At 38.3% G+C, this 144,179-nt stretch overlaps 3 protein-coding genes across 12 annotated transcripts; 1 reads left to right on the plus strand and 2 right to left on the minus strand.

The window, feature by feature from the left end:
- Positions 1 to 903: 903 nt before the first annotated feature.
- CYP19A1 (cytochrome P450 family 19 subfamily A member 1) lies at positions 904 to 15,124 on the minus strand. The gene is made up of 9 exons (XM_074917258.1): positions 14,780 to 15,124; positions 12,958 to 13,108; positions 10,264 to 10,418; positions 9,367 to 9,543; positions 8,540 to 8,654; positions 6,543 to 6,657; positions 5,711 to 5,873; positions 4,044 to 4,285; positions 904 to 1,155 (listed from the first exon to the last, which is right to left on the minus strand). Exons 1-9 carry the CDS (start codon positions 14,922 to 14,924, stop codon positions 904 to 906), a joined length of 1,515 nt encoding a protein of 504 aa, XP_074773359.1. The 5' UTR covers positions 14,925 to 15,124.
- A 26,974-nt stretch (positions 15,125 to 42,098) lies between these two features.
- Positions 42,099 to 62,093, plus strand: GLDN (gliomedin). The gene is made up of 10 exons (XM_074917064.1): positions 42,099 to 42,474; positions 46,639 to 46,690; positions 48,963 to 48,980; positions 50,108 to 50,215; positions 51,137 to 51,283; positions 51,981 to 52,100; positions 55,542 to 55,622; positions 55,708 to 55,833; positions 56,530 to 56,680; positions 60,051 to 62,093. Exons 1-10 carry the CDS (start codon positions 42,133 to 42,135, stop codon positions 60,508 to 60,510), a joined length of 1,605 nt encoding a protein of 534 aa, XP_074773165.1. The 5' UTR covers positions 42,099 to 42,132; the 3' UTR covers positions 60,511 to 62,093.
- A 355-nt stretch (positions 62,094 to 62,448) lies between these two features.
- DMXL2 (Dmx like 2) lies at positions 62,449 to 117,314 on the minus strand. 10 transcript variants are annotated; one of them, XM_074917057.1, is made up of 45 exons: positions 117,189 to 117,314; positions 108,083 to 108,208; positions 106,299 to 106,370; positions 105,514 to 105,592; positions 104,737 to 104,893; positions 103,818 to 103,884; positions 101,777 to 101,955; positions 100,908 to 101,091; positions 99,734 to 99,908; positions 98,692 to 98,925; positions 97,593 to 97,870; positions 96,712 to 97,408; positions 94,802 to 94,923; positions 93,669 to 93,758; positions 92,201 to 92,318; positions 91,314 to 91,433; positions 90,682 to 90,909; positions 88,268 to 89,947; positions 87,853 to 87,963; positions 86,921 to 87,090; positions 85,496 to 85,593; positions 85,178 to 85,343; positions 83,945 to 84,209; positions 82,847 to 83,227; positions 82,125 to 82,810; positions 80,858 to 81,049; positions 79,216 to 79,292; positions 78,415 to 78,542; positions 77,486 to 77,734; positions 75,738 to 75,919; positions 75,248 to 75,378; positions 74,266 to 74,351; positions 73,836 to 74,037; positions 72,681 to 72,798; positions 71,804 to 71,866; positions 71,322 to 71,408; positions 71,120 to 71,241; positions 70,255 to 70,393; positions 69,597 to 69,657; positions 69,383 to 69,510; positions 67,783 to 67,860; positions 67,085 to 67,176; positions 66,451 to 66,503; positions 65,131 to 65,348; positions 62,450 to 64,068 (listed from the first exon to the last, which is right to left on the minus strand). In XM_074917057.1, exons 1-45 carry the CDS (start codon positions 117,273 to 117,275, stop codon positions 63,859 to 63,861), a joined length of 9,186 nt encoding a protein of 3,061 aa, XP_074773158.1. In that variant the 5' UTR covers positions 117,276 to 117,314; the 3' UTR covers positions 62,450 to 63,858. The 10 variants fall into 10 exon arrangements, with proteins under 10 accessions (XP_074773162.1, XP_074773158.1, XP_074773156.1 ...); XM_074917055.1 differs by having other exon boundaries at positions 78,415 to 78,545; XM_074917053.1 differs by adding an exon at positions 76,551 to 76,589 and having other exon boundaries at positions 78,415 to 78,545; positions 82,125 to 83,227.
- Between the last annotated feature and the right edge of the window lie 26,865 nt (positions 117,315 to 144,179).

Below are 144,179 nucleotides of genomic sequence, written 5' to 3' on the forward strand. Positions count from 1 at the left end.
GTTTAGACTGTTTAGAGAGAATTTGAGCTTCACCAAACTGTGGTGAGGTGGGAAATTTCTACAGTTAACCAGATGAGGTGGAGCTGAGTGCTGTTGTCCCCTCTCCACATACTACTAGTGGTAATGTTTCATATTTGTTACCTTAATCTCAGCTGATCTTTACTGAGATGTTTACAGATCCTCTGTAGCATACTCCATAGCAGGACACTGGGTTTTAAAAACACAGAGCAGTTACCTCAACTGTCATATTAGCTAGTACTCTGAAGATTACTACCATCAGTAAAATCTGTCTGACACTCTAAGTCTTTGGTATCTGTTTAATATGACTGCAAAACTGTAAAGAAAAATGTTTGAATGACTTCTTGTACAAACATTTTTTTATAACTTGCGTATGTCCTAAATATTTTTAATTGTTTGATCATCTTAAAATCAACTTTAATATTATCCATTCAGCTGTTTTCAAAAATAAGACAATCAAAGCTTTTGCAGTAGTTAAATATGGCTAGGCTTAACTTTGGGGAGGTGGAGGGAAGTAGGCCTGGAATTAAACATGTCAGGCATGTTCTTTTTTTGACCCCCAAACATCTGAACTTGCGCTGTTTGAAAAGCAAGGCATAACTTCAGCTGAACTTGATGGTTTTAGAAAGTAGCCAGGAATCCTGCAGATAGTGTGCCATCACCTAGCAACAGGGCTATTTTGTAATTTTAGTCTTTCTTTATTACATTGAAGTTGTGACTAGAACGTGGTTCTGCTGTGCAGGCAGAACAAGTTGTCATCTGAAGCCATAGTCATTTAGGGGCAACAAAATGTTTTACTCTCTGTCTTTACCTAGGAACGATGAGTATTTCTTAGTGGCCGTGGCTGAAAGAGCTCTGCAACTTCAATGCTGATGCTGATCCATTTTAGTCACCCTGATTCTTGATTGTGTTTCTTCTTGGTGTGAAAACCATCTCCAGCAGAGGCTGCCTTTCTATCGGGTGCATGGATAAGTCATTATTTTTCTGGATGTTGTTAAGGCCTCTTCCTTTCATTGTCTGTACTCTGCACCGTCGTAGAAGAGTCACCAGAATTGCTTTCATCATTACCATGGCAATAAACTTTCCTACACAGCCCCGAGGGCCAAATCCAAATGGTTGGAAATAGCGTGAAGGAACCTGTACAGAATAACATGAGCAATAAAGTTAAAGACAAACTTTTCTTCGTAAAAGTAGCCAAAATTATGATGGAAATTGGTAGTAAATATGTTCTGAAAAACTTGTGGAAAGAATCTCTTAGGAGCAATTACTTCTTCCCTTTACACTGAACTGCCCTTTCACCCAAGTCAGGCCGAAATACAGAGACACCTACAGAAGGTAGGAGATTTTAAATGCTAAGATAGCAGGAATGCAAAGTTAAGCAGTTGAATTCTGCCCATGTATTTAGAGCCTGTTCACCCTGTGAGCTACAAGTACCTGTGAAATGAAGCTTTTGCTCTTCGATATGCATTAAAGTTCACTAAAAACTTTTTCAGAAGATGTTCATCACGAAGCTCATAAATGTCTGAGATACAGGCCGATCCCTTGTCTAAAGATAATCATAAAGCCATACACCTACTAGAATTGTCATTAAAAAGTTAACGCTCCTGAGAATTGTTTTGTCATAAGAAGTAATATTGAAAATTATATTTGATAGCTAATAGAGACATAACACTTATAAAATGATCATCTTCTGTCCTGTCAACTAAAATATGAAATGCAGGATTCCCAGAACTGCTAAGAATGTGCAGCCAGTTTCTGCTACTTTTATTGACATTGAATAGATCAGTATTCCAAAACAGTCCCGACAGCATGAATAGTACTGCTAATGAGGTACAAAGGTACTTATTATGAGTAAGAAAAAGCAAGTCTGGCTAGAAATAAATTATTTTTCTTCATCTGTGTAGCTTTCTTTTTTTTTTAAAGTGATTAGCTGTGTTCTGACCTACTATTTAACTAAAGAATGGAGTAGAAAAGGTCGCTTTATATTAATTTTTTTTCATTTTCAGACTGCGAAAAGTGCTTTCTGTTTAATTTTTTTCAAATAAACTGAGCTGTAATTTTTGAAAAATGATAGGTAAATACAAGAGTTTATAATACAGAGCAAGTACAGCAGCTGGCAGTACAGCACAATAGCAAATGCACAGCCTGGGAAAATGGAGAAATGTTTAGATTCTAACAATGCCATCTTATCATAAATAATGGTGTGAATTGCTATTCACTTAGACAACTGTGTGAAAATTGTGCCTGCTAGAATAATTATGTGGCAAACAGAATGCATCAGGTCAGATAGAAAATGTGTGGTTAAATATTTGGTCAAGGGGAGATATTTTTAGTAGCAAAGTGTACTTTTAATATAAGCAAGAAATCCATTTTGATAGAAATACTTAGCATGAAAATAATGGGTGGCAAAACGGAAGCTATTCGAAGTGAATAGTTATTGAAATAAACTTAAGCACTTACTCTCGAATTTTCTACAATGACTTTTTTTCTTTTTTTCTTGATCTGTTGTTTTTAATACTGTGTGCAGAGTTTGCTGTGGGTAATCAAAGAGCAGTTTAGAAATGTTAACCAGGGTGTTTAGTGCTCATTTGTGTGTGGCATACATGGTACTCCTAGATTTTTGATAGGAAAAATTTAAAACTTAGGGGCATGTTTCTAGCCTGAGCATTCATATATTTTCTTTTTTTCTTTTCTTAATTATTTCTTCCAGTGTTCTTACTAGTAAGCCCATTTCTGGTGTATCAAAGGGGATCATTATTCATTTCTTTAAAACTGAAATTACTGTCTGTGGACACTTATATGTGTAGCTGCTGGCATCTCAAAAGAAAAAAAAAATGCCAGGTGATAAAATTATTTTAGTTGGACAAAATGAGAGCTGGAGACAGCTGTAGAAAATATTAACCCTTTAACTTCAGCCCCATCCAACCTTAATATTTGACAAGCCACTAGAAAATGTAAAAGATTCCATACCAGGAAAATGTGTGCATCTATGATAGCAAGGCTAACGCTCTGCAGTTAAGATTCCCTTTGTAGAACTAAGTTGAATATTCCCTCCACTCTTGCATGGCTCTTTATTCCGGATACTTTTTTAATTCCCTCACAGGAGTGCTAAGCAAACCTTAGTATTTGACATTTTGTGCTGCCACATGGGTAGCAGTATCTTCTGCTTCCATCTGCACCAGTTAAGTCAAAAAGAAGGATTCAAATATGCCATAGAATCAGTCTATTTTCTTTCTTTCAGTTTTAATCTATCCAGATGATTATTGCTGAACAAATACAGTTTTACGAAACAATTTGTTTAATCAGTGATCAGAAGAGCAGAGGTCTAAATGAAAGTAAATAGTTGATTTATGATAGATGGAGGATTACAAGTAGGAAAAAAGTTCACATTTCTTTTGGTACAGGACTCAGTAATGTAGACTAAAGAAAATTCTAGGTTTATTGAGAGTTAGAATATAATTTAAATTGACATGCTGTGCTGAACTGGGACTGAATTACTCAGCATCTGCAGTATTGAGTTTTGGTCCATAAAACATGTTTGTTTTTATTCAGCAATTTTACAAAAGAGAGAATAAAATGGATGCTAGATTCTCAGTCTCTCAGGAGTTACTATACTGCTTCATCTCTCCTGAGAATCCTTAGGTGGCCTCGGCTCTGTGTTATACTGCTTGCAAGGCTTTGGCTCCCTAAAGCCTCTTTATTTTGTCCAGTGTCAGGGGATATAATGGGAACTATAGGTGTCTGACAAGTTTAATCAGGAAATTTTAATCAAAATTAAGATGTCTGGGAAAACTTTGGTTTTGATATCATAAGTATTTTTTAATTAAAAGGCACTTTGGTAGGAAAATATTGGCCTGGCTTTAATCTTAATAACAACAGTAATAAGCAGGATGTATAGCTAACTAGGCACTTACACAAAGGGATAACAGTCTTATGGTCACAAAGTTCTTGATCAAAATAAGAGGAAGAGACATTCTTGATAGATAATACCCAATTTTCTGTAAAAAATAAAATAGAAAACTCACATTTTTCTCAAAATTTTCAAGAGAAAACTCATTAGGCTTTGGAAAGAATTCAAGCTTATGCATACGTCCAATATTGAGAATAATGTTTGTCCCCTTTTTCACAGGATAGCCATCAATTACATCATCTTGTAAAGCTTTTCGCATGATCAGGTCCACAACTGGCTGGTATCTCATGCTCTCATAAATAAAATTCTCCACAATTTTTAAGTTTGGCATGTCATCACTCTGTATGTCTCTGTCACCTTGTGGAATAGAACAGATGGTAAAGAAGTTGGTTACGAATTTAATAGTTTCATTGTACAAATACCAAAATATTTTTTGAAGATTCTCAGTTTCTGAAATTGTAGGAAGGATCCAACATCTTCTAAGGAATTTTATGTAGCCCTACATATTCAGGAAACCTTGTATATTGTTCATCAGCATAAACCCTGGTTAATTAATTTATGATCTTCTCACCTTCTTAATACATTATGAGTCTTTGCTCTGCTTTCTTGTCAATGACAGAACTCCCAAAGTCCTTCCCTGAATTCTGTGTGACTGAGAGCAACAAGACACAACAAAGAAATCTTCTGACAGCAAATGGAATCTGGGAATAGTCTGCAGATGGGACATAACTTTGTAGGGAACTTAAATTTTCACCGTGTGATTGGGTTTGGGTGGATGCACAGCTAGGTCCTGCTGTGGCCTGACTCTCTCAGTTACCGTGAGTAGCTTCCTCCCAGTCTGACTCCATCAGCAGCAGTATCAGTGCCGTGATGTGCTGCCAGTGGGAGCCTTACTTGAACTTTCAAGCCACAAGCAGCTCAAGAACTACAGTCTGAACGCTGCAGTGGTAGGTTTACAAGATAAAAGGCAGCTTTGCTACTTGAGCTGATCATTTGCTTAAGGAACAGGCAACAACATTCTACTGCCTTAGAAGTCGAGGCTATTAGAAATAAATAGGGAAGATAAATACGTGAGTACTCAACTCTAATGAATAAAACCAGGTTTAATAAAAGCACCTTAGAAAAAGAATAAAGGACTTGTTATACGCTTTCCAGTGTTTAACTGACCAGAAGTAAATCTTGAATAAGAGTGGTTGAAATTATTTCCTATATTAGGTCAGTGTCAGGCTTTGAATGAAGTCTAGAGAAAGAGAAGAATACAAATTTGGAATATCTAGGTTGTGTTTTGAATAGTTAGTATTTAGAGGAGACCAGTTTGATATCAAAGTGGATGACAGCAGAATATCATTTTAATTTTCTCTCCACTTTCCCTTCTGCAGTCATAGTGGAACCTAGACAGGTTCTCTATATACACGGTACTGGTGATTAGAAGTATTTGAAATGAGTGTCCTCTTCTGCTATTCATGGTAAATGGAAAATCATTTCAATAGAATTTGTGAGGTGAGTGCTGATTTGCACTGCTGTTGCTGAGGAGTGATTATAGCGTGTTCTTTCTAATACATTGTCAATTCTGATGATTCCTTTTTGAATTTGTCTTGCAAATTGCTCATCTTCTTTCATTTGATCTTGAATAAAATCTTTTATATATTAGTAGTCATATATTTTACAGCAAATGCTTCTGTTGGAAGAAAACAGAATTTTTAGCCTTTGAATAATCAAAATTAGATCACTGCTGAAGCAAAATTACGTTCCCACATCACTGACTTTGAAGCTCCTGCTTACCCATAACAGTTTCAATTTCTCTCATCATGTCCTCTTCCACTGTGGGGTGCTCTGCAATCAGTATTAGCATAAAGAAGAGAGTCACAGACAGAGTATCAGGAGCAGCAATCATCATCTCCAACACACACTGGTTCACATTCTCAGCAGTCAGGTCCCCTCTGTTCTGAAAAAAATTTGAAATTTTGGGGAAAATGTTGATTGTGGACCTCTGATGCCAACGAAGGTCCTATAGTGGTAGAATGGGAAGGACCTAGACTATCTGCTTTAAACAAAAGTAAAAATCTTGTCAGTCTTTCTATCATATTTCATCTGCTAAATAGCTTTTTTTTTTTTGTCCTTTGGAGAAAACCAGAAAAGTCATGTTTTGATGAGTGTATATTATCTTACAGAAAAGCAAGAGTTAGCTTAGCTCAGATTCTTACTGATTTATTGCTTTTCATCACAGAATTTGTGAGTTATCAGAGATTATACAAGGGAGGATTTACATTGCGTTTGGAGCTGTTGCAAACAAGAGGCAATACATCAAGATAAAATACAGGGGTTAGGGAAAGACTGGAGGCTGTTTAGGGGTAGATGCAAGACTTGTAAGGATGCTGTTTAAGCCATGAAAAAAAAAAAAAAAAATCAGAAAAGCACCTGTTCCCAAAACTGCAACTCTTCAGTGTCTGAGTCACTGCAAGTGACTCCACAGAACCAACTGATTTGTATGTCTTTATGATGACACGGCTTTCAGATAGGCTTTGCAAGTTAAACTTCATATATCAGTGTTGTTAGTGACAGGAGAATGTCAGAAAAATCCAAGTTAGGCATATTTTGAGTACACTGCCAATACCTGTGCAAAAATCAATTGGGATGCGAAATCCATGTGTTCGTCCAATTTTTCAACAGTGGAAAGCTTTTGTCTTTTCTGTTCTATTAGGATTTCCATTGCTCCTTTCAGGTCTTTGCTGAAAACAGATGAAATCCAACATATGATAAACATCTGTAAGCTTTGAGTATACACTAGGATATGATTAGAAACATAGAGATTATACCCATAAAAACATCTAAGAGTGGCAGAAATTGAGTATTTCTAAAAGTGGTTATGTGGTTTTCTGCAAAAACAGTAATACTAAGAGAAGGTGTATTTTTCTTATTGTTTCTTACTAATTGCTTGTTTGGAACGAAATCTTATTCTCTTTATATAGGATGGACTGAAAAGGATGAAAATATGTCAATATATGCTATTAATGAGTAGAGTTTTTTAAAGATTTATTAACATTTCCAAAGAATTAATTTCCTTCTATTTCAGATTGTGAATAAAATGAACTTGGAGGACATGGGTGATAATTGTTAGAAAAATGTAGATAAACGTTAGAAAAATTGTACTATCTTGAAGGTAGAGTTGATTAAATTTTTCATATTTAAATAGTCAGTAATACTGCGTCAACAGTTTGTATTTCAGTGGTGGGAAAAAGCAACGTCCAACAATTTTTATAATTTTATTTAGGATTTTCAATTGGTTATATATTTGACGGCGATTATTTTAAAAAATATTTTTAAAGGTTTTTTTTAAAGGAAATTCTCAGGCTTTCCATTTGTTTTTGTTATTGTTGGGATAGAAATTTTGACTAGGTTTGCAGGGGTAAATGCATTTAAAACTTCAAACCTGGTAAAGTTCTCATTATTTATAACATCTTTTATGTGTTAGAAATTACAAATGGTCCTTTTTGCCAACTTTATCAGAAGAATATCAAAAGTCATCATATCATGTGCTGGTTCTTTGCATTGCTTTAAGTCCAACAATCTTTATCAGGTTTTTTTTTCAGTAGAAATTTATGAATAAGTCCATTTTTATGGATTTGCTTTTGAAACATCAATATTTGCCTGCAGGGGCTTTCTGGTAATAAGTCAGCCACCACACTTAGCTATTACTAGAATCACAGGATAAAGAAGTGATCAGTCCCATAATATAACTGGCAAGCAAATGGTAGAGAAGATAGATCTCGTGTCTAGTTCATAAGAGTTGTCAATTACTTTAGGTGAGCTTCCATCTTTCCCCTGAAGTCTTTATGTTATACAGCACTATCAAAACAATTTATTGCACATGCTTCATAAGTAGTAGTTTCTCTCACTAGATGCAATCCAAATCCAAAATGAACAAACTGATTGCCAGTTCTTTTTATAGTCAGTCCTGTTTTGGCAGAAGATAGCAAATGAGAACATAAAAATAGAAGAGGCATTTTGTATTTTTGCAAAGAGGAAGATGACAAAATGTATTTGTTCCTTACTTAGGAAAAAAAAACCCACCCTTGAAATGGATTATCATGCTATGCTGAGCACCAAGTTTTAACACAAAAATGAGTTGTTGACTCAAAAATGCATGGTGAGGGAACCAATAAATCGAATTATGCTCAGGGTTTAACTCTTCTGGGATAGTGCCATGAATGTAGTTGTTTCTTCTTCTTTTGATCAGCTGTAGCTTTGATATTTGACTGTCCTCAACGAGATAGCAAATGTAACTTTACCCCATATGATGGCTTTTCCTTGTCTGTTTGAACCAGTGATTTAAATTTAATTTCACATTTGAGCTGTCATTAATTAATATTTGGGTGAGTAAACCAGAGCTGAGTAGACAGTGGCTATAAATCATCCCCTGAGATCAGCCACTTGTAGAATCAGTGGGGTATCTTGTTTTGTTGCTATCTTGGGCCTGCATATAGGGGACTTCAGCCAGTCACCTTTGCCATTTTTGCAATTTATTTTCTAAAAGACAGAGGTAAACATCAAAAGATCTTTGTAAAAAGAAAGGATCTTATGCAAACGGTTTTTAAGACCATTAATACTTACGCCGCCTCTTCATATTTCTTGCACAGCCAAGAAATCTTAAAAAAGATGTCAGGCTTTAATAAAAGTGCTTGCCAAGCATCAAAGTAATTTTGAATCTTAAGTACAATGGCATGTTCTGAAAAGAAACATTAACAAAAAGCAGTATGAAACATAAACTTCAATAGTCAAAGAACACATTCAGAAAAATTAATAGTAAGGCCCTGTTCCCTACTCTAAGTTAATGGGAATTTGATAAACAACTGGTTTTAATGGTGGTAAATAGCATTAGGAAACATTTGTGGCACGCTGTAGAAGAGGTATAGATCTTTGTAAAACCTCTTGGTAGGTAGCTAAAAGGAGATGGTGGTGTATCAACCAAAGGTGAATAGTCTCCCACAGGGGAGCAGAAGCAGAGCTCTTGCAGCATATTGAAATGGGATAATTTAAACATCAGGATAATGTTATTTCTGTCATATGGTTCTGAGGATGGAGAAATCATAGAAGACATAAATTGTCTTTTCAAGGAAATCATTTACTTTGGCAAGATTTCCAATTCTTACATGCATATAATATTGGGATTGTAGCAACTCAGTGCATAAAAAAAAAAATCTCTTTTAATGGTACTATTTATTAAGGTGAATGTGACAGACTAATATATATTTTTGGTGGCATAAGATTCTTTTATAATTAAAATCACTCATAAATCAATTTCAGATAATTATGTGGTGATAGAAAAGTCTGGTTTTTGTTCTGTTTTCTGAAATAAAACTGCTGAGTGGTGTCAATGACTTTTCCTTGGACATGCACTTTAGATCCATCATAAGGTATAAAAATAAAGGTGTTGGTACCATCTAAAGGGATCCCGAGAAAAAGCTTGTTAGATGTGTCAAGCATGATCCGTCTCATAAGATTCAACACATTGATGTTTCCCACTTCCGTGGTTACTTCCTCTAGTTTGTCCAGGTGATCAATTGTTGATTCAACACAAATCGCTATCATACGCACAAGACCAGGACCAGACAGAGCTGAAATATATGTGCAAAATGATCAAAAGATTGGTTAACTTTCATACCTTGTAAACTTCTGCAGTCTCAACTGTAGAGCCCGCAGAACAAGCGTGGCAGTTTTGTTAGGAAGGCTGTAAGATCATTTGAAATAGCTAATTCTAATGATATACTAATACTGAAAATTTTCAATTTGTGGAAAGAAGGTGAATCAAAAATTACAGACTCATAAATTAGTAACACTGGAGTTTAGGTAATTTGCTGTTTGATTTCAACCTAGTCATACTAATTATGTCAATCTTTTTCTCTGTTACTACATTGACTCTTAGTATATTAAAGGAATTAAGTTATTTTTGAAACTAAAGCACTTTTTTTTTCTTCAGTTAGAACAAGACAGAGAAGTCTTTGAACTCAGTGGAGGCTGGGCTAGGAACAGCCAACTACATTTATGGAAGCGCCAGCTGAGCTAATGTAAATGCTGGATTTGAATAATAAAAACATGGCTTGTGGGCATCATTTAATTTTGGTTTAATTGGATGAGATTAAGAATCTGCAAAGCTACTTCAGGACCATTTCAAATGGCATACCAGGCGGGACAAGTGTGAAAACATGTGCAATAAAATAATTCTTATATAAAGAGAACTGATTTCTGTAATTTAAGTATGCAAAGGACAAACAGCAGTTCAGAAAAGATAGACTCTGTGCTACAGTAATGAAGTATATTAATGCACATTGATTTACCTTTGGTGAAAAAGGGTCGAATTTCTTTCCAGTGTGCTGGGTTGTTATTAAATATGATTCCATTTTCATACATGCCAATGCACTGTAATCCAAGCTTGCTCCCGAATCGAGAAACATAATGCCAGTGTTTCATTACGTGGAACACGCTTGAGGGTCTGGGAAAGAAATGGGGAGAAAAAAGCCCAAACCAAAAATACCGTTTCATAGATTGTAGACAGAATTTTAATTCTGACGTCTTATAGTTGCTCTGAAGTACTGACTTGCATTCTCAATTTAGCAGGAAGTACAATGCTTGACATTAAACGTTGTTCCTCTTACATAATTTAAAAATTTTGATGATAAATGCCTTCAGAACATATATTGGATCTGTTAATGTCTTCTGTTCAGATTTAAAACTATTTTTCAGTTAAAATGCAAATAGTTACCAAAATATTTTAATCTGAATAGTGTGTATACATAGAAACATGTAGATATAGAAGACACAATCAGGCCAATGTCAGATATTTCAGAAGATGAGGTGTAAAATATTTGCTAATTTCATCATGATGTGTATTAAATTACAGCTATACGTTCTATAACTATTTGGCCATTCCCAGACACATGCAGAAAGCATGAATATATATGCATCGTTTAAAAATGCAGCATCATAATATGATGATATGTGTGGGATAAATATTCCTAAAAAGACATGTTAGGGAAATCTGTGATACGTAGAAATCTTTCTACAATTGATAAGGTTTATTTACACGTGTTGGGAAACAGGTTGTGACCAGCATTATTGTTTTAAGAAGTAATTTCCTTTAGAGGGAGCTAGTATTTCAGAAATGTTGACATGATGAAAACCCGATCAAATGAAATCCGACAAAAAGAAAGAAGACCAGAACAGAGATTGAAATGAAACGATACGCTTTCTTTACCACGTGGCATACTCTATGGGCTAAATCTCAGACTTCTTGCATGGATTTAATTTATTTTTTCAGTCAGGCAAAGTGAGACTTCTGCTATTGAGTTCAGCACTGCTGGGTTTTCACCGTAGTTCTGCACGACCAGCGGTAAAGTTAACAGTGAGGTGCTGTATGGTACAAATAGACAAACATGGAATATGGACTGGAGTAATAACAGGGAGGAGTGTGTCTGCAGGTCCAGCCTTCCAAAGAAATCAAGGATTCTCTCTTTCCTGTACTTCCCCACATCTGCTCTCTTCTCTAATTTCCTTAAAGGTTTTTTGCATGTCAAAGAACATCATCTGTGCTTTCATGAACGCAAAAAGATGGTGTTGAATTATGACGGATGTCCTCAAAAATGGAAAGGTATTTTCATTTTGCTTCCTTTTATTCCACACATCTACGCAGGAGACACGTAATAACATTTTAAGGGAGGATGTTGACATATGACCTTGTGTAAACAGATTTTTCTTATGGAACTATTTAATGAAGTCCTCCGAAAGTCAACATCTGTTGTAACCCAGAATGTACATTAGCATCTCAGTATGGTTGGATTTGGTTAAAATTCCAATGATATTGATGGAAATAGTATAGTCTTACAGAATTCAGGTTATGTTGAGTTTTGCAGTGAATTTATGAACCATTGTTAACTTTATATTATTGTATCAAAAAAAGTTAAATACTAGTTCCCTGTGGTACAGTCAGTGCTTTTAAACAAAAGTCTGAAGTGATGTATTGACTGTAAAGTCTGATGCAGCATTGTTTATCAACACTCCTGGTTTTTCTGGGGAATTGGTAGTACAGAAAGTAGAAGAGAGCAGTGGGAATTCATAGTATTTTACATTATCAAAACATTACGGTACATTAGTTGATATTTGCAACACCTGTGTAGGATGAGCATGTAAATAGTTTTCTTGTCGTGATTACCTCTCTTTACAGAGGTAAAAACAGATGGAGCAGCCTTGCTTCACATGGCAAATCCTGTGATAGTCCTCTTTACTATGTTGCTTTTCAAAAGCTTTGACATAATGAAATCTGAATATGAATTGATTGATATTGCTAATAAAAAAGGTTAATTCATCAATTACAGATAAACATTTTACTTTTTTCATGGCATAATTCATAAGCATCCAGAAGATCCAATGGAAGAAGAAAGCAACCCTCCACTGGAACTAATAAAATGATAAATAAAATCATGTGGTTTAGCATTGTGTCTAACATTGTGTGTAATCGAAGTCTATGAGTAATCCCATTAACTGGAGTGGAATTACTCATAATCCTATAATGCTGCATTTGCTTAATTAACATGCTGAATTTGAGCCATAATCTTCAAGCACTACTCCCACTTTAAAGAGAAATTTAAGAAAACAGGAAACTAAAATTTGGCTTAATCCTGCATTGCAGTCTGCCTAGGTTCTTGTGTAGTATGTAATCCTAATATTTAAATGGAATAGTAAAAGAGATGGTGAACATTTTTTTTTTTTTTTTTTTTTTTTTTTTTTAGGATTGAGCCACAGTGCTTAATCTTCCTTTCCACAAAGAAAATTAAAGAATTCACATAGATTTCAGTAGAGTCTTTAAAGAAACAAAAGATTAGAAAGATGTCTGTGAACAGCAGGAAGTAAAAGGTTTATGTTAGGATAATTTTTGAAAATAATTACTTCAGTTCTACTTTAGACAAAAATGTAGCAAAGAGGTAAAAATATGAAAAAGCTCTTTGTATTATTAAGGATAGAAAATAAGGATTTACTTGCTAATTATAAATGTTTCTTCACCGCTGATCCAAACTCGCACAAATTCTCCATATGTCTTATTGTAGTAGTTGCAGGCATTACCTACTCCCATCCAGAGAAATCTCCCGTGTGAGAGGAGGGGACCGATTCCCATGCAGTATCCTGGCCCTAAGAAACAGGATAAGAAAAGTCTGGTCTCAGCAGTGCTCACTGACAAGAATATACCTCAGAGCATCACCCTTTTGAAAGGAGCTTTTTAAGATGACAGTCAAGGTCTGCACTGGGCAGTTCATATATATAATCCTGTGCTGAAGCTCTGTCTTAGAGAAACTTGCATCTGTGTAGTTGAAGCCTCGCTCAGTATCTGTGGGAGCCTGTAGCCCTTACAATGCACATACAACTTGTGGCATTGGTGACTTCTTTGTGCAACTGCAAACTGTTGCTTACATTTGGAGGGACAACGGCTAGATATTAGAAAGAAGAAATGATCTAGAAAAAAAAAAAAGCATATGGCTTACTCATTTGTGAGTATAACATCCTCTGATCTTTGTTGATTTTGTTGAAATGTCATAGTAACACTTACAAAAGTTAATGTCCTTTTGATGTAGTTAAATTTAATGAATTACATCTTTTAAAGTCATTAATACTAGAGTGAGAAAACAGATTTTTAAAGGAAGAAGTCCTTTACTGCTGTGAATTTACGAAAACATGCTTAAGTAGGAGCTAAGAATGGATTAAGAAGCATTTAGTCCACAAAGTTCTCAACTAAACCCTTCCACTGTAAATCAGCACCAAATTTCCCTCATACAACAAGAAGGAGAAAGTGGAGACAGCAGGAGAGAATTTGCCTTTAAATTACTTTTAAAAGGAAGTTTCCTTCTTTAGGGCAAGCTAAATTTGCCCCTTTTGTCTGTAAAACATAAATCTAACTCCATAAAACAAACTAAGTACTTAGAAAACTGTTGGATATTGTTTAAAAATTTAGAAGTTGCTTGTGGCTCCACTGTTACTAACAGGAATTGCAAGACTCCAGATTGTTTAAGTAGCTGTAAACTTAAAGCATATTGATTTAGTTCTGTCGTCTTGTTGATCCAATCAAGCATTCAAATAGAAAGGGTAACCTTGTGTGAATACTTGCCCGTTCTCTAACTTTCAAAGAGTTTTTATATATTGAATGACGTTTGGCAAGTGCCTTTTTCTCAGAATTTCATTCAGGTGCCACTGTGTTAGTTTAGGATTATTCCTGTCAGACCCCTTTGTGAGCTGTCTACGCTGTTCTCATTTTTTCATCTAATGAAAAATAAGCTGAATCGGTAACGTCTACCATAAGCCCCCAAAACATTACGAAGGAGCTCTCTGAGAGGGAAATTGTTTGATGTTGTTCTGTTCTGGAGGGCCTTCAGTGCCAAACATGGAGAGAAAAATTAATAATCTACTAAAATCTGAATAATTTCCTAGATAATGTTTTTCTAGTAAAGACAATTTAGAAAGCTTTAAACTAAAAACACGTCAAAAGTAGTTTATAATGCACATGCAGATATGCACATCTGGATTTTGAAAAAAAGGTATTATATCCTTCTAGCAGATACATAATAAAGCAGAAAACTAAATGTCATATATAGCCATGCCAGGTTTATTATGGAAGTTCTGAGGTTAGAGTGAGCCTGACTTCTTTTATCAGTTATTTTATAAAGCTGTATTATTTAAACTGACTCTCAGTTAATTTTGTTGGCATACAATCATTATTCACTGTTACTTTCTCACTTAAATTTGAGGAACAAACAAACAAACAAGTACTCTGACAGCTTTTAGGTGGTACTACAGTTAAAGTTAATTTACCTGGTATTGATGAGGTTTCTTCATGATTCCACATTAGAAACAGAAAGCACATGAGAATGAGTATAGGCACTGTGGCCGCTGGCACTGTATCCAGTACTAGGCTGGTGATGTTGTAGTGCATTGGATTCAGAGTTTCCAGTATCATCTTTTCCAAGAGATTCTGCTTTGCTTTAGGGAGAGAGAAAGGTGAAAAAAGCAGAGTTTCAGCTTCAGTGGGTACCTCTCAACCCCTTTGTAGGTCTCGTAAATGAGCAAATTAGCTCCTGAGGTAGCTTTATTTTATAACAAGAGTGACTGCCTGGACTGCTTGCCAGGACAAGCTACATCACAAGTCAAAACAGACATGCAGCAGACACTCTTTTTGCTTGGAAATAACAAAGCTTTTCTGATGACCTTGATGTTGAAGCATAGTTTGGGATACTTTGGCTGACAGACCTCTTATCTCTGATACTGACTTGGCTGCCCAATACTGAGGTTTACTCCTTGCAAATTTCTAACCAAAACACAAGAAATTAAACTTTCAGCACGTGTGGAAGCTTTGAATGAGTTCACTCGCAAGCTTTTATGTGTCACTTAACCTTTTTCCTTCCTGCATATCTGCAGTGCCAGAGCCCTTGAATTTCCAGAACAACCATGGTAGTTTTTCCTGATGCACATAGAGTGTACCCCAGGTTTTTGTTTGAAATAATGTATTATGGTGGGTCTATTATTGTCAACCTTTGAGGATAATATAATGTATTGCATTTCTTTGCAGTTCTTCCGCTAAATACTTTGAAAAATATAGCATATGCCATAACAAACAGGATCATGGATTATCTGGTACCATGTTTTTCCTCAGGCAGTAACCAGCACTTGGCAATGAAAAAAAAAACCACCAACAACACAAACAAATGGACAGGTCTGTCATGCATAAGGGGAGTAGAAGGATTGCTCTGAAGTTGTTTTGCATGTTTTTGATTTAAATCATAAAATATGAGAGGTGATTGTACCTGAGAAGGAAGATGATGTTCTGTGAATGAGAACTTATGTAACCACAGAAAGATACTGCTTGCATCTGGACAGTAATTATTAATTAACTACAGAAAGATACTGCTTGCGCAGTAATTATGAATAAGCCACCTTCTTAATTCTGTTCTGACAATAATTAAGAATAGATTTGCTTTGTTTCTTCCTGCAACAATATTTCAAAATTGAAGGATGTGTTTTCTTAATAGGAAGCTTTTTGTTACAGTTTGCTTTCTTGTTTGTCTTGTGCTTTGGTCTCACATTGCGAAAGAAAGTACAGCTTACTTTGTAGTAAGTCAGTGCTGTAATTATATTAAACTAAGCAGAAAAATAGAATAGAAAATAGAGTAGAAAGTAGAAAATATATAGAGTACAGGCAAAACCCTGGAGGAGGGAGCAAACGGTGGCTCAAAACCTTGCAGGTGCGTGCGATGCTCCAGTATTTTGGCCGATTGCTGTGTGAGACTTGTGGTACTGTTGTGATCCAAAGTGACCTTGGTGACCTTTTAGAAGGATGCCAGGTGACCCTTTAGCAGCGTGCATGCTATTCCAGTAGCTAGCGGGATGCTTCTTATGAGAGTGTCCACGTACATATCACGTCTTGTCCACCTTCGACTGTTGTACTGTCTTGCACGTTGTGAAAAATGTTTTTGTGATCACAAGAGTTTTTTTAACCACATAATGGTATTTCTTAGTTATCCTAGCGTACTGTTGCACACTAATGATGTTTGCTTAGTACGAGCAAAAATGCTAGCTTTATATTTCCTTGGTTTTGTTACCACAACAAAAGCATGTCTGCATGTATATGGAAAAACTTTTCTTAGTTTCAGCCCCTTTTACTGTATGAGCTTACAGCATTATAGAAGGAAATAACTACACTTAGGGCATATAGTTTCACTTTTTTTGTTGCTTTCTCTCAGGATCTGGATGAACTTCATCTTTATACTCCATTGCCACAGTTAGGCTCTGGTGTTCGTTGTTTTTTTTTTTTTTCAATCTCCAAGACATTCTGGCGTGTCTGTACAGTAGTTTCTCTGCCTCCTATTCCCTCTGTAGAGAAGTAAGTAGGTGGTTATGCATTTGGGTGGTATGAACTAAACACACCCGTACGTACAAATGTGCACCTATGAATATTATCTCTGTAGGTTAACCCCACTGGAGTTCAAGGTGCTGATGTATTTGCTCAGTGTGCTTTGGAAGCGTGAGTCTCCCCCTTTTATTCTCTAAAAATTGACCCTGAGTTTTGAGTTTGCTCAGTTCTTAGTTATTCACAGTTAAAATTTATCTTTGTTTTGGCAGAGAAATGGAGGCAGGTTTCTATCTTTGCAAAATATACAGATTGTAATGGATTGGGTTTTAGGTTTTAGATTAACCCAACTTCATAATTTTATAATTTTTAATAAAAGAATAATATTTTTGCTATGATCTAATATATCAGTGTGCACCTTGCTGTTAGACTTATAATTTTTATATCCAGGATCATGCTCTCATGTAGATAAAAGGTATTAAAGGCACTGTATTAAATTTGAATCCTTTTATACTCTTGAACTGATCCAAAGCAGGTTTATTTTTAGTCCAAGTGGCTCCTTAAGCTCTTAAAACAAGCAATTGACATTTCTTGTATTGAGAAGTTTCTTTCCTCAGCTCAATGAGTATGATCCAAGCAGATATTCAGGTTTTGCATTTCTAATGCTTTTTTTTTTTTTTTTTTTTTAATTGCAAAGCCAACTAAACCATGAGAAGGTCACCTTAAAAATATTTCAGCTGAACTGCTCATCATCCCTTGTACACATTGTATTTGTTAAGAATTGTCCATGAGGTAAATCACTCTTAATAAACACTCGGCCAAGCCAGTCCCTCAATCCGAGGGATTTGTTGGTTCTGATTTTTACTTATATGGTTGAGGGGTGACAGCGATGGGGCAAAAAAAAAGCTTTAAAATCAAGTAGTGGGAGGATAGAGACTTGTAATAAGGAAGTGCTTTTGTGGCAAAATAAATGGGTGTTCACAGGCTGCCTAACCTGACAATAACTGTGGATTTTAACAGCGGGGAAAGCATCTGCCAGCAGAGGGCCCTTCTGATTACTCATCTTTGTCTTGACTGTAAAGCACCGTGAGAAAAGTCTAGGTTCTGTTAAAAGTTTTCTTGCAAAAAGTTATATGATGAATGATGACAGGGTCCACCGTAAGGAAAAAAAGTCCATAAAAAGAATTCAACTGAAGCAAAGGATCAGATCAGTAAAGCACAGATTCAGATCAAGTGAAAAATGAGTCAGAAAAAAATAAAGGCAAATCACAACAAGAAAAAGTCAACTGTGTTAACCCCTTTTATTCCAGTCAGAGCTTTGTACTTAATGACTTTGTCAGTAAAAAAGCAAATTCTGTATCATATTATAGAATTGGAGCCAAAAATTTCTGGTAATTTTGAGAACGAACTCATAAAACTACCTGAAAACTCTTGAAGAACCTATTTCTGAGTGCTGGAATTCTTTCCTCTGTGGTAGTTCACCTGTCAGGAGAGACATGGGGAAAGTATCTGCTACTTGTTTATAAATCCCCAAATGGTAGTGACCAATATTAGCAGCATTTGAAGCAAGGTTTAACTAAACACTTTGGAAAAATAAAATTTTAAATAGACTGATTTCACACAAAATCTGTTAGCTTATGTAAGTCCAGTAAATCTTTATTTTTCCAGATAAAATGTTGTTGCCTTCCTCTTTTTCTAGAAGCTGATTTTATGTGTTGCCTGTTTTCACTCAAGATGGACAGTTTCATGGAGACTGTGAAGGTTCAGCCTTCTACATTTAAGTATGTAGATAGCGTTTGGTAGTGTTGATAGAGCCTAAAAGGAACACAGTACCTTTTGACAAATCAAGTAGTTGGTTTTAATTAGTTTTAGGCATGTAACTATCTTGCTGTATTGTGATTATAGCACCTACCATAGGATGAGAATTGTCTCTGACTTCAGTGCATGTCAGATCTCTTTAGTAGAGCTCGTGCCCAAGGAGTTCCATACGGCTGTTTTAACATTGCCTTCAAATTGTGGATTTTATTGCAAAGTCAGAAATTCTTTTCCCAGCTGTTGAATAAGAAGTCATATGTGGAACTACCGTGGAACCCCACATGTTGCAGTGCTCCCAGTGCTGAACGACAACAGTGGGGGCTGCTTCTCCCCACGGAGCCCTGGCCTCCTTTGGGTGCAGGCACCTGCTCTGGCGTGGGGTCCCCCACAGGCTGCAGGAGAATCTCTGCTCCACCACAGACGCCCATGGGTGGCAGGGGGGCGGCCCTGCTGTCTCACCGGGGGATACAGGGGGGCTCTGCACCAGCGCATCTCACCCCCCCCTTCCTCCTCCTTCCTTCCACTGACCTCGGTGTTCTCATGGATGTTCTCCTCACAACTCCTACGACTCCCCCCAGGTTCCCCTTCTTAAATAGATTCTGGCAGAGGTGGGTCTGCCTTGGAGCTGGGGCAGCTTCCAGAAACTTCTCACTGGGGGTCACTGCTGTAGCCCTCGCCCCTGCTTTCAAAAACCCCACCATCCATACAAACCCAGCACACCTTGGAAGTCTGTGGGGTGCAAAGTTGAGAACACATCGAAAGACTTTTTAAAACTTGGGAGTGTTTACCATTCCTTGTAAACTGAGCTGTAGGATTATTCTGCAAGCATCAGATTGCGTGTTAATTTATGTTTATGTTCAGTGTCACCCTGGAAATTGCTCGCAGATAATCCCTGGTCTCTTCAGATGCTGTCATTGTCTCAGGGATGTCACTGCGAGATCTCCATCACAATCTATTGGGCGTTGATGTTGTGTTACTCTTGTTGTAACGTTGTCTTTGTTTATAGTATTTTTTTTTCCTTATTCATTATTCACTTGGTCTGAATCTGCGCTTTAGCGATCTGATCCTTTGCTCCACGTGACATCTGTCATCTTATAAAAGGTTTCATTTGCAATTAAAATGTGCAGAGCAGTCTTTTTAGGTGTTTTATATTACTCTGCTTTTGAAAGCACTTGTTTAGTTCTGTTTCTTACTTTTAATTCAGTCCTCTGCCACTCGAAAGATAATTATGGTAAAATGTGAACATTAGGGAATGAATACACTGCATGTATTTACCTTTTCTGGTCGTTTCTTGAGTTCAAGTCAGTGGGCTAGATTTTGTGTCGTTGTGGAGGTTTAATTACTGTACAAGTGTATTCTAGCAGTGTTGAATGATTATTATAGCCGTGTAGAATAATCCTGTAGTACTTGCTTTGAAATCTAATCTAAAGGGTGTTTATAAATGCATCTGTTGTTAGAGGAGGAGGAAGAGGGAAGGAAGAGGTGACAGCTTTCAGAAGAAGCTTGGAAATGGGAATTTAATAATGAGCATCCTGGCAATCTAAAGGGGCTTTTCACAACTTAAAGGAGAAGGTGGGAGCCTAACATTGTGGCAGAGGGCAAGTGTGACAGAAATGCAGAACATACCCATGATTTTGTGGTGTTGAAAGAATATGTCCGTACTGTGAAATGAGAAAGATTGGTACGTTTGATGCCTCTGCTATTATTTGGAATTTTGGTTTTCTTAATTCTAGTGAGCCTTCTTAGGACAGCGTTCCCTTGTTTCACAGCTGAACAGCATCTATCCCTAAAGCATGTTTTTCTGAGGTTTTAAGTTCTGTCAGCTGCCTTTAGTATCATTTCTAAAATTCTACTGCATATTCGTCGTAGGTTAGTGGTGGCCACCAGGGCTTCATACACAACTGTAAACAATACCCGGCTTTTCTTATCTGCCTCAGTGGCCACAGAACTCAGTTTCTTATCACCCCTCCTAGTCAAAGTGTACTGTAAGTTTGCAAGGTGCAGAGAAGGTTGGAGTTGCAGCACTGTTGTAAATACTGATATTTCTGTTGTTTGGAGTCTATCCGCTCAATTAGTTTTCTGAGCACCAGCTAGTACTAGCATATGTCCGGGTGTGACAGACGACTGGTTAATGCAGATTTGAACCCATTGACAGGGAAATAAATATGTTAAAAACATCTTCTGTGAGTGTAGGACTCTGAATATTACTATTTGTTTGGTTAGCTGTAGTAAAGGCAGTGCCCCTTTTCTGCGCCTTTACATGGTGGTTGCAACCTTCATTTTGTGAACTTACCATCTCTGTGTCTGTCATTCCAGGTCATCTACTGAGATACTTTTTAGGTTAAATCAGAAGTTGTCACATATCAAACTGGGAGTCATTTGCACACGCATTTAGGTGTCACGGAGGAGCCATTTGAAGCCACTGTAACGAGCTTTAATTTCTGCAAGATGATTGTTGAATAGGTATCCTACAGACTGCTCATCTTCTTGTGATTTATGTAAATGATTTTTCTGGTACAATGAAGCTGTAAGTGCTGCCTTTAAACATTCCAGAGAAGTTACTGGATCCTTTTAGTGATCCTTAATGTCAAAGACCTGATGTTGCTGATGTATAACCAATTACTGACCAAGGTGATAAATTATTGCTGAAATGGCTAAATGAGCTTTTTATGTTGCTATTGATCATGGAGCTTAGTGAGCTTTCAAAATAAATTACGTATAATATACTGTCAGGTTGATTTGGATGTTGTCTTTGGGGCTAGCCAGTGAAAGTCCTGATATTCTGAAAGTCTTGATTCAGAAGTTTCCTTCTAGAAATTGTTAGTTTAGATGTCTAAACTGATCTTCAGAGGATGAATATCCACACCCTCAAAAATAGCTTTCCACTAGAAGCTTTCAAAATAACTAACCAGTCATGAAACCACAATTGCCTGTACTGAGCAAGACTTGGAGTGATAACCTGCTCTGTGTAACGAAAGATTTGATAGTCTCTCTCCTTTCTGGCCAGTGTCCATACTATTGTTGCTATTTATACAACATGGATGTGTGAGACAAGGTATGCTCTGTGCTTCCCAAGTGACAGTACAATAGGATTTCTGCTTTCTGAACAATCTGTAATTATATGGTGATTTTTTTTCTTTCAGAAGAATAAAGATCTGAAATTAGAATTTGGACTATGTCCTCTTCTGAGGTTTTAATTGCAGTCTGATGTATGATTTGGAAAAATAATTTGCCGGTTTTAGTACCTTCCACAAAAGGTCTCATTGTTGCTTAGGAACCAACATAATGTCCGTGAAATGTACTATTCAGATTAGATGGTAAAAGCGTTTCATCTGAAACATATATCTCCTGAATCAGAATAGATATGTCAGTGCTTGTAAGCCATCAAAAAGAGCTGTGGAGAAATGCAAACTCCTGCACTACTGGTAAGAAGATATTTTACTGTCTGTCTCCCTCAAAGTTTCCTTAGAACACCGTAAGCTCTAATTAACTCAAAACTAACCAGAAAATGAGTTGTGGAGAGACAACCGAAATGTCTCTCTAACACGGATTTTATCAGACTTCCTTGTTATGACTACGGCAGAGCAGACCTATACGAGGAGCTACTATTGGTCTGCTGCTGGGTGGGTGGGTTTGTGTCTAATTTGGCAGATGGAAGGCAGCTCTCTGCCATAATTATGTCTCTGCTGTAGTACTTTTATTGCTAGCAAATACTTTGACCAAGTTAGGTGCAAAAAGTTAGTTGACATAGAAGGGACCACTCTAAGAAGTGTAATTTAATTTTTTTTGCTTTTTTCCCCGGTTATCAATACCAAGTATTCTATCAAAGTATCTAAATTAATGCTGAAGAAAATTTATCTGGATGTTTAAAAAAAAACAAGACTAAGGAAGAATGCATGTCTATTCTCAAACCATTCTTCCTGCAAATTATTAATCAGAAATAATTATGAACTAAGATGCAGTAGCTTATAGAAAGATAGCACTCTTCCACAGCAAGCACCGAGAGAGATCAAGCTATGATAGAATAAACAAATATTCTGGGTCAGTTCCAGACTCGTTCTACCTCATGACCTTTTTTTTAACCTCTCTCATAAGCCATTTTTTCCCTGCTGTGACAACGGTGCTTGGAAATTTTGGTTTGTCCAAATTTCCAACTAATTCCACGTTGTTGTACATCATCAGCAGTTGGCAGCGTCCATTCCGTGCCGTGTATTCTGCCTTAACTTTGTCGTGGTGCACATCTTTGCATGAAACGTAGTGAATGGAACAAAATCCACTTTAGAGTAGACAGAATGAAATCAGAGACCACAGAAACATTGAACAGCTTTGGTTTTTTAATCAGTGGAGCCTGGATCTATAAAGCCTAATAAGTTTTAGTATTTCTTGGTGGCATATAAACAGTTTAAAAGGTTGAATGAAGTGAACGCTTTCTACAGATAACTATTCTGCAAGAACATTGTGCCGTATTTTTTAAAAAGAAACTTTGTAGAATACTTACAACATATGCAACACATTATTGTTATTTTAATACCAAGGATTTAGTTTAAGACCTGCAGATTTTCTACTAAAAAAAGTACCTTTTAGACAGTGACAACATATAATTTACATAAAGTTAATTACAGTAACTCAGATCAAAGCAGCTCCAGAAGGCATACGTCCTACTCAAAAACAAAATAAACATTTCAGTAATGTCCTACTCACACTGTTTGAAGAAAAATGCTAGAATATGAATTAAAATTTTACCTGAGTCCTCTTGTTACTTGATTTTACCGGTGAAGAGTGCAATCTTTTTTACTGATGTGCTCCTTTTAAAGATCTGAATAGGTTTTCTGGTGATTGCTCTCCGTGGCATCTTTTATGCAGGTGCTTCTTGTTGCTAAGAGATCAGTTGCTTAGAGATGGAAGTTTGTTTTTTTTGTAATAGATCAGAGGCCATTGCTATTGAAAAGAAAATTTTGTAATTTTACCTCTACGGCTTGCTGTGTCTGCTGCAAAATAGGTAATGGTAGAGATACACATGCCTAATGCTGATTAGAATTGTAACTGGAGAGTAAAACAGAAAAGTAAACAAAGTTGATAATTATGTTTGATGGCTCTGAGTATCAAGGGAAGAGATTTGTCATTTAACTGGAAGTGCAACTAGCAGAAACCATATTAATTCTTTGCCTAGCACTTCTAAATATATTTTTGATTTCCAACAGAAAGGAAGAAAAGTAAAAAAGTTTTATTCAGAAAATTGGGATGTACAAAGTTGTTAATAACCTTTTGTAAGATACAGTCCTGCACTGACATTGGAAAGGTCTTACTGAATATCCTACATATTTCTGTATATACTGTTTCCTTTACATTCCCAGATGGCTTGATCACTCTTTGGAATTACTATACAAACTAAAGACTGGTTTCTCTGTCTGCTTCGTGATGCTTCTCTTTCTTTCTTTTTTTTTTTTTTTTGTTTTTGCTGTACTCTTAGGCAACTTGAACAAACTTAACTTATGAAAATCCAAATGTTTTCAAGAACTTCATTAAGCAATTACAGGAAACATTAACGACCAAATATCTACAGGAAAAAGTGATGGTATTAAAATGTGATTAAAAAATACCACTTATAAAAAGTGATGTTATTAAAAGATGAGATTAACACAGAAGTATGAAAAAGGTACTCGTGCCTCTTACTGTTATGAAACACCAACAGAAGTCTGAATTTTCTCAATTTCTGCCATGAGAAATCCTTAGCTGACCCCGCTGCCTTTTCTATAAAGTTACCCTTATGCATCCAAATTAGACTGTCTTGTGAAATAGGTCAAAATCATCTTTTTTTGCTTAGGGCTCTCAAGTTTAGAGAATCCAGTCACTCAAGGCTGTTTTCAGCAAGGCTGTGCTATTTCCTCTGGCAGTAAGACACTATGCATCCTTGTCTTTCATTGTCAGGCCACAAATGTAAAAGATTCCCATAAAATGTTTTCATTCTTCTTTTTCTGAATTCACTCAAGGCTTTAGCATTTGCATTTAAAAGGAATAAATAAAACAAATGAGAGCACTTCATAAGAACACCCATCCCATGGGTAAAAGGGTCTTATATCTAAAGGACTATGATCTCACTTGGAACAAAAGGTATTTAAGAGTTACGTACAATAGTTCTAGTGATGGAATATTTTTAACTTGAGGAAGGATGGAAGAGGCCTAAAATTTTATGGAAATCTCTTTTGAGAAGCCTTTCTTAAAGTAAGTAAATAAATAAATAATGCAGAGAATTTGGGGAGAATAAGGCCTGAATTCATGCGGAAATGCTTCCGGCATTGCTGCGACCTCATTGAAGATACGCAGCTTACACAACCAGAACCCAACATAATTTCAGTCTAAGAACTGAACTCGTTCTTTTTCCGTGTACACACGCTCTTCCCTATCTATTTATTATGCAGAGACTTGTTTATAGTACAAGCAGAAATGGGCAGAACTGTAGTGAACAATTCCATTGTGTCCTGGAATGCTGGTCCAATAATGGTTAAAACCTATTGCATAGTATCTGATGCTATGAAAGTGTTAAAAAGCACTTTGTTTATTTCAGAAAGAGATGATAGGCGTTTTTAAGCCTACCTAAAACTTTTGGGGGAATTCACGCGTTAATATTTTTTTAACAAGTATGGTTTTGATGCTTGTAGACTAGGGATGTTTACATACATTTCATGGTGCATTTCTTACAGATTGTTCATGTGGATAAGCTAATAGGAATGATCGGTTCTGAAGCAGATGGGTAATTGTTTCATGGATACCAAATTAAGAAAGCTTTATGTAGCAGTATAAGAAAGTTACCATAGAAAGTTTCTAGCTCTTTCCTGTCATTTGAAACTGGTTTCCTGCGTCTAATGTTGCTTTGGCTTCAGCTGCCGAGAAGAGTAACAACTCGTGCTGAACTTTGCTTGCTAGTTTTCTCATTGTGTTTTGAGCTGCCCGTATTTTGATCAAAAGTCAAACTCGGTATTCTTTACCACTGCAAGTACATCGTTGCTTTTGTTTTTTCTGTCTAGAATATAAAGGCAAGTTATGGTACCTCAAACTCTTGTGTAGTTGCAGCTGTCACTCACTGACTTTGGAGACGGTATCTTGTGTTATAGGTGTTGGGCCAGGCTGTAGCATGAAGGAAACACAGCTATTGGAAAAAGAGCTCTGGGGGGCATTACTTTCATTATTGCTGAATTGTAATAAAAACAAATATTAGCTTAATTTGGAACCACCTCTATCCTTAGATATTCTTTATTATACATGCAAACGGTAAGAATAAACTACTGAACCACTCCTATTATTTTTCAAAGTTTCAGAATGAGGAGTTTTGGTAAAATAAGGAGTGAATGTGAGGAATGGGAAACCAATACAGTTTCTCTCTTTGTCAGCACGTGTTGCTTGAGGTTTAGGGGAGTCCCAAGAATGACCTGGCCACTTTCTCACACAAACACGTTTTGTTTCCCTGCTCTGTGATAATTTATTTAGTCAAAAGGACTGATTTCTAAAAATGAAGAATCTGGTAAAGTTTTGTTGGGACGACTCCTTCTGTCTGCGCTATGTATCTACTTACCGATATAAAGAATCTGTACATGAATTGTAATTCAGGGGCAAGAAGCCAGTTGAATTGGTCATTAAGAAGTTGCAAAAGGGGTTAAATAATGTGAAAATACTTGTTTATACTTAAACTAGGTTTAGTCAAGACAGACTTCTGTGGGCTATATCTTTAAATCAAATATTATTTCCATATAACAGAGAAAATATATTTAAGTTCTTTCATGCGAAAGAATTCCTGGAACTCTGCATAATGCAACCAGAATGACTGGACTTGTTGTTCACTACAAAGATCTATGGTTGAATACTACAAATTCTTCAGAGCCTGAGTAGGCATTCACTGAATTAACAAAGTTCTTTTTTATACCGTTAAAAATAAGGCAGGGTTTTTTCCCTAAATATTTTTCAATAGACTTTTGAGGAAAAAGGATGAGAAATGCACTTCACAGTTGAGCAGAAGGGTATGCAATCCTGCAGGGACCTCGCGGGTCATATGATAAAATAGATTAGGGTTCTGGTTTAGTAATAAGGCTTGAATCTGATCTGGTAACTATGTAGGAAGAAAAAAGTTTAATTAAATCAGTGAAAATGAAATCACTAATACAAGAATCAGTAACGGTGAAACTTATGAGGGTGGGGTCAGGCTCAGATTTGATTTTTTTTTTTTTTTATTTTTTGTTTTTTTTAATGTCCTGATGGCTTCACTGCGGTCATTAGGGTATGAGATAAATGCTTGTCTTACCCCACGGATGGATAGCCACTGGTAAATCTGTCCCTAATATACACCGTGTTGTTTTAGGATAAAAGGAAACAAAGATACCTGTGTGAACATCGACTGTCAGCACAAGGTCACCCTAAAGATCCATCTAGTTTGGTGCTCCATCTCAGATACTGGCCAAAACCAGATGCCAAGTGAAGAGTATAAGCACCGGGCAAATATATATATTTTCCTCTCCCTGCTTTCCATCTACTGTTTAAAGATAAAGGGATTCAAAGTGACAGTCTTAGCCATCCCTATGTTTACAGTAATGGCTACCTGTCTTTTTCTAGGAACTTCAGGAAAGGCACTGTAGTAATTTAACCCGGCATTTACTTCCACTTTTTTTTTCTTAACTTCCCACATGTACTATTTTCCTGTTATCCTAAACAAGTCAGTTGTCAAGTACTAAGAGAGCTGAGACTATGGCAAGTATCTGTATTCAAATACTGCCCGTGCTACTTTAAAGTGTGTAGCAGCCACGGGAATAGCTAAGGTTAAAACTATCAGGTTTTCTTACTGGTGAGCAAAATTGTTCGACAAAACATACACTGGATATGTCAAAGCTTATATAATTCCCTTAAAATTGTATTGGGTGACCTGCTCACAATTTTTGTTTTGATTCTGTTTCAGTCCACAAAGTAATAAGTACTAGTAAAGCGCACAATGCAGCGGAATGTTTGCGGGCAATCTGCTTTTGGCCAGTCTTCCATTTCCAGCCAAGACTTGCAGTACTGCCCGGTAGGTGCCCCAGTGCTACTTCTAAGCAGCTTCTTCATTTGGCTGGCATCCACTGCACTCTCAAACCTCTTTGTCTCTTCCATCGGCATTTCTGTGAGTTATCCTTTCACCCTTTTACAACAATGCGTCTGTTCATTGTCATAAATTCACCCTGTCAAAGAACTGTGTACATATGCAGGTGTATTTTGAGAGAGTTAGGAGCACACAATATTGGAAATCACTCATTTCACACTTTGTGCATGGATTTTTCTTATGCAGAGAAATTCTTGTTCTCTTTCTTACCGTTCTCTTTCTTACCGTTCTCTTTCTTACCGTTCTCTTTCTTACCGTTCTCTTTCTTACCGTTCTCTTTCTTACCGTTCTCTTTCTTACCGTTCTCTTTCTTACCGTTCTCTTTCTTACCGTTCTCTTTCTTACCGTTCTCTTTCTTACCGTTCTCTTTCTTACCGTTCTCTTTCTTACCGTTCTCTTTCTTACCGTTCTCTTTCTTACCGTTCTCTTTCTTACCGTTCTCTTTCTTACCGTTCTCTTATTCTTGGAAGGAGCTGGCCTATTTGGCTGTTCTAACATTATAGTCAGTGCAGAGATGATCTCCTTTTTTTTTTTTTGCCTCTCCAGTGAAGTTAATGCAAATTAGAGTTGGGCTTCTCTAGCTAATGTCAATTTAGAAAGATCACCTAAGGACTCCTGTATCATGGGATTGACTGGAAACCTTTTATACTGCCCACAGTTTTTCTTTCATGCCCAGCTTTAGAAGACAGATATTGCTTGCAGTTCTAAGACCAAGCTGATTTAGCAATTCTGTTTCTCAGATCTTCAATACTTTCTTTCTAGGGCATCTTCTAAAACTCCCAAACTTGAGAATGTGTTGGAAAGTGTATGGGGTATAGTGCTGTTGGCTCTGTAGCTGTAGTTCTCCCTGTATTGCATACAAAAGGCTATATCCTCAGAGGAGCACTAGAAAGACAGGGAAGTTCAATGGGGTTTCCACTCAAAACGATGGGATTTTTGTCCTGACTTCAGTGGGAATATGATAAGATGTCCTTTAAAGTATATGGAGAGATGATAAGGTTCCAGGAATAGGAGTTTAAAGTTTGATTGTTACGGCTTGACTAACTTCTGCCTATTTTTAACTCAAAATCTTCTCTCAGAAATCAAGCATAGCTTAGTGGTGTGTATTAATAACTTATTCTTGTTATTAATTCCTGGTTACCTAGAAAACAATTTTACTTACCTGCCATATTTTCCAAATATACCTTACAAGGTCATTTTTGGTTTTTTAATGATCAAAGGGGTCGTAGGGCTGAATGGATATATTGGGCTTTGAGATCCTTGAAGGGAAAAAAAAAAAAAAAAAAAAGAGTATTGCAGGGTTAAGTTACTATTGCCTTTTGAAATAGGCATTAGATAGCTGTTACTCAGCACTGTTCTTGCCTATTAAAAGGACTTAAACCTTGTAATAAAACTAAGCTGGATTTTCTTGGTGACTCCCCCCAGAATCACTCTTTTTCTGATAGAATAGCATTAAAAAACCCTCTTGCTGCAAGTCAAAATGGAAAGAGTTAACAATATGGGTATTTTTTTCCTATTAGTCTGCCTGAATAAATTCAGATCTTCAGACTATGGTAGACTACACTTGTTAATTCAAGAAGTAGTACTTATTTTGAAGACAGGGACAGCGTGTTCTTGTCACAGGCAGAAGCAGCTGTAATGAAGTATTATAGGAACAGGTCATGGACATGCTATCTAAAACTAATTCTGTATTAAGTATCTGAGCATATACACTTTCAGCTTGTTAGCTGTTCAACTTGTTTACGTTTTTTTTTTCCTGCCTGAATTCATATTGCAGCTGGTGAGAAAAAGGAGGAGGTGTGTGAAGCTTTCTTTGTCCTTGATTTGCAGGTACTAGTGAGGACTACCTCAGATTTTCTCTCTTTGTCCATGGATATAAAACTAATTTGAGAGCAGCTCTTTGGGGTGTGGCAAAAGGTGCTTTGAGAGGCACTCCATCCCCTTGGAAAAATCTGCAGGCTGTTCGGAGTAGTTTAGGATGAGTCTTCAGATTGCTGCAGGTTTCTTTGACAGCTAAATAATCTTTTTTTTTTCCTTTTTTTTTTTTTTGAGTAAACTGCTGCTGCAAGTTCAAAACAAAAATGTTAAACTTTTGCTAAAAGGAAAGTATAGCCAATCCTCTAGTGCATATAATCCCAACCAGTCAAAGCTATCAGTATAAGAGTGCTTGCAGATGAGAACATTCTCAGTGCTGAAGGTATTTCCTCAGTAGAATTAAAACACTCAATACAGCACTCGAGTTTAGCTTGGAAAGAAGGTACGCAATAATTAAATGAAAATGCTACTAACCACTTCTAGTTGTTCTGAATCCTCTAAACTTGTTCTTCAAGTGCTGTTGGTTATTTTGCTAATGGCACCGATTCCTCTGTCAAGACAGCCTCGGCTGCACGAGCTCTGAAGCGCACAGGGTGCAGAGAAGCCTCTCTGTACCTGCTTTCTAACCATTGTACTGCTGGTAGCAGGTTTGCAAAAGCCATTTTCTGTGCACAGGACTTATTGCTTATATAAGAGGGTTTTTCAGTAAGATTTTTACTGTTATATAAATTTTCCTGTACATCAGTTCACGTTATGAAGTATTTTGTGGCTGATCAGCTTCTCGTACAATGCTGGATTTTTTTAATTTTTTTTTTTTTCATTTGTGCTCTTTTGGCAAATAGAAGTAGTAAAACGGCCTATTGAGAAAAAAAAAAACCAAACCAAAACAACAAACAAACAAACATAAACGTTAATGAATCCAGTTAAAAGCTGTGCAGAATTTCAGGTTGAAAATGCTCCTTTAAAATAATACCCTCCGTGCTGAAACATATCGTTTTACGCTTCTGTATTACCTTCACCTTGTGAAGGTCAAAAGTCAGTTTTGTAGAAACACACATTTTGTATGTTTAGGCCCTCTCGTATAAGTGTTTGATGGAATATTCCAACTTCATGCCATGTAACACGGTGCAATAATTGTAATTTTATGCAGAAGAACCTGCTGGCAAAACCAAACTAGTTACATGTGATTGTGTACCAAAACAAACAACATTGCCCTTTTGTTGTGAGCTCAGAATTCACAGAATGAGGGAATAATCTAGCATGAGACCTAGAGTATATCCCAAATGCTGGGATCTGTAAAAACATATTTTCTACTTTGAAGTTATATAAGGATGCTTAATGTGGGTCCCTTCTGATGAGCTCTGCAATGCAAACAAAGCAGAATTTATTGTAGCCTGCACAGGTGAGACTTCTGAATTGTCTGTAATTATGTTTGTCAGCTACTCCTACAATGAAACGTTAACTTGTCCGTTACAGAACTGCTCACAACTACCGCTGTGTGTACACAAGTAAAACGCAACGTGTTTTCTGAAAACCTAGTTATAATAAGCGAACCTCAATTTGAAGAAGCGATGCTGAAATTTATTCCCCTGAAGAGGCATGTTTGCGGAAGATTACGTCTAAAAAAGCTTAAGCATAATGGAAACAGCGCAAAATCCTCCTTGCGTACTCAGTGTTTGGTGGAATCCAGTGAGTTTTAATACCTGAAACAATCAGGATTATTAGCAGTTCTAAATAAAGCTTTTGTACTTGGTCTCACAACATCACTGCACGGTGCAGTACTCCCCAGTAACACTTAAACTGGTCCTGAAGGAAATATCTCGGTGGCTGTTGGCAGAATGACCATGTTAGTTTGGTGCTCTGCCTGTGATACTTCACTCTGCTGCTGAGTAAATGTTCTCAGATGGAGATTTCTCTGCTGCAGTTGGGTGGCTGAAACCACTGGCTTTGCTGTTCAAAATAAAATGGCTGGTGTATGTAACGAAGAGGAAATCTCCTAGTCCGTATTTTTCTTAATGATTTAGATTATATTTTTAGGTTCAGGAGATGCCAGGTCCAGCAACGTTCTATAAAAACTAAAAACTAAGTAAATAATTGATCAAAGGCTTGAATGCTAAAAAGTCAGGTTAGAGTGTTCTAGATTATGAATGTTCTTTTTTAATGAACAACCAAACCTGTTATTGTGGCTTTGCTTCGTATAAAAATTGCGGTGTTCAGTAATCCTCAACTCTGTTTGCCAGCAGACTCCCTACATACCTGTAATAGATGCTGATCTAATTCTGTAAAACATGTGATGATCACTCATGCATAAAAACATTAATTTTAAAATTAGTATCTAAATAGACAAACAGGCAGCTTTTTATAGTCAATGAGCTATGCAAAAACATTCATCAGCCTCCAAATAGTATCAAAAAAACAATATTAAAAAAAATAATAATCCCAGGATTAAGCCCATAATGAGGCTGCATCTGATCTCTGCTGGAAGAGTAATGTATCGTGGTGATTCACTCTAGAACTGTCATTTTTTAATTTTTTTAAAGTAGCTGATTTGGCTGGAGAGATGCTACAGTTCTTCCTCACTGCTAAACTTACTTTGCCTGGTAATTTAAGTACTGATAATCCAGTTTTTCCACTTGAAGGAGCTGTATAATCATGTTTAATTGCGCTGATATCCTAACATTAGTTGTAAAATCTGTATCTACATAGATAAAAAAATACACTAAATTTTGCATTCACTTCCATTATGGGGGAAAGGCTAAAACTTTTTTAAGGAAATGCCGTGATTTTTATTTTTTATTTTTTTTTCCACTTTAATCCGTGACAAGTTGGACATAATCAGAAACTGATCAAAAAATAAAAATAGAAAACGCAATAAACTCTATTACATGAAAATAGAAACCAATACCTGGTAGAAGTTAAACTCCTATTTTATTTTCTTGTCACAGATGAACTCTTAAAGTCTTCTCTTGGTATAGCCAGGGAAGAACTGCAGGGTTCTAAAAAAAAAAACTTCCTGGCTGGATAGGCCGTTCAGATTACTTTCTTTATCAGGTGCAGGATACAAATCCACGGCCCTGGGTTGGTGTCAGTACTGGTTTTCTGTGTTCTTGGTAGTGCTGCTTGGTAAGACAAAAAGTCAGTATCACATCCTGTAGACATAGCCTGTTTAAACAAACACGAAACCAAAAAAAAAGCAGAGGGGGACACGCTCCTACTAAAGAAAATTTTATTGAAATATACGTGTAAAATCGTTTATGCAGGAACAATGCACAATTTTTGAAGTGACCGTGCAAAAGTAACCACGCAATAATTAAACTGGGGGAACAGCAGAAACAAACGGAAGGGATTAATTTCCTGGGCACTTCTTGTTTGTGATGCAATTTATTTTTCTTTCTTCAAGAAAAGACTCTTGATAAAAGCAAGCAATAAAAAAAGAGCTTGGGAAATGAAAAAGTGCGTTTCTGAAAGAAAATGATTTTTCTTTCGGTCTATTTGTCATTGTTGACACGAAGATCCAAATCTTGATTTAGAAGTAAGAACAGAAGTGGAAAGAGTGTGCAACTGTATATACCACAGTGACAAAACCTGTTAAAGAAAAGTCAAGTTACCAATATGTTTCTGAGACTCACAGACTGACTTTGCAGTGATCTCCACTAAAATATTTCCTGAATGACCTACTAATTGGCTGCTCCATTAGAAAATAAAGTAGCACACATGTAGAAAACACCATCAGCTGTGCCAGTTGCCTTTATCCTGTAATTAAATCATTTATAATTTTTTTGTTAAACTTTAAATACATCCATTTTACATCTTGCTTGTTGAGATGCTGCACTAAGACTGGCTGCTACACTTAGCTCCCTGGTTCCTCTTTTATGGAAACACCGAATGGCATAATATAGGTTACAAAGCAAAAAATAGCTTAAGGCTAGAAGACCATATAGTAAGAAAGGCTGTATAGCAGAAAGGGATGAGCTCAGCTGCCCAGATATTCTCTTGCTCTTATGAGTAATATAAAATGTACCCGCCAGTACAACTAATATTACTAGATCTGATTATTACTCCCAAACTCTTCGTTATAAGAGCGCCTCTGCACCAGGAGAAGGTGTAGATGCTCAGCACCGTTGAGATTGCAGTCCTGTAGGATCCAGTCTGTCAGCCACACACATAAATCTGATTTAAAAAACCCTCTTTTCTTAAAAGTCTTTCTGACTTTATCTACTCGTTTAGAAAATTACTGGTTTTTGAGTCATGATCTGTGGCATTTATTATCCTTTTGTGGTGTCTTCAGATCTTTTAATGTGGAGACAAGGATAAATCCAGCCAGTGCAGTCTGAGGGGGTTCTTCCCAGACACGGAATGTGCCAAACTGTTTGCTTGTTGACGTGGGCTGTAGCTACAATGCCTGTAAAGGAACTAAGTATTCTGCCAGAGTGCCCCCTCCATCCTGTATTCCCAGAACAATTTGAATGTTGTGTCATAGCCATGTGCCATTTTGAGATCTGCACAGACTTGCACATTTTCTACTCTGCAAATTAAGACATAGCTCTGAAACAAGGGTGTTTGGGGGAAGGGGAGAGAACGTGCCCCTTCTTCTTCCTGGAAAATCTCAGTGCCTTCCACGCATTCTCCCTAAATAAGGAAAAATATTCGAAATACAATTTTACGTGTGGACGTTCTATTATTGAGTTATATGTGCAGCTTTCCTGAAAATTGTGCATTTAGATAATTTATATAAAAACCCTCTACTTTAAATTTAAAGTCTAATAACAGAAATCTAATATATGAGGTCTCCATCTCTTGCTTCTTTGCTTGGTTTCTATTTCTGTTGTGTTATGACCTGAGATGAGATTATAAAATCTTTGAAATAGAGGCAATCTTTTAGGAAATGTGTCTGAATAAGGTCTATCTTAGCATCCCACTTTCGCTGAGCGGTAATACTGATATGGATACAGTTCATTTTCCTTCATTTTCCTTAGACACGTGTGTCTAAACCTGTCTTCTGGACTTGCTTTGTTAGCAGTAGAGGAAAAGCTGTCATTTCTAGGATGTGATTCATCTTGTTTTCAGGTAAAAGTCTGTGTGGTCGCTTAGTTTCCATGCCTGTCTGTAAGAGGCACTGAGGTGTCATGGATAAATTTATTTAAGGTTCCTTTTCAGTTAATCCAGTGTATGTGATTTTTTTTTTTTTTTTTTAAAAAAATCCTGATTATGAGTAAATAGGTAGTTGGTAATTATTTGGTTACTGATGGAAACTATAAATCTTCTGACTGAAGAAGATCAAGTTCTAGATTATTAGTAGACTTTAAAGACAAAAATGACAGATAAATTTAAATTGCTTCAATATACTTGTTTTTAATGTCATTCTAATGCATTATTTTACTGCTAACTTTAATATAGTCTTTCAGTTAACCCTCAAAATCTTTAAAATTACAATGTGTTTTACTATCAGGACCTCAAAGTATACATTCTGTGATTTGACTTGAGTTGATATATAGTGCCTATAATAATCTACCTAGCGGTTGGCTAGCAGTTCTCTTTTTCTTGGGTTCTGAGATCACATTGCCATCTTCTCCCATTTATAAATTATCCCAGTGCAGTTGGTGCATTTCTTTTGCAGCTGTCTTTGTGGTTATTCTTGTGTTCAGTTTTCTGAAAGTCACAGATACCTGTAGTAAATTCATTACTGGAAATGTCTTCTGTATGGTTTGTTAGATTATATAATGCTATTTCTTTCTCTTGGCTTTCTATATATTATTGTGTGTATAGTGTTGTATCAAGTTAATACATTAAAAGTGCTCAGATAGGTAAAAAAGCTTTTAATTCACTGTGAATCATAATGGTAAATAAAATAATTGACAGAAAGTTAAGGAGAAACAAGTTGGAATACTGTTTGTATTGCACACTTACCAGGAGATACAGATAACCTTAATCAGCTCTGTGTTACTGTACTATGGGCAATACTGCCATGTACACCCGATATAAAGTGGAGATTAGGAGAAATTTCTGAAGTAGAGAGGCAGCCTTAATGCTGATCTACTTTATATCCTACTCTTTTTCTTCTTCCTGATCAGTGCCCTTGGGCCACAGAAGCATTCACACTTTGTCCTCGGATGGATTCCTGGAAAGTGGATGATGTAAGAGAGTTCCCATAGCACGCAAACACCAAACTCTTCCCGTGTTGTTGGAATACCTTTACAAAAAAATGTTTGTTGTTTTTTGTGCTCCTCTCAACATAGAGACAGTTTAGGTTTGATAATTTTTTTGATAATGTAGATTCAGTATTTAATTCCTGGCTGGGTTTTGGGGTGATTGAGGAGTGTCCTCTTCTTCCCCTGCTTACTTACTGAACTGCAGGATCCTTTGCAAAAAGGAAGGGCTGTTTTTCAAGAGTAGCTATCTGTGGATGTCTCCAGTTCTGTTACTTATTTTCAGATTCCAGGGGTGTTACAAAGATGTGCTAGATCTGTCGAGCCACTTACCATTTGTCATGTGTTTTGATCAGTTGCTTTTATTCCCATAGTTTGAATTATGAATGGGTGGTTGTAGCCGTGGTGTTTGACTTTGCTCTTTAAGTCATCTTTCCCTATGATTCAGTTTTGATGTTTTTTTGTTTCTAATGTGTGTTGGAGGAATTCTGAGCAGTTTTCTGGGAAAACAGTCTTTAGCTGTCAGTACCCTAAGGCATCTTCCTCCAAGATTATTCAAGGTTCATTCAAAGACAGTGAAACATTCTGCGATGCCATTGAATAGTACTCTTTGTGCTGCCCTACTTGCAGATATTTATGGGGTTTATTTTGAATTTTAAACACCAGCTTGGCTTACCTAGTAAGAATTTTTTTTCATTGGTTTTCAATTTGTGATTTATCATTGAGACCAGATATCCCAAAGCAACAGCTGGTACATCCTTTGTTCTGCATAAACTTCTTTATTTTTGCAGCTCTGTATTAAGTAGGAATTTCCTGAAATAAGAGGTGGTACTTAAGGCATATGTTGCTGACTCCTTAAGGAGCTTTATATCCTTGTGTCACTAAAATATATAATGGAAGTTTAAAGGGGTTGGGGTATAGCTTTTTCAGATAGTGATTTGATAAGCGTTATCTAGCAATTCCAACTCTTTCCATGCACAATTTTTATTTGTCTGCAAAGTGTTGGTTGAAAGGATGTTACCCTATCTAATTAAATATTCCTATCATTAATTTCACTTATTCTAGTACTGTTCAATCTGCAATTTTTATTTGAATTGGCTGCTGGTTTGGTAATGGTATACATTTGTTTAGGGCTCATCCATTTCCTGGAACTGAATTAATGATTAAGTCTTCCTGACAAGGTGTAGCAATGAAAAATAATTCCACACACCTTTCTTCCTATTAATAGCTTTCACCCCAGGTTGATATACAAAACTAATTGCATAAACCCTTCTGCAGTATTCTATAGGAGCATCCAAGGCTTCTTCCATGAAAAAAACCCTACCTCCTGTGATATAAAATAATCAGAATTATACTATTTTCTGTATGTTTTATTGTCCTATAATTCTTCTAAAGACTCTCCCCCCCCCTTGAAAAGCAAGCTTGTGTCTCCAATATGCTATAATCTGTGTGGAATGTCTGTGCAGAAATGGAGTGGGTTGCATTCTGGTGTCTGTCACTGATAGAAGCCTGAAGTAATTCTGTGGGGTGAGGTTAATCACGGAGTTTAGTGTAGTCTGAATCACTGTAAGTCTGCTATTGTGGCTGGCCTACAGTTATTGCACAGACATTTCAAACCTACGTATTCCATTATTTTTTTTTTCCAAACATGAATAGACTAGGCCCTAATATGAATTTCAAAATCAAGCCTTTCTTTTTTGCATGTGGTCAGAAGCCTTTTAACATTTTAAAGCTAAGCCTTTGCTGTAGAAACAATGTTGGTTTCGGTGCCAATATTGAGTTGCGGCTGTGATTTGGATGGAGGGACTCTGCAGCTGCTCGGCTGCTGGCGTGCCACGTGCTTTGAGCAGTGGTAGGGAGGTGAAGCGAGGGGGAATTTCTAGCTCTTCCCGTGGCTCACCTTCCTGAACGTGTATCCGTGCTGAACACAGAGTTGCAGCAGTTGCCGGTATCAACTGTTGCAAAGAAAACTTGCAGTATATTCATATTGCAAGAAACTTACTTAAAAGCATTAACTGTTGGTCAGTTTGAGAGTCTAAAGAATGATCTTCCCCTTCTACTTTGGAGAGCAGAGCAGATTAGAATCCTAAAACAAATATATTAAACCTCTATCATATTTCCCGAGAAGAAGGGGATTCAGTAAAATCTGTCAGTTATCATGAGAGGTTGTGAAAGCTTTATAAGACCCTTTTTCACTTTAATAGTTCAGGAAACGAGATTATCTTCTTTCTAATAGCATTCATAAAGATTATCATCTGTATACTCTTTTAACGGCATCGTTAGAGGACGTTTGGTTCATCTATTTTATAAGAGCATCGTCCTCAGCAGCTCAATCCATCTCTCAGCATTAGTTATCCAAGTGAAAATAACATGCCAGTCTCCAGTGTGCTTTATCACTGGGACAGCTGCCTAAATAGATGAGACTTCAGTAACAACAATTTTTGCCAAATAAAACATCAGTGGGAGCATTAGTTAAGCGTGACACCATCTGAATACATTCTCAGGCTCGGAATAATAAGTGATATTCTTTATTATACACATAGTGTGTAATTTGGATACAAAAATACCTCTTGTGGTAAAGCTATGTTTTATCTCCTAACAATTTATGTCAACTCTAAGACTAAGCTGGAATTGTGAACAGCATAAACGTGATGTCATATCTGAGGTTTGCATATTTATATTGATGGTTTCTTTCTAATTCTCATATAACTTGGGCCGATTTACATCATCTTTGTATGCCGTGCTTCAGTGCATGTCAGTCATGATGCACATTTGTGTTAGGATGTGCTTTGGAGAAACAGATTCTGAAATGCCAGGAAATAACTGAAGTGCTGCTTGCTGGCATTCTGCCTACCTTGGGGGGGAAAAAAAAAAAGGCTGATGGGTCTACGGGATAACCGTTTTCTCACATTGGTTTAGATGGCTACTGAGCGTATTTTTTTTTGTCCTTTTAGTAAGGAAATGGGTGTAAGGCTTCCAGAACTTACCAGCAGCATTCCCAAGCCTCCATTCTGCTTTGTTACCACCATCTACCATTGGGACCTTTGGTTTTCATCACGGGGAAGGGACAGAGTCATCAAGCGTGAAGCTGCATTGCAGCTGATGACCAGTGCTGGAGGGATGGACCAAAATCTCTGGTGTGTTATATAGGGACGAGACATCTAGAAAGAGACATCAGGCAGTAGCAGAGGATGAGGATATGGAGGCATCTGGATGAAATGCTGCTCGTGTGGTATGGGGAGAGGCTCAGTAGAAAGCTGGGAAAGGCCTGTCCACAGCCCAGTAAGGCAGCTGCTTCTGCTGCTGGAGTAGCTAATAGGATTGTATAAGCAGCCTGATCTTGGGAACCCCTTTGCCCCAAAACTGTGCTGTCAACTGACTGCTGACTTTCAAAAATGAGGTAATTTTTTGGTGGAGGTAAAACTCTTTGTGTCCTAGCCACTAAGGGCAGTACTGCACAGGTGCCCATATAGTCTGTGCTCGAGGTACCAGCTCTGGAGCAGTTACCAGCGTGGGGAAGAATCCTGCAGCTCTGCCAACTAAGCAGGTTCTGTACCACAGCCTTGGGTGTAGGATGTTCACAGTGATCCGATGGCCTGTGTTTCTTTTAATGAGCAATGTTCAATTTCTTTTTGATTGTAATGCAGAGAAAATCCTGCAAGATTAGACAGATGGGGAAACAAGAGTGCTGTATTGCTTCTGTTATTCTCTAAATGGTAGCTCGTGATTATTACACTCTTTACTCAATCATTATGCTCTGAAAGGGACAATAAAGATGAAGAATTGCTGTTTGTTATGCTATATGGTCTCTGGAGTGCAGTTCTATTTATGCTCTCAGAATACAAGATTTAGTTTGCTGTTATGATAGGTACTGACTAGTTTTATTATATTGATGAAATTATAAACTGAGCTTGCTTAAGATATAATGTCTTCTGTGAATTTCTATGCAAGGTTATTATATTTTTTTTTTCCCCCTCACAAGATTAATACTATAAGCAAAACTCAAATGTGCACTTTTATGATAAGCTAGGATATCAACTGCAGAGCGAACAAGTATTCTTATAATCTTCGTTGGCATCAGAGAGACTATTCACTTCTCGGTAGAACTTTGTGATAGCTTCAGAAGAGTCTGCCAAGGCCTCAGAAGTGATTTTTCAGGAGGTTTTTACATATTTGGTTTTGTTACTGTTCCTTAAAATGCTGATATTTTACCGGTGGAACACATTGCAAGACTGTTCATCCTGCAAAAAGATACGCATATCTGTGTGATGTTAGTAGTCTTACATAAAATGGATTATCTGCAACAATATGGTAAAGAGCTGAGGGAATAATTTAAATTTCAGTGATTTTCATTTTTTTTTTTGGTGAATATTTCATTGGAGGCTAATAGTGGGAATATAAATAGAATCAGATAATGAAGTTGCAGTTCTGTCAATTAAATAAAAATATTTTTTTAGAATAGTCAAATTAAATTTTAAATAGTGTACTGGTTTCTGAAAATACCAGTTGAGGCATTAGATTCCTAATCTTGTTTTGTAAAATATAGAAAGCTGAAAAACTTACCATGATATAGCAGAAGTTGAGCTGAACAGATCTGAGATAATGTAACTGGTTCCTAGACCATCGAGTAGAAAGCATTTGCACAATACAGTGAAACTTTTTTTTTTCCCCAAATCTGTCTGCTGTACAGGGTGAAAAAGGCAGTTGGTGTATATTTGCAATAGGTATGAGCTATCAAAGAGATCCCCATGATCCTGTGCTACAGCACACGCAAGAGCAGACTTTTAAGACTGTGCAGTGATGGTACAGGACACCTGTTCAGAATTCTGAGGAGGAGGTTGCATTGCTGGAGCGGGTCCAGAGGAGGGCACGCAGATGCTCAGGGGGCTGGAGCCCCTCCCCTGTGAGGCCAGGCTGAGAGAGTTGGGGGGTTCAGCCTGGAGAAGAGAAGGCTCCGGGGAGAGCTTATAGCGGCCTCCCAGTGCTTAAAGGGGCTGCAGGGAAGATGGGGAGGGACTCGTTATCAGGGGGTGTAGGGATAGGGTGAGGGGTTACAGTTTTAAACTGGAAGAGGGTAGATTTAGATTAGATAAAAGGAAGAAATTCTGTATTGTGAGGGGGGTGAGGCCCTGGCACAGGCTGCCCAGAGAAGCTGTGGCTGCCCCCTCCCTGGCAGGGTTCAAGGCCAGGTTGGACGGGGCTTTGGGCAACCTGGGCTGGTGGAAGGTGGCCCTGCCCATGGCAGGGGGGTGGAACTGGATGATCTTTAAGGTCCCTGCCAACCCAAACCATTCCATGATTCTATGCTTCTGTCCTGGTGAGCCTTACACCTTTGGAGGTATGATGGTCATCTGCCTTTACGGGATGAGATGGAATGGTGTTTGTCCCCTCAACTTTCACCTTGCTCTACCTAAACCCATCATGACTGTTTTCTCTGAGAAGAGTCTCCAGGGCAATGCCTGAGGACAGCAATGCTTTTTGTAGCAATTTTTTATTTCAGAGAGGTGAGAACTTTAACGGAGTTGTTTTCCCGTCTTTGGCTTCTCTACCGTGTTTAACTGACCGCAGCAGAACTGGGTGTATTAAATTCAAGTATGATTTGACCTGATAGTTCACCCTTCAGTGCACCATGAGATTGGCATGAATTGCAGATCCATGGTGTAGTTAGAAAGGAGACAAAATGTTGTACGGGCTCAGTTGCAGAGATCTGCAGAGAACTGTCCCTTTGACACAGCCAGGGCCAAGAACCCTCTCCTGTAGGAAACCCAGCATTTAAAAACTGAATTTCTTGAGATTTGAAGTAGTAACAACGTGAGAAAGGACAACGGCTTTGTCTTTGAAACGTTAGCTTTTTAAATAACTTTTCAAAAAAGTGTTCTGCGTTTAGGAACTTTAATTTTCTTCATGAAGACTTCATATTCGATCAAATCCTGCTGTTCTTTACGACAGTGGGATTCCGGGTAATTCATTTTTTTAATCTTTTGAGTTAATAGGGAGCAAAATTTGTTATGTTTCCTTCTGTGACAGGGAGTATATAACATATATAGCACATATAACATGTTATGTGTGTTATATACCCCTCGTCACAGCAGGGTTGGCAGGAATCCCCTGGGAAAAGTCCGTGCTTGAGCGTCTAAAGCAGCAGGTGGAGTGTGATGAGGGAAGGACGCAGGATGTTTTCCACCCAGCAAGGGCTGGTCTGTGTAAGGAGGGAGCCTGAGCGTGCGGTCGGCGACGAAGTCAACGAGAATCTTGACACCTGGGTCCGTGCGGGCGGGCAGGGCCGGGCAGCGGGCCCCCCCCCGCCGCTTCCCCAGCGCCCCACGGGCCCGGGAGGGGAAGGCGGGGGGGAGCGGGGGCCGCGGGGGGGATAAATCCCTCCCCGTCGGCAGCGGCGGCGGCCCGGGCTGCGCCGTCGGCAGCGATGGAGGCGGCGGGCGGGCGGGCGCTGCCGTGCCTGCTGGCCGCCGTGGGGCTGCTCTCGGCGCTCAGCGCCGCCGGGACGCTCTTCCTGCTGGCGCAGTGGCGGGAGCTGGGCGCGGCGCTGCGGCACCGGGACCCGGACCCGGAGGCGGCGCTGCCGGCCGAGGCCACCGGCTCCCCGCGGGCCGCGGCGCTGCCGGCGGGAGCGGAGCCGGCGGTGGCGGCGGGCGGTGGCGGCGGGCGCGGGCGCAGCAAGCGGAGCCGCCGCCGGGAGCGCGCCCGCGGGCACGCGCGCGCCGGCAGCGAGGAGCTGCTGCTGCTGCTCACCTACTCCCTCGTGCCGGTAGGGGGCGCGCGGCGCGGCGGGGCGGGCGCCTCGGGGCCGGGCCGCGGGCCCTGGCGGAGGCGAGGGCGGCGGAGGTTGTGGGCGGCGCGGCTTTAACGGAACCGGAAAAATTCGCTTGCGGTAAAAAGCCGGGCCTGCGGCTGGCAAGCTTTCAGGTTATTTACATCCCCCCCCACCACTACCGGAGCCCCCCAGGTGTTTCCCGCCACCCAGCGGCTCAGGCGAGGCCCCAGGCACGTGTCGCCGCGGCGTTTGGCTTTACCATCGCGTTTCCGTCAAAGCCGTCGAGGCCTTGCAGCGAGCGCGAAGTTGAAGGTGCTGTTTGATGGGTTGGAAGAAGAGAACCGTACGGCCTTTCTCTGGCAAAGCTGCACTGGTTGTTTTGCGCTGGCGGGAAAGGTGACGCTGGCTTGGCGGGAACTAGGGCGGGTAGCTGAAATACTGCACAGGTCACGTCGTTGAAACGTTGCAAATAGAAATGAAAAGCTTTTTAAGGTCTGAGTCAGAAGAAACGCAAGAAAAATATTACTGCTGAGGGAACCTTAGTGGAAGTTCTGTTCCGGTAAGGATTGCAGGCCTAGGCCCACCAAAAACCAGAAGGTGACTCAAGCTCTTCCTGACACAACTAGTATTACTCGTTTAAAAAATTTACAGAAAACACCTTTTCAGTAATGTTCCGCTAGCATTTTTGTTAATAAACCATTGCAATGATGCCTTTGCAGTGGTAACATTAATACTAGAGCTAATGAGATTGTAGAGCACGGGTGGTTGTAGCATAGAGTTTTGATATTGCGATTATTTCAGGTTTTAGAACGAATAATTCTGGGGTTTCTTTAGCTAAGGCCATTTATGTTCTTGTGCTTTGAGTTTAGTACAAGACTTTGGCAATTCAAAGAATGTCTTTTTCTGGAGAGGCAGAACTGAAAGTGGATATTTGGTTCTAACTTCTAATTCCACTTACCAAAGTAGCAACATTTTTCAATGGACCTCACTGGAGTGTTTAATTTTCCGTAGTCGTAAAACCACACGGTTTTGTACTCAGAGTGGTCTTAATGTGAATAACAGACGTTTCAGCTCTTTGGCAGTTTGAAAAAAAATGAAACATTATTTTAGATCACAGTGGAATATATCTCATTATTTTTTTGAGCTGTAATTCTCAAGTTACTGTTACTGAGCAGGGTTATTTCAAATCTGAAACCTTAAATGACTTTCTAGAAACATATAGCAAAAAAAATTATGGAAAAAAAACAGTATCTTTTCTTGAGAATTTTTTTTTGAGGGATTAACATTAAAAGATTTGCTGCCCCAGTGAAATATTTTAATGTTCTGCACATAAACTGTTCATCAGAACATTTAGTTAAAACTTTTTCCCATTTCTTTTAAGAAATCATCTTTGTGTTTGGCAGCCACAGCTCATTTTGTTCCATCCAAGATGAATCGCTTCTCTGAGTCTAAGGGATCCACAAATAAAATGATCAGAGGAAGGATTCACATCCTGACAGGGGTTGAGCACTCTTAATGCCGTTTACTCTTAGGTGCTCAGACTGAAATCGTTAGCAGCAGTTGGATGTCTGGGTAATACTGACAGTGGCAGTTAAATATGCTACTCTGCTGTCGTTAGGGAGCACGTACGGATTAAATGAATTCTGTTGCCCTCACCAAATAGCACCAAGTGACACAGTGTGTATTTTAACAGCACGTGGCAATTTGCTCGTGCAGCCCCTCTGATAAATCACCACTGAGACTACTGCTGTGTGCAGTGTGCTTCATTTAAATGTATGTATCCTGCAGGGAGTTGCTGGGGGCGTGTGGGGTGTGTGAGGGTGGTGCCTTTTTCTTCTAACAAAATTTCCATCAAATATTTTAAATTCTGGCTTCTCAGAAGAATGTGTAAGTGTGTGCAGACCCAGTTGCTCAAGGGGAAAAAAAGTCCTTAGAAACGTTTTCAAGCACGACCTCCACCCCCTGCATTTTTGTATCTAACTCCCACTAATGTAATATGAAGACTCAAATACATTTTTCACGTGAGACGAAGCTCCTTACAGTCGGTGAGATGATCCCTGCTGCATTGCTGGGCCATAGAACGATGATTCTCCAGCCTGTGTTGCATGTGAGCCCTGAATGGAGGTTTTGCCTGAGCAGAATCTCTCTTGTAGTGGAGGGAGAGATTCCTGCAGGTATCACTGATCAGAGAGATCTGTTGTGGCCACTGTTCAGGAATCTTTGAAATAACTAGGCATCAAAAAACATATTTTAGGTTTAATACCATGAGTTTATTTTTGATTCTGGCCCTTTATTTATGTATTTATAAATATATATATGTTAATCTTGTAAGAGAATAAACCAGGAAATTGGCAAATCTGCTGCTGTAGAAAGGCTGATGAGAGGGGAACAGTCCAATAAGTTTGTGAGCAGTAAGTCTCAAAGTGAGATTTAAGACAGTGCAAGAGGTGGTGGCTTATGGATATCTAATTATCTGCTTCATAGTTTAGGTTGTCTTTTTTACTCTTTTCACCTTTTCTTCATGAGAAAACTGTTTTTAGCATTTAAATATGATACTTTTATCTGTAGCTTTTCTTCATGGCGAAGCTGATGCCGGCTGGTTGCATGACTGGTGTACTCACCTCTCACAGAGAAGCTGGAGGTTCTGTTGTAGCCTGTTTGCTCTAACACGCTCCTTGAGTGCCGTGGTTTTTATTTGTCACCTGAATTGCACTGACTGGTAAAAATAATGCTGCTGAGATAACTGGAGGGCCCCGAAGCAATTTATAATCGCTTCAGAAACCTCAACGAAACCATTTAGATTAAAATGCATTTTGAATTAGAGCACAATGGACAACGTCTGTTTTACAAATTACAGGGTAGGAGCCAAGTGTTTTTGAGGGCGGGGGGGAGGGGAAAGAGAACAAGCGAATTCTGATGTTCAAAACCAGTCAGCTCTTATCAACGAATTTAAAATTAGTCTAAAACTTTGAATTCAAAGAGCTGTACCAGCAGTGTCTGGAATACAGTAAAATCTCCGTAGGTATCTGGCAGAAGTTAAATCCGTAGTCTGATATAGTTTGATTTTAGCATACTTGCCATCAGAATAATTGTCCTTTATTTGAATCTCTTAGATTTGTCACTTGAAGCTAATGATACATTCATTTTAAAAATAAGGATTGACTAGCAAATAACCTTGCTAGGATTAAACATCAGTCTGCGTTTCAGATTGACTTGCACTTGTTTGTTTTTTGGGTCTAGTGCATTCCATTATTTGTAAGTAGAGTAACTGTACAGAGATTAATAAATGTGTATCTCTGGGTAAACAGTTCATAAATTATCTTACATTGCATAGCCCCGAAATAATAATCTTTTTCTGAAGCATTAGACTTCCCCAAAGAGTTGAGGTACTTCCTGGGCTCATGTTCATAATATTCTCATTTCTGCTGGATGTTTTGATGAGTGCAAAACATTTTAGAGTGTTGACTCTCGGCATGCAGGACATGTAAAGTGAATGTTTGCCCTGCCAAAACCCCTGTATTTTGTAAAGATGACTTTTTAATTGATTATTTTTAGTCTGCTCTAGATTAAAAGCATCTGTAAGAATGTCTCTTCCAGCTTGGTTTTTATAAAGTCTGTCATTGTTGGGGTGAAGTATTTTGAATGAACAGAGGTTCGTTCCACATTTGTAGATTTTGGTTATTCCAAGGTAAGAAATCGTTTACTTGGACCGTAGGTTATCTTTCTCACTGGATATGCTATGCCGGAAAAAATATCCGTCATTTGAAACGTATATAAAGTGAAATTGAATGTAATTTTTATTGGCTGATGTTGGCTTTCAATAACTTTGATAGATTCAGTGTATGGACAACCACACGTGTTTTACAGTAATGTGTGAACTTTAGTGTCTAGATGATGTATGGAGTTGTCTGCCCAATATTTTTTTCATATTTTCGGTAAAGTTTAAAATGAGGTATATTGAACAGATTTCTATGAGAGAATCACTGCCTGAAGAGAGAGATGGTGTCACAATGTTAAGGTGGTTCTAAACAGTTTATTCTTGCAAGCACAGAGTGGATGGTTGTATCTTTCTGTTTGGAATTGTTTCTGTAGGCAAAGTAAACTACGTACATTTGTGGCATTGCATTGTTTTCAACTTTACTTTCTTTGCAACATTAGGTCCGAGTGATGGTGGATTTATGTAACAGCACAAAAGGGATATGCTTAACAGGTATGTTCATTGCCTCTATCCTTACCCCTGTGTTTCCTTCAGGAATACAGGATTACAATGTTTTCAAAGAACTTGAGGTCAGTGAGGAACTATGCTATTTATGCTATTAGCATTTGCATCTCAATTAGGTTATTTATTAAAAAAAAAAAAAAAAAGGTGCTACTTTGGGACTTAAGTATACCTACTTACTATAAATTCTGGAATTTAAGGAGCTCAGGTGATGTTACTTGAAGCTGTTTCTTTCCCATGTAGTTTTCATAAACAAATCATACAGACTTGGGTGTTTAGAATGCGAGTTGAGGTTTAGTCTTGGTATTTTTGCGTATGTCCCCGCGCTTCAAGGCTAACATGGGATGAACATACACGGTGTAAAAACTTGTTTCTCTAGTTGTAAGTACTGTGGAGGAGTGAGAGTTAGATGAGGAATGGGTTTGCCTCCCCTGTGTTGGACCATGGGAACAGGGCATTGGGTTTCACATGTCACCAGTGAGGAGTTGGAATGGCTGATGGCTGGGACAAGTTTCTATGAGATTTGGGAAAGAGAACGTCAGGTAGTAACCAGTTTAAGGGCTATGGTCCGGCTTTGAAGTCTATAACAGACTGAGTCGTGTTCTTTTTGGAAATGAGAAGATTAGAAATAAGCCACTTTTTATGAGTTTAAGAAAATGCTTCACTTGCTGTGTGGTTTGTACTGTCAGATGGCCGTACAGTCCATTTGGCTCAACGGGTTTCAGTGTGAATGTGGATTACCATAGTACGTACAGACACTAAATACTACTGAAATTGTGGAGCAGCTCTGATTGCAACTGAGGCTGAACCACAGACAACCTAAAAGTTTGTTTCTTTGTCTCCAGACTTCTGAATTCACACTACTTGGTGCCTTCTGTGGCTTTTTGCTGTCTTGAAACTATTAAATTTTGTCAGTATTATTTGCTTTCTCTGCTATAGGTTTCTGTGACACTTGCTACTTTGCAAGCACCTTTCTTAACTTGGATAATCAAGAGCCTCAGTTTTTGAGCTGAGGAAGTAATGGAACGCACTAATGGATGTAACATTGTAGTGAGGAAAATATGGTCATTTACTGGAAAATTGGCAGGAAGATGTTAGCTGATGTTACAGCCTGTACTGATTAAAACGGATAATTGCTGTAATGGTATTATAAAATGATTTTCACTTTACTTATAAGGCTTTCTAATTAATGCTGAAAATTGTCATCTTTAGGGAAATATAATAATTACCGTTATTTTCTGTTGTAGAGAGTTTTGTTGAAACAAGACGGTACTTTGGCTGGATAAAAACGTTCACAGAACTAATTTGGTTCTTTAATTGCAACTACCACCTTTCTTTGTTTTTTCCTAACCTGCTTTTCCTGTTGTGGATTTTTTTGTTGTTGTTGTAAATTTTTTTTTTTTTAATGTGTTTTGGGGATCACATAAGATAATGTTTCTGTAACAAATTTTTTCTCGTTTACTCTTGCTTTACTCTTGCCCACTCTGCTTTCTTCTCATTAAGGCCCTATACTTGAACTAGGTCAGAGAGAGTGAGACAGATTTTGCTGAATAACTGAAGCAAGTCCAATTTCTAATACACCAATGAGGTTCTGTGGGGAGCTTGGTCCAGTCTGGAGAACAATGACATGTGACAAGCCCAATTGTGATTTAGATGTAGTTAATAGGAATGACAAGACTTTTTAAATTATTTTTTTTTTCTTCTACTTAAATAGTCTGATTCCTGGACTGCAATGAAATATCTCTTAAACACGGAGAAGTGTAGCACGTATTTTCAATGTGTATTTTCAACAGGAGTTTTAACTGTGACATTCATCAGCATTGTAAAGCTGCTGTTCTTCTCCTGTAATGGGATCTTGGAGAACACTCTCTAAAGGAAATGTAATGATTGTTGGATGCCTTGCACCCATGGCATTGTAAAGGCACTTAAGCCCCTGAAGTGTGATTACATTGTAGAGGTGTTTGTTTGTCAAACGTTTATCAACTGAAATTTGCAAAAAGCAAAAACAGTATGTCTATATGTAACTGCTTTTAAGGATGCTCTTTCAGTAAGTCTGACTTTCTGCTAATGCTCTAATAGTTATTTATAATACAAAGCCATTAAATCCATAGGCGTTCATTTTGAAATTTGAGGGGCTTTCCTCCCCTTTTTACTGTTCTGATCTAATGCTAATCAATTCGATTTGAAATTGCTTTTTGTTTTCTTGCTAAGTTAAACTCACAATTCCTTCTTTTTTGTCTTCTTTTGCTTCTCCTTGTTGTAGGCCCACCCGGTCCCCCAGGTAAGATACTTGGACAATTGCGGTAACATTTTTTGGTAATTAAAACAGTTGCTGGTACAAAACATGGAAATGTATCTTTTATAGAATAGTCTTCCTTTGCTAATTAGAATGGGGGAGGGTTGAATGACTGCCAGCCTTTTTAATTTTTGTATTTAGGTCAGCTCGTGCCCTGAGAGGGTGGAAGTTTTAGACATTAGTGGAGAGAGTAGAATAGTTTCAGATTTACTAAAACATATTTGATCAAAAGCAGATGAAATTAGGACTGTTTCAGTAGTATTTAGCTGAAGAGATGAGTGTATATATATAAAATCCCCCCCAAGAAAACTGATATTATAATTTAACACCACAAACCTACCTTTAAAAAACATTGGTTACTGATTCCACCCTCCTACCTCCCCCATAACTTCTCCTGCTTTCTTACTTAACTCTCAGTTCTCACCCGTGGTTGCTAGGCTGTAGGAATGGTAAGTTACTTGCCTGCTTTCTGTGCTTCTTTAGCTGTGGGTCTGCTTAGAACAATTCTCTGTATCGGAAAAGTATGAGGTACTTTTTGTTTGTGGGGCTTCAAGTAGCAACAGAGGGAGTGATGTCTCCTCTACCAACCAGTCATGGTTTGCAGTACTCTGGACAAGTAGGTAAATGCTTTTCTTGTGTTAGATTAGTCTGGGCAATATCATAAGCAACATTAAAACTTACGTGGCCTGTGGAAGATGTTATAGTCACTGCCAAATTCAGAAGGAGGATGGGTTCTGCTGTGTTTGTCCTTGGAGGGAATCCAAAAGGCCGATCCGTGCCGGCCTTAATGCAAAACCTGTGCAGTATTCATTTCAGTCAGTTTTCTTTTCCTAAGGCCAGGGCAAGAAAGCACCTTACCTTTAAGTTTGGTTTCATAGTTTTTTGTTTGTGAGTGGGTGTTCTTTGTATTGTTTGGTTTGGTGAGTGTGTGTGTGTGGGGGTTGTGTTTGTTTGTTTTGTTTTTTCAAGGAGGATTGGCATGGAGAACATAATGGGCTGTTAGAGGATTTTGTAGGTCTCAGGATAAAAACATACAATATGTAAGCATAATAGCTTTAAGCATAAATTGCTTTTAACAGTGAAAATTCAGTTACGCTGTTTGGATTGTTCAGGACCTCCTGGACTTGATGGACTGCCTGGCTACAATGGATCAGATGGAGCCCCAGGTGTACCAGGACAAAAGGGAGAACCAGGAATAAATGGAAAAAGAGGGAAAATAGGTATTTTTGGGGGTTGTTTGTTTGAAAAAGTAATCCGTTCTTACTGTTATATTCAGATGTAGTTACTTTTAGACCTTTGTATAGGGAGAAGGGTTTCAATGTTTACAAAGATGTTGCATGTTACAGAATTCTGTAGCATTCATTGTCTTGCACTAAGCTTTGGTAGCTTACTTCAGACTTACTCCACAGTGAGGAAGATAGCATACGTACACTATAGAATATTGCAGATTAAAGATATTGAATGTCAGCATTCTGAACTTGCTAGTAAATGCTGTTATTGTGAGAATATTTCCATTCCCTCAACCTGCCAACATCTGGTGGTGGAAGTTGTTATATTTTACAAGTTTTGGTTCCAGATTCATAATAACTATGGCTAAGTGCAAAAAAGTATGTGAATTAATCATGCTTCCAACAAGTGCAGAGGGAGATTTCTAGTAGCCATGTGAAAATGTTACTAGATAGCTGTATCTATACTCTGTTGGGACAGTGAAAAATGTTAAAAGTGCAATGTGTGTTGTAATGTTAGAGAGTAATTAAGAAAAACTCCAGAGGAACTGTGACAATGGCCTCCTTTAATGCCTTACAAATGTGAAATGAATATATCGCTTCACATCTTCCCTTAGTATTCCTACTTACCCAGAAATTCTCCAGACGATGGTAACGGGGCTCAGGTCTGTACATTTCATGTTTGAAACTCAGAGATCACCGAATGTCTTAATTGCACCAAATGGATTGTACACAGTTTCCCTATGTATTAGGTTACAGTGTTGTTTTGAAATCAGAACGAATTTACAGCTACCCAGTTAAATACAGGTGAAATAAACAACTAGAGTGAGTATGGTTTTTATTAAAAAAAATATATATATATATTGATTGATGTGTTTAATACTGGAATGGTATTGAAATGCTTTTTATTTCTAGGTGTCCCAGGACCAAAAGGTGATCAAGGACAGAAAGGAGAACCTGGAGAAATGGGTTTCCCTGGCAAGGACGGTATGCCAGGAGGAAAAGGTGCAAGAGGAGCAAAGGGTGAAAAGGGAGATGCAAACAATGATGTGATATTAGAAGGTAGGAAGAAGTGCTCTTAGGAGCTGTCTTCTAACAGTATACTCGACAGAAAAAGATATACTCTTCTTCTGAAGCATGAATGTGATCTGCAAGAGTAGGACCAATGAGCATAACCGTGTTATCCACAGTGAAGTCTGAGTATTGCTCTGCCCAGGAGACTATGTTCTCTTTTTAATGCAAGTCTTCACAAAAAATGTTTCTGCTTGGGCTTTGGGTTGAGGTGTACACGAATTCCACCCTTTGTAGCACACTTCCAGGGAGTTGACCTCCTCCTGCTCTCTCTTGCAGTGCAGTTTTATTTTTCTGTTAGAAAAAGAGGGGTGGATTTCCACTCAGGAATACATGAAGCAGCCACAAATATATATAAACTGGGTAAAATTATACCACTGTAGCATCTGAAGTCGAGGTCTTAGAATACAGTAACTAAAAGACAACAGTGCTTTACGACTCTCTAATGTGCCTGTAATCCAGACAGATAAATTTCATTGATGTCCTACGACTTGTGAAGTTCTGTGTTGGTTCACCTTCTAACAAACCGCATCCCACTGAGTTTATTGCACTGTATTTCTGTACACAGAAACCTCTTGGAGAGATCTCTAAAACAGCCTCTCTCTTCTCAAGTCCATCGTATGGACACGTGCTGTTCTCTGCGGGTTGTCTGCGGGGCCCATGACATTGTTCTCTGGTTTGGTCGTAGGTGCAAAAGGTGAACCTGGACCCCCAGGGCCCCCTGGACCACCTGGACCCCCAGGGCCTCCGGGAAGACGTAAAGGTAAAGCACAGCTTCAGGAGAGCATATACAGCAGCAAATGCACAGGTTAGTTCTTTCCAGTGTTCTTTCTAGATTCTGTTCGACATTAAACCCATTGCTCCAAGTCTCACGGAACAGGAAGCACGTGTTGAATTTTGCTGGCATCAGTAAAACTGCACAAACTTAAAGCTGAGCATGTGCTCAGGTGTTCTGCTGAAATATGATTTGGATAAGGCAGCACACTATCTCCAGTAGAATATTACTCTTCTAATCACGCTGTGATAATGCTTAAGCAAAGTATTTATATGTGGTGTTTTCTGTTACATGGGGTATATTTACAAAGTAAGAGAAATGCAGTTGAAATTTTTAGCTTTTAAAATGCTGGATTTTAATCTTACATGTAAATATAACACCTGTTAGGCTGCGTTTCACTGTATTCTGTGGAATGAAATTGCCTGGTCATTGGCAGAACTGAAGCAAGCTTGAACTAGCTAAGACTTCTAAAAGCTGGAGGAATACAAAAGGATTCTCTGGGACTTTTGTGTCCATTTGAATATATAAGTTTTGCAGCAGGGCGATCTTGAGTTCTTTTCCATTGTTGCTATTTATCATTATTGTGTCCTGAATGACAGGTGAATAGAATAACAAAGGATGTCTCTACTAATCTTTCAGATTTCTGGAAAAGAGAGTTATCTGTGACGATATTTGGTGAAGTGGGGTTTCTTTTGCTAACTGGGAATGTAGTTTCTTCACAGCTGTACTGAAGGGGAATAGCACAAGAACTACATGCAGTTATTAAGTGTAAAACAAGCAGAGCAATTTGTGTGTCTGAGTGAGCAGCTGTGTGGTGTTTTGTTGCTGGCTGGGCCTACACCATAGCAATGCCTCACCGTTGATAGGGTGATATGTTTTTATGTCACCATCATTTTGAAGTTTGCCGAGATGAAAAATCTCTTTTTTTAAGATTATTATTATAAATGCTGTTAACTAGTGAATATTTAATACTGGGTGGAACATGTATCAGTTATTTCCGCCTCTTACTTTTAATATAGCATGTAATTGTCATTGTAGGGGCATGTAAGAACCTCAGTCAGGAGATTCTGGGTATTGAAGTATCAGAACAAAGCCCAAAGAGCCTCCTCACAATGGCAAATAGATAGCTGGAGCAGAAATCTCATCCTGTTTGAAATTCAGAAATGCATGAACTGTTGTACAAGATACAATTGGGCCATTTACTCAGGTAGCCTGTTCTCAAGTGTTGAAACAGACTGAAGTGCTTTGGAGGATAAGCTGTCTGATGGATTTCTGATAGATTTTTAACTCCCAGCATGCAAATGGGAGTTACACTCAAATAGCTCTGCAAAGATGAGATCTTCCTCAGCGAGCATTTACGTTTTATGAGTCAGTAGGCTGTGAGAACTTATTACCAAAATTCAAAGAATAAACCAGCTTTTGTAATTAAATATTCATATCCCTTTGAAGAAAAGAGAATACACATGGTGATTTACAACTGTAATTAACTTATTACATAAGAATGCAAGAATGGTTTCTTTAAATTAGATTTTCAATCAGGTAAAACTTTACTACTTTAAGAGAAGAGAATAATTAGTTGGAAGCTCAGGTGTATTTGATCTCAGTGGTACTGTTAGCTAATTCTAAAAGAAACAAGAGATCCCTGCACCACACTCCCTCACTCCATCCTTCTCACCCTCCCCAGACACACCAAATCAATACTTCTGATGTCTTGCAAACTCCATGAACTCTCAGCCAGAATATTTTATGATAGGAATCAGTAGAATATTTTCTCTTCTTTTTGGTGGAAAGAAAGCAGTGAAAAGTTCACATGAGAGTCTCTGATTGAGAACTATCTCTTTAGTCTTAGTTGCTTTCCGTTTCATGCAGCTGAAAGTCATCAGAGAATATTGCAAACACTCTCAAACACAAATAGTGCCCCCGACTTCACTGCAGACACTGACCTGGTCCTTGCCTGCTCTACAGTCTTAAGATAAACTACTGTATAGAGAACTGCTCATTCAGTTAGCTGTATCTGTCAGACTCAGCCCAGGAAAATTAACTTGTGCACTGCAACTTAAAATTTCTGCTGAATGGGTTCATTTTTGAGGTATTTTGACAATACTTTGAGATCAGAAGCTAGAAGGGGATCTAGAGGGGTTGCTAGATTCTAGCTATAGGGATTCATCTTCCCTTGGTTGGATGGACTGTTTGGGCCTTATTTTAGAGCTGCACTGTGATCACTTACAGACTTTCTGTGTCATATCACCAAATGTCCTACATAAGTGGGTGGGAGAAATATGTGTTGTTCTTGGAGTAGTTTCCTTCTTCACAAACAAGGAGAGGATATAACCTGAAGGAGAAAACAACAATGCACTATAATCTGTCCTTTCTTCCCCGAATGTCATGGTACCCTTTCAGCATTACTTGATAGTTATTTCATATTTTTACTACCTTTCTCATTTAAACTTCATCACAGCCCTTTAAATCCCAGAAATGTATTAGAAAGCAACAACAGAAATGTATGTCCGAAAATGCATGTTGGAAAGAATTTGCATCCTGCATGTCAAGCAGTGTGAAATGTGTAAGGAGCTGAAAGTTAAGAATGCAGTTAGAAAACAAGGCTACAGTGAAATCAGGATACCTTCAGCAAAGAGCTGAGAACTGTTCTCTGGTTGTTTATTCTAAGCAAACTGAAAGGTGTTGCATTGTTTTAAAGGCAGAAGAGGGAGCTGGATTTATAGAAAAGGTCCATAAATAATTCAGGCATTGTTTTAACAGTAAATGCTAAGAGAAAGCCTAACCAGTTACTCTTTCAATTGTTGAGGGGTGGGGAAAAATGTTTCCAGGGGTTTATTGGTTTTTAATATGGACCATTTCTATGTGTGTAAGGAATATGATTTCCCTTAGTGGTTCATACTGCTGCTTTAATGGCATGGGTGACTGACCTGCATTCTTATGTATTTGTTAGGATTTTATTACTGTCTTGGGCATTAACAGCAGGAGCAAAACTTGTGTTGCCTACAGAACAGACCTCCTCTGCTGGTGTTTGTAGATTTGGGCATGAAGCTTCTGAGTTTAGCCATCACTCATTCCTAAGAAAGCTTTTTGATATTACCACTGTATCAGCCAGCTGCCAGCTGTTGCAGTTGTCTGAAGTTATGGAAGGAGAGGGGCAACTCTCTTTCCAAGTAGCTACTCAGAAATTCACAGCTAAGGAATTTAAATCTCTTGAGTAAAATTAGTTCCCCCTCAAAGCTGACTGTCAGGCTGACAGCTTTAAGGAAACAAACCTGCCCAAACACTTTATTTCCTTCACAGAAGTGAGAGCAAGCCTCTTTTTGTCTCATTTTTTGACCAGACTAACCTAAGCTTTTTTCCCCAGATGAAACAATATCCCAGTTGCTGTTCCTTTATTTTAGTGGCGTCACTGATGTGCACATCTGTCATGTCAAATATAGAAAAATGTTTTACCCTTTTCTCTCTCAACTCTAGGCGAGACATGTGCTGTACCAAATGATGACACCCTGGCTGGAAGAGCTGAAGACAGAGCCCCTGGTCCTTCAAAAAAAGCTGGTAACCTGCTACAGAGTGTGACTAACTGCTACTTACTGTTTTAATGTCACAGATAGATAATGGATATGTTCTTTTTCTCTACTAGAATGTGTCATAACATCTGTAGGAAGTCCTGTTCACTTTGGCAGCGTACAGCAAACGTTTGGAACTTGGATGCGGGAACCTGCCAATATAAGTGATGAAAGGATTTGGCTTACCATGCATTTTTCAGGTACACTAGTAGTAGTTACTGATCAAAAATCAGTTGTTATACTAATGCTGCTTTCTTCATTCCTTCAACCTAAACAATTGCTAATCAAGTATGATTTTTTTTACCCACATCTTTTTCAAAATATTTTCCATATTACCTGTATAACAATTGACTACATTTGTAGATATTTTGAGAGTGAACATCAGATTTTGAAAATAGTTTGAGGATTTTAGTTTTTTTTAACCAAGTTGAAATGTCTGTTGTTCATGCCTTTTTATTCTTTTCTTTCAACAGTTTCCTGTGGCTTTACTTCCCTAAATTGTAGTTAGGAGTTTTGCCTTTTTTATTTAGCTAGGCTTGAAAATGAATCAGATGCTGCATGAGCTATGTTTAGTGCAGGAGAATTTCAAGGACCTAACTGGAAAAAAGAAATATTTTCCGTATATTCCCTAATGGTGTTCAGTGTTAGAGCCCATCAGGTCTGTGGGAAGCAGGCCCTTGAACACCACCTCTATTAGATTTTCTTTGGTGTTTGTCTCTGAATTATTTGATCACGTTACAGCAAGTTAAATCACTATTGAAACCATAAATGCAATTGTTGTCTGTCAGGTATTCGATTGAGATTGAGTTCCAGTAGAGACTGAATTTTCAGGTAGAGATTTCAAAATTACATGAACCAAATGACAGTCCTTTTTTCATGTTTTCTGCTTCATTTAGGAAACTCTGTAAAAGAATATGAGAATTACAATGCCTTGCTGAATGACAGCTACAGGGTCATTAACATCACAGGATTCTTTTATGGATGTGGTCATGCAGTACAAAACAATCATCTGTACTATCAAGAGGGAGGAACCAACGTCATTCTGAAGTAAGTCAGACATAGCTGGTGTAAGGCAAGTGGTGTTGTGGAAGGAGGAGCAATGGGTTAGTGACAGAGGTGCACCTCAGAAAAGCAGATCCCTTTCCTTGTACCATTTCATGTTTCTTTTTGGTCCTATCTAGAATATGAAGAATGGTTCAGAGTCCTTTCCAGAACAGAAAAGCTAATTCTTTCCGCTCTGTAACTAGAATGTGGGCCACCAGCTTTCCACCTGTGTGTGCAGATGCGGTGGGAGGAGAGGAACTGGGAGGGTAGTCAGGTCGGTTACTCTGCTGTGATGGTCAGTTCTTTAAGCATTGCTCAGCCTTGAGTCTGAGCAGGTAACCTGAGTAGTTACTACTGACAGGACAGCTGGGCCTCCAGATGAACAAGATGCCATGTGCAGAGGTGCCAACAGATTTTTCTTTTGGCTATCCTGGGCTCTCATGGGTTTCTATGACAGGGTACGTTGCTGTGGGTGTTCTTGCACTTGGATTCTTTGCTATGTTCATAATTATGAGAAATAAATGGGAGCTGACTATGGAATTCGGGGGTCAGAAAAAAGTATTTGATTTAAAAAATACCAAGCCGTGCAACTACCGGCATCAGAGTGAGAATTAGTTGTGCTGCAGCTTGTGGGACACCGGTGAGTGGTTCTATGGTTGTAGCACACTTGTGGAACTTGCCTTTGCAGAGCTGCCTGGGGTCTGACCCACGTGCTTCGCTCTCGGACAGAGCGTTCCGAGCTGGCAGGGGCTGAGTTAATGCTGCTGGCGGGGAGGAATGTGCGAAGGCACCACCTGAGGACGTGGCGACCTGGTGAATTGCACATTCCGTTGTGGAGGGGTGGCTCCACTCTTTGATTTCCTTGTAATGAGAAGTTCCTACAACTCTCCTGATATATCTCCCTGAACTGGAACTGGGAATTACATCTTTATTTCTTCAGTTTCTCCTGAGGACAGAGACAGACAATACAAATCAAAACCGAAGTCTCATCTTGTGGGAAGAGCCAAAGACAGACAGTCCAAGGGCAAGTGAAAGATTGCATCTGCTTTCAAGTTCTCTTACACGACTCTGATGTTTGAGCCAAGAACATTACTGTACTTTGATGTCTGTTCCCAAGCAGGTGTGAGTGCTGCCTTCCTATATTTGTTTGGATGTCAAGGAATGTGAGCAAGCTGCTTGGTTTTTCTAATATTTATTCTGCCAGAGACAAGCCCACTTTCTGGCAATCTCCTTTTAAATATCTTTAGGGCTTTTTGTTTATATGTCTGTAAACGAGCATCTCTGTCTAAAGCAATCCACAGTGATAGGGCAGAGGCTCCTGGCCTTGCTTGGGTACCCTTAATTGGGAAATGCCTTCACGTACGGATGAACACAGGCTATTTGTGGAATTTTCCAAACCTCTCGAAGTTGCTGAGAGATGGCCTTTCTGTTCAGTTATTCACTCTTTCAGATTATTTACCTTCAGCACAGATAGAATGAGGCACTGTGTATTCTGTGACAGCGAAGTCCTTGATTTTTGGGCTGCAGACAAGCTTTTGGGAGTTTTTGTATTGATTTAATGGAAAGAACAGGTGAGGACCTTGTTGGTTCATTTTGCAGATGTTGAAAAAAATACTTAAAAGGAGTTTCCTGTCATGTTTAAAAGCAGGTAAAGCGACCTTTTTCTGACTTTGGCAGGTTTTCTCATGATGATCAGATCCCTGACATTGATTGCTTCATCCTTTCTCCCTTTGTTTCACAACACGCGTTCTCACCTCTGTTGCTTTTGCTTGACTTCATTCACGTTAGTGAGCAGAGAGAGAAGTGTTTGGAGCTCGAATTCCCTGCAGCTGATGGGAATATGACACTGTGTCTTGTCGTTTACCTCGGGGTGCCAGAAGATTCCTGAACCATTTGGAGTTTTAGGCTAGAGTGTCCTTGACTGGGGCAGTGGAAGAGAACCGTAGGAATTAAGCCTCACTTTTCTGCTCCTTTCAGGATTTTCACGTAAGAGGAAAAGACAGGCTGTTCTGTGTTGCAGATCTTGCACATTTCTAATGAATCTCGAGATGCTTTTTATCTTGGCTCTTTATAGAAAAAAAATCCTGAAGAAATCAGCATTTCTGTGACTATTCCTGCTAAGGGCTGTCCTCCTTGCCCTTGCTTGAGGTTATTTACAAACAACAGAGCAACTAGTGAGATTAACTGGGTCGACAACACACATTTCTCAGAAATCTTCTCCAGCCTTGAAGCCTTTTTTTATTGCACATACATGCTGCTGGAATATGGAGTTGCTGCAGACATGAGTTTTATAAAAGTTGAGGGGAATCATCTAATTAGTCATTCGTGACTTTTCTTTGGATGATTTTTCCAGTATATGTTATCAACGCCTCTTCTACAGAAGAAAATAATTCTTCCAGTGTTTTTCCTTCTATTATAAGTTCCTGGATCTGAAATGTTTCTGTCATTAAGGCTGTCTTTTCAGAAAACTTTTGTAACAAGCAGATTCCTGTGTTATGTTTTTTTCTCTACTTGAGGAATGGAGCTCTACAGTTAGATCAAAGTCAGACAATGAAATGTGCCTCATTACTGAAACGGATGGAGCGTACTCTCCCTGCCTTTGCTAAAGCACTGCATTATTCAGCGATTAAATGCTAACTGCAAATGTGTCTTAATAGTAGCTGATTACCCTCTTCAACTAGTAGAGGAACTCAGTTTGGCTGCTCAATGCTGCTGTCCTCAGATTATCATCCTATTAAGGAATTTCAAGGAATAAAAACAATTTTATACATCAGAGATGAGACATTCAGGCTGTCCTGTTGGGAGGCCAGCATGAGGTCAGAATTTTGGCTCTGCAAAAGTAGAATTTTTATTCTTCTGATGTTTACTTGAGCAAATCGCTGCATTATCTGAACTGTTTTCAAAAGAGGAACTCTAAGACTAGGTGAACCTGCCCAGAATTAATGCTGGTTCGGTAAATCACATTTTCTCCCTTTAGTTCCCACCTAGTAGAAAGCAAACTTCTGTACAGATTTAATCTCACAAGTTTGGGCTTTCACCTGGTATCTAATGGTTTTTCATGCCCATTCCTTTTAGTTACTTCTTTCATCCTAGTGATAATAAAGCTCATAGACTAAATAAAGTAAAACCTACCAAAGCGAGTTCATGCTCTTGTGCACCTTTTAAATTGGTTATTGCTTTGGAATTTTCTCCTAGTGTTTTGGAAGGTGCTTTGAGTGGTTATTTAATCTTAACAGACATCAGAATGATCCTTGAAGTATTTTCAACAATGCTCCTATCAGTAATAACGTACTCCGAATTGATTGAACCAACCAGCGTGTTTAAAATGAATTTTTAACTCAACAAACCAAATTCTTACTTTATCCCGTTTCAGATTCGGGCTTGATAAAGCATCGCTGGGCAGACTGCCAATTAAAAATGCCTTATATCATGGCCGTAACTACCTCTTTTCTAACTCGAAGACGTATTTCAACGTAGCAGTGGACGAGAAGGGTCTTTGGATTATATATGCCTCAAGCACTGATGAAAATATCATAGTAGCACATATTGACGAAGAAACATTTTCCGTCATCCGTTACATCAATACTACATATCCTAAGTCCAAGGCTGGTAACGCGTTCATAGCGTGTGGCATTATGTATGTCACTGATACCAAGGATATGACAGTAAGTTTTGCTTTTGACTTATTGAAAGAGCAGCAGATTGATACAAGGTTTAAGTTACGGTCTTCACAGTCTGTTCTTGCTATGCTTTCATACAGCCTAAGAGATAACCGTTTGTATACGTGGGAGAATGGGAGCTTAATGGTATACTCTGTACATTTTGGCAGATGAATGTATTTAAAAGTGTCACGTACTGGAGCCATGTTTGACTGAATAAGATTATTTAAAGCTACGTGATATACACAGGGGGGTCCCTTGGTATAATTTTCTGTTCACTGAGGGTGGTTTGTGAGTGTGCAGGAAAGGGAGATCAGGCGCCTTTGTATGAACACCCTTCAGTTATATAGGCCATCCTCATCTTTTTTAAAAGAGTAGCTGTTCAATATTGCAGCTGCACCACAGCACAGACTTGCTTTTGTTTTTCCCCTGTTATTCAGCTGATAATTACATCTAATGTACATTGATTATTCCATAGTCATGTGCTCAGCAGAGACTATTTATAACTTTCAGTAGCAATCATCTTATCTGCAATCATTTTCTAGTTAGTGATTATGGTCTAGTACAAATGTCTAAATAATGAACTTCTGTCTACAAATACCTTTGTCACTTTCACTTAATACTTTCCACTGATTCCCTGTGAACTTTTTTTTTTTTGAACAAAGATATACAGCTGTTAAAAATAATTGGGATGGAAATAGTTGTTTAAATAGAAAAAAAAGCAGAAAATTTCAAATTCCACAAGTCCAGTGAACTGTTACATAATCAAAAGCAAAATCCAGCCCAAGTACAAGGAAAATGGGAATAATGGCATTATTGAATATACATGAAATTGTGTTGAGTAAATGGAGCGTGGGAAGACACGTAATGAGGTATAAAATTGAAGATGTAAAACTTATGATTAAAACTCCCTTTTTAACAGTGTTTGAGTTGCTTGTGTTGCTGCAGACTCCTCCTTGCCCCTCACTGCCACGTAAACTCTGTGTTTATAACCACACTGTATTATAGTAAGGTACATATCTAAAAAATTTTCCCCATGTTCATCCATGCAAATGAAAACATAAAATGAAAGGTGTATTTTTTTGCTGCTGTTTTTTGAGAAATAAAATATCTGGAGCAGGAATGCGTGTATTCATCATAGTGCTTAGTGACTTGATTTACTGTTAATCTTAACTCAGAGATTTCACATTCAAATGTTTGAGACCTAGAGGTAAGAAATAATAGGAGCTTTTGGGTTTTAATTTTGTTCTGGTGTTTCAGATTTCTAAATTCAGCACTGAAACATAAATCCCTGCTGTTTCTTTGTGTATCTGTACTCAAAATCACACTCGGAAAACCCCTACCTGCATTTCTAAGCTGCCTGTATATATGGGTAAAGTTCACAGAGCTCATCCAAATATTTAGAACCAAGTATCACTTAAAGCTGTTTAATACCTGTATGACATCCAGGCTCCATCAGAGGGGTTAATGAATTTGGGAATGTCCAACTCTGCAGAACCTTCTCTAGCAACTGAGCAGCGAGGGCTGGGCCTGGGCTGCAGCCTCTCCTCTCAGCAGAGCTGCTGGTTTCACTGAGGCCAGGATTCAGGCCCTGCACGCTAAGGAGAGGGATGCAGAGGGAAACCAAAAAGTATAGTTAATACTTTGAACTAATATATACGTCAAAACTCACATACCAAGAATTCTGCCTATACCTATAAAAAGTGCAAAACTTCACAGCCCAGAGCTCCACTTGTGTGTACATGGACTCCTTTTGACTTTGGGGTGGGTGTTTGTTGGTAGGTTGTTTTTTGTTTTTTGTTTTTTTTTTTTCTTGTTGTTTTTTTTTTTAAATGAAATTACGGTACTAATAAAGTCAGCTTTTTTGGCAAAAAAACCCAACTCAGCAGTACTTGGGTAAATACAGTTCAAGGCAGATGTGCCTACCTTGAATCACGTTAAATTTCTGAATGTCATTGTTGAAGCACTTGGATCGACCTCTTGGAGAAGGAGGGCCAGCAAATTCTGCCTCTCTCCTCAGTGACAGAACCAGGCTGTGGTTCTTGCAGCTGCCTTTGTTAGAGATGAACTCAGTTCTCTGAACCTTATGCTTTTCTAGGACAGCTGAAAATAAAATGCAAATAGCTAATCCTTTTTATCTCAGTACAGTCTGAGGTCAAGTTAAAGCCAGCTCAGGCAGCATCCAGTCAATCTACTGGAGATTTAGTTAAATCTACTTAAATATAAGAGTTCTGGAATGGACCGTTCCATGAAATAAAAGTTATTTATTTAACTTACAAAGGGAAAGCTAAACAATGACATTTACTCTTCTTTCTTTTCATACTTCTCATACTTCACAGCCTGCAGTTTAAAATCACCTTTGGAGAAAGGTGCTTTTTATTCCAGTATATTTTACAATACAGCACAGACATCAAAATTTTCATTGGAGGAATAAGACAGTTTGTTAAACATTTAAATACGCCGACATCCGTTCCAGTCTCTTAAGAACATGGTTTTTGTTTACAACAGAAAAATACATCTGACAACAGTAGCTAGTTATATTACAAGCAAACAATATTGAACTCTGCATAGTTTATACAATATACTGTGGTAATAACTTAATTACCAGTTTTACCCACTATTTACTAGCTGGCCACATAAAGCCTGACATTCATCTGAAATGTGGCATTATATGTTCCATTGGTATTTTCTTAACAGCTTCATTTAATGAAGTATTTTCTGGACAAATGAATTTCAAAACTAAAAGCTGACTAGAATCATGGATGTCTTCACTACAAACATTTAGTGCTTACGATACATTCCTAAAGTAAAGGCAGGTGTCCAATAGAAAACATAGCTGTCAGAGAAAGGAAAATAAGTGTGCAAATTAAAAATAATTGCATTTAAAAATGTGCTGATGTGCAAGTTACAGTATCAACTGTGTATTAATAGTAACTGGGAAAAAAATCTCAGCATAAAATGATACATGTCTCACAGTACGTTCTTGATTGCACATGTTCCACGGCATTTGCATCCATTACACTTTCTTGCAAAAAAATCAAATACACTGAGTACCCTTAATTAAAACTAAACTATTTTACAATGGGAGGTTGTACACATGCTTCAATCAGTGGGAAAAACTAGAATAAAAATAATCAGAATCACATCAGAAATGCTTACTGACTTGTAGAGCCACAGTGTTTGTTAAGTGACTGACAACTGTCAGAATCTTTACAACACACTAAATGCAGCTTGTGGGTTACTGAGCAATAACCCCACCTTGGACTGACTGTCCTGGCTGTAATTCTTTACTTTTACAACACAGTACATGCATTTCCACCCCGGTGATCCTTACGGGCATACTCCGAATATACCTGTTGTGAAAGTTGTCTGTTGTTTTTTTAAATCTTTTTCCCCATAATACTTAATGCTGCAGCAACGGCTTTGAAAGGAAACAAAACGTTTCCTTTCCACAGTGCATATCACTGTGTTTTTAGCTACTTAAAAGAACATTCTCTAAACCCAGGATTAGCTCACGTAACGCTACAGAATGTCAAAAATGCCCGAAGGAACGTTGAAAGCGTTGGGAAGAGCCCTCATTTTCAGCGTGCCGTCTGCTCCACAGGAGAAGATCCGATTGCCTTGCACAGTTTCAATCTGGGTGACGCCAGCACCAATATTTCTGAAAATGGACTGCTTAGCATGTTCATTTTTAAATGAGTGAATTAGATTATAGCCAGTCAGTCTCCACACCTGTATCAAAAGAAGAGATTAAAATTAGGATTTGTATTTTCTCCCTGATGTTTCAGATTCCTCCTGGCTGTCCTAAACCCTGTTCAGCAAACACAAAGGGTATTTTTTTGTTGTTTGTTAGCAACAATTACACCAGAGTCACGAGAGGCTCCTGATGAAGCATGAGGCCACCTTAACGTGGACCAGGCGTGCAGCTGCCCCCGTTCCCTGATGAGCAGTGCCCCTCTCAGCTTTCCCTCCCGCCACTGAAAGCTGCAGAGGACAGGTTGCATTTTTATCCAAGGTGATTACTCTGTCAGAATTCCAGCAGCTGGAAATGCTTTTCTGCTAAGGACTGCTGCAGAGAGTAAGCTCTCTGCACAATTAATAAGCATGCAGAATGGTAGCACAGCTGCCTGAGGTCTCTGTCGTGTCCCACGCTGCAGGAGCCCTCATCAAGACCAGGCCATGAAGCGTGTGGAGGCGAGAAAGCACTTGTTGAACAGGATGCAGTCCTGCTGAAAGGGACTCCACCTCCTGTATTTCCCTCCTTTAGCATGCAGGGAATAAGTCCTTTAAAACAGGGACCGTATTTCTGTTTGTGTGTTGTTTTTTTTTTTTTTTCCCTTCTTTCTGTTTGTTACTACTATGACATCTCACAGTAGCTGTCTGGGGCTACAACATCGAGAGAAAAGACAGAACTTGGTGTTACAGAAACTTTACACAGTGTTGAAGTTACTGAGTGCCCCTTGCGTTACAAAGAGAAATATTCGAAGGCGAAACCAGAATATTTTTAAGAGAGAAAAATAAAGCTAAGATTTCAGAATCATGCAGATTGCTTTACCCATTTAAAATTCCACCACACAACTTTCAAAAGACTCTTTAATCTTCTTCAGCAGAGGACAAAACCTCCTTGCTTTAGAAGGATATTAGTATCTTTATGTTCTGAACATAAGGCAAGCACCCTGTGTATGAAATACAAGTTTGGGGTTTTGGGGTGTGTTTTTTTTCCTGTTACCACACTCATCTGGCTGTTCAGAGCATGCTGATCAACATGTGTCAGTACACTCCTCCATCCCTTACCTTCATGTTACCTTCCGCCGAGCCGGTGACAAAATAGTCCTCAGAAGGATCCAGGGCAAGGGCCTTCACAGCTGATTCATGTGCTTGGAAGGTGTAAAGGATCTGCCTCTGTCTGATGTCGAAGATGCAGATATAGCCCTTCCTGCCTCCAGAAATCAGCAGTTGGTGTTTAGGTGCATACTGAAGAACTGTGGCTCCGTGATCATGACAAGTGAAGGCTGAAGATGAAGGATGTCAATTTAATAGATTTGAAACTGTAAGTAGCTTTTTAAAATGCATTTTTTTTTTCTACAAATTGTTACCTGAGTATTTTCTAACTTGACAGATACATTCCTTCATATGGGGAATGTCTTATCAGCTGACAGCTTTTTGCTCTCGTGAGAGCTGTATAGATCTAATGCAACCCCCCATGATATGCAGTCTGATTTATTTTAGAATACAGGCACATACCTGATATAAAAAAGCGGAGAAAATATTAAATTCACCATACTAAGTTCAATTAAATTCTCAAGATAAAAAAAATAGTATAGCTGAACTAGAAAATTAAATATTAATTGCCTTATAGATACACCTTATTCTATTCTAATTTCCTAACCTACTCTTCACAGAAGCCCTGCCTCAGTTTCTTTACAACAAGGCTGAACTTCCATGGAACCTGCTTGTTTTAAAACATGAATCTCAGAATGCACCTATCGCTTAGTCAAGCACTGCAGGTGTTTGCAGATGTTTATGATGGTTGAATTTTCTCTTTCAAAAGCCCAGTATTTGGATGGATGGATGTATTTTTCTTTCATAGCACAACATGATAGAATTTTGCTTTAGTTTGTTACATAATGATGAAGTTACTGAACTCGGTCAGACACAAACATCTTTTTAAGAATCCAGTCCAAGTGCTGAAGACCAGCACAGCAGACGGGAGGAGTTGCTTCTACTATTACCTACAGTTGTTTTTTCCTCAGCAGAAATACTGGATATACCAAGTGCCAGTGTAAGTGAAAGCCTGTGTACACATAAGAGTTCAACAGTGAAGCCTTAATTAGTCAGCTGTTAATTTTTTTCAGGACTGTATTCAGATATTACAGACTTCGTTAATACTGTCACAAAACCAGCTTGTCTATGACCTTCTTTCTTCATGCTTTTTTATGGAGAGCAGATTAACATCATGTTAGAGACTGTAGAGTACCAGTTCTGGTGCATTAGTGTGTCACATTTTTAGAGCAGTTCCCCAGTGCAAATTTTTCCTCTTGCCCAAATGCATACACATGCTGTATTTCCTTAGTCAATAAGCAGCAGAGGTTTAATTTTCACTGCAGTACTTACCATGTATAAGACTGTTACCAGATGAAACCAAAGTGTCCCAGAGGCACACATTTCTGAGTGGGGGGGAAAAAAAAAAGTCATTATGGCTTGTTGCTAAGTGATTCATGGGGTGACATGACTCAGAGAAGTGTTTACGTCTTATGTCAGAGCCCAGAAGGTAGAACTGAACAAGCAGCCCTTGACTCTGCAGTCACTGGAGTTAAGAGCTTTAATTCTTTCTGTGCTCTTTTATGCTCCTTAGTGGAACTATACCTCCGACATTTCAGATGTGTACTAATCCTAGGTTGTACTAAGAAATTAGACAAGTTGTTCTTTTTAAAGAAAAGGAATTTTCTTGCCTTTGCTGAACATATTTCTCCCCCCAGCAACATCATCATGTCAAACTAGTTGTGTTTGGAATACGCCTGGAAAAAACTGGTTAACTGTTGGCCACTCCTCACAAAAACTAAATTTGGGAAACAACCTACTGAAGGAATGATATTCAAAGAAATCACCTGGCAAGTTTAAGGTGTAACAAAGCTTAGAACACTGAGACTTAAAATGTCAGCCACACATTAATGCACAACAGCTAGCAAGTTAACGGAGATGAGTAGGTAGCTTTGGGTGAAATTCCTCGTTGTTTCTTGAAACACACCTGTTATCGTTGGACTGTCCCGATGTAGCAACTAGACTTGAAGAGGTTATAAATGCAAAGTCACTTGTGGTTTTACTGTGGCACTGCCAACTCTATTAAAAACAAAACAAACAAAAAAGATGCAATCTTACCAGTTGTAGTCTGCACCAGGAGTTACTATCAGTCTGATGTCACTGATAGCATAACACAAGCAGTCTTTTAAACTGTTTAAAAACTGATGGGCAATGCAGTTTGAAACCTCAGAGAGTGAAGCAATGGATTAAAAATCCAGTATAAAACAAAAAGATACTGAAATAAGTGAACAGTAACAGATCCATAATATAGCGTATCACAACAGCCTGAATTTCACATTAAGCACAGTCTTCATGTACTGTCAAGAAGCAGTAAAAAGAATTGAAGACTGTATTTTTACTAAGCCTCGGAGTTGTGAAGTCATTACCATCATCTCTGATTAAATTAACAAGGGTAATGCTGAGGTAGTATTTGTAATTACATTGCAGCTTCTGGTCATTGTACAATCAGTTTTTCAAAGATGCATCACTGAAACTCTTGAGTTGTTTTGATCAAGTATGCCAGTTAAAAAGCAGCAAAATCAAAACCATCCCAGTGAAACTCTTATGCTCTTGGCCTGAAGTCTCAAAAGACTCAACTTTCCTTTATAAAAAGAGAAAAAATAGAAATCATTTCTGTTTACTTACCAGATAGGGCTTAGGATTTGAGGTGGTTTGGTTTACTTGCCAAATACTTAGAAATCCTTCACCATCAGCAACACCACACTGCAAGGGATGGAGCAGCTATTAGCCAGTGTACTGGTTACTGGATGCTTACTTAGTGACAGTAAACAGCTGACTCCAGGGGAAAACCACCTAAACCACCAATCCATTACCTGCACAGTAACTACCAGCAACAGTGATTACAGCTACAAAGGAGCAGTTTAGAAGCCAAGGGAGTTCAGTGTTGATTGTTTCATGATTGATGCTCTACTGCATACCTAACTTTTTTCTGGAAAAGGAAGCTTTTTAGGGGTGGAAGCTTATCTTTCAGATCCTAACATTAAATACTAAAGTGTACAGAGGCATCATTACTCCATGACTCTACCTGAGAATGCTCAGTGCAGGTGTATGACAGCATGTCAGGAGAGCGTGAGAACACTCAGGGAAGGACCGTACTCTACGTGAATGGTATCATGACCGAGTTGTATCTGCATAACAATTAATCCTGTATATTCCATACAGCATATTCTACACCTACAAATATGTTACAAAATGTTTTTAGAAATATGTAGAATTATTTCTTATAGTCAGGTTTCACGAGTCCTGCCCGAGTGTCCCCACTGCTTCACATGGAGGTCAACTAGTACATCTTCATTTCTTACTTAAAATTGATTCCCATGTGATGGTATAATTGCAGTATCTCAAAACAGAATCAAAACACTAACTTTTGAAAAAGTTTAAATGAGATTTTATGTTACCTGAAAATAGCTGTGCTGGGAGATATTTTATATTTCCAGCTATTTCTAAATGTTGACCTTTGCTGTTTCATAGCCATCTTAGTCATGCCGAAACGGCTTTAATTCTTTTTTTATGGCTTTCAACTATAATGAAGTTAAATAGCTTGTCAGTAAAATGCGGGCAAGACCTGCTAAAATAACAGAATGGGCAACATGAAAAACTGAAGAGGTGGGTATTCCTCCCCATTTCCTTCTTTGTCCGTTCTGTTTTTTGCATCTCATACATCTTGGAGTAATTTCTGGCCAAAGCATATGGCTCTTTTGTACTCTCTGCTCTCTGCTGGAGTACAGTTACATTTTTCAACTAACAGGCTGTACTATGTATCACCTAGGTAATGCATTCTATCAAAACGTTGTCTGGGCCAGAATGCAAAATGAGAAGCACTTCTTGAAGACTCATGCCTTGATTGATACAAGTTTGCTTCTACAAAATAAGTAAGCTCAATTTTTTTTTTTTTTTTTTTTTTTGAATGTTTAATTTGAAAAGGTTACCACATGGGAACACAGATTTCAGAACACGGAGAACAAATAGTCTGAAAATACAGCAAATGGGATACGGGAAAGCAGCGTGAGGCTGATGGAAGAGAAAGGAGAATAAGGGTCAGTGTTTATTACAAAGTTCCCATATGCAGCCACAAAGGATGGTAAGATACTGCTTATGGCATCATTCTAGGACATCTTAGCAGTTCTGTGTGTCACCAGTTAAACCTGTTTTAGAGATCACGGCACAACCAAAATGTTTCCTTATGAGTTAAAAAAGAAGGAAAAATCCTAAACGTTGTACTTACTTTATTGCCCTGGGAATTGAAATACATTCTGGTAACCCTGGCATTCCCAGCCTGGCGGAAGCATACCAGCTGCTGTGGCCTTGTCCACTCAAACATTCGAACACTACCATCTTGTGCTCCTGTAAGATCTAAGATTGAAAGAGAAATGTTCATTATTACTACAGTATTTTCTAGAAAATGATCAGCTCTGTACTAATAAGTGTGATTCACTTACAGTACTGATGGACTGGATGTGAAGCCATTCTCTTGACGTTATTCAGATTTCTTTTAATAAGCTTCAAACAAATGAAAATTAAAATATTTTAAAAAAAGACAAACACATTCGATTTTGTTTACAATACTGCATGGTGAGTGTCCCCCAGTTAAAAAAAGCCTGTCAAGCTAGCATCTATTTGCATCTAATTAAGTTTAGTTGCAGTATAGTAATTAAAGCCTGTTCAGGACAGCTTTTTTAGACATGGAAGTTCAAATAAGTGTTGTCTTCTATTATACAGAGAACTTGAGCACACGCTGATGTGTATGCTTTTGATATTAGTCCCAATGCAAGAATTTTATGTTTGGGATTGTTCTGCTTTTGGTTGACTTTTTTAGTTTTCTTTTGTCCCCGGAAAACTTCGGGACCTACCTCAAAGTTCCCGTAAGAAAGAGGAAAACCTGCTTGTCCCATTCTTTTCTAGGCTGCAATAATTCTGTGCCTCAATATAAGACAGTGCTTATTTTGGCCTTCTTTTTGGCCAGGACTTGGTCATTGTAGGCCTTTTATGTCAACATTGAGTTAACAGTATGATGGCTAGTGCACACGAGGTGTCTCTATTAAATAACATGCTAAAAAAAATTAAGTCTCCTGAGCTGCACACAACAGCAGTACTCACCACACCAGCTCCAGTGCTGGTTTGTCCGCTGCCCAACCAGGGCATAGATGACGACGGTTGTATCTGACTCACTCCAAAAGATGGTGCAGTTGACTGTGTTAGAGTTGTTGTAGAACCACGGAAGTCAATATCATCAGAACTGTAAAAGAACAGCAGTATTCTGTTTTAAAGAGATGTTTCTTTGCTACCAATGCTGTTTGCTTAGCTCGCTGTGAAGAGGCTAGTGGCAGTGGGCAGAAGTGATTCTAACGAGACTGTAAATTGGTAATTCCTGCACTTACATTGCACAAATGCTTTCCACGTGCTCCAAAGCTATCGGTGTTTAACCTCAACAGATGATCCTAAGTGTGGTAGCTCCATGTTGAGAATATAAGCTCTCCTGACAAGAATATTGTTGGAAGATTCCTGAGCTGTGTGTCTACACGTGTTTCTATTCAGTGGAGTGAGGTACAGGTAAGTGTTTCTGCAGCTGATACATCCACAGTTCTCAGTGCAGTAATGGAGGAGACAGTAATTCAGGCCATTGCATTACACAACTAGCATCAGCTACCACAACTACCCTCGACACTGCCATGATGCAACTGTGTCTCAGGTAGCACTTCCTTCGTTAGCTTACGCACCGTGGGATTTTACTTCACTGTGCAGTGCCCAAAATACTCAAACCCCTCAAAGCCTTACTTTCTCCATGTGTAAAACAGACAGTAATTTGACTTTTGCCTTCCCTCGCTCCTTTGTAAAGCAATCTGAAACCTACTGAAGACGACTAATTAACCTTTTTGGTATGATCCACTTGCACTTAACACAGGTATTCTATATGCAGCCTCACAGTAAACCAATCCTGTAGTATAACCACACCAAAACCTACCTTTTAGACTCTCTGTCATATTCTTCCCCGATCCATATAAATGACTGAGCAGCCAGTAGAGCTGAAATATCAAGTTCTTGAACATCATGTGTTGACGCCAAAACAATTTCGTTGCCGTTTGCCTATGCAGCACAAACAGAAAATTTATACTGACTATAATTAAGATCTTTTTATTAGACTTACTGTAGTATTTGAGGTTTACCTTATTAACTGCAAATGCCATTATCATATCTGATTCTTTGTGAATGATTTTTGCTTTTCCTCCAGGGTAGCCAAGATCTGCTTCAACCTACAAAACATTTATAAGAAATTTCAATCAGCATGAAAATCCATTTTGAAGCGGTACATTCAGACTGCAAAAATCTATACAAAATTCATGCAAGAAAAGTTCAGTGGCCTCAGCATTGTTTAGGAAGCTAAACTTTAGACTCCTCATGCTCTTGGATGTTCTAGAAGCCAAAAGTTATATTTGAGTGTAAGAAACACAAAGTTGTGTGTGTGACACTATTTACAAGGTGTTCACTCATCCCAATTATCAGGGCATCCAAAGTTAATTCACTGATTAGAAGCCTGCCACACAGACTACACAGAACATATAGCTTCTGTTAGTCACATCAGAGAGAGAAAAGCCAGTTCCACAGAACTTTTAAGAATGTGCTAGAGGTTTGGGAGAAGGGATACTACCTTGTTTTTGTGATCTTCTGCTACGCAGTTTTGTTTGACCTGCTCCACACGATCTTCTACAGACTACATAACATCACACAGTCACAAACACAAAACACATGCACAAACAAATATAAAAAAAGAATGAAACATTCCAAACTAGATTTTAAAGGCCACTCTGTCAGTAAATGATGACAAATGTATTTTTAACTTTTTATAAAAAGGCACAGAAACTAAGACAGGAATCTAAACAAACTCACTTAAAATGTAATGCCTCCTAGATGAACACAAAATGTATGATATAGTAAATAAATGGAGGAGTAATACACACACAAACTCCATACTTACAGGAATTCTTTAAGATATTAAATAGCATAATTATTTCCTATGGTACTTATGTGTTGGTTTAAATTTTCAGTTAGAACTCAGTACAGTTGTAACTGGTACAATTCGTAAAGCCCCATATTATATATTACTATATAATATTACTTTTATATGTATATATTACTCATGCATATATACATATACACAAAGTAATAGCTCATTTAAATTTCTTTTTCAGTATGACACACAGAAATATTATATGAATACTCAAATTTATATACTTATTACCATTATTGCAAATGTTCTCTTTCTTTATTAGGACAGTATTCAAATACATAAAGGTAAGGTGAGATATGTCTTGTGTAAAAATATTTGGTTCAGTTGATACTTCAATAAACAACATGACAGTCATGTTGATTTAAAAAAAAAAAAAATCCATACACTGTTAAATGAAAGAAAGGAAATTGAAATGCCAATGAAAAAATGGAAAGAAAAACTAAAAGAAATACTGAAGAGACTGAGGAACAGTTATAATTGAGCTTTTTTTTAAAGAAAAGTTACATCCTTTGTTTACCTCACTTTGCTTTCTTTTCTTTGTGAATATATATCTTATGAAAGTCTCCTGAAGAAGTTCTTGCTTCACAAGAAAATGCCAAAGCCTTTTTGCTGGAAGAGCTGAATAGTCCTTTGATCTGGATCAAACAGAATTAAAAAGAAAGGGGGAAAAAAAAAAAAAAGGGCAAAAGCTTCAATGTAATTAAAAGTGGACAAAAAACCCCACTCTGAATGACTTCAGATGAAATTCCAGCTTGAAGAAATAAAACCCCCAAAGTTTAGGCTCTAATTTGTTCAAGGCAAGTATCAAGAGATACTTTGTTCTTGCATTTTACTAAAATCCACATTATGTTACTGACTTCCAAGTACTACAGTTTAATCTGCTGACTTGCATTTACGTCTGTATTTGCACCCTGCTAAAACTGCATTTATGCTGGCCCTACAGAATTTCCTTACGTATTTCTTTCAGTATTCAAGAGAATTCACAAATATTTGGCCAAATGAATATAGGAGCCAAATAAAACTCATTGCCTCAGAATTGAGGACAACTATTTCTAAAGCAGCAGTGCACGTTTGTAAGGATATTTTAATAAAATGCAGCATCGACCGTGCAAATCCAAAGTCGTACATAGTAAACCTAAAGTTGTATTTTAGTATATTGAGAAAAGCAAGCTGGTTTTGAGTGGAAAACATGGTTTACTATCTGCATTGAAGGATTCCTACAAGCATGATATTGGTCTAAACACAGGAGGATTGGCTTTACAAGGAACATACTACAACTTTCTTTCTCTCCTCCTCCTGCCATCTTATTATGTGACTCTTCTTTTGTTGCTGAGGTAGGGTGGGAGGCAGCTGCTGCTGGAGGAATAGTGAGAGGGGTTGAATAGGGTCTTCCCAGCAGCAGCTGGTGCCCTTGATTTGTGGTCCTTCAAGCCTCAATCTTTCCTCTTATTTTCCTTTCTTGCTGCAGTTGTGAAAGGTGCAGCAGGGTAAGGCTGCTGCAGGAGACAGCTGCAGAAGAAGGAACAAAGGGATAGGGGAAAGTGGTTTCTGTAAAATATTGGCTAGAACTAGATCTAGCCAGTCTTCATTTGGCTCTTTAATTTTAGGTGGAAATACTCTTTAGTATTTCTAGGATCGAAGAATGTGTTTTTGCTAGGAAAAAAATACTTACTTGAATGGTGTGTTTTCAGGTTCAATCATTGCTTTATTGCGGAGAATAGCTGGTCCTGCACCTACACCCACGTCACTAGGGTAAGTGTTGATGTAGTTTGGTGGTGGGCCTTCGAACTGGTCCATTCTATCTTGAAGAATCTGTTCCCAGTGTTCCAAATTTTTTATTACAGCAATGCCCAATGGTGATGTTACAGGCAAATCTAACCAGAAATATATTAATAAAGTAACGCTTAGAGAAAAAAAAAATTAAGTTACAGTGTGTATAAAAAACAGACTAACACAACCATCCAAAAAAAAAATCTTGAAAGGAAATGCACTTGTTGGCAATCCTAAAAAATAATGTATTACATGATTGAAAATTAAAAAGAAAAGTCTGGCAGAAAGCCACTTATACAGAAGGCTAAAATGTAAAACAGGATTTAACATACCAGTGAATTCCAGGCCAGCAATGGGAAAGAAGTTCTTAATATTGTGCAGAACTAATTTTACCATTGTCAGATGCAGAAGAGCCCAACTGTGTAAAAAGAACAGATTTAGTTGTGTTAAAACAACATTAACAGAGTTCTCTGCAGAATATTCTCCTTCTACCAAATACACAGATTAGAAAAACTGTGTAGATGGTTCACTAAGGTTTACCAGACACAGAGAAAGCTCTCAACTTTGCATAGCTTTGAATATATTTCAACGATGCAACGTAAGGGTGCTTGAGGACACCTTGCTGTAACAGGCAGTATCCCCTTCTCTCTCGTACCAATCCCAGATTATTTTAGTCTTCCCCCAGATAAGAGTGTGCATGCCTGAGCCTCTGCAAGGCTGTACAAGCCCCCTGAAACACCTCTTGAAATTCTCCATGAAACTGTGATGAATAGAGAGAAGACATTACACTGGTGCTCACAGCAGAAGCTTTCACACTAAAAGTCTCACAGAAGTTAAAGGTACAGATCCTGCACAGTGCAGCTGTACAGGACTAATGAGAGACATGACCACGTAAGGGAGCCATCACCTTTTCTCCATTGTTCTATTTAATCTGACACTCATTCAAAAACTAAACATCATGCTTGAATAAGCAGTCCAACACATCATTCTACAGCTGGCATTGTGGTACCTTCTCTGCTTCTGAAAAATGAAGATGGGGGGGGGTTTAATTTATTTTTTCCCCCCTCTCCAAAAAATGCAAACCACACAGCTTTGACTTCCTAATCCTGCTTTTTTAGGCAAGTAAATGGGGAACTGTTACTGTGATAAGAATTTGTCACTTCTGTAATCCCATTGCCACAGATAAATCTAACCACATTACTTAAATTATTTGACTTAAACTGCACTCTGCAGAGGACCTGTGTTTTCCTTAATTTGGATCCAAAGGTAAGCACACAACATAATTATTCTAAAATAGTGGCAATTTCTGCTAACCTGTAAGAATTGGCATCTTTGTGTTCCTGGATCTGTACATCAGAGAGGAAAGCATCATCCTCTTCCTCATCACTGTGAATGCTTTCATCAGAATCATATATAACACCGCTGTCTGATAAAGGCAGAAATGGCTGCAATGCAAAATAAAACTGTGCTATAAAAACAATTTTCCAATCTTAATATTCAGCTCTTACTTTGCTTATAACTGTTACAGAGTTTAAATGACAACAACTTAACCTATCAATAAGTTTCCTTAAAACATAAACAAGTAGAAATTGGAAAAGTGTTAATCTCTATTACTGGCAAGAGACACATTTTGAAAGTTAGATAATAGCCTTGTAGGCTCTTCATCTTCTACCATGAGACTAATATTCTGCAGTTTACTATGAAGGACACTCAAAATTTTCAGAATTATTTTTGTCCTTTAAAACTTAACAGAGAAGAAACTTGCTTTTATGAACTGTAACTTATCTTTTCCTTTTTAAATTACCTTTGCCATAAAATAGTCCCACATGCTGAGCTCTGGAGGGATAAACTTTTCCTTGTACGAGGGTCTTTCAGCAGGTACAGGTGGTGGTACAGTGCTATCTTTTACTGGTCTTCCTGGCACTAACATCCTCATATTAAACCGACGGCGATGTTTATCCATTTCTTCTGATGGAAGAGGTGGTGCTAAATTCAGGTAATGTGAAAAGCTAATATTAAAATTGCATCTTTAGAAATGGCTGTGTTTTATCATTAAAGGAACTAATCGCTACTGATTCAGAAATCAAAGCCAGCCTATATAAAGTAAGTGTAATCATGCAAAAAATTCACTTGTAATAAATTCAGTAACTGTGACATTTATACATTGGATATGTCAAGAGAAATACATTTTATGGTCTGGATTAAATTCTCAGGAGATGCAGCTTTTAAGTAAAAAGCTTTTAGCTGAAAAATTTCTCAAGAGAGAAATTAATAAATTTTGTTGAGAAATACAAGTAATATATAAAATCTCACTAAACTGCAAACTGCACAAGTAGCAGTAGTTATTCAAAATATAAGCCATGGAATTCTTAAGATAGTATAGAAGATTTGAATAGAGACAGGCTCTTTGACAACTAAAGTTTAGTTTAAACTGTTATGATTTAAAATGTCTTAATAGTTATCAAAATATTAGTGTGGAATTCGTTTTTCAAAGTGCTATTGGTCAGGCAACGTTGAAGATCACACTTAGTTTATCAGAAAGGAGCTAGATATTTTAAAATTTTTCTTTTAAAAAAGCCACTACTAACATTCATCTACACTGCAAGATTTTACAAACCTTCATTACCATCCTCTGAAACATCAGAAGCTGTAGCAGCTTGTAGGTCAAAGGGAAACAGAATACATCTCAAATGAAGACAGGACTGTATGTAAGTTATTCATATTAACATCTTGTGAAAATAACTGGCCTAAATGAGTTTAAGTTATTCCACGAACGACAAATCTCTGTTGTGCATACTTATAATGGTGCACTGCCTTATTACTGTTTTGTTTTATATTTCAGATATAGAACATCGATTTTTTTGCAATAGTTTCAAGCCTATCGTTATTGTGAAAGTCGTTGTGACATGATTTTTCAGCGTTGTTGCAGTGTGAAGTCTATGACAAATGGTTGTATTTGCCTTTGTCTCCAGAGCCTGAGTTCAGTCTCCACTTTGGCTTTTCCTCAGGCAGCACATTAAGACATGGCTCATCTGTCTTTGCAGAGCTCCTGGTTTTAGTTGGAGCTTACATATGCATGAACTGTTTTTCTGACAGATGAAGTTGGTATTTTTTTCTCTGTGGCCTTGTGCAAGGTGAAATCATATCTTGCAGTAGAAATTGGCTTCAGAAATACTGTTTCCAAATGACTGCAGTCTAACAGTAACACCGATCTCTCACATACAAAAAACCGTAGGTATTGACTCTGATTTATACCATCTGTTTTTTCACTAAAAAAATAATAACTGAAAGTCCTGAAAAGTATTACAAGTAAGCATTTAATCCTAATATTTTCAGCTTTTACAGCAAATTCAAAATGTGCTGGTTGCCATTACAAAAAAAAAAACCTGCAAGACTAATAATTTTCTGCTTTTTAATTAATGTAAGTTTTCTTGTCACTAGATGGTTAAATTCTGCTTGTTTTTGTCTTTAAAAGGAAGGAAATCTCTCCTACTAGGTTACTAAAAGGTATAAAATGTAAATCATTAGTATGACCTTTAGAGAACGAAGTACCTGGAATATTTTCTGACTGTCTTCGAGGTTTTACAAGAAGTTTCACTCCTCCACCAAAAACAGCAGCCCACATTCGACTGTTCAAAGGATGGGCTGCTAGTCGAAATAATTCATTACATGAATTGGTTGCAAGGGCGTGTATAAGGAGACTCAGGTAGACAGCTACAACAGCTTCACAAAGGAGGATGTTTAACTTTGGTTGATCTTCATCCTGAGCTGAACTTAAGAGATTTATAAGTGAACTCACACCTGCAAAGAGAAAAGAGGAAAAGCTTATGTTAAATGAGTAAGAGTACAAATGGAAAAAACCGAAATGTTTCACCTCTACATTTTATGTTAAACACATACTAACAACCACATGACACTTTCATTCAGATGAATCATACTATTAATATGTTTCTTAAAATAAGAAAAATTAAAATTTTAAAAAGCCTTCTTGGGTCTGGGACTTTGGGGTTGTGCCCCTCTGCAAATACTATGGGCAGTTCAGCTTGCCTGTGAAATTCCAGCACTGTTTGCACAGTTGATCTCAAAATACTAACTTTATGCTCACATGTTGGAGCAGTTGTTTTGATGGCTATACCAAGTAAAGCCTAGATGTAAGACAGTACTGCAGAAAGAGCTTACACAAAGAGCTTTGCTGGGGGGTGAGGCAGACTGGAGGGAAACATTTTAGGATTACAGATTATCGGTTTATTGGGTTTTTCCTAAAGATCGTGGTCTCTTCTTCAAGCAAGATGTTTCCCATATAGAAAACTTACTTTTATTTGTTTTGATATGTGAAAAAGTTAAAGGCTGTTAATAATTTGAGAACTAGATCAGAAACACTCATCCGTCCTCGATCATCCATCATATCACTGGACGCTGAAATAATTTTTAAATGTGGAGCTGGTCCAGTGGTGCTAAAAGTAACCTTATTTTTGTCTCACCAGGCCACTGAGCAGGAGATGAGTTTGGAGTTGCATGCTCTTCAATACTTTCTGTCCTCAGTCTGCGTCGATCGCTCAGAAGCAGTCCTTGATAAACCATCCCTGTAAACTGATTTGCTTCTGTTTGACTGCTAAATACAAATTAATTTTTTTCTGATGAGAAAGGATTTTTAGAATATGTTTGTCACAGAGTATAGTATATCTACATGTTTTGCATTTTAATTAGAAAATGCAACATTTAAAATTCTGTACGAGGAAGTCAAGAATTGTATGATTTCATGGTGTACAAAACATTATTTTAATTAAAACTTTAAATGTGTCCATGTGGCATTATCAATTTTAATGTGTGTAGCTCTAGGTATGAAAAAGGCTTTTTGAAAAATTTTAATAATGTATTTGTTCTGACAAATTTTTAAAAATGTTTTTACAACATTCTTTTCCAGTTTGGAATAAAAACTGCCTGAAATCTGACTTCAGTTAGGCTCAAATGTTTCCCCTGCATCCCTGTTCAGCAATGAATGTGCTGTAGAAAACAGCATTCAAATATTTTTTGGAAGCATTGCAAGTGAGAGTGACACCAGATTTTCCTATTATTTATTGAACAAAAAAAAAAAGTCTGAATGATTTTTGTAATTTTATCTGTGTAAAACTGATCAGACATCTCAGTGGCAGCAATGTGTAAACTGTGTAAGTATCTACACCTGTACACAGATATTTATTCCCTTTTTTAGACACATGCATGAAGAATTTCCGATTTGGATACATGAAGTACTCCAAACGTAAGAAAAGGTCTGGTTTTACCTGTAGCTGTGGCTGTCACATAGTGCTTGATAAATAGATGCAGAAAGTGAAGCTGCTAAAGAATGAAGTGTGTACACCTAAAATAAAAAAAGCCAATAAGTTTTATATAAAAGGTGTGTAAACTACAATTCTTTCTAAACAGCACTGGAAATGTCTTCGTTTTAAACCAAGTGCAGGAAATAGTAACAGAACGTGACTTAAAGTTCATAATACAGTACTTTGAAGATCACAACTGTTTGTTCAAGATCAGCTGATGGCAATTAAAACCTCCTAATACTATGTCAAGATAATGAACTTTGTTCTAACAAATGAGTACACTGAAGGAGTGATTGAGTATGTCCTGTTACGATAATGAATTTGATAGAATGGTTCCTGGCAGCTGTATTCTAGAACACTGCAGTTCGGTCTAGTAGTAGTTGCTCAATACGCATAAAAATGGTTGTGTAATGGTTGTATCGTTGGTTTATCTATACTGTCTTTTTTTACCTCAGTTATGTGCTTATAAATTTCCAGGAGTAACAAGAATAATACTCCAATATTGCCTCACAATGCAACAGAAACAGTCCAGTTCTCAAACAGAAGAAATGCAAGAATTTCTTAGAAAGTCCAATGAAATCCACAGTGTGAAGAAAACGGTACTGTCAAACTTAAAGATGTAAACTTTTTAAAACCCACTCTAGTCTTCAGTTCCATCTTTTCCTACCGTCTTTCCATTTAATCAAATGTTAGACCTTAGATTAAAGCTATGAATTATGTAAATAGTTGGTTTGCAGTTAGGAGGTGTCAGCTCTTCTTTCTGAATTCTCTTTTAAAACAAAATGCCTGTGAAGTATGAGTTTTTAGAATAAGAAAGATGCTTGCTGTAGCATAATGCAGGAAGGAAAAGGAGTCAACGGATATAAGAGAGAAAATGAGATGTAAATAAGCTTGGGTACAGTTTTAGAAACTTAACTGCATTGCAGTGGGACAACCCATTTAGTTTCCTAATTTTTCCCTACTTTCATTTAGTCAATAGAAATTCAAATTAATTTAATGAATATGAATACTGATCTAAATGTACAAAATAATGATTTAGTTTCTTACTAATTAACTGTGTCAGACTCAGGCTCTTTGGCTTTTTTCTCCCCTCTATTTACTGAATCTGAACAGAATTTATTCACTCCCAAGTATGGAGTCAGATAAAGTAATTTGCCAAGATTCCTTAAAAACCAGTACACTTGAGGAAATCTGCACTAGAGTAATGTTCATAGTATCTATATTAATAGGTTATAACATAACTTACAGTCTCCCATCTCTACTTTCATTAATCTCCCTACAGGATTTGACCAGACCACAATGACAATGATTAGTGAACGTACATGGCCATGTTGTTTTAAGAACAAAGAATTCAGCATTTTAGTGATTTGGAGTAGTTTCCTGAGAATGACTAGAATTTGGATGAAAGGGAACTAACCAGATTCAAAAAGATGTCTGAAAGCAAGTTGTTAACTAGCATTTTCAGTTCACCAGACTTAAGGGAGATGGTCAGTACTATGAAAGGGTAAGTGCTGAAAAGTTAACTCAGACTTTTAGTCAATTTAAACTTTTTTATTTTTTGCATGCTCACTCCCCGTTTTAGCATTTCCTGAAAGCTGTTCCTTACCTTGACATCTTCAATATTCGGATGTGGTGGTGATTTCATCTGCACAATAGTGTAAAGGATATCATGGATGTGGTTGTTTAAATACAGCACAGGATTAGCTATCACAGTTTTTGTGGATGCTATGCTTGCAGAAAGCAACGGTAGTGTGGTGGGTAATGGAAGTGGAGATTGAAGCTGTTTGACAGTAGTTTCCTGTGGAAAAGAAAAGACTGTATTTAAAATTACTGCTTTGAGAAAAAAAAAAAAAAGTTAAAAAAGAAGATAATTTTACATCTTAAATTTTTTTCCAGGGTCATTTATCCTCTTCCACTGTTGTCTACTCCGTACAGACAAGATTTTAGCATGACTGATGTTAAAAGTAAGTTCTTACTTACTATAACAACACAGATCAGACCTGATAACAAAGTTTGCTGTAACACTTTTTGATTTAGTGCAGGAACAGTATTTTTATGTAATTCATTAGGAAGCGTTGGGATTGTCTGTTAAACACTAACTAAAAATGCACTTGTAGTAGCATAAATTGACATGATATTCACTGGTCTGAGTTTAATAACAGAAGTCAAATTTAAGTGGAAACAAATGGAATTTTTTTTTCAATTCTTAAAAGTATGTGCTAAGTCTAATACCACCAAAACATTTGTCTACTGCTCCTATTTGAAATGTGAGAAACCTGGAACTAGAGCAAGTTAAATGACTTGCCCAGTATCAGATTATCTGCTGTAGCTCAGGTTAGTCATTAACATTTGCTGGAAAAGATCTCTTTTTGTATTAAATAAATGTAGAAAATGCAGTAATATAAGTAAAAGGGAGCACTGCCCTGTCTGACTTGGTATTATTTGTTGAGCCTTGCAGCTAAGATCCCATTGCTTTTAGCTCCTTTGCATGACGTGCAGAGGTGTAGGGGATGAGATTTTGTCATATTTTAGCAACTGTGCATTTATTATACAGGTACCCAGAATATTGTGATCAAAATTATCATTTCATTGGAACAACATATAATGCTGCAGCTATAATCTAAACAGGAACATTTATGTTCCATAACTACAGGTAACCTAATCCTCAATGTCACGTAACCGATTCTTAAGAACCAATTAATGAGTATGTGGACAAGCAGCTCATTTAAATACCAAGTTCTTTCTCCAAGAACATTAAAATGATCTTGACCATTAGACTTGCAGACATAAGAAGCCTCTATCTAGGCACAAACTTAAGCATTTGACAAAATTGTCCAGAACATGTGAACAGAAATTAATTCAATGTTTTTTACCTGCTGTGACTCTTGCAGCAAGAACTTCAGCTCCATTCTTACAGATGCTAAACCACCACCTTGTGCCCCGTGAAGACTACAATAACTTAGAAAAACTCTTAAAAGAGCTTGGTTCTTCTGCAGCCACCACTTTCGTCTCTCAGCATGTTCTCGTTTCGCCTGTAACCGACGTCGTTCTATCTGGTGCCGTTCATACGAACCAATGTCTGGCTTATCCATAATATCATCGTGATCGAGTAGATCCCCATTTACTTTGGTATATGTTTTACAATAGTCTTTGCCCCCTGCGTCATGGTTGCATATTTCATGCATAGCAGCAATCTCTTTTTCAAGCCAGTTGTACAGCTGAAATCTGAGCTTTCCTCCATCTACTTCATAACCAGTAGCCAAAGTCCTCAGTTCAGTCATAAGGATCTTCAGACAGGCTCTGAACTTCAGCTGTTCAGCAATAACATCAACCTCAGTGTCTCCTGCATCAGAAATCTCCCCGTGTGGTGTCTGTGGGATGTTGGTGTCTGAGGTTCTCTCACCGTCATCATCTCCATTCTTAGAATCAGATTCTGATTTTTTCATCATTATACCAACATCCTTGTCCTCTTCATCTGACCCATTTTTGTCTTCACCCCAATCAAGAGTAAGGGGCTCATCACTGAACTTTACTGCTGGTTGACTCCAGTCAAATTGTGCTGAAGAATCAACAGTATTCTCCAAAGCAAAGGAACTTGAAATTGGCTTTGACCAGTCTGTGTCAGCACTTCCAGCACCATCCCCTAGGGCTTTGGAATCTGAAACACCAGCCTGTATTGGAGAACTAGATGAATCTTTCTCTGCAGCTACAGCAGACTTTTTTCTTACTTTCGGAATTTTGGAAAGGACTTCAAGAGCTAGTACAGGGCAGCCCACTTTAAAATGAGCATTTGCAGTAGTGAAGAATAATTTTCTTTCTATAAGATTAATTTTATCAACAAAGCTTTTCTCAGTTTTTAGACCTAAGGTGGCCAAAGTCCCTTCAGGTGAGCTGAAGTATCTCCGGATGAGCAAAGGGTGGGTCCGAAGATAATTGTAAAAACTGAATACCACAGGATTGCACGACTTGACGATAACTAAAGAATTAAACAGATAAGGACATCTATTGAAAACGGCTTTAAAATGGTATTACTTTGGTTTTGCAGTATTTTCTGCATTACAGAGACTTGTCAAAACACAAGTTTTGAGTCCAGTTGATAAAACAAAATGAAAGAATTACTTACTCCCCACAAAAAGATTAAAGGTATAAGATGGATGAATAGAACGATACTAAATTATCTCATTTGCCTCACTGTTATATTCCACTCAGCTAAGCCTAAAAAAAGGTGAGATGACTGGCCAGGTAAAGATTTCCCCAAGGGAGGGAATATGCCACAGAAACCTATGTAGCCACCTGTCACTTAACATTAATCTCAGAAGAGGCAGGATAGGAAATCCTGCTAGAACACTGCTAATTCTTAGAAGCAAGAATGAGAATTTAAGTCCACTGGAATAACGACTAGCCAGCATTCCGTAGTAGAGGGGTATCGTAGGGAAGTACCAAACAAAAATGCCCTCCTGAGCTTATCTAACAACAGAACTAAATTCGGTATTATGGGGTTGGAGACAAGTCCTTGGAAAAGATTTTTTTTTTTTTTAAAGTAGAAATTGAGCAGGCCAGTACATAAGTCAATTAATGATTTCAGCATAATGGCATCTCAGGAGAAAGAACTGCAGACCTGTACAAAAAGTATTTCTCCTTCTCCACTTTGTCTTAGCAAGTTTGTCCCAGACAACTAATATTTTTCCCTTACCTGGGTTTTCATCATCATCTTTAGGTGTTTGTTCCAATAACGTGTCCAGTGCTCTAGTGTAATCTTTCATTATCCAGTACGCAATGCTTCTCAGAAATGGATCAGAATGCAATTTAGTACAACTGAACCCAGCTCCGTCCTTAGAGCAACCCAAAATCTTTTCATAAAGAATGGAGGTGTATGTGACAGAAGTTTCAAACTCTGATTCGTATAAACGAGCAATAACCATAGCCAACTGGATGTCTTCCATTTTCTCAAGGCACACCTATGGTAAGAAGTGGGGAAGAGGTTGCTTTAGGAGGGAAAGGTAGTTTTTTTTAATAACAGTGAATAGCAATGTAGGTTTACAGAACAGATAATTTTTTTCTCATCATACCTGTTTTTTAAAGTATATATTCATCTTAGGGACAAAAATGTGGTAACTGATACGTATCTAAGTAACATTTTCTTCTGTGTTTGGAAAGAGGTGCACTTTCTCCTGTTTCAGGAATCATGCTATGCACAGTAGTACATCAGCAGGTCAAAAATTAATATGGCAGAAGATAAAAATGCTTTGTTTTTAGTCTACCTAGTAGAATAAACATAACTTCAAACTTTAATGTTAATATATATCACTGGTAAGATATTCTTCATATTGTCTCATCTGCAGAATGACATCTCTGAGGAAAATTCTTTATGTTCTCAGGTAAAGGCAAACATACTGCATATAAATAGGCAGGATCCCTAAAGGTTCTCTAATTTCCATTCTCTCCTGAGAGGTACTGCTTCGGTTATGATCCTGCTCACAGCTCTCGCTTCCTTTGTGGCAGGCAACATCACAGCTCCACTAAAAAGGGATCCTATGGCCGCTTCAGAAGAGAACCCTGACCTTTTCTTAATGTGGCAACAATAGGTCATGCAGAATAGCTGGAGGCTGAACAGACTGCTACAACTTAACTGTGCTGATCAGAGAGTTTTGCCAGAAGGGTCATGACTGGTATTCCTAAGAGTGCTTCCACTGAGGACTGATGTATCTGAACAAGGATTCTGGCCTTCAGATCAGCTTCCAAGCTGCTTTTCACAGTAGCGTGGAGGTAAATGGTATGTCTGCAGGGCACAAGGGGGTCATGTGTGGACATACCACACCATCTGTGGTGCCACAAGTTTTGAAAACATCAGCAGAGAAGAGCTTGTAAGGATGCAGTGACATAGGTCAAATTAGAAACCGAAATTTAATTTCTCAAAAGTCAATACCTCTATAGCATCTTTCAGTGAACCTGCGAGCAAGAAAAACGCAGCTGATTGTTCAAAGCGTTGTTTTCCCAACAAAGCAAAGGCGTTTTTCAAAGCAGCTTTGCGCCACCTATCTTCACTGAAGTTGTGGCTGAAAAAGGCAGTCATCTTCTCATCGTGCTGGGACCTGCACAAAGAAATGCATTACTTATTATATAACCTTGGCATACATTCACACGAACAACATGATTTTAAATTAAATTCTAATCTTGAATGAGTTCTGCTTTGCATTCCCAGTTCAATTAAGATTTAATCAAACTCAGAGTTAGCAAAACTCACCTAAACAGACCCCACACCACTGCTTTTTTCTTCATAGCAAGGTAAAAAAGTGCAGCATCTAAGGCATCATTGTTCCTCTGGAATGAAGCTTTTGCAACCTGTAGTAAACAAAACCTACTATTATTACTGAAAATATAATTTAGCTGCTTTTAGCTAAATAACGTACATTCTCTGTCAGGGAGGATGGTCCAAGTGGCTGTATTATTTCTACAAAGCAACAGTAGTTTTTGTCAGAATGTTTTATCCGTAGGTGACAGCTCTCATTACACTGTAAATGTTCTTAAGCAAAACAGCACTACTGCAGATATCAACCCCTCTCAACCACAAAGGGACATTACAAATATGCAATTAAAAATATTTTCTTTGAAAGTGATACGGTAACCCATACTATTATGTGAAATTCCTCTTGCAATCCATTATTTACATATAGTTAAGGTAATAAAAGTATTTATTTAATGAACGCTTTGGTTTCTGTATAGGATTCAGAGATATAATTGCATTGGAATTGGAGTACTAGGATAATTAAGTTTTGCTCCTGGATGTTTTGAGTGTCCTGTAACTTTTTTAAACATGTGTTTAGAAGAGATGACTTGGAAATTTAGTAAACTAATAAGTACTTCTGTTCCACAGACACTTCAGAGATTGCTCTATTTATTGTAATTCAAAGCAAAAGCTGGTAATTATTCAAATCCATCAAACTTCAAGTTACATGAAAGCTGAAATTCTTGTTAAAGCAAGAATTTAAATCTTATTGGTAGCGACAAGAGCCAGTTTTAGAGATTATCTAAAAACATATTGCATTTTATCCATTATTAGACCTCCCCTAAGAAAACTCTGCACGCAAATGAGATTTGGTGTTATTCTGGTTTTACATAATATAGGTGCGTATTTCTATAAAATAGTAATTTTTGTGACTCTACAGAAGAGTAAAACGTGAATTTATTTCTACAGCATTTAGCTTGATTAGATATTGTATTAGATACTGCATTTAGTTCTATAGTACTCCATTATAAAACATACAGAATTTGCAAAAGACCTTTATATAGTTTTTACTAGTATTTTGACATATATTTGTTAAATAAAAGCCACTGAACTCAAAGCATAATTCCCTGTTCAATGTACAGGTATCTACTGTCTCATATATCTGAAAACAAGATGATTCTGAAAAAAATGTAATTAATCTGTAACTGTAAAAATGGCAGGGGGGAGAAATTAGGTGCTTCAGAAATAGATTTTCCCTAGATCAATTGTATTATACCATACTACTGAATAACAAAATTTGTAAGCCAGGACTGCCAACATGAGTTGGCACAGAAAAAACTAGTTACACAGTCCTCTGGCTGGGCCTGAGTACAAAGGAATCTGCTATATACAAGTCACTGTGTGTATCTGTTAGAGCTACAACTTGTAAGCAATCAAAAGTACCTTCTCAATGCACCTTCGGAGTGTGTTGATATTCCTGACCCACCAACCAATACCCATAGCTCTTAATTCAGACCACTGTGGGTCTCCCTTCTGGATAGCAGGAATCATATTGATCAACTCCTCCTCAGCCTCAGAATGAAAAGCCCATGCAAAATGGCAAGTAGATAGGCCTAAACAGTAACATAATAAAATTCAGAAGAGTGAGACTTGTTAATAAGCAAATGGAGTATGTCAAAGTTGCAAAATGGGATGTCCAACCCAAGAGTTAGGTAGATCTGAGAGACTGTTTCCCTCAAAAGGAAGTAGAGCTGCTAAAGGAACAGCTGAAATATCTTTTTGCTTGCTAGGGATGTCCTCTCCTCAGTGCTTCTTGCATCATGTTCCAGTACCCCATTCATATATGTACTGGAGTTACATGGTGAAAGACTGAAGGAAAAATGTTCTGTTATCAGAGACAGACCCATTCTGGGCCAGAAACCTTTCTGTCTGCTGTTTAGGTGGTTAACTAACTTTCTTGCATTTCACAACAGCATTTACTCAGATTAAGCAAGGGGAAAAAACCTGCTGTGAGGACAGAACAAAGTCATCTTTAAGGTAAGAAAAAGCCATGCTCATATAAAGCAGTATCTTAATTCCTCCAGCAAAGCCAATGAAATACATATACAATCTGTATGTTACCTGGTTGGGGAACTTATTCCTGCCTCAAACTGAATGGGGCAGGAGCTACCTTCTGTTCAAGCTATACTTTTTGCTTAGTATAGGTAGGGAAGCCTATACTAAGCCTATACTAAGCCTCCGCAAGATAAAAGCCTTCATGAAATACGTATAATCTAAAATTAATATGCAGATAATCAAAATATTGTAATATTTAAATCAAAATCCTGTCAGCTCAAGTGGATCAAATTAAATCAATACTTCTCTTTAAGAATTACCTTGGTGAAGCAGCTGAACTCGATACAGAGGTGGGAGTGATGTCAGGAGGCAGGTGTGCAAGCGCATAGCCAACAAATATCGTAAGCCACATTCATCTAAGGTATCTCTTCCTGTGAAATATGAAATACTCACTTTTGAACATACAGGTGACCACAGGAGGTATATATACATTTCCTCATACACTGCATATGGTAAGTTATATGTTTCTGAACTTGCTGAGAACCTGAACTTACAAGTTATTTATTATATATGAAATACAACTAGAGACTGATATTTAAGTGTTTCTCTTTCTTACTGTATCTACTCTGAGTAACTGATGGTAGCTTTTAGCTTTGTTATCCCCAAATACCCAAGGACTAAGTTTACCTTTGCTTAGAACAAGAATGTTAATCCAGTAATATGTCAGACACTAACCTGAATAATTCTTATCTCTGTTCTCATCTAGTTCAGTGCTTGTCGTGGCCACGGTGTCTGCCAAAGCTACAAGGAACATCTGCTCCAGTCGAGTGAGGCCTGGCAGACTCGAGTGCATCAGGTGGCTTGAAAGGACACTGGCATGTTCTCGGCCAAAGTAAGTTGGACCGTACTGTGACAAATTAATAACTTTGGATTTACTCTCCCTCTTTTCAGGCTCAAAATCAATAAAGTCTTCAGTTGTAACAGGCTGAATCTGGAATAGATCAGAGTATTGATCCTCTGTTTTTCTCTTAGCATGATCTTCAGAGCCCTGAGGTATTTTAGACGTTTCTTCAGAAACATAAGTGGCATCTTGATCCGCAGCAAGCAGCGCGTACAGCGGCAGTGGTGGAATGGAGTCTATCTCTGTATAGTCTCGAGTACCATCTTTTCCAGCTGTGATGGTATCCTTTGCAGTACTACCACTTACACTAATGGTGCGAGAAAGATGGCGTTTAGGACCAGTTCCTTCTCCAGCTTCTGTATCTTTAACTATTGCAACTTCTCCTGCAATACATTTAACTAAATGCGATAGAATGGCTTTGGCTCGGCGAACTTTCCCCAAATCCATAAGTTCTAATAACTGGGTCGGATGATACTGGGGTAGAGTAGGTGAAAGAACATGAGCAGCTTCGAAAAGGCCCCCATCCTGAATTACAGTTGGAGTGCCAAAAACATCATCTACAATACCTGCCCCATCAATTACACTGGTCTTCTTTGCTATCAAGCTTGTTTTGAGTGGATCTTGTGTTGTTGAGTCTTCGGTAGTAAAAACTTCACTTTCTCCATCACCAAACTTGACAGCGTGTTTCCACTGGGCATAAACATGCATTTCACAGTCCATTCCCACTACCAGTATACCATCTCTCACCCAGGACAGAGAAACAGGCAGTGAAGGAGTGCCATCTACAGATGATACCAAATCAATTGATCTAAGCAACACCCACTTTGACTTGATACCTTGTTTTATGCTACCACCTAGTGGTAAAGTAATGACAGCTACACCCTCTTTGCTGCTCGTTTGATCTGTTACAATTCCCGAAAGTCTTCCGTACATGAAGATGTTGGCACCAACTCCAACTGTCAATATATGTGAACCATCCTCTTTTGATACCCAGTCCAAATGCACCAAATGCTTGATACTGGGCACCAGGTATTTGTCTTTATTCAAAAATGCATCTGATTTACTGTAAACAAATAAATTACTATCTACACTGACCCTTGAGTCAAGTACACTTCCAACCTTAACTAAGTCATCCAGATGAATTGTCTGTTCCAAAACCCATTCTGATCCTCCTGTAGACTCACATTCAAGTATACAAACATGCATGGAAAATTCTTTGGAAATGAAACCATTATGCTGTACGGGTTGTTTGTATGCTACTGCAAGACGTCCCGTGTAAGAACAGCTCACGGCAACTGGCCTTCCCACTATGCTCACGGTACTGCTGTTGTCTTCTCCTTCATCGTTCATTAAAGGCCATTTTCTCCAATGATACGTTTCCCTTTCTTCATTTTTGCTGTTTAGGTTTGTCTCTACGGTACATCTCCAGAACCGCACTCTGTTGTCTGAGCATGATGTCACTATCAGATACGGTGCAAGGCAGACTGGGTATATTGATGAAGAACTCAGGTGACCTGAAGTTAGAACAAACATATTTATTTACAGTAATATAAAGTAGAATGCCTACATGAATAAGGCAGACATACCACTGTCTAACTACTGATAGGGAACTTTACAACCTGGTATTATTTTTCTAATTTGGAGTTGGGTAAGGGGAAATGTGTTAAGACTGATAGCAGTCTTGCAGCTTGAACATTACTCATCATCTGCATTTCTTGTCACTATTCGAAGAAGATAAGCTGGAACTGAACTTATTCAGAGAAGGGTTTATAGAATGATGAGAGGAATACAAAACATTAGTCAGATGAGACTAAGGAAGTTAAAATTGGGTTCCTTAACAAAATGAAACCTAAGAGGGAAGGGAAGGGAAAAAACAAAAAGACAAGACAGACACAGAAAGATAGACAAGAATTAGGAGGTGTAAGTGCACCAGGTAAAAAAAAGCACTATATAGCCAACACATGATTGCTGGCAGATGAACAAGCAGGTATAAACTGCTCATTAATAAATTAAGGCTAGAAGTTAAGTTTCCAACTATTAGAGCAGTAAGTTTCAAGAGCTTTCCTGTGGGGACCCGATACACTTACGAAAGGGTAACATGACACGGACACAATGATTTGAGAGTGCCTTTTTAGTGCCATGTTCCCTGTATCAGTACATCAGAATGGGATAGGCTGAGGAGATACAATCCTATAAACTAGAAGGTAAATTAGTGGACCAACTAAACAGAAAAATATATTAAATTTACCTGCAGAAGGAGTTGCTCTTATTACTTCTACACCAACAGGAAGATCCAGAGGTTGGCTATACACGAGTCTGGAGCTCAGAATGAGTTTACTAGCAGTCTGAAGATTAGCAATTGATGAAGATCGTGGAATGGGACTCATGCCAGGTGATATATCCGGAGAAGAATCCAGAGTCTTCTGCTCAGGTACACTAAGCTTATTCTCTGAAGAAGGAGCTTCAGTTGGTTTTGCTGTACAAAAAACCACACAACAAGGGTTTTTTTAGCAGTGCCTAACTTACACAGAAAATAATTATGCGATGTGTGCAGGCGTTAGTTTTACTGCATGCTGTGACTATTCATTTTAAGATACCCATAACATTCTGAAATACTGATAGTTTAAAATAAAGAATCTGGTGCTTAAGTACATTACCCTATCAACAAATTTTTATATTGCTGTTGGTACAGAACACAACCAATGTTTGTAAGGAATCTTACTGCTTTTATTGCATTGATAATCCAAAGATTCCTGGCTTTGAGGCTTCAGCTTGACAAAGGTGATAGAATGTGTTTTAAAATAAACCACCGAGCTTTAAGTTTTATTTAAAATAATATGAAAGCAATGTCTGCCTCTAAGATTACAGATACTCACTCACCTAAACAGGCTTGCACAGATTTGAGATGAAGATGCCACATCTGAAGAACAGAGCAGCCATCACTATCTTTTTCAATTACTACTAGGTAGAACTTTTCTGAGAAAGGTGGTGGACGATACCCTGTAATTTAAACATATTATCACTATTATGAAATTTATGTTCAACATAATTTTCAATTACAGAAGACTCTCTAAAAATTATAGATGCTAAAAAAAACCCCTTGTTTTCTTCTTTGAAAGAAACTGCTTGCTTATGAAACAAAATATTCAAACAGCACCTTTAATAACATTTTTTAATTAACATTTTGTTTCCTCATGGCTACAGAAGAATTACAAAAATGAAGAGACAGGCTGGCTTACAGACAACCTGAGTATTAGTGGCAAATCTAGTTTATTAGATCTATTTCCCTTCCCGGTCAGTTTGAATTATTTTGCCAAATTGTAAAGGCTCTTTCCCACCCGCCTGCTTTCTTCCTTTTCCTTTTCAAGTTTTAAGTCTAATACCTAATTCCCCAGCTACTTTCTACTGTATTAACATGGAGGTCAGATATATTTACCTTATCACCTGGAACTACTTGTTGATGCAGAAAACACACTTCTGTTCTATTTTGTACACATTTTTATATATAATATATAGCATTTTTAAAAATCAGCTCTGTGATACAAGTTAAAATCTTTCACTCTAAGCAAATTAGAATGCCTTTATTTAATACAGTTACCATACCAATTGTAAACAACAATTTGTATGGGCAACATGAAACAGCCACTTTACAGAATTCTACAGATTCTCATTAAAAAGGAAACTAGCACATGCTATCTAGGTTTTAGTATTTTTTAGAAACATTTTTGGTACCTACTTCATCCATAGTAGTTACTTTTATGCTATACCTTGTGACGGCTGGAAAAATATCTCTGTTTCCTTCCCTTCCACATCTTCCTTATGTGGTTTGTATCCCAAAATGAAGTCTTCTTGAAAGACATGAAGCAGTTGTGTGTTTGAGCCACACTGAAACATTAAGCAATAGTTAGACTTCCAGAACAGTATAGCAAATTTTTGTACTAATGCAATTATTTCTTTTGTGCAATCTAGCCACCAATGAAAATCGCTTTCTTTTATAATGTTGAAAATTATTTAATGCATCAGAAAAACCAAACATTTTCCTCTTACATTAAGAAGAGCATATTCTAGAACCTATTGCTCATACATTCAAATAACCCCCCGAGATCTACCATGTTAGACAAATCCTGTAATAACATTTTTGCTGCAGTTATTGACAGACGAATTATTATCTGATTGGTTTTTATTACTTTAGGTGTTGAATAAATGACAGTGGCAAAAATTCTTAAGACTTTTATCCCTCTTGAGTGGGAAGATATATCTGCAGTGAACTGCTTGGGAAATCTAGAAAAGGGAATCAATTGCAGATTTTCCTTCTCCGGGATATCTAAACATCTGTCCTTCCAGACAGCAACAGATATCTTTGTACCTCCACCTCTCTACAAAGGAGGCTGCTGGCAGTGAAATCCTTTCCTACAGGCAGGGAAAAATATGTCCCCCAAAGACAGCGATGGCAAAGTTTTCATGCTGCAAAACACCCTCGTTTCCCAGAGAAACAAGAGTACTCATCTATAAAAATTCTAGAAAAAATGTTTTGTAAATCCAAACTTAAAATTGAAGATCCTATGTGATTAGTACTTAAAAGACATGAAAATATATTGGCAAATAGAGAACTACTTCTTTATATATGTCAAAAACATCCAGATGTCTAATTAACACTGTTTTCACAGGCTGCTTCCTAACAGAAAACAGCACTGGAACATGTATGATCAAAATGAATGTAAGAACAAAATATAATAATACTACTTCCTCATTGTTTGAAATGTATAGCTGTATTAATTACAGATAAAAATTTGTCTTACAAGACAGACAAAAAAAAATGAAGTCATACATGGCTATGATTCCTACATTTCAGAATGGTTAGGTTTAGTTTTTAGGTTTGGGATTTTTTTAAATGTTGTTCACCTTTTTGTTTGTTTGGGTGTGGAGGGAATTGTTATTTTTTTCTTTAAATTACGATGGGTTTATAAACCAGTCTTTCATTAAGTTTTGTTTTCATCAAGATTTATGCTTATAAAATACTGTTACACTCTAACAATGGTCTTTGAGCTCCTAGCAGCTAAAAGCTGTCTCACTAAATCATTCAAGGTTTCTTAACATTCACAAAAATTCAATGCAATCTTTATCACTATAGATAAATGTCATGTCTTTTACCTCTTTTTAACAGATCAGGTTCATTAACAGACAAAGCTATTAAACATCTTTATGTGATACCCTTAAAGAGTTAACTTTATTTACTTTGTTAGTTATTGCATCGAGTTCAATAATGCATCCTGGTCGAGCAGTAGATTGTTGGCTCACAATGTTAAACACTTCCCCAATAAGTTTCTGAAACAGAGCAAAATGAGAAGAGTTATTATATTTCTCCTTCAGACAGAAGGAAATTGCAGCCATTTACAATAAACTGATGCTTTAATTTTCTTTGTTAGCATAAACTGTAACAGACTTCTTCCTGTTAGCATTTTGGCACTTACAGATAATGTGTTTATCAAGACATTTGCACTGTTGTGAGTGTGCAGCTATTCATGGGGATAGCCCACCAGTTTTTATGGAAACTAAATGTTTATTTAAAGATTTATCCTTTCATAACACAACTTAGTATCTGTGTCATGACAAACTTGATTCTAGTGCTTCAGTTTTGTTTAAAGCTTCAGGTTTTGTCACAACGTGTAAAAAATAAACCAGTAGAGCTGATACATAAACTGAAGGCTCTGTTGATTTTTGCTGGAATATTCACAGTCATTGCTCCTAGAAGAGATTCCTCAGACTGATCCGAATATTGACAGGGTCTGTTTTGCAGGATAGCTTATAACAGAAGAATGGGGGGGGGGGGGGGGGGGGGGAAGGAAAGATGTGCTGCTTTATACAGTAACAGTGCAAGATCAGGCTTTACTTTGCTTAGTCACAGAAATGAAAATGAAGAAGGATGAAAAAATTGCTTATTACAGAAGAAATAAGAGCTACTATTACCCTAATCAATAATCTGATGATTCCTTCCTACCATCTCTGCCCTTCTTTACATATAGATGTAACTTAGGTGGATACACCCAAGTTGCTCTTTTGTCTTCATCTTTCCACTTACTCTTGACTCCCCTCTTTTAAGAAGACTAAGAAATCCTATTTTTCCCTTCCTCACCTACTACAGGTGGGGAAATTTTGTTTCTGTCCAGCCACTTCTAGTAGTAATAGCTGCACTTCTGTATGCTAATGTTTACAGACAGCTGCAGAACACGTACTTATGCAAGGTGTAAGATCCTATACACAGAATAGTTATACAGAATTAATTGAAGACAAACCACTGGAGGAAAAAAAAAAGTTACCTTAATTAGTTTTATTTCAATACTTTCAAACCACTGCTACATAAAACTTACAGATGATTCAGGGTCGGATAATTCATCTAGGAGTTTTCGTGCATCTACAACGGCTTGATAGAGTCTCAGATTTTTGCCATCAGATGCAACAAAGCAAGCACTAGCAGAGTTGCAGTATGTACCTAATAGAAAACACAAAAATTTCATCATTAAAGAAAAAAAAAGGTAGTCAAATGGCCTCAGGTAGTCTATTACAATCCATGATATCTGAATGTGTTTCCAATATTACTTTCATAAACGACTGAAGCAGAAAACCTAAGCAATTGTGTGCATTAAACCACTATTATCTGAATGTCAAAGTAACTCCCTTTCTGCTCATTTATGCCACTGAAACCCCTCACAGAAGTTGAATAATCTAAGCAGAATTCATCAAAGTTTACAAACTTTGTTCACACACACAAAAACCAGTATGTAGGACACCTAAGGGATCGCTGCCATTCCTTAAAATGGTTATGTTTTCTTCACTGTCACCTCTAAGGAGGTGCTTGGAAGGGCTAAGTCTAGCTTCCCTAGGTTGTCAGAGATGATTTAGAGTAGGATTCTAAGGTAAACTCTTCAGCAAAGCTGAAGTAGCTATAGCTTTTTTTCCTTGTTTACTGTCTCTAGTCTCTTTAGATAAAATTAACCTCTAAGAATATTCCCTTCTACCCTCCAGTTAAAAGTGCAGATATAAAAGCAAAGGGAGAAATATATCTGCAGTAGTGAATAATATATGAAAAAAATGTAACTGCCTTTTTTTGCTTCTCTACAGTATATAGAACAGGCTTGACACAAGGTTTTCTATCCTGAAATACGCTTTCCTCTTACATTATGAGTGTGGAAGCTATTTATTTGTGTTTAGAAGACTGGAATTCAGACAGCACAGAAAGTTACTCTGTGAGCGGAGAAAATGGATTTATTTTATTTTAAATCAAAGATATGTTATACATTTATTAAGCTTATTTAGGATTTTTGAGGTTGTACAACATCTTTGACACCCATTTAATCTTTGTGAAGGTCAGGTTGGCCTCAGCATAATAAAATAACCTAGCATTATTAGTGTAAAATTTAATGTTACATCCACAGCACAAATGACATTTTTAGTACTGTATACAAATATGCCATCTAGTACAAGAGCATCTTTATGATAATTCAAAAATAAGTATCTGAGTGGCTGAATAGAGTAACATTTGTAGAGACAATTTTCCTACCTGCAGTAGAAAGCCCGAAAATTAAATACAAAAACTGAAGAATTGTCCTGGGGCATTACACATCAGATGTTGTACTGCCTGAGCTCTGAAAAAATATTGTTTGCAGTTCTGTAAAGTCAATGTAGTCTGTTTTTTCTAAAATATTCTGTCTTCTAATGGGGTGTTTGTAAACCACCGATGGTCTGAAGAATTTCAGTATTGTTTCAAGATCTTCTAAGCAGAGTTCTTAGCCAGCACATTAAAAGATTTTGATACTGTAAATTTTGGCTGAAAAATCTTCCCTAATAATTCAGATGTTCAAGTGGTCTAAATACTACAGTGGTTCAACCCACTGCCTCCTGCAGCTGTATGTGGCCAACAACCCGGCTGCCCAAGTCACCAGAACATCTGCATTATTAACACCATGTCAATGCTGAGAACACTCAGTGAAGCTGCCTAAAGCACTGAGGAAAGGGATTGCCTTGTTCTTTGTGAGTGTGATGATTGTTTACTCGCACAAAGGAGTTCCTGAACATCAGCAGATCCACAGTAACAGACACGCTCAGACCAGATTAAATGCTTAGCCTCAAAAGAAAGAAAAATGCTTAATTTCCGTAATACAAGGAAATTACTGAAAAGTTAATGTGAATATATTCCAAATACAAGAGCAATTTATTTAAAAAAATTAATTCTACGACTCACAATGTCAACTCTATATGGAAGCATGCTAAGTATACTCACCAAGGCAATAGCTGGGAATAAGTGTTGGAAGCCAGGCTACGTTAGAGAAAGCAGAGGTGTGAAGAGAGTTAATTCGAGCCAATTCAGATACTCCTCCCGTGTATGATAAAGGTCCTATAGGGTCTACACGCCACAGAATCAGCTCACTATAGATTGCATTTGGGTCATGGAATGTACGGGTTGCTGCATTTTTAAGTTGCTGCCTAGAAGAACCTTTCACATGTTTAATTGGATCCATTATTCTGTTTATCCTGTCAGAGTCCCAGGAAGTGTCTGATTCAGGAGTTAACAGAGCATTATGATGCGAAGAGGTTAGCAGCAGTGGCAAAACAGAATGGCAAGCTAGATCATTGAGATGAAAACGGTGACCGCAGTACCTAAATTTATGTGATACAGTTAGCACAGTAGTGAAAGCTGATTTATCAGCAAAAGTAACTGCCCACTGATTTAGAGAGCCATCTATATGTTTGGAAATCATCATTACTACGGGAGAAATTATATTCACATTTGCACTGTCCTGAGCAAAGCTTGGTCCTTTATTTGCTAGAGTATTATCTGGAAAGTCCATTGTCTTCTGATGTACAGCATTGCTATCATCTTTTACAAAGATAGGGCAAGCATACATCATAATATTTTTGCTGAGGGAACTAGCATCTCCTGATGGAAATGCAACAGGAATCCTAGAAGAAAATGAAACCTAAAAAAAAAAAAAAAAAAAAAGGAAAATTAGAACATAATAACCCAGCTTAAGTCTGAATAAATGTTAGCTGTTTCACAAAGTACTTAAAATTAAACTCATATTGATGTTCAGATATAAAAGAAAGGACTAATGATTGTTGATTAAGATCATAAATAATAAAACAATTCCAAATATGCAATACCTGAACTTGTCGAAAGATGCCTGGAGTGTATTCATCTAAATATTTCACGTGCCACACCAAAAAGGTACCATCAACGGGATGGATAGTAAAAAGCATATCTGGATTTCTGTTCCATTCCGTTAGGAGCAACTCAATTTTCCGATCTAATAAAACTGTTGGAAGAGGCATGCGTGGGCCTGTTAGTAGAGATGTTTTAGGGCTTCCCTCTCTTTCTCCATCTTCATGTTCTGAAGAGCCTGTACCGGTTCCTGTCTCTGATTCTCTATCTATAGACAAGTCTGCAACAGAAAAGAAACGTGCCATTTTATCCGTAGCAAAGATTTCCCTATCAGTTTCTATTCAAAATGACACAATATTTTTTAATCTGCTAATAGTACTGATAAGAACATTCATGCTCATTGAGGGTAGAAGCATCTTTCTTTGGTCTGTCTGTACAAAAATATGAGGCCCTGGCCTTTGATTATTGCTTCTAACTGTACAAGTAATAATAAATATAACCATAAAAGTTCAGATACTTAAGAGTCAGGCCCTGCTTAAGATTATTCTGGTCAACTATATAAACCCACACATTTTATATGAATGCTGCTTTCAAATTAATGTAGGGTTTTTTTGTATTTACAAGGTAATAATGAAATTTATGGTATGTGATCACTGATAAGCAGTTGAGATCTTTGGGTGATTGAATGTTTTAAGATGTAAATCTGGCCAGTACTGGAAACAGTGCAGTTGCATTAAAATGGATCTATGTCCAACCCTTCTTAAAGCTTGCCATAAACTGGTATGTCATTACTGTCAATCAGATTGTAAGGTAAATAGAGAGCAGGTCTTAGTCATAATTCCATAGCTCAGTGGAATATATCCAAAATGGAAATGAAAGACAAAAACTACCTTTCTTTTTCACTGTATGTATCACTACTGCGTTCCAACACAGTACATAATTTAATTTTTCATGCCTACAATTACAGCAGCCCAAATTTCAGCTGTAAATGTCTATTTATTTTAGATTAGTGATATAATTCTTGTGCTAAATAATTCCATTAATTATTGCATTAATGTGCTTCAAAATAATTCTTGTGCTACATATCTCAATATTACTAACCATGATCTAATTTCATATGTAAACCTCTTTCTTTTTCTTCCATTTCTTCTTCCTCTTCGACCTCAACATCAAAATCTTGTTCTAGTTGCTGTTCAGAAATTTTTCTGAGATGCTGCATAAATACTTCAATAGAGGATGTAAAATTAAATTCTTTATTATTCAACCAGTGAACAACGAAGCCTCCATTTCCTTCATCTACATTAAAAGCTGTTCCAGCCAAGACTGATGGAATATCTGTGGATATTTTTAAACAAATAAAAAAGCTATACATTAAACTGCTCATCTTTATTTTTATATATAAATACACACACATTTATACAGAGATTTCTTAATTAAAAGACAATTAACTTATTTTAGGTAGAACATAATTTGTGCCTGTAAGATTAGGAAAGGTAAGATGCAATCAAGTTTCTACATGCAATTGTAATAAAAAAAGTATAAAGACATTTTAACACCAGTAAATTTACATGAAGATTGGTTCTTATGTGAACGGTAAACAATACTCAACAGTTCCAACTGCTCAGTTTCATATGTTGCAGTACTGTCATTTCACGTAGGGATTTTACGTAAGGCACATGATTGTGCTTTAATCTTTTCCTTGTTTAAAATATTCTGCATTATTCTATAAAAAGCAGCTGGTTTCCTGCCCCAAAAAATCTGGTACAGCTTTTTTTTCCATTCACTATATGTTCTGTAGAATGCAAATACTCTATTCATCATATACCATTGCCTCCCAAAACCCAACAATCAAATGCTAAGCAGACTTGAAATTAAGGTTTCTTTTGCTTTCTGATGTGCAAAGATGAATTTAATTGGCTTTTAAGAGTGCTGAAGGTATTCAGAATAAATTCAGCCTCATTTGTCTTACAAAATTCTACGCCAAGTAACAGACTTGTGAAATAACAGTCCTCCTACAAATTCCCTGTATTCAATAAGGCAAAGCAAAGAATGTGCATCTCAGCCCCTTTTATTTATTTCATTTATACAAATATATTATTTATACAAATATATTATAAACATTTAAGAAATGGTTGTATTTCACCTGTATTAGGGTTGATGCTTGCTGCTATGTGGAAGTGCCCAAGTGCGTTTGCGTGATGTGAAATGTGACGCTGAACTTCATGAGTACCCTGTTGATCTGGCAGTACATCTGTGTGGGTAACAAGAACTGAAGATCTCCTTTGTCCTTTTCTCATGTTTTTCAAATGGTGAATTGTCTGGTGTAGTTATGAAAAAATAAATCAAGAAATACTAAAAAACTGTAAGGTAAAAATTCACACTTACATAAAGCCTAAAGCTTTTTAACCTCCTTCTACCGGAGAAGTAAAGACTAATTTCCAAAGGATTATTTTAAACAGATTTCAACAGAGATTAGTAACACTTATGTACATCAGTTCTGGCCAGAGGCAAAGCTCTTCTAACAGTCTTCTGAAAGTTCCTTTAATATCTGCTCCAGCAACCACATGAAAATACACACTGTTTTGTGTAACATCCATGAACAAGATTACAACAATCTAAAAGCAGTAACCTTTGCAACATAATTTTATAATTATTTTTGTGTAACTGAAAATTGCTGAGAGCACATGGAGAGCACAACCGATTCAACAGCCCAAAGCATACTTGGTTTTAGTCTCTGCGTTTTTCATGGTCATGATATGCAAAAAGTAAAAACTTGGTCTGATTGTAATAGTCTACAAATGAGTAGTGGGGTGGTTGGGTTTTTTGTTTCATTTTCCTGTTTTAATAGTGATAGGCTTTCTGTAAACTTAACAGACTTGATATGACTGCCACTGAAATTGAGCCCCATAATACCCTCTTTTGGAAATGCAGTTATCAAATCAGGTAACTAAAAATTAAAAGTTTATTTACTGCTTCCACTGCTTCTAGAATGACAGCCTTTCAGACCAATCAGAATGACACCATCGCTTACTGTTCCCTATTAAACATTGTCTCTTCACATCACTATCAGTTAGCTACAGAAAAAAAAACAGATTGAGTTTTAAGAACATGGAGCTTGGATGCAGAGTTGCAAAGTCTCTGAATTCTTCCCTGTTTAGTAACAGAGTTCAAAAACTGATATGAAATAATTCAGACTATTCTGTTATGCTTATAAGAACTAGATAATACACATTCTTAAGAGTTATACATCCTGTAAATATTTAAAGTTTCAAGAATTCTGAAATAAAAAAATTGACAAAGTAAGTATTTACTTGTACCTCTAGCGCGTGCTGTATTTTGTCCTTCTGCTTTCCGGACTGGGAGATGGTGCTGCTAATGCTGGAAGTGCTGGTTTCACAGATCTGCTCACCCAGAAGAGTGTCTTCTGGTAACAACGTCTCTGCCCACAGCCGGCAGACGCCATCGAGACACGATGTGAGTAACACATTACAGACCAAGCCCCTAACGACAGACATATCAGGGTTACTACTCGTTGTAATTAGATTAGCTATACGGACACAGCAGAAATTAAGGGAGTATAAAAGTATTTAGTAGTTATTGTTTCATCCAAATTTCTGCCTCTCCCCTAACTAAAGGTTTTGTATCAGTAGTGATTGTTGGCGTGGTGATAAACCCACAGAGTATTGGTAAAAGTGCGTGTGAACATGGAATAGTTAGTATTTGATAAATGCAACAGTTATTGTAATACTGCAGTTATGAAATTGCCTAAACTATCTGACTGGCTGGACTACGTACTGAAGAATACATAAATTGAAGAACTAATTAAACACAGTCTATATAACAATGCACAGAAAATAGTATACTAAATGCCAATCATGTAAACAAATATTTCCAATGTCATAGCACCATCTGGCAAAAACAAAGCCTTACATCCATGTTTTCTGGCATAACCTGAGAAGGCACTGAAGTTTAGACCATATTTCAGAATAAATCTCACCTGTTAACATGACTATCACTATTGTGCTAGGTAATACAGAAGCTTATAGGAAAATGCTGATATGTTTTGTTTCTTGAAAGAATAAGTAGAGAAATCTGATCATGTTCTTGATGGCCAAACTTTAAGCAGTATTAAAAAATACTTGGTCAAAGGCTTGCTTGATTTTTTTGAAAAAGGAATCTTTCAAACCTGGGCATGTACTTGCTAATGTTACGCCATGAAAATCCTGTCACTGCTCGAGGATGTGCCAAGTAAACAAATGAGAAGTGGACAACCCCTGAGCATTTTTTCTTTTCTTCATTCTCTTGGGGCAGAAGAGATGACTTCCAACCAGCCATAGGGTACCAAACCTTTAAGAGGCAGTCATCCTAGGTAAAGCAATACAAAACCATGGTGTTAGCTAGCTATAATTACAAATGTCACAAAAAGAAAATCCCAAGTAATAAGGAAACTGCTGTTCTGCTATCTTTTGTGAAAAACTTGATTGATCTGTGGCCCAGAACTATTTGCAGTTTACAGACAACCCATTTCTGAGACCACTTATTTCATTGATGGTCATCCTGGAATGAGTTAGAGGAGTGAAGAAATATTCTGCTGGCAACACTTCGCTCCCATAAGGAATTTTTTGTTCCAGTCCAGCTGACCCCCTACTTTTCACTTGGTTTCTATGCATAGCCCATATGCGTGCTCAAATCCCATGTCCGTTTCCCTGCAAAGAGAGAGAGGCCAGAACCAGGCTGCCACTCACACTACCATATTAAGCTCATTAACAGTCAGTTTCTCCACTGAGACAATTCATGCTCTAAGTCCCCTTTGTTCCCATGCACAGGAGGCCTGACTTGCCTTGAAAGCACTGTACTTGAGCACAGGCACACAGCAGAGGAGCAGATGCATATCACAACCTTCCCCTCCACCAGCACAGCCTATACTACCTTTGTGGTTTGAATGGCTGGGCACCACTGACATAATTAATTGAAACAAACCTGAAATTCTGACACAGCAATACTACAAATGCTGGTAAGTGAGACTGGAGTATGACTATACTGCTGCGAGCTAAGGACGTCACTAGTATGGCAACAGTACACTGTACACAGCTGGATGCCACATCCCTGGATTTCAGGACTGGCTGCTGGAGTGGAGATACAGAATAAAGTAAATAAATGAGTAAATTACAAACCTCTGAGAGTGTAGATAAAAGATAGTATTTCCTGACAAGCATCGAAAAGTACAGTATCTGACCACAGATTCTGCAAGAAGGAAGTCTGACAGGCAGCCCTGTTAAGAATTATGATCAAAGCTGTGTACCTCATGAAACAACTAATATAGAGCTGTCCTACAGACAGGAAATGACTTCTGGAACTATCTGCCTCACCTATTTTGCCAAATTCTTTGCCATATAAAAGTATATTAATGGGAAACAGAAGTATGGAATGAAGCAAATATTTTGATCATTTTCTAACCACAGTGATTCTAAATGCAGTATTTGTTAAGGTGATAAAAGTACATTTTTAGTCATAAAACAATGCATTCAGTTGTCCTCTTTGGTAAGCACATGAAAACAAAGGTTCCTAAAATTCCCGAAGTTCCTAAAGTTCTATTGTTCAACCAACATTTAGTGCAAGCAATAAATGCTTACCCATCCAGACCTGAAAACCAAAGGGAATCACTCAAATGAGAGGGTGACTTTAATAAAGAGAATTATTAACTGAAAACTTAGCTTGAATAGCAATTTGACAAAAAAAATGCCAAACTGAAATAGACCTTAAGTACTGATAACTGAACCCAGAATTCACTAAATAGAAAATCCTTTCTAATTTATCTGCTGAGGTTTGCATATTATACCAGTTTAAATGTGTATGTGTTCTATCATAAGGATCCAATATTTATCCTCATTATTTCCACCAAAGTAGAAAAAACATGATTATGCGTACCTGAAAGTTCATCTAAGTCTAGTTTATCTAAAATAGGTATAGACAAGTCTGTATCATGGTCATTGGATTTCCAGGTTGACTCTCAAGTATTCAGTAAGAGTACACAGCTAAATCCAATTTCTTGTTGCTGAAAATCATGGAATTACATGAAAAGCACTATACATGAGATGATAATTTAACTTAGCTTGTACTACAACATAGCGTATGGTCCAGAACTATTCTATATTACTTATTTACTTTTGCCAAGCAAATGCAAAATATTGCAAACACTTATTTAACTGGGGTTTTTTTGTCCTTACCTTCCCAGCTGTTGCAAAATATTCACCATCAGGAGACCATGCCATCAAATGCACTGATACTGCAGTCCTAAAGAACATGAAATAAAACTGTAAGTTGTAAGTAAAGTCTATTTATTCTATAGTATTATTTCACATGTATTCAGTTGATTAAGTACTAATGTTTGTTATTTAAATTAAATATAATAGTATTTGCCCACAAAATAAATTGTTTTAAGTCAGCAAGCCTAGGCTAGATCCAGAGAGATCACAGAAGTGAAGTTTGTCCCCCTGCTCCTCTACTCCCAGTGACACCCAGACAAATAGTAGGAAGAAACTAAAGTGAGGATCTTTTAGATAATTTGTGATACTATTTGTCTGTCACTACAGCTTATGGGTCAGCTGTCTGAAAGAGGAAAACAGCCTATACAGTGCTTTGTGGCACAAAAGCTGCCTATGAACCTGTTTTCTCTTGACTTTTTTGAAGCAGCTGCATCCCAAGTCTGCATATATATGGAAATGGCTGATCACAAAGCACTTCTGTAACCTGGATCTCAAATAGAACTGGGTAGAAAGAGTTTCAGGACGCTCTTCCTAAGATTCAGGAAGCAGCTCTCAACTTTATTAGTGTAGCCTAACTGCCAGCTACTGCTCCTCTGTTCAGTCTCATCAATTATCTCAAAACTTTCAAAGATGAGGAAACAGGAACAATTTTTACACATTGCTAGTGTTACAGTTTGGGTAAGCCTTTGACTGGGTTAACTGGTGACAGGTCATTTGGAAAGCGAGGAATTTTTATTTGGAGCAACTTACATTGTGTGAATTTATAGTATTTTAAGCTGATTTAAAAGCACATTTTAAAATATGGTTTTGGAGAGAAGATAGGGTTGATCTATGAGGTGGCATTGCAATCTGTCTTAAAATAAAAATTATCTCAACTCACTTGCACTGCCAGACACATTTCCAGTCATTTAGAACTGGGAGGACTTTATCATCTTTGATCCGATTGTCAGGATCATCATCTTCGTCTTCTTCTAGAATGTCACTAGATGGAGGGGCCCACAATTGCAAAAAGTCAGTTGCTGTCAGCAGCCTGCTACCTGAAAGTGAGTAATACAAAGCTGTGAAACCAAGATGATGCATGTATATGAAAAGATTAAGCCTGTCATCACATTTTGTTGAGAATTATTCAAAACGGGTTGAAAACTCAACTTTATAAAGTTCATTTTTAAGGACAGGATATTCAATCATATTATCCTGCTGTTTTAATAATCTTGAATTTATAATACCTTTTAAGAAAAGACATCAAGGGTTTTTTGGTGACTTCAACGGATAAATTGTATTTAATAATGAATGTTGCAGATGCTGAATAGCCACTCACATCTCAAATAAATACACACTGTTAGACACCTTATATATATCTGTGTCCGGGTACATTGCTGACTTCAACTGTGATAAAATCCTATTTAAATGATTAGTGGTAATTTAAGTCAGTTAGCAACTTAACACTGTGGGTCCCAAACTAAGATGTTGTATAAGAGACTCAAACACTTGGCACAGCACCTTCACAAATGCTAACTGTGGCCTCACATTTTATGCAAAGCTGCCTGAGAACAGATAATATAAAATTTCCATATTCATGCTCTCGTTTTGTTACAACAAAAATAATTTGTGTTTGAGTTGTGCTAACTACAAATGTTGAACAAATACTTCACATTACCTTGAGGATCCCATGCCAGGTTGTAAGTCATAGAACTGAGGAAGAATTGCCCAGTTTTAAGCCACTGACACTTGAGTTGCTGTAGTTTAAAAACAGTAAGGGATTAATTCTCACATCAACAGCAAAATACAAAGGTACTGGTATTCTTTATTTCTCTGTAAAATTGCTATTAAGCCTGTTGCAAAAACATTCAGGACCCAGTGCTAGATTGCTGAATCTAGTTTTAATAATTTCTTTCATTGTTTTATAAAAATTAAATGCATCAGAGTGCCCTACAAACCAGATCTGGACCTGTCACACATACAAATATATCTGTAGATTATTTTAAACTAGTTAGGTCATATATTTATAACAACATAAGAGATGGCAGTATAGATTCAACAAAGATTGTGAAACCTGCTTGAGAACATACTTCATCAGGCTTTAGTGCTCAGCCACGGCTGTGCTGTTAAAACAAGCCTGGATACATATATACAAGTCTAAGCCATATTTTTATACCACAGATCTGACGACCCCTTCAAGGTAAAGAAACACCAACTTGTCACCATGTCATTCCAGTATGAGATTCAAGAACAAGATGTTGTTGTGAACTTAGGAGGAGTGCAGTCCCCAGTTCGATTTACGCAGTTGAAGATGCTACCCATCCATTTTTATTACGGATGGTGGAAAATGTTCATCTATTAGTCTTTTGTGTGCCAATACAGCATAATAACAATCATTGACAGACAAACTTTTGCCTCTTCTAAGAGCCTAAACCGAATTACAAACATGAAATACATACTTACGCAATTTCTTTTATGAGAATTTATACCGAGAGGTTCAAAAATGCAAACAGCATTTCCATACGATGCTGCAATCTGGAAAAAAACAAATAAATTGAAGACTCAAAATGTAAGATTAGGAGATAAGTGTAACCACTCCTTAGTATTCCAAAATAGCTAAAGAATTTCCCATACGTTCTACATGCCATTGCTCAAGAAAAGTGAAATCAATCCAAATGTCATTAACTGTGTTACAGGTATACTTTCTTAAAGAAGTTGAGAAATACTTCTGAACAAGCCCATCTTTAAGACTTTAAGTCTAAGTAGGGAAGACATCTTGTTCAGTGGGATAAACACTGTCAATCAGATCTAATATATTCTTCTAGGGTAACTACTGTTAATGCATAAGGGAAAGCTGATGCCTTCACTTCTTCTGCCCACATTCTGTCTACTTCACAGCTAATAAATTAATTATTAGTGTCTGGGTCTCCATGTGTTCCCAGATTCCATTTTGTACCACTAAATAATAATTACAAGAAACAGGAGGAAATGTAATTGTATTTTGAAGAGTTAAACACATTTTGAAGGGAGGCAAGTGGTAAACAGAAAAACTGAAGTACTTACACCACTAAACCCCTCAATTTCTTTCACCCACTTATTTCACAGAAAGCTCCATACACAAAACGGTCTTTCTTAGAAATTTATCTGGTCATGTTTCTAATACTCATATACTTATGAGTACGTTTGACTACCTTTAAAGTTCCATTTTCTTCCTTAAAAGATTTTAAAAGAAAAACGGTTTAACTTCTTCCCATTGAGGATCTGGTTTCCTCAATACAGAAGTGATATAAAAGTTTTACAACATTTATTACGACATTTTAGTTCCTCTTCAGGAAGAGGGGAGTGGGGGATGGAAGGTTGCAACAGCACACCCCCAAAGAACAGAAGAGACCCTGAGTTTGGAGTCCTGAATGCAGAACCACCCAGGGGCTCATGGTGATCTTGCAGGGGCCACCTGTGCAGCTGGAATCTCTCTTCCAGTCCTACTGGGACGGCACTGCTACCAGCTAAACCTGTCCAGACCCTAACTGGGGCTTTCTCAATACTGCAACCAGGTTTTAACCAGCTAACATTAGTAGGCAGTGACAACTGACAAACAAAATTTGCTCAGTGCACTACCATAGGGGCTTTCTCATAGAAAATATTTTTTTCTCAGCAATCAAAACTGTCTCTTTAGCATTGTTTAGAGATTAAAAGTAAAAGGGCCATGCAGTTACAACAGCTCATACTGTACTACTTCTAAACACTAATCCTAAACATGCCTAAGCTTTCCTGAAAAATAAAGTCTTTCTAATTCATTACTTTGCAGGACACACACACACACACACACGTGTGTATATATGTATACATGAATGATTTATCCTTGTCGTCTTTAGGTAGATGAAAGTATAAAATAATGGAGACAATACCAATAATACCATTCCAATTCTGGTACTGTACTTTAACTAACACATATTTCCACATTTTGTGAGACCTGTTATTGCAGGTCCTGGAAAGGAATAAAAACCTTTGTTACAAGGTGACCCCTGCTTCCCCTATCCCCCCCTCCCCTGAAGAAAACCCCTACTACATTGAAACAGTTCTCTGAGTAACACAAAAGCTGTTATTCTAATTTACAGCTCAGTAAAAACTGATCTTTGTCATGAAATTAACTCATTAATGCCACTAACGTATTCTGTTGTTTAATTATTTCATTTAAAGTATTCAAATGTTTTCAAGATTCTATATAAATTTATTAAAATCCTTACCCTGCCTTGTCGTTGGGAGCACTCCACACAACTGACCTGGATATTTCCATGTTTAGCACCAGGAATAATTTGCACACACTCAAAGTCATTTGCCAGAATAACAATATCACAACCAGAGCCATATGCCTGAAATATTTTTAATAAGAAATACAATTAAAAACGTATTAAAAAACCCTAACTGAATACTTGTAAGGTGACACGTTTTTGAGAGACCCGTGAAAATCCCCACCGAAACACCATGTTCCTATGTAGCAGGTTTATTTCTTGCCAATTCAGTAGCACCCACAGAATATAAGCAACAAGTGAAAACAAAGTAGCAAAGGACACATTATGGCAAACAGCAACAGGGAAACAAACCAAAACAGCTAAACTTACTCTAGTTTGTTTTTTTTTTTTTTTTTTTTCATCCCTCCAATTCTTGTTGCCTCTTATAGCAAGACAGCCAAGAGTTTACTATTCAGGTGCACTTATAAAATTTGCCTATGAATTTCTTAAAAATGTGTGTTGTGCCTTTTTTTTTTTTTTAAAGAAAAAAAAAGATTATTAAGTGATTCTTTTCTACAAGAATCTAATATCTGGGCTTTTCTGTGTTTTAAGAAGTGCGCTTTACTATAAGTGTAAAATAACAAAAGATTTGTTTGGATATGCCTTCTCTTATGTAATGCACGCTACAGTCTAAATAATTTAAATTACAGAACAATGATAGCTTGCAGCACTTTTTACTGCCAGGATAAATATATATCTGTCTGCCAACCTTTCACTTGTCCGAGTGTGTCAGAATATTCTAAAAAAGTTTAATCGCTCCAGATGATCTGTTCCACTGCACTCCCACGTTCAGGCACAGAAATCCCTCCCTAGCAACAATCTATCAGTAAGCCTTTTAAAGTAAACTGTTAAAGCTGTAACTCTCTTTCCTTAAAGTGACTTTTCCACCGATTCCAATACAATAGGCAGAAATTTTACAGCAGCTGAATTAAGCAGAGTGCAAATCCTCAACAGCCAGTTTCAGCTGGTACAAAATCACTTTGTCATTTTAACTTGTCTCCTGCTTCTTTCACAATAATTTCCAAATTACTGAGTCGTAGCTCTCTCCTTTGAAGTCGATCAGTTTAAAGGCTACCTGTCTTATTTTTGAGAAGTGTATGAGAAATTGTATTTCTATAGATTTACAGGATCAAAGCCCTTTAGTGGGCACACTATGATAATGGTACAAGATAACCGCTGGAACTAGAATGGAAAATTTAGGTCTCATGACCTTCTATGTCTACTTGTGATCCTCCTGGAAAGGTGCAGCAAGAGTAGAAGTCTGAAGAAAAAGGCTTAACTTTGTGAATATAGTCACTGCTAAAAACAAGGAACAGCAATAGAAGCAGCAAGGCAGTAAGAGAGGCCTCAGGAATTACATCATACAATTGCATACACAGAAAAGAAAACTATGTACAAAACACAGAATGTCTAAAAGATTTCCAAGGTTATTTCACAAAAATAAAGTGACTCAGTGTTGTCTGAGTCCTCAAGCCCACAACCGTTGTTCTGGGAAGCTCTGAGGAACTGATACTGGAGTTATTCACAGTGTAAGCAGGGGAGGAAAAAAAAAAAAAACAACAAAACAACGAACCTCTAAAAGGTTGTTAGAGGGAGATTATCTATGTAACAGAATATCCTAGCTCCTTGACAAGTAGGCTATGCAATTATTGACCCAGTCTGGAAAGGAGTAAGTTATTATTAAACTGGAATAGGATTATTTCTAGAAAGACAAAGGAAGATGAGATTCTGAGATAAGTTCTAGCATTGAATGGAATGTCTTTTCGTTTTATTGTTTTCCTCCTTTTTATATTGGAATTTGTTGCAAAACAAACTCCACCAGCAGCATGGAATGCTGGACAGGCCAGCAAATGTTCGCAAGTAGGAAGGAAGAAGATGGAGACCAGGATGTGAATGCCCGAAGTAGACAGGAAAATAAAAGCAGGTCCTCTTGGTCTAATAATTTATACAGAATTCACAAGCAATTGATGTCCTACTGTTTACTTCAAAGGGTGAGCAACTAAAACAGAAAAGAAAGACTTCTTTTCAACAGTCTGCCTCATAACTACTAATACAAACCTACTAAAAGACATGATTTAAATTGTTATCTAGCACAGTAAAAACATGTACCAAGCCACTTCAAACAGAGGACTTAAACCTTTCAGATACCCTATTTTTTCACTGGCAATACTGATAACTTGACTTGCAGATTTGAAACTAAATTAAACATAATTTATTACTACTTGCAATCCTATTAGCTGGAGATACGGATGTGTGCCTCAGAAATGATACAGGAAAAGGAAAAGCCTTCTCAACTTGAACGTCCTTATGCTTACTGTTCTTAAACACGCACGTTTGTATGGGTGTGTATCACTGATAATGCACAGACCAGAAAATATTTTACACTTGGGTATGTCTGTTGACTCAGTGAAGCAAAAGAATTTAGTGGCTTCCTTTTAAAATGTTTTAATTTCTCTTCTGTCCACACTTCTTATTATAGTCACAAAGCAGTATTTTCCTGGCTAATTATACTATTTAGCATAGTTTTTACCAAGTTAAGTAAAAAGGTCGTTGTGAATTAAAAGAGTGGTTTACACTAGAATTTTTTTTTTTCTTGAAGAATCATCAAGAAGTAGACACCTCTTTCCTAAGTGAAATCTTATTACTGTCATTCATATCCATCCTACTCTTTGCCTGTGTTTGGCACTGCACCAACAAGTGACTCAGCACACCTAAGTGTCCTGTGACAACAGGGAGGATCTAGTCTGTCAGAGACCCTTGTCGGGACACATACAGCTTCAGCTTAAGGTTCTCTGAGCAAGTGCTGTCTCTTGGTTCTGGGGTCATCTCAGTGTAGGTATTTATTCTGAGAATGTCTCTAACTTCTTGACAGTATATTAAAGTTTACTTACTTTAGATCTTAAATTTACTTCAAGAAGTACATTTATTATATAACCTCACCTTTGAGAAAAGGTGTCCCCTCATTTTAAAACAAGTATTCACTTTTTCACATTTACAGTCTCCAAATTTCTCAAAACAGAAAAGGTTAATATACTTTTCTGGACGGAAAGATATTTCCATATTTCACATTATACATCTAAATACAAGTTCCCCATTTGATTACTTTTATGAGGCTTTTCTAATATACTGAATATATTAACATGTTTATACTTGAACAGAACACATTTCTATTAAATCCTCTTTTCATTTTGTCCTTTCACTCCTCAAGCTGGTATTGCAGAAGTACCCTACATTGGCAAAGATTAGGGAAGTGTCGTAATATTTAACATCAGTAGTTCCTTCTTAAGGATTCAGCTGACATTTTCAGGGAGATCATTCATGCCACCACAGGTCTCTCCTGCCAGAGCAACAGTGGCCACAATATTTGTGGCAACAGACTTACAGTCTGCACAGCCTGATAAAAAGAACGGAAAATTGGTAAGGCATACAAAAAGGAAAGATGGAAAATAAGATGCTGAGATACTGTAATGGATGAGAACAGCACAGAGGTCTTAGATAAACAGAATTATAAGCAGCCACTGAATGAAGCAAGTGCAGTAAAAACCACCCACATGGAGTATCTGCCAACCTCCATTTCTAATGTCACTGATAACTTCAAAGAGAAAATTAAATGGAGTTGCAGAACTGCCAGAACACAAGGATGACTTGCAGGATCCATAAGCAACTAATAAGCTGTAGTTTGCCAATGTCTGCTCTAACTGTCAAGTTCTGGGACCACTGAATTGAACAATGACAAAGCTCTAATTGAATGCAGGAGTACCAGACAGAAGTAGGACATTATGTCCTGCTGTAAGAGTTTATGCTACATCCTCAGTTTTCAGACAATACGAAAGCAGCATGTGCATCTCCCTCTCTCAGCTGCCCATGTTTTCCAGTTTGGTTCTCTAATTTTAATGTTGCATGCTGGAACTAACAGACAGGGAAACAATTATTCCTTCACATTCACCTTGTTTTTTCTTTATATAAATATTTTTCTCCGTATAAAGAATGATTTTACTCTTTCTATAACCCGTGACTCTATACTTTTGGCATAAGTGAAATAGAGCAGAAGTCTTCAAGCTCTGGAGTGCACTATTAGAGGTACAGAGGCATTTAAAGATGATAAATGACTTGGAAGAAACAGAATCAGCCCATGGGGGTATATATAAAAAAAAAAGTTTCTAAATAGCTAAAATTACATAAATTAAAATCTGTATTAAAACCTGAATGAAAGCCTGTATTGGCCTTATAGTACTCCTCTAGTATAACAACACTCATCCTTAAGTTTCTGGCTATGGATAGTAAACGTGTAAGATGCAGAAATTCCTCCACCTCCCTGTTAGCAATGAAGACATCTGAATTATGAAACATTTCCAAACTCTCATCAATGGACACAACATTTACACTTCCCCCCTCTCCCAGCTAAGTAGAATTACATACACTTAATGCGAACTAGCAGAATAACTGAAAAAAACTCCAACCCACTACTAGCCTGGGGCCTGTAGAACAGGCCTTCCTAAACTGACATTTGAGACAAATTAATGATTAAATACTTTACAATATGCTTACACACAGAGCTTCAGAGGAAAAAGAACACGGTAAGGATTCAGATGTTAAGCATCTGTAGTGCAGTTCATATAAACCTAACACAGCAAGGAAGATATAGATACATGTAAGTAGTAATAAATGAGAGGGATTTGCAAATAAGGGTTTTATAATAAGTAATTCTCCAAGAAGAAAGAGGTAGAGGAGAACCCTACACAGCAGAGAAAACCTGTTCTCAATTGCTGTATCTTGTGGCCATAGTGGTGTGGGTGGAGATTTTGCTGTTTTCAATGACGTAAAGAAAAGTTTACATGGGTGTAGGAGACTTTCATCTGCAACGGCTTCTGAAATTCATTACATGTGGTTCCAGGCCAAGCGTCAGTACTGGCATGGAAGATGGCAGGAAATTTATCAAAAATGAAAAATAATAAATTTTTTTTTCACTTCTATCAGAAAAGTTCTGATGTACAGATACTCCTAAAATGTGATACTCTGATTTTTCATTAATAATGTTTCAAGTTCCGTATTTTGTGCATTTAGTGATACCTCGTACAAGACGTAAATATTTATTATCTTCTGTTTGTGGGATACTAGCCAGAGATTGGGATTTTTATGCTTATAGAATCTAGCCTTTAGGTAACTGACATAGCAATGGATTTTTATTTTTTTTAAACCTTAGAAACAGCTACGTTCTGCTCAGAGTTTCAGGGGGGAAAAAACAACCCTGAGCTCGGGCAGAGGGCAGAAGTCATAAAACCAAAATCAGGACAGCTCATCGTCTTTATCTGAAACCCCTTTGCTCCACATCACAGAAAGTCGGGTTGATAGCAGACCTCCCACACAGAGTTAAGGTCAGTGACTGAAACTGGCTTAACAACAATGTGGAGTCAGTGACTGAAACTGGCTTAACAACAAGTTCTACGTGAAATCAACTGTGGTTTGAAAAATGTAGTTTACTACCTTTAAAAACTTATTAGCTGCCAGTGCGACTGAGGTTCAAACAACATACCCTTCTTCTGTCTAGGCAAGGTGTGTGCTCTAAGGCCCTTCTGTAGAAAGCTCAACTTTGACCTTCTGGAAACCTGCTTGTGAAACATGGTTAGCAGTATTTGCTGAAATGAGAATGTGAAGCAACAGCAAGCTGAATGGTGCACAAAATAATGATGAGAAATGACAAAACCAGAACATCTGTCGTTGAGTACTTAAACCCTTCGCTTGTGCAGTGTCCTTTCTGGAGCGCAAATGAAGGGAGGCTGAAGAGACTGCCTGGTAGAAAACAGCATTATGAAGCTATTTTGCTTCTAATCACCCTTCAAACAATTTTTTCCTGTGTATTACCCACTCCATTAGACTGGGTGCAATACAGCCACAACATCACATCCATAAGCCAGTTTGTTAACCAAACATCTCTGTGCTTCATCTCTTATTTGGGAAATTCTAGATGTACGTCAGCACTGCTGCAAGCAGATGTGGGAGCATAGGGAGGAAAGGACACTACGTGCATTTAGATAGAGAACTGATAAAACCTTTGTAGCCAACCTACAGCAACTATCTCTATTTCTTTGGATTTGTTTTGCTTTATGGAGTCACTAATACTTGGGTTTTTTTTTCAGGTAAAGAAAAATTAATGACAAAATTATTTATTTTCCCTGTCTTCTTCTCAGAGTAACTACATGACTGTCACCAAAGCTTTAAAAAAGTTGAGGCAGAACATGTTATCATCTTAGCTCTAGCTACACTGACTTGGAAATTCAAAGCTTACTTCTATCCTCAGCAAGGAGTCATGTAAAGAAGCCAAGAGCAAACCATAGAGGAAAGGAAGGATGAAGAACCACCTGAAAACTGCAGTGTCCCTGATCAGGTCAGAATTAAGTGTGCTCCTTCTCTCAGAATCCCAGGATTGCTGGAGTTAGGCAAGCTCATCTTTAGAGGACATTTCTCTTTCTCCTCAAAAGAAAAAATAGCTCCAAAACTATTAACTAGTGAATACATATATACATGTAACCAAGCTGTTATTCTACTGTTAAGTGCAGTAACTTTGAGTGATTCATTTCTGCACAGAAAAAAAGCCATAATTTCAAGTCCCTGTGACGAATCAGTCGTAGCAATTTTGAACTAGTTCTCACACTGTTTTGCCAATTATTAGGCCTAGCATAAAGGACACAGCCAGCATAAAGATGAACCAATAACCAAGTTGTATTTGATACAAAAGGGTCAGCACATGGGTGAGCGCTGGGGGTATAAACAAGTCAGTCAGGTTATACATAATTGACATCAATCCCAACAACGACACCGCAACACCAACAATGGGTAGAATAAATGGTGACATGCAGTCTCCCATAGAAGGGATGGGAGACAACCGAGTCAACAAGCCAAACACATAAGACCAAGGAAGCCACATCCCGAATCTCTACACAGCCCGTGTTTACAAAGGCCAGACCTAACTGGAGCCCAGTCCCAGGGAGGCAGGAGGTCCTTCCCCAACAGGGAACTCTGCACAGGGCATCCACCCTGGAGGGAAGCCTAAAGGCAAACTCACCCCCACTTTGGGAAGGGCTGTGGGAATCACCCACATGTCAATTTGGGGCTTGGGGTTGAACCCCAGCATTTCACACACATTTTAAACAGATTCTCGAACATCAACCAAAACATAAGCAAGCACATGCGCACACAAACAATGGCTCCTCTGCCACAGCCTAACTGCACATGGATTCACACAGTGCAGCACATCCTGTGCAGATCTCCCTTAACCTCTGGCCTTTCACTGCTCCGATTCTGCTGTGTTCTAGAGGCTGACAGGTATCAGGTCTTAAGACTGTGTCTACAGAGTCAGGCTCTGTCACCAGCACAGACGATCTCTTGCCTAAACTGCAAATCCTGCTTCAAGGATCTGAGTTAAAAGTCATGACTCCAAACAGCTTAACGGTTTGGGGGGACAAAGCTATGTCAATACAGCATTACTGATGGTGACCAACAGAATTTAAGGTTAGGCTCTAATGGAAGTGACACCTACAGTGGATGGTAGACTGCGATGCTACTGAGAGTCACAAAGGTGACTCATTTCCTAACAATTGGGATATAAGACCCCAAACTGTTTGCAAGCTGATGTTTTTAAACCACAAGGTTTACTACAGGATCAAGGTCTAGAACAGCAGCAAATACCACAAGAGAAAGGAGAAAAAGAGAAGAAAGTTTCAGCTGTGGAAGTCCAGAAGATACGTTTATTAAAGCATATTTATCCCTTTAGTTCCTTCTTTACTGTATTATAAAAAACTGGATGCAGCAGCCAGAAAAGACAGTGAGGTCTGTTACATGCAGTTCTGTAATTAACATGTTACCAAATGATCCTGCATCGGTTTTTTTTTGTAAAACATGACTTTTGTTCCTGGAAAATTCTTGTATAAATCATAATATATGATTATTAATATTTTTATGTTATTGAAATGATGAGAATTAGCATAAAGTTGTCTTTCATAATACCGGTTGATTGACTTCTCAAATTGTCACAGTAGAAAGAAACACATTAGAATATGAATGCAAGTAAACGACTTCTTACATAAATATCAAAAAAAGTAACAGAGGTCCCTTTAATAGCAGTATGGCTGCATAGCAGCAGAGCAAGGAAAATAAAGACAGACATGGCACCTTTTATTTGAGACTTTCAAGCATTCATTACTGAAATTAGACATCTGTGATAATGTAACGTAAGCTTTAAACGTTTGACAAGTCTGTTGACAGTTATCTTAGACTAAAAATGATGCTCTGTATCATTTAGCTTGCAACTGATTTGTGCCTGAGATATAATCGCGTAAATGTTAATAGAAAATCTAATGAGACAATTTATTCCCAAATAATAACATACTGATGGGATGATAGCACGCAAAACACTGCAGAAGCTGATCACTCATTAAAATCAGAGAAGCGTAAACTAAAAAAAGTGGAAATTGACATTCGAATAAACAAAAATAGCCCGTGGATGATAAACAGATTTTATTATGTAAACTACTGGACTCTTGAAATGTACTTAGTGTATCTCTTTCTTTTCTCTTACGGTTTAAAAGGAGAATTTTCAAATTAAGTGTTTTATTAACCACAGTAATTGAAGCCAAACGCTCATCAATAGCGGACAGGCTTCTTCAGAAGCCCAGTGCAACACACTCTGCAGCAGGACCATACACACACACAGAAGCACCCCGCAAAATGTGGGGGGTTCCCTGGCTCCCGACTCGAATGCAGAGGGTCGAGGGAGCACTGGCCGGAGGGACCCCGGCCTCCGCCTGCCGCGGGGAGCGCGGCGGTAAGAAGCCGGGCTCAGGCCTCTCTCCTCCCGCGCCGCGATGCCCCCAGGCCCCGCACCTATAAACCTGCCAGCTCTGCCCCCTCGCCCTGACAACCCCGGCAGTTCCGCCCCGGTCCCCGGGCCCGCCAGCCTCCCCGCCCGGGCGGGTCAATCCCCCGCAGCCCCCCCCCGCCGCTCTCCTCGGGCCCACACCCGCCCGCCTCGGCCCGGCCGCCCCCCCGGCATCGCCACCATTACCGTGAAGGGGATGTCCTCGACGCTGCCCACCGAGTAGCAGTTGTCCCCGGGGTTGACGGCGCCGGTGAGCACCTGGTGGAGATGCATGGCGGCTCCCTCCCTTCCCGCCTCCCCCCCCCGCTCTCCTGAGGACGGCGGCCGCCGCCTCCGCCGGCACCGCGCGGGCGAGACCCGGATGGCTCCGCGCTCCCGGCGGCCGCGGGCCGAGGCCCTGAGCCTGCAGCGGGCGCGCGCCGGGGAGGGGGGGCTGCGCATGCGCAGGGCAGCGGCGCCAGCGGCGGCCGCCAGAGGGCGGGAGAGCGGGCGGGGGGGCGGGAGGTTTAAAAGAGCCGCGGGAGGGCCGGCGCGGGAGCCGCGGGGATGCGGGGCGCTCGGCTGACGCCTCGAGGTGAGACGGTGGCACGGCGCCTCACGGCGGCGGGAGGGAGGGAGGGAGGGAGAAGGGTTTGAGGGGGGGTGGATTTGTCGGCGGCGGCGCTCTGGCCGTGAGGCGGGCGGGGGAGGCGTGTCCCCGCGGGAGGAGCGGGGAGGCTGCGGGGAGCGGCTGCCGTCAGCGGAGGGGCTGGGCCGCGCCTGCCCGCACCTGCGCCCCAGCCGCGGCTGCGGAGCGGCCTCCGCCGGGGCCGGGGTGCCCCCCAGGCCGGGGCCGGGGTGCCCGGTGCGGCGCAGGAGCCGGCAATGTGCTGCCGCGCCCGTGTCTCGGCCTGTCATTAGTTGTGTGTAGTGCTGCTGAGGACAGTTTGGTTTTGTTTTATTTTGGGGTGTTTTTTTGTTTGTTTTCATTAAGGATCCTCGCGTTTGTCATATCTCAAAGAGCTCGTGAAGCTTGTGGCATCCCTGAGCGTGCCCCCAGGTGCCGGTGACACCCTGAGGGGTTTTACTTAATCATTGATTCAAGAGCGGGGCCGGCGTCACGAGTCAGAAGGGTTTTGTGTCACGGGGAAAGAGACGGTGATTCCGGGTCCTTGTAAATCTCCGTTTACAGGAGCCTGGTGAGAAAACGATCAGTATTTGATACTAAAAGAACCACACGAGGAGGTGGGGGACCGCCTTCTTGGATTAAGATGTCTAGTTGCATTTTATGGGCGTTGTGTGACCTCACAGAAATCGTGGTGAAGCTTTTGCTGCTTTATTTGTAATAACTGCCAAACGTTGAAAACAAAAGCCTTTAAATGTGCCTATCCTTTTCTGTCTCAGAGGTGTGAAGAAGGATGGATCCTGAAAATTGTTTGGAGGGGATTCTAAACTTTGAAGGGGAAAAAAAAAACCACCCCACCAACCCCAAAACTCTGTATGCAGTGTGTTGTGATATAGGGAAAATTCTGCATTTTCTTGTACTACCTCAATATGGTACTCTTGCGGATGTCCCACTGGTGCTAATGATCGAAGCTGCAAAGCTCAGTCTCTTTTAAAGTTTATGTCAGTTTTGCCAGAGTCAGGACTGCAAAATTCATCTTGCCTTGTACTGCTTCTTGAAAGTGTACACCTCTTACTGAATAAACGAATTTACTCAGAATGTAGAAGTAAATGAAGATATAATCAAGTTACCTGTGAATGAAAAAAACGTTCTCATCATAACACTAAAGATTTTATCTACTTCCATGCTTGTTAAAGGCAATCTCTTTCTAAAGGGAACAGTATCTCTAGATGAGGCGAAAGGGGATAAAAACCTTCATTTCTTTCATTTGACCCAGTTACATATGGAACAGCTATGTGTTCATATGCCTCTGCTGATACTATTCCACAACTGATTGAAGGATCTTCCATGTAAAATGTGTGCTAATCTACAACTGATTTTTATTTTGGATAAGATTTTTTTTCAAATGCATGCAACAGCAGTGTGGTGGGGGTTGTTTTGGTTTTGTTTTTTAAAATGAGTGGAGCAAAGTCTAACTAATGCCTGAAAAGACAGCTGGCTTTTGAATTGGCACAGGCAATTATAATATTAAGTAAGATGACAGGAGAACAGTATGATCTACGGAAAAATATTTTTTTTCCAGGAGGATCTGCTCCGTGATCTTGCTGGGCACACAGGTGAGACTGACTGGCGTGTAGTTCCCTGGGTATTCTTTTTTTCCCTTTTTAAAAATGGGGGTTATGTTTCCCCTTTTCCAGTCAGTGGGAACTTCCCTGGACTGCCACAGCTTCTCAAATAGGATGGACAGTGGCATCCCTGGACTCCCCACCTAGTCCCTCCTTGTTGGTGAGAACAAGGTCCAGCACAGCACCTCTCCTCTATCACTTGGAGAAGGAATTTATCATCAACACATTCCACGAACCTCCTGGATCACTTATGTCCTGCTGTGCTGTCCCTCCAGCTGACACTGGGGTGGTTGAAGTCCCCCATGAGGACCAGGGCTTGTGAATGTGAGGCTGCTCCTGTCTGCCTACAGAGCTCCTCATCTGCTCGGCCTTTCTGGTTGTGTGGCCTGTCACAGAGCCCCACTCTAACGTCTCCTGTCCCTGCCTTCCCTTTAATCCTGACCCATAAGCTCTTGGTCGGCTCCTCACCCATCCCCAGGCAGAGCTCCTGACATAGAGGGTGCCCCCCCCATTCTCATCTCCCCTGCCTGTCCTTCCCAAGGAGCCTGTACCCGTCATTCCAACATTCCAGTCCTAGGAGCCATCCCACCACATCTCCCCTGTCACCGATAACATCGATAAGATCGTAGCCCTGCAGGAATGCACACACGTCTAGCTCCTCTTGTTTATTCTGTTACATGCATTTGCATAGAGGCATTTCAGTTGGGCCCCTGGTGAAGCTGACTGTCTGGAGTGGCTGGAATTCCTTTGTGCTGCTTTTCAGATGCTCTCCTGCTGACCTGTGATCCCTCCTTAGGCTCTGGGCATCTAGTGCTGGCGTCAAACTGGTAGGAGCGGGATGGATTTGAGGTTCCCCTCCTCTGGCAACTTTGAGCCCAGAGGGAAACTGATTGTCACAGAGTTGCTCACTCCCTCCTTCACCCTTGGGAATGGGAAGGAGAAAATAAAACATAAGGATGTGGAGGGATGACTCACCTATTACAGTCAGGGGCAAAAGACAGGCTTATTAGGGGAAGAAAAAGAACATCAGTTTAAACCAAGCACCACCACTTAAGAGTGGGACAGTGAGGAGTATAACCGTATCTTAAAAACATGTTCCCCCACCCCTCCCTTCTTCTGGGCTCAGCTCTGCTCCCTATTTCTCTGCCTCCTCCCTCCACGCAGTGGCACAGGGGGCAGGGAATGAGGGTTGTGGTCAGTTCATCACCTGTTGTGTTTGCCACTCCTTCCTCCTCTAGGGGAGGCCCCTCACACTGCCCCTGGGTGGGATCCTTTCCATGGGGGACATCAGTCCTTCCCCTGGGCTGCAGCTCTTCCTGAACCGCTCTAGCATGGGTCCCTTCCATGCGTTGCAATCCTTCCAGTGCCAGCAATGAACTACAACGGTGGTGGTGGCTTCCCTCAGAGTCCTGGTCTTGTTCAGATGCAGCCCCCTGCTCCAGCGTGGGGTCCTCCACAGGCTGCAGCTGGGCATTTGCTCCACTGAGGCCTTCCGTGGGCTGACTCCTTCTGGCTTCCCCTTCTTAAATGTATTATCACAGAGGTGCAGCCACCATTGCTGGTTGTGTTGGCCTTGGGCAGTGGCGGGTCCATCTTGGAGCCAGGGGAGCTTTGAGAAGCTTTTCCCAGGGGACCACTGCTGTAGCCCCCTCCCCTGCTACCAAAACCCTGCCACACACACAAACCCAACACAGCAAGTTCAGTTTAAAGTCCTCACCAGCTGGCCAAGCTTATGACCGAAGATGCTCTTCCTCTTCTCTGACAAACGGACGCCATCAGCCCCCAGTAGAACAGGTTTCTTGAAGTGAGTCCCATGGCCTCAGTAGCCAAACCCCTGGCTGTGGCACCATTCCCATAACCATCTGCTGATTCACCAGACTCAACTGGCCCTTTCAAACCTTCCCTTTGACTGGGAGGATTGATGACAAAACTACCTGTGCTTTGGAGTCCCTTACCACCGCTCCCAGGGCTCTGCAATCCCTCTTGGTGCTCCTCAGAGCGCTCCTGGCTGTACCATCAGTGCCCATGTGAAACAGCAGCGCTTAATAATAGTCAGTGGACTGTAGGATTGCTACACGCTGTCTCATTTTGCCTATTTTCTACAGGTAGTTGAATTTGTCCTAAACCAACATATTCTTAAGGTTCATTGACTTTTTGGTAAGACCTTAACTACCTTAAGACTATTGTGTTACTATCTATGCTTCAGAAGATTGTAGTATGGGTTTTTAAGTTGTAAATATAAGCAACCAAGATGGTAATATTGTCCCTTTTACTTCCTTTGAACTGCAGATGCAAATAAAGTATGCAATCATTTATGGATTTAGCTGTTCAGAGTCACTATGAACCTCTTAAAAGCACTAAGCGCTATCTTTCAATCTAAAGGTATATTTCATCGGGTGAGGAAGGAGAGTGGAACCAATATCCGCTGTTGAATTTTTCTTTACATGCTCAGCAGAATCCCTGAAAAGCACATGTGAGCAGCAGTACCTAGCTAGGTCTTTCAAACTGCCCTCGGGGACCTCTTGCTGATTTCTTGTCGATACAGGGAATACATTATGAAAAGAGGTGTGTAAAATAAGACTCTGAATTTACCCTTGTGCAACATGTCACAGTTCAGTGTAATTGATGTAATGTCTGCCAATTGCCAGGGCTTAATTTAGTTTGGTAACTTTTGGAGGATCTAATCATTAACTCTTAAGTACTCAGGCCTGTGGCATAAACTTCGTGGCCTTGTTGACACTTGAGTTGAACCACTGCTAATTAACCCAACGGCATTTTCTTGTGTTGAACATGGGCTGTGGCTTATTTACTGTGGATAATTTTGGGACTACAAGTATTTAATGTGCTTTATGCGTTTCCAGTGAGCCTGTCAGGGCAGGTATGAATCATTTGAAGTGAAGTAAAGTAGTTGTCAATATTCCTTCTTACTAACAACTCTGAGGCATCTCTCACCATCTCTGCTTAGTGATGAAATTTATTTTTAAAACTTGAGGGATGTTCTTATGTCTAACTGACTTTTTGAAAGGCTGGGGATATAGAACATGTATTCAGTAATAACTGGGACTGTATAAGAGTCTGATATTCTTGCCCCTATATCAATCAAAGTAAAAAATTTAAAATACAAAGTCTCCTGTGAAATGAAAAAAAATTTTTTAAATTTTTTTCTAATTTTTTTTTTTAAAATACCTCTACTTTGGCTGACTTGCAGCCCTAAGAAGCAAAGAACTGATATGCTTCTCCAGCTGAAAACTAAATTAATTGGAATCAGTTCCACTGAAAATTATCCAGCAGTTTTTTATCAATACTAAAACAGCCTTAGTGAAGTCAACTTCAGGAGATAGTAAGCAACAGTAATCCCAGTGAGCAGCCCTCAGTGAGTTAGGTTTGAGTTACTGGCATTTTCTTAATGAAAGAAATGTCAGATTATAATTTTTAGTATTTTTTTAGATTTAAAAAAAAAAATTTTAGCGGCAGAGAGTCCTGTGTTCAATGTCAGTTGTGAATTGCCTGGTTTGGAAAGGGACTGACATACGCTTACTCTATGTTTGACTCAATGGATTCTGAGGAATGGGACTTCTAGATGTTACTTCTGTGTAACTGCTAGTAGCTGAAGTGGCAAGTGGGCAATTTACTTGGAGCACTTAGGGACTTAGAAAAATAGACGGGGATTTTACTTTTCTTTGCTCTTTTGACAGTGAACATGTAAGATCTTTAATATAGGTCCCAGGTAGCTTGCAGCTGAAGTTGGTATCTTGATTTATATTGTTTCTGTGGTTTGTTTTTTTTTCCAAAGTACTAAAAAAGCCCTCTGACTGAGACCTCCAGATACCCTTTCTCACTGAGTCTATTTAGTCATAGGTTATTTTATCTAGAACTGTTGCTACCCTAATTTCTTTTTCAGGAAGGCAGAGGTTTGTCATCTTTGCTTGTGGGAATCAGCGAGCCGTAGAGTTCACTGAACTTCAGCAGAGGTTTCTTGGTTTAACACCTGCTCATAATTTGAGTCCACAGAAGAGCCTTTGCAAATATCTTGTAGTAATACATAAAGAGCATTAATATTTAAGGTATGTGCGCTGTATATTTGTAAATTACATTCTAGAAGTGGCATCTAAGGAGCATATCTCAAGAGCAAACTGCTTTTTATATATTCAGTTGCTAAAATAAATCATGCATCATGTAAGGTTTCTCAGAGGTAGCAGTAGGTTGAAGGATGACACGTGATCTGCCAAGCTCTATGGGCTTCATAGTTTTCAACTGATGACTGACTTATTTTGTGGGATTTGTATTCTTCAAATAATAAAAAGCAAGTTACTATTGACAATAAACTCAATGTGTTTCCCAGAAGGTTATAAATGGAACAACTTCTTTGTACCTTCTCTCTAAAGAATGTGAGAGGTCTGTACAGGGTCTGACTGTGGAGATTCTCAAAGCAGAGACAGTTAAGGACTGTTGATTCCTTTGTCAACATATTGGTAAGGCACATGTGGGTTTTACTCTAGTCTTCAAACCGAGCTGCAGAATGCTGCAGTACGCGTTAAAATGAAATTTGCTTGACTCCTTATATAGCACTGAGAATCTCTAGGATTATTTTGGGATGTGAACTGTGTGTTCTGATCTTGCAGACAATTCTGAGATTGTAATAAAGATGTATGCTTATGAAAAACATCCTCTTGGTTCTTACAGCTGCAAACAGGATATGAAAAATGAACTGAATGCTAGCCATGATTAATTATGTTATGCAATGAATTCACCGAAAGTGCACTCTGGCTATCCAGTCATATACCTTAAGTCAACATAAACGGTGAAATTTGAGCCTAAATAAACTAATAGTTTTGCCAGTGACTTGGTTGGTGGGAAGTGTGTTTCAGATTTTCTTTATTTTGTGTATATTTCTGTGAGGTTTTGTTGTGCTTTCTTAGCTCGGATTCTCCCCCCCAAAGTTTCTCCTTGTCATTTTTTTTTTCCCCCTTCCATCTCCCCAAACTCTTCAATTCCCCAACTCAGTTTAACCAAGTGCTGAAGTCCCTTGTCCATGTTATGGAAATTCTTGGCAGGGTAGAGAGACTTTAATTAGGCCCCCGCTGATGGAAAAGCTTCAGTGAGAGGCCAACAGTTTTGTCTTGTTCGGCACAGGAGGAAAATGAATGTTGATACCTTTGGTTAGAGGAAGGAAGTGATGTTAAAGAGAAGTTTGTGTCACATAGGGCAGTAAGAAGGGGACTGAGGAGGTGGCAGCCCATAGACAGGTTTCATTTGATCCATTGCTCATGGAACACTCATCTCGCAGAAAAAAGGTCCTCTGGTGTTATCAGCCAAATGTCTGTGGCAGCTGGTTTCTTGACCTGTCCCGGCTTCAGTTTTCTTTGGCTAAATTAGAATGGGTGTATTAGGGTAACCTGCTTTTGCCTGAAAAACAGAGGGGAGTGTTAATTTTGTAGCTGTTGGAGTGATGAAAAAAATAGCTGTTCATTATATACGATATAAGAAGCAGCTAGTATTGAGGACTCATTACCACTGAGTATGTGCTGAGCACCTCTGACGGGTCAGCAATGCGTATGTGTGTTCTGAGGGTGAGCACAGGAGTAAGTCAGTTGAACGGTGGTGGCACTTGCCAGCAGCGTGATATGGAAATGCTGCCCACTGCATCACACAGCTCTGCTACCATCTGTTCACAAAGGTTTGCTGCGTTGAGAGGAGCAGAAAATTGTATATTTTCCTTATGTTAAAGCTTGTGGGAAAACTTGCTTTATCTCTGGTTATTTATTTTCTCTGAATTCAGGTCAAGTCTCTTTATTCTTGATGTTTTGAAATTTCCATGGATGTTATAAGTAAAGGAGGAAATTTAGTTTTCTTCTGTATCTGAACAACATTGATATTTTTGGTTTGCTTTGTTATTCTAGCAAACATGTAAACCCAGTAATTAAGGTAGCAGGACAAGCAGTTTGTTATGTGGATTATATGCTATTTTTTATATGCTACTGTTAATGTACCCAAAAGGGATCATTTCACAATGACCTTGTAGTCATGGTTAAGCAGATCAAATAGAACAATCACAATTGCTGCCACATTTGTGTTCTGTTTGTGTAGGGTCTCAGACTACCAGCCTTTAGTATTGGGTACTATATTGTAAAGGTGAAGTCAGCTTGTCTTAAATACAAGGTTTTGGGTACTATATTGTAAAGGTGAGGTCAGCTTGTCTTAAATACAAGTTTTTATTAAGAGGACCAGCTGTGAAATAGCAAGTATGAGTAGGACCATTCAGCATCTTTGACTATTTTCCCATCAGCAAACAGCTGTCTGGACACCAGCTGTGCTGTATTACTGAACTGTGCTAAGAGATCTGATGTACAGCACACGGGATCTGTAAGCAGTATATTCTGATGTTCAAATGGTCTCCGGTTTTCTCTGTCTCGACGCTTCTTTGTGCCTGATTAACCTGTTCTGGAGCCGTCAGCTTTCAATCGTTAGCTAAAGAATCTGTCAGTGTTTTGCTGGTGATGAGAACAGTAGTTGCTACCTCTTACCTTCTACCTCTCCTCTCTGGGGATCCCTGGAGCAGGAGACACCCAGGCAGAACTTTTGTGTTTTCCAACTGCTTTTTACCAGTAACACCACAGCACACCTCAGCTGTTGCTGGCTGGAAGTAGTGGGTTAGGTCAACCATGAATTTGGCCTGCTTTATATCAAAGAGCCAAAGTAACACTGGCAGGCTCAAGAGCAGTCAAGTGCTCTCCATTTGGTTCTTGAACTGCCAGCACAAGGATTAATTATTCCCATTATGTTTTCATCCTAAATAAATAAATAAAAGTTGAAGAAGAGAGATGCCTAGGAGAGATGGTTCAGTGTTGCAAATGACTGGATTATTTGGTCCTATCATGACCAAGAAATGCAGTAGATATAAATCAGCTACTTTGCAATCTAGTTATATAGTAATTTATTGTGGTTTATAAGGCTTAATTTGATGCTTGGATGCTTAGACCTCTAGCACCAGTGTAAATTCTCCATCTGTGCAGTTGTACTAATGAAGTAAAGAGCTCAGATTAATTTATAGAGTTGGCTGTTGACCGGAATCCCTGTTTATTGAAAAAATATAAACCGGAACATCTAAGAAGCAAGAATTAAAAAACTCAAAGAAATGCTGAAGTAATGATTCTTTTAAGTATTTGGGAATATCAGACACTGATCTGCCTGAAGTGTGATTTCCACCCCCCACCCCCATCTAAGGTGGGTAATGTGGGAAACCTGGGAGCTGATGCTGGAAAAGCACCAGGAATCCTTTCCAGTTGCAGCTGCAGAGACTGAAAGTGACTCTAATATCTTATTTTAATGGAGAAAAGAGGTGAGAGGGTTTATGTATTTTGCTATATAGAGCCCAAAGGCCTAAGGGAATCGTACTGTTATCTGTGCTTTTGTTCAGTCATTTTACAGTCATGTTGACCTGGCCATACAATTTGTATTTTGTTGATAGTAAAAGACATATATGGAGTATATATAAATTGCCAATACATTGAAAAAAGCACATCTATGATATGGGCCCGTTTTTAAACTCCGGTCTCTTGACTGCTGCTACTCCCAGAGCAGAGTGGTTGAATGGTGCTGGCTTTTTCTCTTATTTCCAGCTGAGAGAAACTGAACAGATGGGAGTGGGAGAAAAAAATGACAAGCCAGTGCAGACAGTGTGATTAATTTGTTGGGGTTTTGGGGTTGGTTTTTTTTTTTGGTTTGTTTTTAATTTGGGAGGACGGCGCAGTTAACTGCAGAAAAGGCAGCAAAAAAATCTAAGTCTGTTTTGAGTTGTTGCTTGTCTATGCCTCAAAAACTTCTTCAGGTGCTACCTGGATGTAGTGGGAAGGGAAATAGTGGGTGATACTGTATGTAGCAAGGGTTGCATCCATAAGGTAATACAACCACCAGTGTTTCAGAACTCTGCCAGATGGTGTTAGATGTGAGAAAGTTCTGTGATTCATTTGGTAAAATATTTGTCATGGCAACTGAGGAGCTTCAGGCTCGTTGGTCCAGTCAGTGGTGGAAACAACCACTGGTCTCACCAGTTGTGATGCTGGGACATAAAGGAAATGTCTCATGACACTACTTTGCCCCATGAGATGCAGTTGTAAATTGTTTTTACTTGTAGATCCATCTCAGGGTTGAGCAGACCTTAAACTTTCTATTTCAAAAACCTGAAATATCTACTAAAAATATCAAAATTATTGACTAAATTTTCCTTTACCTTCTATTTACGGTAACTGATCAACGGCAAAAATGAGTTTTCACTTTCATTAAATTTTCTCCTCCTCGTTTTGGAACAAGCAGTAGAAAGATTAGCCCAGGAATGGGACATCTAGTAGAACAACCAAAAAGAAGGGGTGGGGGAAGGCCAGAACAGCTCTGGATTCTTTTCTTCCAATAACTCTTTGGGGACAAGATCTGCAAGGTGGTATTCCCATGATCTATGCTACCCAAGAAAAAACCCCAACCTCTGTATAGCTTTGTTCTCAGTTATGCCGTTCTCAAACATTTACTGTTCCGTTTCTAGTTTAGTGTCCCAAAGTTAAAATCTGTCCCTCTGTGGTAGTAATTACTAAGTAGAAATATTACAAAATAGATCAAAGTAACTTCCCAAGGCATCCTCTAGTAGCTGCCTTGGAAAAATGACTAAGCTTCCTCAGAGCCAATATCACGTAACATGTTATGTTCCAGGAAGGACGTATACTGACAGAATGGATGTCTAGAGAGACACAACAGAAGCCTTTCAGACTTTTTATAAGCTTTTATAAGTTAAAGAAAGTGTCTCTAGAGACATAGATGGTTGCAGACCAACTCCCCTCCCACCGGTAAAACTGAAAGACTATGAAACCCATGGAATGTCCAAGGCTATTGCGGTGTGCGTGGTCAGAATCACCCCTTTAGGAACAGGGTTTCCTATGTCAAGAAGCCATTGCAGAAGAATTCGGCCTTCCTCAGTCTCAAGAGAGAGACAAGATCTTCAGCTTTCTCTATTAGTGCCAGTCAGGCTTTTAGCTCTGTGTTTTTTGTAGTTTTGTTTTGTTTTTTTTTTTTTTTTTTTCCCCCCCAGAAGTATGTGGTTTTTGCTGTTGTGGAATTGACAGGTGCCAGAGCACCTTCAGTTATGAAGTCATTTTTCTGATCCGACAATATCTTTCTTGCTACTGTAATCAAGAAAAGTGTGTTTAGGAAGAGTCTGAGCCAAAGACATACTTTGGACCTTAGTTAATGTACGCCAGCACTGCTTTGCAGTCTTTAACAGACCTGGATCTGCTTACATCATTTCAGGATCATTCTCATCTATCTCATTAAAATGTCATCCAAATATTTTTTTTCTTTATGTATACATATGTATGTTTTTTCCTTTTAATAAAAACATGAAATACACGTTATAATATCGAATGAAAAATAAAAGTATGGAGGCAAAATTGCAAGATAACTTTTGCTAGCTTGTCTGTGCTTTATTTTGACGAGTCTGCTGCTGTTCATGTCATCTTGCCAGATTTCTTGGAGTGAGTGATACACGCTGAATGTTAAAGTTGCATAGCACTGGGGAAAGGGAAACAGTAACATACATTGTGTACCTATAGATACTGTCTACATGTGACCCTATTGAGTTACATGTTAGGTATATGATGTTAAAATTAAATCACGGAATAGTAGAGCAAGAGGAACAAACATTCTATCTTCTGTCAGTCAGCATACAGTTTTCCCAAAGAGAAGCCTTTATTAAGTAGGGCGTGATGAGTTTGGAATGGTGTCTGAAAGAAATGGAACCACTGGTGATGGTACAAAACTTTACTGAGGTGTATCGTTACTAGCATAACATTTTTGTATTCCTTACACTTAATGTATTCTAGCAAGATAGTGAAAAAGAAATAGAAAATTTATAAATTTGGATAATAATCCATTTCCAAGAATCAAGGGAATGAGTAATGCTCTACTTTTTACCAGCTAAAATATCAAAGCAAAAATTAAAATTACTAATGAGAAAAGAACTTGATCTCAGTGGTTTTAGATTTAAAGCAATGTTTTCACAGCTGATCCTTCCAGTACAAAATCAGAAGAACTCTTTAGGTATTGCACCTAGAAAACTGAATATTGAATATTGTTCTACTCTGGCAGAAGCTAGATCTTATTTTATAGTGAAAACACTTTAAAAAGGTTGCTTTTCTCCCGAATTATTTATTGTTTGTACATCTTTTGTTAAGTGATTAGAAGGCTGATAACCTGACACTTGACAAACCCCTTCACTAAGCCCGATGAAAGAAAATAATTTTAATTAATTTGCTTTATTCAAGCTAAAATAGAGCATTGCTTGTGGAAAGTTAATTTGCTGGCAGAAAAAAAAAGAAAATAGTTTATAGAATGTCACCTCTAAACCTCACTCTCAGATCAACCACACAGACATACAAAGCACACTGAAAAGTTCTTGTCAGTGCTGGATTTTAGTATCAGTTGATGAAAAGTCGTAACAAAGGATCTGTTGATTTTTACCATGGGAGCACGTTGGCTTTTTTGTTCTATTTGACACCAACTAATTAGGTTGGTCTGTTCTGAGAGCAACTGCATAGAAACAGTTTCTTTCATCTATTGTTATTCTATGTCAGGATTTCGTTGCTTGCTAAATTGAATCCTATTCAGTTAGAGTTGAGGCAAAGATAGTATTGATTCTTGGGAAAACACGCAGCTCCTGAGATACTGTACTCCCATTTATTCATCTGTTTAAATTTAATGCTGGTCCTAAATATGTGGGTATTTTATGAAGGCTTGAGAATTGCCCAAGCATGCTGAAATATTTCCACCGGAAAATACATGTGAAATGCAGTAACTCGCTGCCTTTTTTAATAGAACATTAGTGACACCCAGTGGTTATATTGGGTTATGGACTAATACACATAAAAATTATTCTAAGCCTTTTTTCCTTATTAAAACAGGAGCTCAGAGAACCTATGGAAAACCTGTTTGAGGCCCATTTGCCTTTGTCAGGTGTATATTCTGCCTGTACTTCAGGCTCACAAATCTCAATAAGCTCAAGTAAAGGGAATGAAGAAAAAAAAAGCACTTCAAGCTTGTTTTGACATGGTTCTCACTTCATCACAGGCTTAATGACAATCTGGGAAGTGTTCTTGTGCTGTAAGGAATGTGCTTCTTTTTCTTATTCTTTCTTTCTCTTACCTACTTTCCCTCTTTATTTCACATTTTAAATTAGTGCACTGTATGATTTATATGAATAAATGATTTATTCTTCTGCCCTGGCTTAGGTAGCTCTGTGCGGAAAACCAAGTTTACTGTTACACTGCTGTCGTGCCCCTTTTGTACCTTGCTTGTTTTGATAGGGCTTGATTTGTTGTTTTGCAAATACATTTAATAATTGTTTAATGTTTGTAAGGTGTTTTGAAATTATGGGACACAAACTATTCTTTTTACTATGTCAACAGTTGCCTTATAAGCAAAACCTGCTGCTGAAGTCAGTGAGAGTTTTGTCCTATTAAGTTCCTTAGGATTAATATTTTTGATTCAACCTGTAGCAAGAGGCCTGAGCATTTGTCTAAAAACTCAGACTTGGAAATAAATCTTCTAAGTATGGATGGTCCCAGGGGTAGTGATTCCATCAGAGGAGATGAAAGGGACAGACACCAAGACTTCCTACCCCCGTGACACAAAGGTGATATGCTCTTATAGTACCCTTCTAGGCTTTAGAAAGTTGGAGGAAGAAAGGAAAAGCTTAGTTGAGAAGGGAGTAGGAGGCGGGGGGAAGGTAATCTAATGTATATAGAAACTTAGCTTATGAACCTATCTCTGTACAGCTAGGGGATGACGTGTACTTTAGGCTTATAAGAAAGAGTTGGGTTCAGTTCCTTATTTTTACACGTACTTGAGGAAGTCATGTTCTAAATATGTCTGGTCTTCATCTATAAAACGGTGATATCACTGTTTTCTTGTTTTTGAGAATAAATATACTAAAACCTAGTGACAGTAATTTTTGAGAGCCAGGCCAGTGCAGTAGCAGGAGCCTGATTTGGTGGACCTAAACAGTGCTGTCTCTCTCACTGGGAAAGGAAGATGAATCTTTCACTGATAGGAAGGAATTAAAAAAGGCTTTGTGGAGGAGAAAGCCTGTTGGCATTGATTTTAGTCAGGATAAAATCCCACTGCTGTTAGACTATAAGACTTCAAGACTTCCTTTAAAGGCAGGTGTCATGTACCAAGCGTGGTAAACCCAGCAGTTTTTCATCTCCATTTTAGAAGGAAAGCTTATCTAGGATGACTTATGACCTTATTTCAGTTTCATTGCCTTTGTATGAATTTGCTCAAAGCTTTTCTTACCTTTGTTTCTTAAAATTGAATATCTGTGTTTATTGCCTGGCGGTGTGCTAGTTCCTTTTCGGAAGATGCTGAGGGTAATCTGAGAGAGCATGGCTGTGCTTTTTCAGCCTTTGTTTCACAAGAGATGCTGTTGTTGTTGTGAAGGGGCTGGTTTTGAGTCTTGGAACGAGCAGCAAAATGAACTGACCATAAACCTGAAAATAGTCACTCAGCCCTCAAACTTTTTTTTTTTTTCTTGAGCATGTAGTATCTATAGCCCTTACTGTCCGTTTCTGTAATATTGATCAGTTCAGAACAGGCAGTATTTCCATTCAGATTGGCTAGTACTCGGCTTTATGATTGCAGAGGAGAATCCATGAAATCGAAATGAGACCAGTGTGGGATTGATTTTCTTATATCTGTCTGTCTTTATCAAGGCTTGAGCTGAAATATTCAAATACCATGGTGTTTTTTTTTTTTTTTTTTCAGATGCATGCCTTTAACTACAGAATATATTTATCCTATCTCCCAGAGAAATGAATAATACCATGAGGAGCTATTTAATCATGAGCATGGAGATTGCTCTGCAGATTGCTGTACTCTGACAGTGCCAGTCAAGATGGAATAAGAAAAATAATGCTGGGAAACAAGGTGTCAGATTCATAGTTACTTACAAAGCAGTAAACATAGTCTGTACTTTCTAAACAACACAAAGAGCAATATGTACAGAGGGAAGCAACAGCATCTGTTCTTATTAACTAAACTTGGCAATACAAAATTAAAATTATAACTTAGAGTTCTTTGTGATGTCTGATACATCTCATCATGTTATCAATACTGCGAGGCAGCCTTGTTGGGGAGACTGGAATTAAGAACATTCTGAAGGAGACTGCGTTATTTAACCCTCTTTTACCTTTAAAATACTGAGCATATATTCAGTTAGACTATGAAGTTTGATGGCCAGTCACAGGCAGTCAGCTTCAAACCTCTAAAAACTCCTATCTTAAACCTATTCTATGTTTTAGCAGTTCTTCCTGGTAGAGTTGTGCAATGTATTTTATTTTGCAGGCAGGTAAAGCCAAGCTGCTATCAGCTGAAGTTGTGAAGGTGCAGCATGTGTATGGTGTATTTGTGTTCCAGTGTGACAACATGAACACAGTTGTGATGAGGCATATTTCTTTCACGGAGACACGGTGTTAGACGACTAGCCTTTAGGTTATAAATGTGAGGATTCCTACGCACAACAGGGATTTTAGTGGAAGAGATGGTTCTGTGTGGGAGCCTGCCTAAAGACAAGCGAATGGAAGGAGATCAAGTGTAACAGTAAGCCTGCACACCTCAGCAAGATGAAGCAGTGATGCTTCATAGTGACAACTATTGGACTTTTGTTGCACAGGGTGACATTTCTCAGTGTTACAAAGACAGTCTGTGTTCTGGTTGTCTACAAATCCCATCTGCTTTAGTGACAGGTCTTTTAAGGAAGGACTTTCTAAGTGAAATGTCGGCCTGCTGTTCACTTGACATCACCAGAAGAGCATATGGATACATGGAAGTCCATCAGTTCTGTGGGCTTAAATGTTTTTGCCTTATCTAGTGGTTGAGTACAGGTTTGTACAAAGAAAGTTTAGATGCAAGGCAGAGTTTAGACTGGAGCACAGCTCTCAGTTCAGATAGCACAGAGTTATCACCATTAATGCAATGACACGGTTTGCTCTGGCTGATTGTGTGTGCACTTTGTAAGTTTAAATCAGATTTTAATCTCTGAAGAGCCTTTCCCATCTCAAATCATGAGTGATAAGAAAAATTTCAATAAACTGACAAAGGAATTTCTTCTGCTTTTGCGTGAAAAACCTACAGCTGAGGAGATGTATTTAAAATTCTTGGCTGGGTTCAGGTATTTGGAAGAATGGGATGTGGATAAGAAAGACTTTAGGAGACTGAATCTGTACCCACAGAAGCCAATGGTAAGAAATACAGGAACATCAGTGTGAAGAGGGACAACTGCTAGGGAGGAGTAGGCATCTGCAACAGCACCTCTGCAACAGCCACTTTCTCTTTAAAATAGAAACACATTCAAATGACCTGGTCTGAATAACTTTTTTATAAATAAAAAAGTTGTGGGTTAGTTCAAGAATTTGTTAGATTCTATCAAAATATTAAGTCTTAGCTAATGAACACTCAGAATGTAGTTTCTAAGTCTTGGATTTTTTTTTTTTTTTGTGTAGAAATCAGACATAGGCACCAGCCAGCAGAGATTATAAGGTTGGTACCAAGGATCCAATTTTCAAGCAGTTGTATCTTTCTGTTGAGAAGTGTTTACAGCTTCTTGGCACTAGCAGGTGGAGAAGGGAAATGGCTGAGGCAGTGTGCTGTTGTTTTTTTGTTTTGGGTTTGTTTTTTTTTTTCCAAACTGTTCATTTTTGGATAGAGAGAAAGGCTGAAAATTTTCAGTCCCAGGGTACATGTTTCAAAAAATTATGTGTATGAGAAATGTGGTATGTAAATAGAATGGGTGGAGCCATTCTGCTGGGTTGGAGCCAATACAAGACAGTCTTTTCAAGTTCACTTGAATTCTAAACAGCTGTTTGGTCTTGAATAGGACATTTACATTTGTTACTCACATTTACATTTGTTATTCCTACCTCTGGACACAGAAGTTTCCAGTCTTTATAATAATAAGAAACAACACACATGTGCATGGAATGTGGATAAGTTACTTTTTGTTTGAAACTATTTTTCTCATTATTCTGAATTCAGAAGAATAAATCATGCTATCACGGGGCAGGCTAGATAACATTTATACCATATTAAAAGGGGAAGAATGAAAAGCACACAATTCTTAATCAACCTGTTGACTCACGTGGGTTCATACAGATATACATCCATTATTCATAGTTGCTCAGATTAATAATATTCAACATGAACAATTCAGGGAAAGAAGAATGGGCTAAAGTTAGCAAAGTATTTATTTATTACAAACAGTAGTAGTTCTAATTTCAGACGAATAGAAAATCTTTCCAGAGATAAGAGTCACTGCCAGAGACTGCTGAAGTATTTCTTTGCATTTAATATATATTTCTCAAAATGAATCAGCATGATAAGTTGCAAAATTCCAGGTTTATGTATTTTTAAAGAAATATTAGCATTTACCAAACACAGCAGTAAATTCAAACTAAATATGCCTAAAAATAAAAATCAACCTCAGGATTTAGAGGTGAAGTGGTCCTTAAAAAAAGCAAACCAAAACAAAAAATTCCAAACCTGTTCATGCATACACAATTTCCTACTGGAGTTAATTATGCAATGAGCACTGCTGCTGGTTCTGAGTTTCTTCTGTGCATGATATGACAAAAACCCAAGAGGATTAGACAGGTGCATAATCGGAGATTTATCCAGTGTAGAAGGTGGGTGCCCAGGTACTTATATGGAGAAAAGTATTTCCACATTTGAAAATGTAGCATAGGAACAAAATTATGGTACTTGCAATGAAGGTAACATTTATAAATATTCTGCTATTAAATAACCAGCAACTAATTCTTTTTTCTTATTTGTATTGTATTTTAAAATATTTACTGAAACTGTTGAAAAGCATTTATCAATAGGACAAAATCCATTAATGTGACACATCTTATGGCACATTCTAACATACTTTACAATGGTATTAGGATAAAGCTCAGCAACCTTTTTATATTGGAGCTTGATCCAAAACCTATTTAAATTAGAAAGATTGATAGGTCATTTGATAGGACCGTGTCTTTTATACTTTAATTTCTGGCATTGCCCCAGAAATTATTAAAAGCTCTAAAAATGTTGTTTTACAAAAGCTGTAACTGAAATACAGTATTTGACTTATTACTTATTCGAATGGAAGGGCTGCCACTATAGCATTCCCTTGAAAAGAATCATACCTGTACTAAATAGAGTGCTTATATGGCTTTGCTAAGTGAATTAAACTGCTAATAACCGATGACTATTTTATGTCTTCCAAAAAAAGAATTGTTGGAAAAAAGAGCCCAAGTCAAAGGAGACTCTTTTCATTAGGTGGTCCTCTGGCCTTGCTTTAAGGTAAAACTCTTTAAGAAGAGGTCATCCACAGAAAATGTTCAGATTACTTGGGAGTAGATCTATGCTATTCATACAGTCTGAAAAAAAACCATTGGTCTGAAGGAAAAGATACAGAAAATTGATTCTTTTTTATTTTAAATGACAAAATTTTGGAGCAACGAAACATGTTATCAGAAAAAGCAAATCTGAAGTAAGAAGCAGTGACTTGAATTTTCTTTTTTTTTTTTTTAAGTGCTGTACATCACTGGTGGGCTCAGTAGGCATCCCATGGAGAAGAAGGTCAATGAAAGCTCTTCTGTGTTTAGTTCTTGCTGTAGTAAGACAGCGCAGCAGCAAAAAGAATCTTCATGTTTTTGACAATCTCAAGAGAAGCTTGAGACATAGACTAGGACAAATATAAAAGCTGCTAGTTACTTCCAATCCAGCATAACCCACAAGGTCTGGCTGGTACAGAATCCTGGTCATTCTTGCTGCTCATTTTCCATTGCCTTCCTCAGCAATGCTTAGACTCTGTCTTTACAGATCTAGGTGATCATTTCCTTGCTGAGGAATGTCAAAGAAATGACAATCATCGGCGCTGTTCATTCGAAGAGGTTTCTTTTTTTTTTTTTTCCTTTCCTTGTGAAAATTGTTAGGTTAGCGTAGCTGACAGGCACACTCAACGTAGTGACTTATCAGGAAATGTAGGTAACGATTAGCCCAGTCGTGTTTCCCAGGTACTGTTGTTAAATATCCTTTTTGTTCGTGGGTTTATTTGCATTTAATGCATGCTGCCAAAGCACTTAAAATGTTTAATGAGTTTCGTTTCCTAGTCCAATACCTTACTTAAAAAAACTGTGGTGATTTCATTTGAAAAGGGAGACTACCCTGAAGAGCAGCTATAGCAACATCTTTTGTGATCACATTTTGAAGTGGCAGAAATGACTGGATTCTCTTGTATTCTTTAAATTGGAACTGTAAAATTCTAACCCCCAAAGTGCTGCAGAGAAATCAGCCAGCTGGGTTTCACTCTGAAACAGCTCTGCTGAAGTATCCCCTACTCAGAGGTTTCTGTTTTTATCACTGATTGTGCAGCTGTGTGTGAAACTTGCAGGGTAATTTGTTTCCTGTTCCTCTCTGATTTGGTTTCCTTTGCATATTTCTGTTGGTATTAACTCAATTTTCAGATTTTTCTGCATTATTATTTTATGTTCCCCTACCTATTTCTTCTGAGTTGAATGAGTCTGTGAATACCTTTTCATGTGTTGTTTCTTGTTTCCAGTCACTCATCGTATGTCCAAAATTCACCAGTTGGAAACTCATTCTTAAGAGCATTTGCCTGGATTGAAAAAGGAATAATTATAAAGATGCTAACATTCTTCCACATTCACAGGGACTTCTTATGGTAGTACCTACATGTTCTGGGTGGAGCTTCAGCACTTCTTCAGCACTGCTCACCATGTGAGCCTTGTGTGGACCAGCCACTTGCAAGGGAAAACTAGTGATTCACACAGGTTATAAAGTGTAATTTTGTAGAGTTTAATAGTTATTGCTAGACTACAAGCATTTTTCTGTTAAGGCTTATGGTGCAGAGATGAGGTGTTTAGCTGGTTTCAGTGGAACAGGATTGCTATGCTAAACACCAGTTGGCATTCTTCTGAAGGTTCATAGTTATGTGTAATAGAAAACTGTCACGGTGTCAACATGGGCTGACACGTTGCCGTGAGGCAGTCCGTACTGTTCAGCTGTTAGCACACGCACTGCCGTGGTCCGGGCCAGCTGGCACTCACCCTGTGGTCATGGGGATAGCACAGGTCGGTGCTGTTCCCAATAGGCACCCCTCATAAAGCTTGGCAGTATGAACTCAGGCTCTGCCACGCATAAGGGTACAGGTCTTTTTATATTCTAGAATCTTATAAACTAAATAATGGTTGCGGGATGCTGTGGTGGTACAGATGCAAAAAGATTTGGGCCCTCAAAGCGTGACAGTTTTGTTGGTATTATAAATGTTTGCATTACAGTAACTGCCTATAGATGAAACTTTATATTGAATGGACAACTTTGTAAAATCCTTTTGCATTCTAATTCTGATAATGGATGATCTGGTTTTGATGTGAACAGACACAGGACAATTTTGCATCTAACCATCCAAATGCACTTGTTTTGGGTAAGCTTTTCGGGTTTATCGCCAGTCCAGAGACTTGGGATTTTCATGAGTTGTGCTGATCCAGCTTGAAATTGTGTCCAGCTTTTTTTTTTTTGGTAAGAAGTAAACAATATTGAGACTAGAGAAAGATGCAGATTTTTGCATCATACTTGAAAGTGTTTGTCTCTTAAGGCCATAGGAACAAAAGAGTTATAGTAAGGTCCTTCTGCTCTTTCAACCTCCCAGCAACAAACCTGACAGATGATGGTGCCCTTTATCTCAGCTGGCTGCATTCCAGCTACACATGGGTGCCAACCAAAGAATTTAAAGTATGGTAGAGCTGGAGGGTTAATACAGATTTTTTTTCACAAGAGGAGATTCAACACAGGAGGATGTCTGAATTGGGCCTTGCTGATTGAAAGCAATTCTCAGAATTTCATGGGATACTACTTTTCCATTTAATAAGATCGTATATTTTTGACTTGTAAGTAGGCTACTGTTTTGCAAAACTCATTACAGTTTGTTCTGTTCAGAAAATGGGTTCAATCATGATGCAATTTAGATAACTAAGTTGAAGACTGTCATCCTAAAGTGGATGATGTAGCTATTAAACAAAATAAATGCCACATTTAAGAAATTGCTTTCTGATGTGTTGTTTGTTCCTTTTCTAATTGTTCTTCTGATGACTTGAGTGGATTTTTGGTAATTGGTTCTTGGAAAAGTTGGAGTGGTTTGAATCTGGATAGGTATCCAACCCTAATTCATCACTGTCTGTCACTTGGAACTTGGCAGCATACTTCCAGCACCATGGATGTGCCTCAAAAAATTAATGTCTGTGTATGTGTTTCTTCTGTATAGAGGTTTGTTTGCACATACTTACCCCCGAACCTCCATACTCCAATGTGTTAGGGAAACTTCTTTGCAATGTTAAACAGTGGTGTGAGTTATATTAGTTATGAAATATTTCTAGAGAGCAACTAATTCCACCAGTTCTTCATCTCAGTGGACAGTTTTCTCCGAATTAGCTTGGTTTCTTGCTACGCTGTTACTGGTTCCAACCATCAGTTTGCACTTAAGCATTAATTTCAGTGTCTCTAGAAGCTAAAATTAGGAGTTTCTTTTATGTGTGGAAGTTCTTATATATTTTATTGCATACTGACTCATTTTTTTTTCTCCACTTTGAGAAACAATGGGCTTCTAGAGTTATGTTCAAATACAGCATTCTTTCCCTCCCTTCTGAAAAAAGTGTCTGGAAGGAGACAATACGTGCATTACTCATGAAAATTCAAGCATTATCATTTTTAAAGTTGTCATCAACTAAATTTAACGAGTAAGTGTTATAATCCCTTGACTTCAGACTGCAAGTCACTCAAAAAAATGAAGCCCTTACCCATAGTGAAATTTAATAAATTATTGAGGCAATGCAGCATGCATTATAAAAAGCATAGAGATGTGTCTAAGTTAGTCTCGACCTCACCCAGCAGGAGGAGTCAGAAGTATGTTATGATAATACTTCATCTTTATGCATTTTTGGATTGTGTAGTAGAATGGATTTTCCAGCAGAGGGAGAAGTATACTGAATTATTCGTAACTGAGCTATAATTTTGCAGTCCCTTGTTTAGCAAAGCTATATGCAAAGCTGAAAATTCCCATTACTTTGTTAGAAGACATACTTATTTGTGCTGACTGTTGTTCTTTTGAAATGTCAATATATCTTTCTGCCAAATTTCTTACCAGTAATTTTTATATAATCATTGTTTTGGTATTTTTTAAATATAAGCAAATAGCTAAGTGCCTGTTTTATAGTTTTTTTTTTTTTTTCCACATCTATAATAGTCTGGTCTAATGAGTTGCACTTTTCATTGATTGCAGTGATAGCTGTTCCTTAATTCTTAATTAAACTATGTTAAAATATGCTTTAAGGGACATATGTGTGATAACATTGTTTGTCTAGTCATTATCAGAGTAATCTATGGATAACAGCTGTAAAAAAAAAAAAGTTCTCTTTGTTAGAAGAGTGTTATTTGAAGAGAAATGTGAATGAAGAGTACCACATGCTCCAGATAAAGAGTGAATCCTTGATGTGCCAAACTTAGTATATCTGTTTTGTCATCCCTGTTCTTCCTTTACTGGCCTCAGATCCGTTCTCTTCCTTGCCCCTTGCTCAGTAAAGCACTTCAGACCTGTGCTGAGTGCTGCTGATGGTTAGGGATTGCTTCAAAAATACGTATTCTAGTCTGTGGAGCTACTGTATAGCCTTTTAGTTGTTGTTTTATGAAGAGTAGTGTCATCCCCAAAGACTTTTAGGCAATAGAACATTATGTTGCAGAACATGAAAAAATTTTGATCACTGCTGTCTCAGCAGTTTCAGCTTTGTTTTAAGAGACTGTCAGATAGAGAGAGGGTGGTGGAGGTTGTTTAAACTTTAGTGAGGCCACTTTTATGCTCTGTAACAAAATTAACCAATATGGAAATAATTATTCTGCAATAACTACATCCTCTGTCCTTCTTCTGAAAGTGGCCATGTTCAGCAGTGAAACAAATGGCACTGGGAATATTACTGGATAACTCGTCCTCGGAGACCAATTCATGTAACACTGTCAAATTACACAATGTCAGTGCAAGGTATTGAAGAACACATTACAATGACAAATTAGAAGTGCAAGGTCCTTTGACTAATGTAGCTCCTGTGAAGGTGGAAACTCATTTCAGAGTAGCTCCTGGGACTTCACAGGCTATCTGGGATTTATGAATATGGCAGGTGTTTTGCTTTTAGGGTCTGGAGGAGGGCGGACTGTAGCTCTACAGTAAGGCTCTTGTTTGTATGAGATGAAGTTGCTTGTTGATATGAGATGGCAATATATCCTGCTGCCTCACTTCTACAGGGAGTTTGCATATAACAATTGTTTAGGTAATTCTTGAACTCGCAGAGCAAGAATTGAAAATTTAATTTATTGCAACAAGGAATATCTGCAGCTCTGTTAGTAGAATCAATGATGTATAGAAAAGGACAGTTATAATTCTAAGCATTTGCAGGGATCTAGCCTGCTTTAGCTGACACTAAGTATAGTAGCACTGAGCAGGTATTGGATCTCTGTGAAAGGACACTGAAAGCTTTCATAACCAAATGGTACTGGGGCCTGGGACCGAGCAAAATAAGATAAAAAGCCAAATACATAAAAGGATTTAGGACCCCTGTCCAAAATTGCAGTTCTTAAACTCGTTTTCTTCCCACGCTTGGAACAGCCTGCCAGAAGTCCAGAGGAATTCAATTTTCCCTCAGTAATGTTTCTTAGCCACCCTTGGTCGTGTTTTTTTGTTCAGTGTTTGTGATAAAGCAAAGCAGTCTGGTGCCTGCCTTCTGAGCCTAGTGGCATTCCGTCATTTGGGTGCTTTGAGGTTTATCTCAAGATATATTCTCAGAATATTCTTAGCAAATCATGCTTCTCAGAATCTCAGAAATATTTTCCTGGATCCTAATTTCCCTAGTGACTTGGCATTTGCTACACACGAAACAAACTAGGAAGAAACTATAGTGTGAGACTTCAACAATAATCCTGATTTTCAGAAGGTGGAAGTTCAGGCTGTTAGTATCTACAATATGATGAACCTTTGGACAGCACAAAGACCAAGATGTCTATGTATGCTTAGGCAGCTTTTTAATTTGGGCGAGTACTCTTTGTCTGTTCCTCTCTCAAAGAAGAAGATTCACCATTGAATATTGTGAATGTCTTTATTAACAGGTTTCAGGAGCTTTTCTGGAATGTTTGAGCAGTTATTATGAAGGCTTTTTTCCTTAGAAGTCTTAGAGTTTGGGACAGAGTGGCTTTCTCAGTGATTTAGGTATGCAAAGTGTTGTGCTTCCTTTTTAGAGACCAATTGTTTGTGTTTTTTTTTTTTTCATTTTAAAGCCTGGTTTCCACAGTAATGAGCATAGATTTGCTTTAGCATTATTTTAATTGATTTTACTTGCTCACATAACTACTTCTATCGCCAAAATTGAGTGAAACTCAGCTCTTCAGCTGTGTTCCACTGAAATCATGTCAAATGGATTCTCGCTTACCATGGTACTACGAAGCTGTAGTTCTGCTGTGGTTCATTTCACAACAGACCTGGAGCATCAGAAGATTAAGCCTACTATGACCCCAGTTTTAAGCTGATTGCAAAACCTAAAAATGGGCCAACTTATGTGATTTCTTGCTTTATTATGAATATTTCATGATGAGCTGGTTTGGTTCAGTGGTTAGCAATTGGGTTGACAACAGTCAGTGTGTTTTTATGTTGGTGAGTTCATTGCTGTGACATCTGCAGTGGTATTTGAAAATTCAAGATTATTTGCTGAAAGCTGTCTGTGACTTTTTAAGTGCTTGTGTTTTAGCATTCTAAGGATATTAAGGTGAAGTGTTGCTCCATTTTCAATTCTTGGTAGGGTTATGTGCAAAAATGCAAGAGCATCTACTAGCCAAATGCCTCTGCTGAATTGCATAGTTCACGGTGATCCTAACTCGGCAGCAATGAGGTTGACAGTTTACTCCTTTGGAGAGCTGGCAGCAGCAGAATGCCTTGGCTAAACCCTGTATCTCAGCGTGGAGAGTTCTTTGGCCCTCTCCATTCCCCTTGGGAAAGGCACACTAAACAACACGACACTGTTAAGCTCTATTTAGTAAATGGACCAAGTGAGGGACAGACTATGTCAGAGAAGCTTTAAATGTAAACACATACGCACAGAGTTAACTGAGACCTGCCCCAATTGTCACTCCAGCAAGAGGGTGCAGTCAAGCTGGGGGGACTGGAGAGTTGCTCTGACTTGTCTCAGTGTAAGGTTTGATGGCAGCTCAGCACCACTCTATAACTGTTTTACCTTGCACACTCCGCTTCTGTCTGGTGACAGATGAGTGCATACCAGCTCTGTACCTTTCCTCCTGTTGTTGTGGGTTTTTTTTAATATCCAGGTGTTGGCACAGGTTGCTGTTCAAATTAGTCCATGCTGGTATCAGTGGTAAAACATTCCAGCACTTTCAGTTATTCTCCTGTCACTTGTTAACCCAGAAATCCTACCAAGGCTCATTATGCTTCATTTTGGCTTGTGTTGTCCTGTCGGCCATGGTGTGTTATGGTCAAGTCCCCTTGCGTTGTCCTGTCATCCGTGGACCACTCAGTAACTCAAGTCTCCATTCAGGCAAAGCTGCTGTGACACCTTTGTCAGACTGGAGCAATGTTAAGACTATGTGTAGGTATCGGTAGAGGCGTGTAGTTGTTTAGGCTGCATTTATTTTCACTAGCAGTAGTTAGATACTGGCCTGTAGATTCTGTTGGCCAGACCCAGATCTTCAAACATTAAAGTAACTTCTCTATATAGATGTTATTGAGGTTATTGTAGGAAATCTTGGTTATCAGTCTCAACAACAGAAACTATATTTAGGTAGAAATGATGTGTAAATCAAACTTGTAATAAGATGAGGAAAAGGTGGGAAAAATAAGAATTTATCTTCGTGTAGCACCATACCAGCAACACCTAAAGGTCAACTGGAGGATGTGTACAGTAGCGCAATCCCTTTATCTTTGAATTCTTGAGAGTATTTACCAACTTATTTCAGAAAGAACTATTATTTTTGTGTAGTAAAACAACTGACTGAATTCTAATGACAATATCATCCTCAGTGTGGGCAGTTTAGTATTTTTAATAAAAAAAATTGCAGAGCTTTTTGGGTCCCGTGTTCTGTGCTGCAGCATTGCTTTACGGTGCTTGTCTGTGAAAAGTGGAGGTTTTGTTGAACAAGTATAAAAACGAAAGGTACAAAATTCCTTTAGTCAGCAACAATGTTTTGTTTCTTTTAATTAACCTTTGGAATCCTGCTTAAAATTTTAGACCAATTTAAATATTTGATATAGTATTTTTATTCTTAGGCTGTGTAGATTTTTTTTTTTTAATTCCTTTGGCCAAAAAGATTTGCTCCATTCATAAACAGTTTTGCTTGACTTGAAACTGGGTTTACCAGGAACTCTTTTCCTTTGTGCAGTGAGATTTTTTTTTTTTGCTGATTTTCCTCAGCCTGCTCAGCAAGAGGGTAGACTCATGCACAGTCAAGCTTGGCCTAAATGCATCTTTGGCAAGGCAGTTCCCTTTAGGACCAGTCTGCACTACTGTAATTTGACAGGGAAAATGAAACAAAAGGATTAAAAGAGTGAAATACAATTATTCTGGGATAAAAAATAGAAGAAAAGGAAGCGAGTAAAGGGGAGATGTTATGTGCATTCAGCATTTTTTAAACACATTTAGTGCTACCTTAAATATTTGGTCGGCACTACCAGGACGTGGAAGTGGTCTGAATGCCTTGGTAACACTCAGAGAAGAGAGATAGGCCTGTCTCTCTGAACTCCTTCTCTTTTCTTCTCTGACCTCTAAGCTTTTATTTAAACCCAGTTACTCCTGCCAGGGCAGG

Source organism: Athene noctua, chromosome 13 (genome assembly GCF_965140245.1).
Source record: "Athene noctua chromosome 13, bAthNoc1.hap1.1, whole genome shotgun sequence".
NCBI classification, from domain to species: domain Eukaryota; kingdom Metazoa; phylum Chordata; class Aves; order Strigiformes; family Strigidae; genus Athene; species Athene noctua.

Excerpts from the sequence above, each read along its gene's own strand:
- DMXL2 (XM_074917053.1), bottom strand. The coding sequence starts at position 117,275 with ATGCATCTCCACCAGGTGCTCACCGGCGCCGTCAACCCCGGGGACAAC. Across the intron at positions 106,371-108,082 it reads GCTCCCAACGACAAGGCAGG|ATTGCAGCATCGTATGGAAA; the intron begins GTAAGGATTTTA and ends GTTTTTTTCCAG. Across the intron at positions 77,735-78,414 it reads ATCTCCTGCTCAGTGGCCTG|GTGTGAGTTCACTTATAAAT; the intron begins GTGAGACAAAAA and ends TTCTCTTTGCAG.
- GLDN (XM_074917064.1), top strand. The coding sequence starts at position 42,133 with ATGGAGGCGGCGGGCGGGCGGGCGCTGCCGTGCCTGCTGGCCGCCGTG. Across the intron at positions 55,834-56,529 it reads GCTTACCATGCATTTTTCAG|GAAACTCTGTAAAAGAATAT; the intron begins GTACACTAGTAG and ends TGCTTCATTTAG. Across the intron at positions 56,681-60,050 it reads GGAACCAACGTCATTCTGAA|ATTCGGGCTTGATAAAGCAT; the intron begins GTAAGTCAGACA and ends ATCCCGTTTCAG.
- CYP19A1 (XM_074917258.1), bottom strand. The coding sequence starts at position 14,924 with ATGATACTGGAAACTCTGAATCCAATGCACTACAACATCACCAGCCTA. Across the intron at positions 8,655-9,366 it reads TCTCGGGATCCCTTTAGATG|AACATGCCATTGTACTTAAG; the intron begins GTACCAACACCT and ends GTTTCTTTTCAG. Across the intron at positions 4,286-5,710 it reads AGAAATTGAAACTGTTATGG|GTGACAGAGACATACAGAGT; the intron begins GTAAGCAGGAGC and ends CTATTCCACAAG.